Source organism: Microtus oregoni, unplaced genomic scaffold, assembly GCF_018167655.1.
Source record: "Microtus oregoni isolate MIOR12 unplaced genomic scaffold, Mior012 000021F_ref0000039, whole genome shotgun sequence".
NCBI classification, from domain to species: Eukaryota; Metazoa; Chordata; class Mammalia; order Rodentia; family Cricetidae; genus Microtus; species Microtus oregoni.
In genome coordinates this window covers 10,354,708-10,476,603 of record NW_024543080.1, presented here as the reverse complement: position 1 = coordinate 10,476,603, position 121,896 = coordinate 10,354,708, and the positions used below count along the sequence as shown (strand labels likewise).

The window sequence follows — 121,896 nt, the reverse complement described above, 5'->3', positions numbered from 1 at the left end:
AATCTATGGGAAACTTGCTTGGCCAGTTTCAGCTCTCTTCCTTATTTCATTTAATCCTAGCATCAGCTTGCTTGTATTGCTATTAAAACGTCGGGAGCTAATCATAGGAACTTTTACATCACAAAGGTAATCTATGTCTTATTGTCAGGGTCATGAGATAGAAATCCCAATTTTTTCTTAATAAATGTATGTCATCTGCACACAGAAATCACAGTACACCTTGAAGCATTTGTCCCATTTCTAGAATAGCACGATCCAGTTATATCTGAGTTAGCTATGATATCAGATTAGGATAGTCTTGTTTTTACATTTAGAATTTAACTTACCCATCAGACCCTTATAGTATATACCTGGATTAAAGAACTAGATCCTTCGATTCATTAAAAAATTATTCGCTGAGTATCACATTGTTCTATGAAGTGGGGATATATGAAGAAGAAGAAGACACGATCTCTGTCCATGATGAACCTCATATAGGGTGGGTGTCAGCTGTCACTGAAAGTGCAAATGAGTGACACAACATGTCACAATGCCATGACCTGAGTGCCATTTGCTGTTTTCTTCCTGATGTTTAGAATTCCTGGATTTTTATTAACTGGAATAGAAATGTGGTATAATGACACATGGTGACATCAGAACAGTCACTGGTATGACCTCCAAATTAAGTTGGAGTTGTGTGACTCCAACTATCTTCCTAACAGAGTATTTCTTTTTGATTCAGGGCCATCATAATGTAGGAGGGCTTCAAGTACTGTGGACCCAAGGGTCTTCCTTTCTATATCATGTCATCTTAATCTCCTGTGGACAGGACCACAAGGAGTGTCCTGTCAATAATTAAAATCCATTCCCACAGACTTACCAATAGACCAGACATTCCTCAGATGACACTGGGCTTTGTTAAGTTAGCAACTAAAGCTAACTAGGTGGATAACTAAATATTTTCTTGATGTGGGGTTCCCCTCTATATGCTCAGGTCTACTTCTAAATGCTGAAATAATAGTGACAGTGTCCAGATCAGTTGTGACTAAGGGATACAAAGGAAATCTTCCTTTGCTGTGATGCACTGGAGGAGGTCCATGTGTCAATCCTCCTGACTTCATCTACTCCCTTTTCTGCTTCTTTCCAGACTTAGCAAATGTCTGGCAGAAAAAGAGCCAGCACTTTGTGATTACTAATATCAAAGTCACCATGCAGGCAAGCAGGAATCCAAGCACGTCCAGAGAGTGGTACTGGTACCAGGTGAGGTCATGCGCTGCCACACCTTTTTTGGCCCTTTTTTGGTGCAAGACATACTCAGTCCAGAAAAGAGCTCTGTCCAGGGGCTTCACGGGCTGGTCGTGGTGGATTCTTGATAGACACATGGCGTTCTGCTTATAGCTAAAGACATCGATATCAAAAACCAATTAGTCTTACGTGCTTCAAGCCTATGAAAGGTTCAGGAAAAGCAACACGAAACTAAGTAAATGCAATGGAGGAGCACTAGGTACAGTGTGGTTTTGACTGGGACATGTTTGGAGGTTTGCCTGGAAGTTTCTATTTTCTGTGAAATTCTTTCCAGAACTGAAATGGGAAACCATTTTACCTAGGAAATCTTTCCAGCAGAGCAAATATTCATATGCCTTTTGTTCCCCTGTACTTGGGGTGGTTCATACAGTTTGACACTGATCACACTGATGCTTTTTGAGAAGAAACTGTATCAATATTTTTTGAATGCTCAATAAAAACACTATTAGTGGTTAAAATGAAAATGGGTAAGAATGGAATATACATTGCACAAGATGACTTCAGGGCTGGGATGCAGGTCCTTGATAACTTGCTTATAAATTATTTCCATCATCAAATTTTTCTAAATTAACCTCACATATAGTAAGTCTATGGGGATAGTTTACAGTCTTGTTAGACCATAAATTTCATTGGACAATGTTTGAATGATCTTTATATTGTTTTTGTTGTTTTTAAATTTAGACCAAAAATTAGATGAATTTGGCTGTTACCTTGGATAGAACTTATCTAAACTAGTACCAATTGAACAAATCACTGTACTCACGAAGGGTCATTTATGACTGTCTTCACAGCATGGAGCAAATCTGTGCTGGACATTGTGAGAAAGTTCAGTCGAACACCTGCTCCTTTGGTCTTCATGTGAACAACATTATCACATCGGTAGAAACTGCAAAACAATCCCACACCAGTTAAGAATTACGGCTTATAAAAAGAGTTATTTATTTGAGGGGAAAAATTACAGATTATTGTCCCAAACAACAGTCTTCTTGTCACATACAGGAAACAGAGAGTCTAGTTGCCAGGAAAGGGAGCCGGAAGCAAGAGAGAGATTTCCCAGTTCTTGCAGCTTTATAAAGCATAAGAGACCACGTCCCAGTAGTCTGGTATCTTAAAGGTTATTGTTAGGGTTCATTGTCTTCATTGTCTTCTTTTAACTTTTTTTATTTCATCAGCAGTAAAAGGCACTATAATCTCTGCTAGGTCTATACCTGCTAATTGATGAAGTCTCAATTTACCTTTTATAATTATTTCAGAGATCTTTAAAGGCCCAAGGATTTGTTTGCACTCAATGTTGCCATTCTCATAAGACAAAGATTCAATTATAATACATCTAGCTTCTGGGTCATTTACTCCTATTTGTACAGCCCTAGTTAATCTTTGCAAAAGTCACTAAAAGCTTTTCTCTGACTCTGTTTAACCCTAAGATATGATTTGACTCTCTGTCCTGTTGTACATACGAATAAGTTATGGTCATCATAAAGAGCTTGATCCTGAGGATCAGAGTAAAGTCCTTTACCTAGAATTTGATCTAAGAAAATCTTAAGTCCATTTGCTTTTTCTTGTAGCTCTAAAATTTTCACTTCCTCTTTTAAATAGCATTTCAAAGGTTAACTGAGTCCAATCTTGAGGCATGACTTTGCCACATTTTAACCATTTTCTCTAACAAAGACAAATGTAGTCCATAAGCTACAATTGCTCGTTTCATTTCTTTTAGATCAGTCATATGTATGGGCTCCCATGTATATTCCTTGACAACCTGAGGGTACTTGGACCCAGATGCTTTTTCTGATGTTATTACCGGAAAGGCAGGCAGAGCTCTGGGGAAAAGCTATCCCAGATATTTTTATGCACCGACGAGGTTAAATTTTGCAATTTTACCTTTTGTTCCTGGTCTTCAAATTTGATAATTTCCTCAATCTTTTCAAATCTGTTTACCACTGCTTTTGTAATGTCTTGATCTCCTGTCCAGTGTTCTGCTCTAATGCCCTCATTGAGGATTCCAAGGTATGAAGTTTGTCCAGTAGAGATAATGTCTCATCCTTGAACATAATCTTTATAGCATGTGTATTTTCTTCTGGAGAGACATTCTGTCAGTCAATCTGTCATACCCCTTTGACAGAGTCCAATTAAGACATCCAACAGTGCGAATTCTCTCAAATAATGTTTCAGCACCCACTGTCATTGATTGGGTTTTATGTGCCAAATCGGCTGTTCCCTTCTCTATAGTGCTGAATTTTCCTTTAAATAAATTACTATCCATCTGTACCATTTCCAAAAGTATCTCAGTTGACTGAATCTTGTCAGTTCAATTAGCTATAACCTTCTTCAATTTTCCAACCTCTTCCCTGAGAAGCATGGTTTCATTCTGAAAAGACTGTACCATTTCTAAAAACGCCTCTTTCCTAGCTCTATTGTCAAACCATATTTTTAAAGAAAAAAAATATTGAGTAGAAGACTAATCCCTAGAATCAAAGCTAGTGATATAGAAGGGACATCATTTAAGTCTTGTAAAACCTCACACATGGTATAAGTAAAGAGGCCATTGAAACCTTAGATGGACATATTGGACCTTTAAATTAGCAATTTATGCTCTATATTTAGGATATTAAATCTTACCTGTGGTTCAATTAGTTGGATTAAGTGCAATAACCATAAACTACCGGTAGGTGCCGCCACCAACAAAACTGATCCAGCAGGGCATAGTGGTGCATGTGAATTCACCTGTGGCCAGTCTGAGTTCTGATTTTAGAGTAGAATGCTAAAAGATAAATCACAGACTGTGTGCTCTGCGGATGTCTAGGGCAATGAAACAGGCAAATGCAAACAAATCATTAGAATGCCACAGAACAGCTTGCTCAGACAAGGTAAGCCCTTGTTTCACCAAAATGTCTGCAATGCACCGTGGTGGGAGGCAAATGGTAGGTTGCTTGGGTACTTGAAGCCAATCCAAGGCATGTAAAGGGAAAAGAATTGTGGCTGATCTGTAGAAAAGCTTCTCTGCGAGATTCTATATTAAACAGCTGGCTCCAGGCACAGGCCGTGGCCTGCTGAGGGATTGCTCAGGCCCAGCTGGGCTGATGGCAGACAGTAGAGCCAGGGGCTCCAGATGAAGCCTCAAAACAATCCCGCGCCAATTAAAAATTAGGAATAATAAAAATGGTTATTTATTTGAGGGGAAAAATTTACAGATCACCGTCCCAAAAAACATTCTTCTTGTAGCAAACAGGAAACAGAGAGTCCAGTCACTAGAAAGGGAGCGGGAAGCAAGACAGATTGCCCAGTTCCTACTGCTTTTTAAAGTATAAGAGACCACGCCCCAGTGGGCTGGTATCTTAAAGACTATTGGCTGAGGAGCAGAAAAATCTCCAGTAGGAATTGGTCACCAAACAAAGGAATGCTAACCACAGGAATCCCATGGTACAGCGCCTCATAGATGCCATTGATGCCACCATGAGTTATAAAAACTCTGGTTTTAGGATGACCTAACAAGGAGATAAATTAAGGGCAAATATTAACTATAAGTCTGAGAAAGAAAATGAGAGGCAGAGGAAAAGGGCCCAGAAAGGGCAATTATTCTCTAGACAACATCATCATACCCATGAAATGGAACTGAAGTCCTCTCATGTCTTAGATATGGAGCATCACAAGTCCATGGATGCTTATTGAAGGCCACATAGAGAAGGTGGAGTGTGGAAGTAGAATGATTTTTGCAGTGGACAAAAAGGCAGAGCACCTTCCAAGTGGAGCAATCACCAAATGCAAACACAGGCAATGATTCAGGAGAGAATGTTCTCCTAAAGAAACAGTGAAGTCACTGCTCATAATAGGTTCCTTCCATGTGGTAGGTGGCTAGTTGCTCACACTGATGGGATGAAGCTTAAGACAAGCAATACTCCATCCAATATAGGACTGCGTCATGATGTGAAGTTTTCGAGGTGCTAGTAAATGAAGGGTCATTAATGAAAGAATACCATCCTCGCTGGCATTTGAAATGGTGCTACCCTAGAGGAAAGGGCAGGTGTAAAGGTTTAGAAATAGGAGGTGAACACAAACATGAAGAAGTGGCTTAAGTTTATCTGAATGAAAATTACAGAGGAGAAAATAATGGATATTCCAATCTCCAATGTTACTGTACATCATAGTCACACCAATTTTTATCCATTTTCGCTAGGACTAGATTACATTTGTCATAAATGCATTAATGTTGACATACCCCTTATTGTCTCAGGCATATCTCTTGATGCTTGTCGAGAAGGTCATTCTGGGGAATCCATTTGTACAGCCAAGTGTTGGAGCCCAAGGTGTCTGGCTTCTTGCCTTCAAATCGCCAAAGAACCTGTTAAGATGAAGCTAGCTTCTTATTACTTAGGTCAAATGTCAAGTTCCTCCTGCTAGATTTCTGGAGAGATTAAGAATCGATGGAGATAAACCCCAGTCCCTAAGGGCCAGGCAGTGAGGATGGATGATGGGAACCGTGAAGAACTACTACAGCAAGAAAGCAAGTTCTCTTCACTGTCCTGCAGTTAGTCTCGTGCTTATCCGAGTTTCAGCCTGGCACCTTAATGTTTGGTCAACAGCAGCTTAGGGAAAGTTATGTGCAGTAAAGTGAAACAGGAGTTAAGAACAGTGTGAATGTAATTCCAGTTCATCAATCCATCAAAGTTACAAATATATACCAGTTTTTTTCAGCATATATTTGTAACAGTTTCTATTTTCCAAATTTCACTATAAGTACTTGCCCTTGGTATTTGATTTAGTTCACATATAATCACTTCTATCATCAGTATTTTACTAGATTAGACCCTTGTGTTGTGGCATATGGTCACTTCAAGAGTAAGTTCCCAAGTTACCCCTTGTTTCAGAATTCATAGACTAAGACCCCAGTTGGAATTGAGATTGGTAAATCCTGTCCTACCTCCTTTTTCTTCTTCTTCTTCTTCTTCTTCTTCTTCTTCTTCTTCTTCTTCTTCTTCTTCTTCTTTTTGAATAGCAGAGCAAGTAATACCATGCATAGGCCCATTTTGAAATGTGGATGATGGAAACTGCAGTGAGTTTTTTAAATACATAAAAAATATTATCTAAATAAAAAGGTGTTTGATCGTATTTGGCCGTGATAACAAAGGAATATGATACAACACTCATTCCAGTTTTTAAACTTATATTTTCTTTATTTAAAGAAGGCTTTTTTCCCACATAATATATTCTGTTTATCGTTTCTTCTCCTCTAAACCTTCCCCTGATTGTCATCTCCCTTTTTATCCAAATACATATTCTTTTTCTTTGTTTTGTTGTGTTTCCAAATGAAGTTAAAAATTAGTTGTCCTTTCAAATTCTGTAAAGAATTACGTTGGAGTTTTGATGGGGATTTTTAGAATAATTGGTAGAATGATTATTTCCTTTATATTAACCCTATTGATCCATAATAATGGGAGATCATTTCATCTTCAGTTTCTTTCTTTGATGTCCTAAAGTTATTTTTTTATTTTATTTTATTTTGCACAAAGTCAAAATATTTTATTTGTTATGCCTGGATCACAGAGTTGCTCCCAAAACCAACTAGGAGACTGAATCTTGTATGTGAAAGCAAAGAGCCTTTATTCTCTCTCTCTCTCTCTCTCTCTCTCTCTCTCTCTCTCTCTCTCTGTTTTTTGATCAAACTCATAGACATCCACCTGCTTCTGCCTCCCGAGTGCTGGTATTAAAGGCGTGTGCCTCTACCAGCTGCTGAGCCTTTAGTCTTACACAAGTTCACAACTTGAGCTCCTTGTGTGTCCAACCTATTGGTGTGGTCAGAGAGCCCTGAGCTCAGATGGGGTTGGGTTTTTTATCATAACAAAAGTAGGGATGAGGAATTTCTAAGGTTCAAGACCCTTTGTCTAGGGGTGTCCTGGTAAGACGCAATGGGTGTGTGCTGGCAGGTGATTCTATTTACAATGCTTGGAACATTAGGAATTTCCTGTTCCTGGGTGGTGCCTGGTGGTCTCAGTTTGTGGTTTTGTTTTTTTTTTTTAATTTATTTATTTATTAAGGATTTCTGCCTCCTCCCCGCAACCGCTTCCCATTTCCCTCCCCCTCCCCCGATCAAGTCCCCCTCCCTCATCTGCTTAAAGAGCAATCAGGGTTCCCTGACCTGTGGGAAGTCCAAGGACCGCCCACCTCTATCCAGGTCTCGTAAGGTAAGCATTCAAACTGCCTAGGCTCCCCCAAAGCCAGTACGTGCAGTAGGATCAAAAACCAACTGCAATTGTTCTTGAGTTCTCAGTATTCCTCATTGTCCGCTATGTTCAGCTAGTCCGGATTTATCCCATGCTTTTTCAGACCTAGGCCAGCTGGCCTTGGTGAGTTCCCGATAGAACATCCCCATTGTGTCAGGGTGTGGGTGCACCGCTCGTGGTCCTGAGTTCCTTGCTCGTGCTCCCTCTCCTTCTGCTCCTGATTGGACCTTGAGATTTCTGTCCCATGCTCCCATGTGGGTCTCTGTCTCTGTCTCCTTTCATCGCCTGATGAAGGTTAATATTCATGAGGATGCCTATGTGTTTGTCTTTGGATTTACCTTCTTATTTAGCTTCTATAGGAACATGAATTATAAGCTCAATGTCCTTTATTTATGACTAGAAACCAAATATGAGTGAGTACATCCCATGTTCCTCTTTTTGGGTCTGGCTTACCTCACTCAGGATAGTGTTTTCTATTTCCATCCATTTGTATGCAAAATTCAAGAAGTCCTTGTTTTTTACTGCTGAGTAATACTCTAATATGTATATATTCCATACTTTCTTCATCCATTCTTCCATTGAAGGGCATCTAGGTTGTTTCCAGGTTCTGGCTATTACAGACAATGCTGCCAAGAACATAGTTGAGCATATACTTTTGTTGCATGATAGGTCCTCTCTTGGGTATATTCCCAAGAGTGGTATTGCTGGATCCAGGGGTAGGTTGATCCCGAATTTCCTGAGAAACCGAAACACTGATTTCCAGAGTGGTTGCACAAGTTTGCATTCCCACAAGCAATGGGTGAGTGTACCCCTTTCTCCACAACCTCTCCAGCAAAGACTATCATTGGTGTTTTTTATTTTAGCCATTCTGACAGGTGTAAGATGGTATCTTAAAGTTGTCTTGATTTGCATTTCCCTGATCGCTAAGGAAGTTGAGCATGACCTTAAGTGTCTTTTGGCCATTTGAAGTTCTTCTGTTGAGAATTCTCTGTTCAGCTCAATGCCCCATTTTATAATTGGGTTGATTAGCCTTTTACGGTCTAGTTTCTTGATTTCTTTATATATTTTGGAGATCAGACCTTTGTCAGTTGCGGGGTTGGTGAAAATCTTCTCCCAGTCAGTGGGTTGCCATTTTTGTCTTAGTGACAGTGTCCTTTGCTTTACAGAAGCTTCTCAGCCTCAGGAAGTCCCATTTATTCAATGATGCCCTTAGTGTCTATGCTGCTGGGGTTATACGTAGGAAGTGGTCTCCTGTGCCCATGTGCTGTAGAGTACTTCCCACTTTCTCTTCTATCAGGTTCAGTGTGTTCGGACTGATATTGAGGTCTTTAATCCATTTGGACTTGAGTTTTGTGCATGGTGATAGATATGGATCTATTTTCATTCTTCTACAGATTGACATCCAGTTTTGCCAGCACCATTTGTTGAAGATGCTCTCTTTTTTCCATTGTATACTTTTAGCTCCTTTATCGAAAATCAGGTGTTCATAGGTTTGTGGGTTAAAGTCAGGGTCTTCTATTCGATTCCATTGGTCGACTTCTCTGTTTTTATGCCAATACCAAGCTGTTTTCAATACTGTAGCTCTGTAATAGAGTTTGAAGTCAGGGATGGTAATGCCTCCAGACAATCCTTTATTGTATAAGATTGTTTTGGCTATCCTGGGTTTTTTGTTTTTTCCATATAAAGTTGATTATTATCCTCTCAAGATCTGTGAAGAATTTTGATGGGATCTTGATGGGGATTGCATTGAATCTATAGATTGCTTTTGGTAGAATTGCCATTTTTACTATGTTGGTCCTCCCAATCCAAGAGCAAGGGAGGTCCTTCCATTTTCTGGTGTCTTCTTCAATTTCTTTCTTCAAAGACTTATAGTTCTTGTCAAATAGATCTTTCACTTCCTTGGTCACAGTTACCCCAAGATATTTTATGCTATTTGTGGCTATCGTGAAAGGTGATGCTTCTCTGATTTTCCTCTCTGCTTCCTTATCCTTAGTGTATAGGAAGGCAACTGATTTTTTGGAGTTGATCTTGTATCCTGCCACATTACTAAAGCTGTTTATCAGCTGTAGGAGTTCTTTGGTAGAATTTTTGGGGTCGCTTATGTATACTATCATATCATCTGCAAATAACGAAAGCTTAACTTCTTCCTTTCCAATACGAATCCCCTTGATCTCCTTATGTTGTCTTATTGCTATTGCTAGAACTTCAAGCACTATATTGAAGAGGTATGGAGAGAGTGGACATCCTTGTCGTGTTCCTGATTTTAGTGAGATGGCTTTGAGTTTTTCTCCATTTAATTTAATGTTAGCTGTTGGCTTGCTGTAAATAGCTTTTATTATATTTATGTAGGACCCTTGTATCCCTATTCTCTCCAAGACCTTTATCATAAAGGGGTGTTGAATTTTGTCGAATGCTTTTTGAGCATCTAATGAAATGATCATATGGTTTTTTTCTTTCAGTTTATTTATATGGTGGATTACATTGATAGATTTTCGTATGTTGAACCAGCCCTGCATCTCTGGGATGAAGCCTACTTAATCATAATGGATAATTTTTCTTATGTGTTCTTGGATTCGGTTTGCCAGTATTTTGTTGAGAATTTTTGCGTCGATGTTCATGAGTGAGATAGGTCTGTAATTCTCTTTCTTGGTTGCGTCTTTGTGTGGTTTTGGTATCAGGGTAACTGTAGCTTCATAAAAGGAATTTGGCAATGCCTCTTCTGTTTCTATATTGTGAAATACATTAAGGAGTATAGGTATTAGTTCTTCTTGGAAGTTCTGGTAGAATTCTGCATGGAAACCATCTGGTCCTGGGCTTTTTTTCGAAGGGAGATTTTTGATAACTGTTTCTAATTCTTCGCCAGTAACCGGTCTATTGAGATCATTCACCTGGTCTTGGTTTAGCTTTGGTATATGGTACTTATTTAAAAAAATGCCCATTTCTTTTGTATTTTCCAGTTTTGAGGCATACAGGCTTTTGTAGTAAGATCAAATGATTCTCTGAATTTCCTCTGTGTCTGTGGTTATGTCCCCCTTTTCATTTCTGATCTTATTTATTTGCGTGTTCTCTCTCTGTCGTTTAATTAGTTTGGATAGGGGTTTGTCTATCTTGTTGATTTTCTCCAAGAATCAGCTTTTTGTTTCATTGATTCTTTGGACTGTTTTCTGTGTTTCTATTTTGTTGATTTCAGCCCTCAGTTTTATTATTTCCAGTCTTCTACTTCTCCTGGGTGCATCTGCTTCTTTTTTTTTCTAGAGCTTTCAGGTGTGTTTTTAAGTCCCCAATGTATGCATTCTCCGTTTTCTTTAAGTGGGCACTTAGTGCTATGAACTTTCCTCTTAGCACTGCTTTCATTGTGTCCCATAGGTTTGAGTATGTTGTCCCTTTATTTTCATTAAATTCAAGGAAGACTTTAATTTCTTTCTTGATTTCTTCCTTGACCCACGTGTGGTTCAGTAGTTGACTGTTCAGTTTCCATGAGTTTGTCGGTTTTTTGGGGGTAGCGTGGTTGTTGCCTTCTAACTTTAATCCGTGGTGATCTGATAAGACACAGGTGGACACTGATATTTTTTTGTATCTGTGGAGGTTTCCTTTGTTTCCGAGTATGTGGTCAATTTTTGAGAAGGTTCCATGAGCTGCAGAGAAGAAGGTATATTCTTTCCTATTTGGGTGGAATGTTCTATAGATGTCTGTTAAGTCCATTTGCTTCATTACCTCCAATAATTCTCTTAATTCTCTATTAGGTTTCTGCCTGATTGACCTGTCCCTTGGAGAGAGAGAGGTGTGTTGAAGTCTCCTACTACTAGTGTGTGTGGTTTGATGTCTGCCTTGAGTTCTAGTAATATTTCTTTTACATAAGTAGGTGCTTTTATATTGGGGGCATAGATAGTCAGGATTGAGACGTTATCCTGATTAATTGTTCCTGTCATGAGTATAAAGTGACCATCTCGGTCTCTTCTGATTGATTTTAGTTTGAAGTCAGTTTTGTTAGAAATTAGTATGGCCACACCTGCTCTTTTCTTAGGACCATTTGCTTGAAACACCTTTTCCCAACCCTTTACTCTGAGTAGTTGCCTGTCTTTGTGGTTGAGATGTGTTTCTTGCAAACAGCAGAATGTTGGATCCTGTTTTCTTATCCAATCTTTTAGCCTGTGCCTTTTTATAGGTGAATTAAGCCCATTAATATTAAGTGATATTAATGACCAATGGTTGTTTACTCCAGTTATTCTTACTGCTTTTGGTAGTAGAGATTGTGTGTCTCCCTTCTTGGAGATGTGCTGGTGAAGGGTCACTAGATGCCTGGGTTATTGTAGGCAGTGGTGTCAGTGTTGGATTCCTTGGGTTGCGATTTTCCTTCTATTACTTTCTGTAGGGCTGGATTTGTGGCTACGTATTGTTTAAATTTGTTCTTATCCTGGAATGTCTTGTTTTCTCCATTGATAATGAACGATAGTTTAGCTGGGTATAGTAGTTTGGGTTTGCATCCATGGTCTCTTAGTTTCTGTAGTACATCTATCAAGGACCTTCTGGCTTTCATAATTTCCATAGAGAAGTCAGGTGTAAGTCTGATTGGTTTACCTTTATAAGTTACTTGCCCTTTTTCCTTTGCAGCTCTTAATATTCTTTCTTTAGCCAGTATATTTTGTGTTTTGATTATTACATGGCGAGGAGATGTTTTTCTTTGATCCAGTCTGTTTGGTATTCTGTATGCTTCTTGAATATTTAACTGAATATCTTTCTTTAAGTTGGGAAAGTTTTCTTCCATAATTTTGTTGAAAATATTTTCTGGGCCTTTGAGCTGTGACTCTTCTCCTTCTTCTATTCCTATTATTCTTAGGTTTGGTTTTTTTTTATTGTGTCCCATATTTCCTGAATGTTTTGTGTTGAGAATTTGTTGGCTTTGCTGTTTTCTTTGATCTGTTCGTTTATTTTCTCTATGGTGTCCTCAGCATCTGAGATTCTTTCTTCTAGCTCTTGTATTCTATTGATTATGCTTGTTTCTGTAGACTCTGCTCATTGACCTAAATTTTCCATATCCAGCTGGTCCTCAGTTTGTATTTTCTTCCTTGCCTTCATTTCAGTTTTCAATTCTTGAACTGTTTCCATTACCTGATTGATCGTTTTTTTCTTGGTTTCCCAGGGTATCATGCACGTATTTACTCATTTCTTCAAACTTTTTGTTATACTTCTCATCCATTTCTATAAGGGCATTTTTTACATGTTGTTTAAGGGACTCTATTGCCTTCATAAATTCAATTTTTTCCACTTCTTCTGTGTTAGGTTGTTCAAATACTTCTGTTGTAAGATCATTGGGTTCTGGTGTTTTCATGTTGTTTTCAGATTGTTGGGTGAATTCTTGCCTTGGCGCCTGCCCATCTCCTCCTGTTGATCCTATCTAATGGGTCTTTTAAAAACCGGATCAGGTTTTCCCGCTGGCCAAGGGCTCCTCTTACAAAATGCCCTCGCTCTGTTTCCTGCCGCAGGCCAAGAACCCTCTCACCCCTCCGAAGGGTCTTCAGGACAGGACCAGGCTCCCCGTGTGCCAGTGACCTGGCCAACCAAAGGCCTACCTCTTTGATTTAATTGTAGTAGGGCGATCTGCTCTCCTTATTGCACACCTGTCCCCGGTCTGCCTTCGCGCCGGTCCTCCAAAGCCTCTTCCTGAATGTGGTGTCGCTCCGCTGCGTCTGGCCACCGCGCCGCCTCTGTACGTCTGGCCCTGGCCGCTGCACCGCCTCTGTGCCTAAAGTTATTTTTTTAAACACAAGTCTTTTGCTTGTCTGATTAGTTACCACAAGATAAAGAATTTAATTTTTAGTTTTTGAGGCTATTCTGAAAGGCATTGTTTTCCTGATTTTTTTCAGTCTCCTTGTCATTTGAATATAAGAAGCCTACTAAATTTTGTGACTTAATATCTTATCCTGCTTCTTTGCTGAAAGTGATTATCAGCTCTAGAATGTTCCAGGTGGAAGTTTTAGTGTTTCTTCAATATAAAAATCACATATTTACAAATAAAGTTAGTTTGTCTTCTTCCTTAATTGTATCCTCTTCATCCAGCTTAGACTTTTAGTAGTATATGTAGTAAGTAGATATGAAAAGACAGAGAGAGAAGAGAAAGAGAGAGAGAGAGAGAGATAGAGAGAGAGAGAGAGAGAGAGAGAGAGAGAGAGAGAAAGGACATCCTTGTCCTTATTTCAGTGAAAATGCTTTGAGTGCCTTCCCATTTAAGTTCTTATTTTCTGTGGTATGTTTTTAATCATTTATTATATTATGTGTCATTGGATTCTGTTCATAAGTTTTTGTTGAAAATTTTTGCATCTATGTTCAGAAGAAAAATTTTTCTGTAATTCTCTCTGTTTTTGGGGCCTTTTTGTGGTTTTGTATCAGGGTAATTGTGGCTTCATACTAAAATGAATCATGCAATTTTCCTTCAGTTTCTCTTTTGTGTAATAATTTGAGAAGTATTGGCATTAACTCTTTCTCTATCGGCTGGTAGAATTCTGAGTAGAATCCATATAGCTCTGGGATTTTTGGTTGGGAGATCTAATTGCCATGTTTATTTTATTAGGGGTTATGGGTTGGTTTAAATTTCTTATCTGATCTTGATTTAATTTTAGTGCATTGTATATATCAATAAATTTATCTATTTCCTTTAGTTTTGTGTTTTTTTCCATAATGTAGAGCTATGAGATTTCATTTTACAATGTGTAAATCCTTTATTCAACAGAAGACCTGCAAATGCCGTTTTATAAGTTAATTTTGTATTTCTAATGATATTATTTGACATAGAAATATTTCAATTTTATGGTCATTGCCAGGATACAATGATTTTTTGCAAACAAAACAGGGTATACAGTATTAATGTGTAAGTACAATTGTGTCCTGTCAAATTTCTATACGCTTTGCTGACTTTGAAAGAACACAGAGAAACACAAGGTGGCCTGACTGCTTTAATGTCTGGGGAAGTGCCTTGACTTTTCAGAAACTGAAAGGAACACAGTACCCCAAGAGCCATGGATTTAAACCTAAAAAACCCATGATTCATGCTATTCAGAAAGATAGACCAGGCTCACTCCATGATTCCCTTCAGTGAGTGATAGGCTAGCATTGGCGAAAGGTACTGATTGAGTTCTCTTAATTAGGACTTGGGTTCTGGCTTCACAAAGAGCAACAGAGGAAGAACTAGGGTACCTGGTTCAGGTCAAGCATTGCAGTGAGTTTGTATTGGATGGAAATGGGATAGGAAGAGTGACTAGGCTACTGGCACTTCCTAAATTGAGGTGGATAAGGCTAGGTTTCCTATCTGGGTCACAGTCAAGCATGTGTGGGGTACCAGGTAGAGAGTAGTTCTGCAGAACTTTGGGGACTCACAAAGGAATGGAGATGTACTAGAAGGAATAGCTGAAGGATGCCACAGAATAACTAGGGGTACTGTGGACCCACCTCCTCAAAAACTTTTAAAGTGGTGTGTGTGTGTGTGTGTGTGTGTGTGTGTGTGTGTGTTATGTGCCATAGAACTCTTTTATTGGTAAAGGTAATGTGGGATTTAATTATCTTCTTACTGCATCTTGGTCCCAGGGTTTGATTTATCTCAGGTGGTTAGGCTTGGTGGAAAGTACCTCTATCAGCTTAGCTGTCACATGAGGCACATTATCAGAAAATGCTTTTTATTCCTTTAGAATCTTTTTGTCACATTGTCACTCAGGCCAGGAAAATATGAAAAGAGGAACCCTTAATTTGAGGAAGCATCTGCATGAGAGTGGCCTCTAGGCACTGTCTGTAGGCATTTTCTTGGTTGATGATTTATTTTGGACTCCTCAGCTCACTGAGGGTCGTGTTACCCCCGGGCAACTGGTGGAGCAGACTCAGCAAGCCAGTCAGAAGCGTTCCTCTATGACCCCTGTTTCACTTCCTGGCTAGGAGTTTCCTCCTTGACTTACGTCAGTGATAGATTATCCAGAGATCTACAAAGAAAAGTAAAACCTTACCTCCCTAAGTTACTTTTAGTCATGTTCATTACAACTCTGGGGGCCAGCCGTGATAAGCTACGTATGGGCAGGTCACCCAAAGGAAGTTCTTTACTTGCAATCATTAACACCTGCCCGAGTAGAACTTGGCCATTGATAAATTTATTAAGAGGCCTGAGTCTCAGTAGTTTACCCTGAAGCAATGCCTGGTTGTAGGAAGAACTACAAGCTGCTCTTACCTGACCTCTACCCAAGAACAGACCATTAAAAGGAAATGCTTAACATTCCAACCACTATAGGTAGGACCACCTGCCAGAACACACTCACCAGGACACCCCTAGAAAAAAAAGCGCAGGGCCAAATGGTTTCAGCTCTGAAGCCTACAAGGGTTTCAAAGAAGAAATAACAATACTCCTCAAATTGTTCCACACATCAGACAGGGCCTGATCTCCAAATATATAAAGAACTCAAGAAACTGGTCACCAACATAACAATCCAATAAAAAATGGGTATAGACCTAAACAGAGAACTCTCAAGAGACGATCTAACATGAACGAAGGGCATTTAAGGAAATGCTCAACATCCTTAGCCATCAGAGAAATGCAAATCAAAACAACAGTGAGATTCCATCTTAAAACTTTCAGAATGGCCAAGATCAAAAACACTAATAACAGCTAATCATAGAGAGGCTGTAAGGTAAAAGGAGCACTTCTGCATTGCTGGTGGGAGTGCAAACTGGTGTAGCTGCTTTGGGAATCAGTATGGTGATTTTTCAGATATTTAGGAAACAACCTGACTCATGACTCAGCAATACCACTTTTGGGTATATACCCAAAGAATGCTCAATCATACCACAAGGACAGGTGTTCAACTATGTTCATAGCAGATTATTTGTCATAAAAGAAACTGGAAACCACCTAAGTGCCCCTCGACCAAAGAATGGTTCAGAAAAATGTGGTATATTTTCACAATGGAGTACTACATAGCAAAAAAAAAAAAAAAAAAAAAAAAAAAAGAATGACACCTTAAAATTAGCAGGCAAATGGATGGATCTAGAAAACATCAATTGAGTGAGGTAACCCATACTCAGAAAGACAAATATCATATGTACTCACTCATAAGTGGATTTTAGACATAAAGCAAACAAAAGCCAGCCTACAATTTATAATTGCAGAAAACCTAGAGAACAAATGAGACTCTAAGAGAGACACACATGGATCTAATCTACATGGGAAGTAGAAAAAGATAAGAACTTCTTAATAAATTGGGAGAGTGGCGATCATGGGAGAGGGTAGAAGTGGAGGAGGTGGAAGGGAGTGGAGAAAATTATATAGCTCAATAAAAACAGTTAAAAAAAGAAAACCCTCATAAGTGTGTCCTATAGCTTAGGTTTTAGTTGATTTCAAATGCACTCAGGTTGACAATTAAGTTTGGCCATCACACATGTTTTTGAAAACTATAGTTGATGAGGTGTTGATCATTCTCTGCCTCTCTCTCATGTGTCTGTGTATGTGTGTGTGATGTGAGCAGGCATGTGAGGAGTGTGTGTATGTGCATGTGTGTGCATTAATTCATGTGTATGCCAAAGACAGAGGATGCCCAGTGTCTTCCCTGCTCTCTTATTCACTTATTCATCACCTATCTTATTCACTAAAGACAGGCTATTTCACTGAACATGAAGGTTGCACTTCTCTTAGGCTGGGTGGCCAGTAAGTCCTCGGATCCAAGTGTCTCTCCCTGCCTCCTTTCCAGAACTTATAGACATTCACACAAGCATGCTAGGTTTCCACACATGATGGAAATTTGATCTAACTCCTAATTCTGGCGCAGCAAGGACTCTTAACCACTGAGCAATCTTCCCAGCACGTATTCATTATTTCAAAACATCTTCTATAGAAATATTGAGGTCACAGCATAAGTATGAAGAACAAAGGTAAATTATATTGTTTGTTAACAGTAATGTAGATATATAGACACTCACAGCTACACACTGCAACAATGAAAACATACCTTTTTTGAGTTTTGTTTGTGATATCTAAACTTAAATTTGGAATCTTACATCTGTTCCCAAAGATTAATTATGATAATGAGACAATTTTATTATTAATTTAATGGGTAAGTGGAAACAAAATTAATTTCACAAATCCAAGTAGCTCTTCAATATTAATTTTTATTTTATGTGTTTTTATGTTGACTCTGCATGTACATCCACCAGAAGCCAGAAGAGGATGACAAACTCCATTGAACTGGTGTTACTGATGGTCTTCTGGAAGAGGAGTTAGTGTTCCTAACTGCTGAGCCCATCTCTCCATTTCAAGTACTGTCTTGGTAGATCTTTAAGAAAAAGGTTATTCAGAAGCTTTGTGCCCAGTGTGAGACCAGCACCCATACTGGTATCCCAAAGACGAATATGGGACCAGGATTTTTACACAGCTCCAATCCTGAACACTTTGCCTAGAAATTTTTACTACAAAGTCTGCAATAAGCAAATTGAAAACTTCTTCAATACTTGCAAAACCATGTTGTTATCAATAGTGGGCTTCTTAGTGATCTTGCATCCACAAACAACCTCTGAGACACCTTCATTCTCTGGGGGAGTTAGTGAGTTTGAAGTGTGTAATTGTATATTTTTATATGTGTGTGCTCATTTGTGATGGGGGGGGCACCTATCATGGCAAGCATATGGGATGTCAGAGTACAATCACCAGTGCTATTTTTCACTTTCCACACTTCATGAGGCAGGGTAGCTTTTGCTGAGCAAAAGGCTAATTGGCCTGAAAGTGTGCAACTCTGTCTCAGACACACATCTGGCTTGCTTACACTGGGCCTACAGGTGCTACTGGTTACAGCTTTGATATGGGCTTTGGGGATCCAGGACTAAAGAAGAAAGTCTTGACAGACCAGTCAACCTTCGGAGTTGTCACCTCAGCCATTGTATTTTTTGGCATAACTTTTAAACTGTAAAAATGAATTTCTAAAATTCCTATGTGTAGTTATGTTGAATATTTTAATTTTACTGGGTTTACTTTTCAGTTTAATGTCAGGCCTGATGTACAATAAAGTGCAAAAATTATTAATTCTCTGGGAGAAAAAAATCCCTAGAATTGACGAATAAGACTGAGAAGCTGTCTTGTTACAGAATAAAGGACCCTACCCCCACAGCCTCCCCTGCTGTGATGCACTGGAGGAGGTCCATGTGTCAGTCCTCCCCACTTCAGCTACTCCCTTTTCTTCTTCTTTCCAGATTTAGTAAATCTCTGGCAGCAAAAGAGGCAACACTTTGTGATGACGAACATCACAGTCAGCACACAGGCAAGCAGGAATCCAAGCACGTCCAGAGAGTGGTACTGGTACCAGGTGAGGTCATGCGCTGCCACACGAAGGTGTTTGGCTCCCTTGTGGCGCATGACAAACTCGATCCAGAAGACGGCTCTGTCCAGGGGCTTCAAGGGCTGATCGTGGTGGATTCTTGATAGCCGCATGGCGTTCTCCTTATAGCTAAAGACATCACCATCAAAAGCCAATTAGTTTACTTAAGTTCTTCAAGCTTAAGAAAATTTCTGGAAAGCATCATGAGACTCAGTAAATGCCACAGAGGAGTACTAGCTACAGTGTGGTTTTGACTGGGACATGTTTGAAGGTTTGTCTGGAAGTTGGTATTCTCCAAGAAATTCTTTGCAAAACTGAAATGGGAAACTGTTTTGGGCAGGAAATCTTTCCAGAAAAGCATATATTAGTAAGGTGTCTCAGGCACTGAAGACGATTGCATTGATGCTTTTGAGAAGGCATTGTGTCTTTGAAACTCTTTGAAAACTCAATAAAAATACCACTAATGTTGAAAAGTGGATAAACTGGAAAAAAGGGACATACTTTGCACAAGACAACATAAGATGTAGCCCATTGATAGCTTGCCTACAATGCTTGGGAGTCTGAATTCCCTCCTTAGTAGAGACACAATCAAAGTAATTACAAGGATGCAGAGGATGTGGTAATTTTCAATTATTTTTTACATTTATGTATTCTAATTGTTTGTGTGCCATGGTGGGTGTGGTATGTACCATGCAGCATGCGTGGAGGTCAGAGGAAAACATGTGTGAGACTATTCTCTGCCTTTATAATGCCATTTTCTTGTTGAAGTCAGGAGGACAGGCTGATCAATGGTAGGATGCTGTGGAGGAATTACTAATCTAAGTGATTGCTGAAGTGTAATTCAGTACAGCAGCTACTAAAAGAGCATGAATTTCCTGACCAATTACCCTGGTTTTAGCATTCTTACCATTAGGAATCTATTTAATGAAATAATACATAATATTTCAAAATGATAAGATAAGGCCCATGGATTTTACAGCACTGATCATGATAGTTAGGTTCTGGAATTGACTGACATGCCCATAGTGAAATGATGGATAAATCAAATGAAAGCATATTTAATATTATTTAACAATTATAAAGAAGGAAATCTTCTTTTTACAATTACACTAAGTTGTACAAACTCGGCCCTAAATGAAAACACTGTCCATTCTCATCAGTGTGTGCAACCACAGAGTTGATTCCATAGAAGTAGAGAGTAGCAGAGTAGTAACTGGAGTCTAGGAAGGGAGACAGTGAGTGGAGAAAAAGAGAGGTCAGCTAATATACACGTCCTGCCACTGGCGAGCAGGATAGTGCTCTACAGTGAGTCCGTGACTAAACTACAAGTCACATGTCTTATTGTAACTGTGGAATGTGGAAGAGGAGACTTTTAGCATTGACAAAAAGAAAATTCTAAATGCTTAAGGAGATGGAAATGGTAAGTTATTTGATCATTACATATTATACATATATATACATATGCATATATATTCATAATTATTCTACTTTGGGCCATGAGTCAGAATTATTTATTGACTTGTAATATTTAGTACTTTTTAGGTTCATTATTCTGTTTGATTTTATCCTATTTGTGGCGATTGTGTCCTATCATTTAGCAAGAGAAAATGTTTTACATCATCCAATTAGTCTAACTAATTTCTTTTATAGTAAGTCTATGGGGATACTTGGTAGTTATGATTGACAGTAAAAGCTCATTCCACAGTGTAAAGTTAGTTTTTTGTTGTTGTTTTCAAACTCAGACTAAAGATCAGAATAATGCTACTGTTACCTTGGAAAGAACTTATCTGGACTAGACCCACTTGAATAAATTCACTATACTCACGAAGGGTCATTAGTGACTGTCTTCACTGCCTGGAGCAAATCTGTGCTGGACATTGTGAGGAAATCCACTCGAACCCCTGCTCCTTTGGTCTTCATGTGAACAACATTATCAAATTGATCTCCAAACAAAGGAATGCCCACCACAGGGATCCCGTGGTAGATCGCCTCATAGATGCCATTGGTGCCACCATGAGTAATAAAAGCTCTGGTTTTAGAATGACCTAGCAAGAGAAGAAATTACGGGCAAATATTAAATATAAGTCTGAGAAAGAAAGTGAGAGGCAGACGAAAAAGGCACAGAAAGGGTAAAATTCTCTATACAACATTATCATACCCATGGAACGGTACTGAATTCCTACAATGTCTTTGACCACAGAACACAGCAAGACCACAGGGATTAAGTGAAGGTCACATAGAGTATGTGGAATTTGGAAAGTAGAAAGATTTTGTTCAATGGACAAAAAAAAGGTCGGGCTCCTTCCAAGTGGAACAAGCAGCATGTGCAAGTTCAGGAGAAAATGTTCTCCTAAAAAAACAGTGCAACCCCTGCTCTCTAGACGGGTTGGCTCCAAGCAGTAGGGGTTAAATGGTTGTTTTAATGGAGTAAGACTGAGGGAAGGCAATATTTCATCATGTTTAGGAACATTTCATGTTGTGGGGTCTTTGGTGAGGGGAGCATGGTAAATTAGGCCTTCTTAATAAAAGAATACCATTCCCACTGGCATTTCAAATTGCTCTACAGTAGGGGAAAAAGAACATGTTAAGTTATAGAAATAGGAGGTGGAGAGAAATTAGAAGTGACTTAAATTTATCTGAATAGTAATTAGCGTGGTGGTGACAATAGATTCTCTCATCTCGAATGCTACTATACAGAATAATCACATCAGTTTTTTATCCATTTACCCAGGACTAGATCACAGTTGTCATAAATTCATTAGTGTGGACATCCCCCTCGTGAGCAGCCATTCCTATGTCTTAGGCAACTCCTGATGCTTACCGAGAAGGTCATTCTGGGGGATCCATTTGTACAGCCGGGTGTTGGAGCCCAAGGTGTCTGGCTTCTTGCCTTCAAATCGCCAAAGAACCTGTTAAGATGAAGCTAGTCTCTTATTACTTTGGTCAAATGTCAAGTTACTCCTGCTAGTTTTATTTGGAGAGATTAAGAATCAGTGGAGATAGATGCCTGTCCCTAATGCCAGGCAGTGAGGATAGATGATGGGAACCATGAAGAACTGCTACAGCAAGGAAGCAAGTTCTCTTCACTGTCCTGCAGTTAGTCTCATGCTTATCCGAGTTTCAGCCTGGCACCAAAGGTTTAGTCAACAGCAACTTTGGGAAAGCTTCGCCTGGCCATTTGAAGCAGTAGTTAAGAACAGTGTGAACATAATTCCAGTTCAACAATCCATCAAAGTTACTAATATATACCTGGTTTTGCTTTTCCAGGATATATTTATAACAGTTTTTATTTTTCAAATCCACTATAACTATTTGCCAATAATATTTGAGTATGCTCATTTATAATCCCTTAATCATAGGTATATTATTAGTTTAGGCCCCGAAGAGTGACTGTGTACAGACATGATCACTTCAAGAGCATGTCCCCGAGTTATCCTCTTTTCCAGCATTAACAGAATCAGTTTTTCAAGGTGGACTTGGCCGTTGGAAAATCCTGTTCTTCCTAGGTTTTGGATTAGCTGGAGAAACATATAGCATAGGCCCATTTTCAATGCAGGTGATCACATTTGTTCATGATTACACAGGAATGTAAATCTATGATACGTACTCCATTTTAAAATTTTGCATTTTATTTTTTTGTCTATTTTCCATTTATTGAAAAAAGATATTCTCATCCATAAAATTTATGTTATTTATGGATTCCCATTGCACGGCTCTTAGACCTTCATCCCTACACCTCTCTTTGAAACCCTTAGAAAACAAATAGACATTGAAATATGTATAATAAAATAAGATAAAAGAAAAATGAATAAACCAGAATAACATCAATTCCATTTTTAAGATAGGGAATTGTATTTATGTATGTGTAACTTGATCTTTCTCTCTCTTTCTGCGTGTTCATATGTATGGGACGTGTGTATGTTTGTGTGTCATCTGAGGACAGAAGAATGCTTTGGGTCCCGTGGGGGATGCTGTTATAGGCAGCTGTATGCTGCCAGAAGTGAAGGCACAGAACTAAGTTCAGGTCATCCGGGTGGGCAACACCTGCTCTAAAAGATAATTCACCTCTCAGGTCCTACAACTACCGGTGTTGAATGCCTGCTTATTTACAAAATAATAGCAGGCTTTAGTAAAGGGTGGTGTGTGAAAGTCCTCAAATAGCCTCCAAGCATTTGGACGAAGTAACAAGGTGCAGTTTTGTTCTTATCATACTTTCCTACCACCAAGTCTAAAGACACTTACTAAGTGTTTTTCCTTCTGAACACTGCATTAATAACAAAAACATCATTTGTCTACTGTATTTCGGTGTCACTAGTGACTTCAGAGAGTAGCTAGAGCTATCGTGACAGCTTCGATTTCACATGAGGTTTCTCCTGTCACACCTGAACAGGCTGTGACCATCTCAGTGAGGATGCCACACCGAGGCACTGTTTCTCACCTTCTGTGGAATCTGGGCAAGGCCTGCTGCAATCACGTTGGCTCTTTCTTCTGTTAGGGTACCCACCATGGACCCCAGGGAAAACACTACCACACCATGTTCTCCAGAAGACTGGACGAAGTCTTCTATTTCCTGTTGATGAAATATCAGCCCATCACAAACAGCAGCAGCAATAAACAACCTGCATAAAAACTGACACCAACATCCACAGGAAGAAACTGGGCAGCATTAGAAATGATCAGAGTGGTGGGTGCTTTAAAACTATTCACATCCACATAAAAGATGTAAGTTGTAGTCAAGTGTAAGGTTACAGCTCTCTGTGTTAGACATACTCACACTCACACAAACAGCTCTTTTCATCTTGAAAGGCAGGATTTGTTGATATTTAAGTCAAAGTTCTCTTTCTTGCTTCCTAGTCTGCTGACCACAAAATATCTGCTGTTATTTTGACCAATTTAGGGAGTTCTGATAAGGTCTTCTTATTTTATTTCTGTCTCATCATTGGCTAGCTTACTTAGTGTACTGTTATTAAGGTCATACCAGGTGTTTCTATACCCTAGGTTTTCATGTGTAAGCGATTGTTTTTATTTGCACACTATATAATTTTTATCAATAATTCTAGTGATATCTAGGTTGTTTATCCCTTTCTTAGTTACTGTTCAAATGTTGTGAGGACACACCATGATTAAAAAACTTCTAAAAGAAAGCATTTCATTCGGTTTTGTTTCAAGTTTCTGATGGTTTTCTGTGTGCATCATGGAAGGGAGCACCATGGCAGGCAGGCATGGTACTAGAACTGTAACTCTGAACTAAACCTGTACTATAAGAGGCAGACAGATAGAAAGAGGCCAAGCATAGTTTGTGCTTTTGAAGCCTCAAAGCCTACATCCAGTGACACATTTATCCAACTAAGCCACACTTCCAAATCTTTCCTAAACAGTTCACCAATTGGGAACCTAACTTTCAAGTATATGAGCCTATGGGATCATTCTTATTCAAACCCCCTTGCATGCTTCCCTTCCTGAATAGTGCTGCCAAGAGCATCCTTGCATTACTATCATTGAAGTCCTTCGTTCAGTTCTTTTACATACATTCTCAGGAGTAGAACTCATGGATCACCAATCTATTGCTAATTTTGTTAAGACTGTCCATTATCTTTTTATTTGTGTTTTTTCTAATAGATGTCAGTTTCATTGGAAAGAAATTTACTATGTGCTGTCAATTTATGTTACTGTGTCTGTTCCTGAAAACGTATGTTTAGGTATGTATGTTCAGGGGTGTGTCTCACTTGTGTGATTGGTCAAGAAAGTAAATAGAGCCATTGTGATGTGAACATAAACTTTGCTGACACTCCATGTATTTTCTTTCAAATCACTTTCTAAAGGAGTTGGTTTGTGGACCTTTCTCTATATTAGGTATTTGTTCCTTCTGTTTTACACTCTAATATAAGAAAATGTTTATGCAAAACAGAACCTTGCTGAATTAATTTAATCCAAATGATAGTCATACTCTTTTGATGGAATAGATATAGGCATTTCTATTTGCCACTTACTTATCTAATTCTGGTGACTCTCTGAGTTTGACGAACATTCTGATTGAATAAATGATAATCACCCTTGCTGAAAATAAAAAAAAAAAACTAAAACAAACAAATGGGACTATACTTACCTTTGGCAGAGGCTTGGCAGGTCTGCAGTGGAGTCCTCCAACAAAATCAAAGTTTGGTAAGACAGGGTGAGGAAATTCCAAATCCCAGTAGGTTCTAATGAGCCATATATCTGCCTTCCCCATTGTCTCAGCGAGTGTTGTGGGTTTTCCTGAAGAGGAATCGGGACAGCCAAGGTAGGACAGGTGAAAAAAATGTCAGGAGAGGATGAATATGTCAGGTAGTCTTCTGGAAATAATTTTTTTTTTTTTGGTTTTATCGAGACAGGGTTTCTCTGTGGCTTTGGAGCTTGTCCTGGAACTAGCTCTGTAGACCAGGCTGGTCTCAAACTCACAGAGATCCGCCTGCCTCTGCCTCCCGAGTGCTGGGATTAAAGGCGTGCGCCACCACCGCCCGGCTTCTGGAAATAATTTTGATAATGTAGCTGGGGTTGTTTAAAAGTGTATTGCTGGGCTAGAAACATATAATTTTATATCTATCTATCCATCTATTTATCTTTATCTGTGTGTATAATGTTTGATACAAGTTTGTAATATGTTTCTCATACTTATGCTTAGATATATGTAAACTCAAATTCATTGTGGAAGTGATGTGGGAGGATATCCCACATCGGTAACACACTTTGGAAATTCATGATTTTCAAATACCTAGATAAGCATTTTAAATATAATAAATTCTGTCACCTGTGAATCCTGCTTTTCATAATCAGGGAAACACTGTTCCCTGCTCCTCTCCATCGTGTTTGCTCTGTTTAGCTGCCCAAACCTTGATGTGTGCTCCTCTAAGTGAACTGAAAATTTTGGGCTGTTTTGTTGTGTTTTTAGGTTTTTTGTGGAGCCCAGGGTGGCTCCTGTGTCACTATTTAGCCACAGTTGATCTTGAACTCCAAATGCTCTTCCTCCACAATGCAGCTGCTGGGATTACAGGTATGAGCTGCCACGCCCAATGTAAAAATTCATGGGTTTCTGCTTATCACTTTATTTCAAGACAGAGTCTCACAGTATTGTTCAAGATCATCTCAAAGGGATTTTTTAGTTACTCCTGTGTTCTTTGTCCTCATGCTGCTCTTGATTCTTGATTGACTATGTAATAATTAGTCATGTATAAGTTTTTTTGCAGATAATAAGGGTAATAATTCTTAAAGCATGGAAAGATAGATGTTTGGTCATTAGATATATTTTAAAACACTGTAATTATTAATCATTGTTTCTATACTTCAGTGGTATACATTTTAAATACAATTTCAACCTTTCAAATAAATAAATAAATAAATAAATAAATATGAATTCTCCAAATCTTAAATTCATATATTTTCTGTGCTTCGTATATAGTCAATATAATCACACCTGTGCAGAAATTTAGCAGGTGAAATAAAAAAATATTTCAAATATTAAATGAGAAAACTAATGTATATAAAGGGAAAAGTTCTCAAAGCTATGCATACCCCTAATCTAGAAATACTTAGTAGTCCCCAGGTATATGTGAAAATCATGAGTACATGGAGTTTTTTAAAAAGCTACTGTTTTAGCGACTAGTGAAATGAATTAGGCTGTAAAAGAGTTTACAAGGAAAGCTCAATGAACTGAGTTCAGTCTCCACGCATGTCTCAACACATGAATTGATATTGACAATCCAAATAAAGGTGGAAGTAAAACTTCATCAAATTTGAATCTGACACACACACACACACAGAGCACAAATTCCCCACCTATGAGACAAGTGTGCAATGCATACTCATGTTAATAATAGTAATGGTAGCAATGGAATGATCATGATGATGTCACCACACAAGGCAACATATGGTTTTAAAACATGAGTTATCATAAACACCTTCAGTAATGTAGCAGGATACAAGATTAACTTGAAAAAAATCAGTAGCAATCCTATAAACAGATGATAAATGAGCGAAGATAGAAACTGAGAAACATCACCCTTCACAATAGCCACAAATAATATAAAAGATCTTGGAGTAACTCTAACCAAACAAGTGGAAAACCTGTATGACAAGAACTTTAAATCTTTGAAGAAAGAAATTGAAGAAACACCAGAAAATGGAAAGATCTCCCATGCTCTTGCGAAGGTAGAATTAACACTGTAAAAATGGATATCTCACCAAAAGCAATCTACAGATTCAATGCAATGTCCATCAAAATCCAAGCAAAAATTTTCACAGATCTTGAAAGAACAATGCTCAACTTCATATGGAAAAGCAAAAAAACCCAGGATAGCCAAAACTATCCTGTATAATAAAGGAACTTCTGGAGGCATCATAATCCCCGACTTAAATCTCTACTGCAGAGCTACATTCCTGAAAATAGCCTGGTATTGGTATAAAACAGACAGGAAGACCAATGGAACCAAATAGAAGACCTGGATATCAATCAACACACATAGGAGCACCTGAGTTTTGACAAAGAAGAAAAAAATATAAAATGAAAAAAAGAAAGATATTCAACAAATGGTGCTGGAATAATTGGATATCAACATGCAGAAGAATGAAAGTAGATCCATATATATACCCAAGGACAAAACTGAAGTTCAAGTGGATCAAAGACCTTAACATAAAACCAACCACACTGAACCTCATAAAAGACAAAATGGGAGGCACACTTCAATGCATTGGCACAGGAGACCACTTCCTAAATATAACTTCAGCAGCACAGACACTGAGAGAAACAATTAATAAATGGGACCCCCTGAAACTGAGAAGCTTCTGTAAAGCAAAGGACACAGTCAACAAAACAAAATGGCAGCCCACAGAATGGGAAATAATCTTCACCAACCCCATGTTGAACAGAGGGCTGATCTCCAAAGTATACAAAGAACTCAAGAAATTGGTCACCAAAATAACTAATAATCCAATAAAAATTGGGGTACAGCCCAAAACAGAGAACTTTCAACAAATGAATCTAAAATGACTGAAAGACAATTAATGAAATACTTAACATCCTTAGCCATCAGAGAAATGTAAATCTAAATAAATCTGAGATTCCATCTTACACCTGTAAGAAAAGACAAGATGAGAAACAATGATGACAACTTATGCTGGAGAGGTTGTGGGGTAAAGGGAACACTCCTCCATTGCTGGCGGGAGTACAAACTGGTACAGCCTCTTATAAATATCAGTATGACCATTTTTCAGAAAATTAGGACACAACCTTCCTCAAGACCCAGCAATACCACTTTGGGTGTATACCCAAAGGATGCTCCATCATACCACAAGGACATGTTCTCAGCTATGTTCATAGCATTATTATTTGTCATAGCCAGAACCTGGAAATAACCTAAATGTCCCTCGACCAATGAATTGATAAGGAAAGTGTGGTACATTTACACAATGGAGTGCTACACAGCAGAAAAAAATATGACATCTTGAAATTAGCAGATGAGTGAATGGATCTAGAAAACATCATCTTGACTAAGGTAAGAGATCCAGAAAGATAAATATGTACACACTCATAAGTAGCTTTTAGACATATAGCAAAGAATAACCAGCCTATAAATTACAATCCTGCAGAAACTAAACAACAAAGAGGACCCTAAGAGAGACATACATGGATCTAATCTACATGGGAAGGAGAAAAAGACAAGATATTCTGAGTAAATTGGGAGCATGGGAATCATGGGAGAGGGTAGTAAGGGAAGTGAGCAGAGAAAAATACATTGATCAATAAAAAAATTAGAAAAATAAGAATAAAAACAAGAAGAAAAAAACCCACAATTTAAAAAACTTGTTGATCTGTTACCTTTTAGAGAAATTCTCAAAGATTTGTTTTCTGTGTGTGTGCCTTTCTGAAGAGTCCCTTGAAAGTCATAGACAAGGCTCTGCAGTTGACATTGGGACCTAAGGTTTTCTACAATGCTTTGATTTTGTCAGAAAATTTCATAGCCTTTTCACCCTTTTTACTTAGGAGAGAGAAATCCTTCTGTTGTCAATCCTGTTGTTTCCATGACACAACAAATTTTGAATGTGACAATCCCAGTTGACCATGGCACTTACCCAAGACTTCACTGTAAAACTGATTCCACCTCTTCTCGTTAAAATTTTGGAACCAAAAGTCAAAAGCAAGCATATAGATGAGATTTTGTACCCTCTCCATGAATGTCATTCGATCACTCAATTCTGACATAGCAACAGGCACGTAGGAAGGAGGCAGTGGCAGTCCTCCACTGTACTTCTCATGTGTGGAGCCAGGGAAGAATCGCAGACTGTACACAAGTGGTATCTTGAGAATCTCAGCCAACAGGTCACCGCAGGGTATGAAGGGATCTGCTACTATGACATCAAAGCTTGAATTTTGTAGTTTTGTCATGAGTTCCTTGTTAAAAACTACATCTTTGCAGAGACTTTCAAAAAGGTTTGAATCTTCCCAAACCACTTCTTGCAACATTACAAAGTATCCCCAAAATGATTGCTTTGGCAGGTCATAAACACTTTTCCTGATTGATTCCATGAAAATTGCTGCCACGTCAGATACAGAAGTGGATGAAGGGTATGTCTCAAATTCAATAGCAGATGTGTCTCCAACCTCATAAGAAAGGGAGGCTGAGGGTCTCAGAACTGTCACTTCATGGCCCTTCTTTACAAGTTCTTCTAGGATTGTCCTTAAATTGAGCCAATGGCTGTATTCCACTGGCCACACCAGCACCTTCCCAGCATTCCCAGATCCAAAGAAGCCACTCAGCTGTAGCAGGAGCAGGGCTGCTGTCATTTTCACAGACATCTTGGTTAGGCTCAGCGTTGCTCCTCAAATGATGATTGTATAGCTCTTATATATATATAAAGAGTAATAATTAGTTAAAGTATAACTAGAGATAACACACATGAGATAGTCACAGTCTTGAGATGACAAGTGCAAAATCCAGGAGGCAGTTGTGAAGGTCTGAAATGACTCCCTATTATCAATAACCTTGATTGCATCATGTACTTGGAAAACAGAGGAAAGTAAGATCTCCCCTCTCCTCTTTCTCCCTCTAGTGTAACATCCTTGATAAGAACTTGCAATAAAGTAATATTTGTTCAGTCATATTTTTTAAATATCACAGTTCAAGGAGTCTCCATATGAATGTTGGCAACAGAAATCATTTATCATATTATTTAATGATTTTAAATAAATGGTTCAGAGGTCTACAACATAACCTCAGAATATACATTATTCAATATAATTATCAACACTGTATTTAAAATTAGAGGTGATTTTATTCTACATAGAAATACTGTTCTTTAAGCTTTTCCATTGGTTCCAGCTCTGTCCAACCAGGAATCTGCTTTCTTGTAACTAGGCATGCTTGCAGGAGTAAATATAATCTGAGACACTTCTGCTTCCCTGTGTGACTATCAGAGTATGGAAAGAAAGGATGCCCAAACTTAGAATTTTTCTGGTGACCTTCTGCTGGGAGAAGAAATGTCTGATGCCTTGGGGGCACCCAGGAAGAATCTGTGTTCAAAGGCCATTTACATGCTAGGTAAACTAAGGCTTTTGTAGAGCCTTTGGAACTAGGGTAATATTGGGCAAGAGACCACATAACGGCTGTACTGCTTAGCTATGCTTATGTCTTGTCTGACTCTCAAAGATGGAGTTGGTTATGGGTGACTGTCTCTCTTCCTAAAGTGATCACAATTAATAAATCTGCTTTTTTCTAGATTTCACAATTAATTTGACTCCTTTGTTTGGCATATTTAGGTGTGTGTGTGTGTGTATGTGAGTATCTATGTGTGGTGTGTGTATGTGTAACTACCTTGTGAGACACACAGGCTGTGACCCCTTAGTCCTGTAACACTCTTGTTTCCTTATTCTGAGGTTTTCACGTAGCTGATATAAAATTCCTGGTGCTTTGTGATTGGCTTTGGTGCTTGTATGCTTTAAAGTGCTGTTATGTTATAGGAGGTAGAGAAGGTTCTGTTTTGTGATATTAAATTTACTTCGTAACAGTAAGTCCTGTAACGGCGTAAATGAATGCAGACAGATTGTAAAAATATATACAGCTTTAATGGGGAATTAGACTTACAGAACCACCGTTCCTGCGGAGACCAGGAAAACAGAAGGAGTGCATGGGCTCCTGCTTGCCCGAGTTATAAGTAAACATTCGTCTGAGACGAACACGCCCCATAAGGGGCTGGGCTTATTCCTACAAAGTCCACACTTCTTCATTTCCAATTCGATAGATGTTAGTTTTATTCCCACCCTGATTACTAATCAATACTTTTTACTAATATCTATGTCCCATCTTTTTTTCCTGTTCTGCATTTTGATCTGAACCCTTTTCTGAGTCCATGAATCTTTTGCAGACATCACCACGAGCATAATACCTTGTTTGCAAGATAGCAATAGAAAAAGACCGAGTGCCTCTCTGCTTCAGCTCCAGGGCTGTGCTACACGCAGCACAAACCAAACATGAGCTCCGGTGAACTATGAGCTCTTCCTCAGAGATCAAAGGCAAGAGGGCTTAGAGAGCTGGGAGAACAGGGGAAGTGGTTCATGCTCTGGTGCAGAACCGAGTTTATCCTGACCTGTGTTCTCTGGGAGCCCAGAAGTGGGCTAGATGACAGAGTTGCTCCTGAGTGGGCAGCGAAGAATCTGACACCGATGGAACTCGTGGCCAGTCCTGGGGTGAGCATGAAAGTGGGTGCAGCAGGGAGCCCGGGAGCTGGCCAGGCTGGAAGCTTAAGCGGAAACTCTGGCAGGACCTCGCGGGAGTTTAGCAAGCTGGGGCGGGGACCTGGAAAATAGGCATCCACCCTGCCTGCTGCTCTGTCGTCATCCTGGTTGCCTATAAGGGGTTTGTGTGGGTTTGTTTTTACTTCTCTTTGATATGTAACTACGGGAGCCCAATGCTCAGGATCTTTAAGTCTGCAGAAGTGGCAGGCTGTTTCCAAGGAGCTGCTTGGGTTGGAATCCACAACACAGTACAGCTGTCTCCTGATGTTTCCCCTTGCCTGTTATTATATCTCTCTTGATTATAACCAGGTAAGAAGGTGAAGCCCTATTGCGTTGTTTTTTGGGCTTAGTCTGAATGACGTTAAGCATAATGATGCTGAACATACTTCTATATGTGTATTGGCCACCTGTAGTTATTTCATGGAAAATGTCTATTCAGATCCTTGGATCATCTCTCCATATTTTATATGTGTTTTACTGTCCATCTGTCTTTGCACAATGTTTAAATCTTTTCCCCCTTTGTTCTCCTTTCCTCTTCCTTTCTCCTTCCTTCCTTCCTTCTTTCCTTCCTTCCTTCCTTCCTTCCTTCCCTTCCCTTCTTCTTCTTCCTCTTTCTCTCCTTCTCCTCCTCCTTCTCCTCCTCTCCTCCCCCTTTTCCTTCTCTTTCTCCTCCTCCCCCTGTCCTCCTTCTCTTCCTTCTTTTTCTTCTCCTTCTCCTTCCCCTCTTCTCTTTTTATTTTGGTATATGACTTTCAAATCCATTCTCCAGGTTTGCAATTTTTTTTTGTTCAGGTTTGTGATTTGTCATTTCAGTATATTATGATGTTTTTTTTTTGATGAGAGAAGTTCCTATTTTTATGATTCCAGGTAATGAAATTTACCCTAGCTGCTTCTGTATTTGAGGTCAAGAGAAAAGCAAATTTCAAATTCAGTAACAAATATATTTTCACACCTTTATTAACATCTTATATTTATAATTCTTAGCTTTACTTCTTAAAGCACCTTAAATAATCATTTGTATATATTCATTTGCATATGATCATTTAAGAGGTAGAGACCCCTGAATGTGGGTGACAGTTCTGTGGCTTGGGCAGTCTGTGTGCCCACTGCAATGGTACCAGGATTCATCCCTAGTGCATGAACTAGCTTTTTGGAGCCTATTTCCTATGGAGGGATGCCTTGCTCAGTCCTGATGCAGGGGAAAGAGGCTTGGTTCTGTCTCAGCTTGATAAAAAAGACATTGTTGACTCCCCATGGGAAGCCTTACCCTGTCTGAGGAGCAGATTGGGGGTTTGGTGGGGGGAAGGTATGGGAGGAATGGGAATAGGGGAAGGGGGAATGGTGGCTGCTATGTAAGAAAACTTTTTAAAATAAAAATAAAAAGTACCAAAAAAGAGTTAGAGGTCCAGTTTTAATTTTTAATGCCGTATTTTTCTAAAGAGCTTTGATAAGAAAAAAGAAAAAGTAAAAGAAACAAACAAAAACAAACCTTGCAAGTTTGCCATGAACAGTTTTGTTATCCTTGTCAAATATCAACAAAATTGTATATTTTTATATGCTCTATTGTTGTGCCCAAGTTGAGACCCCCCCATCCCCCAGAGGGACACCATTGGAATTCAGTCAAGTCCAGAATGCAAAAGCAAGGTTTATTCAGCAGGCAAAATTCAAAGCAGCAAGCTGGGAGCTCAAAGCCTCCACACAGGACACAGCGCAATGGGGAGAGCTCCCTCTTCTCATTTGGGGTTGACATATATAGGCAAAAACCACAAGCCAGGTTTACGTAGGGTAAAGGTGGTTAGTTTTGCTGAGTATAGGGTATGGACTCCTTCTGCATACTCTTTCCTTTAAGCGGTTACTTCTGCTTTTGTGAATGCCCCTTGTCCTACTCCCAAGCAGTTTTTTACTGCTCTTGTCTAGACCACAAAACTGGGTGTCAATAGGGGCTAGCTTCTAGAGACAGTTGGTTTGCACTTTTGCAAAGGTTCCTGTTGCCAGCTAACTCTTTATGCTGCAAGGTTCTTGAACCCAGTGCCTTAACCAGCTCCTCATTAAGAAAGTTTCTTAAAAATTTCCATGTCCTTACACTATAACTTTAGCACTCACACACAAAATATAACAAAGCATAAAAGTAATAAATATAAACACCAAACATTAAGGATAATTTAATACTAATATATGATTTAATATGATTATGTGTACATAAAAACTCTAGATATTACCTATGTCAAAGAACATAATACACTGATCCAACAGTTTTGTTTTTAATAAAGATAAGAAGCAAACCTAGATCAAGAAACAAATAGGAAATGCTTATTTCCCAACATCATAACAACGAAAATGAATAGGAATACTTGATATACATACATATATACATATATGTTTATATATGTTGATGTGTGTCTAAAAAATTATCTATCATCTATCTATCTATCTATCCATCCATCTATCATCGATCTATCTATCTATCTATCTATCTATCTATCTATCTATCTATCTATCTATCATCTATCTATTTTTGAGACAGAGTTGCTCATGTAGCCCTGGCTGTCCTAGAACTCTCTCTCTGTAGACCAGGCTGGCTTGGAAGTCAGAGATCCATTTGCCTTTGGCCCTGAAGTGCTGGGGTTAAAAGCTTGTGCCACCATGTTTTTTTTTTTCGTTTTTTGTTCTTTTCTTCATGTATAATTTTACATGAAATAATTTTTTTATTTATTTATTATGTGTACAATATTCTGTCTGTGTGTCTGCCTGCAGGCCAGAAGAGGGCATACAGATCGCATTTCAGATGGTTGTGAGCCACCATGTGGTTGCTGGGAATTGAACTCAGGATCTTTGGAAGAGCAGGCAATGCTCTTAACCACTGAGCCATCTTTCCAGCCCCCTGGGTTTTTGAAATGGGTTTTTTTTCTTTTGTGTGTGTAGCCTTGCCTATTATGGAATTCATTCTGTACTACTAGCTGGATTTGAGCTCACAGAGATTCCCTTGTATCTGCCTCCAGAGTGCTGGTACTAAAGGTTTGTGCCACCAGTGTCTGACTACATAAAGTAATTAGAAAATAAAAATAAAAGAGAAGTTTAGATTACCCAGGCAAGAAGGCCTACACCTTTAATCCCAGCACTCAAGTGACAGATGCAAGAGGATCTCTATGAGTTCAAGGCTAACTTGGGCTACCTGGAGGATTTGAGAATGCCTGGAGCTGCATAATGAGAGTCTGTCTCAAGAATACAGATAATCATTCACAAGAAGAACAAATGGAAGAAAAGGATAAAAAGAAAATAAAAAAATGATAAAGAAACATAATTTTCTCATCAAACACTGGTGCTGAAATATTGGCTCAGCAGTTAAGAGGGCTGGTTGCTTTTTCAGAGGACCCAGTTGGATTCCCAGCTCCCACATGTCTCACAGACATCTGTAACACAGAGTTAAATATGCCATCTTCTAGCTTCTTAATACACCAACCATGCAAATGGTACACTCATATACATGCTGAGAAAACACTCATACAGCATATGTCAACAAATAAGTTTTAAAAATAGGAATCTAAAACATAATCCCAAGCAAGTAGGCTTGGAGAGAGATTAGGATTGCATTATAAAGCAAATTCTATAAAATATATAAAATTAAAAAATACAGTATGAAAACTAATGGGGCAATATGTCTTTAAATTCTAGCTATGCAGAGACTTGAATTAAGAGATAAGCAAGGCAGAAAAAGTGTTTAAAGTGAACCTTTGAATGACCACACCACCCTGAACCAGCTTGACCTCATCTAAAGTGAACTTTGGTTTCAGCTCAGGAGTATTGGCAGGAGCCAGAGTCTGCTTCTGTTGTTCTATAATTTTCTTCCTGTGAACAATCTTTAACCCTTGTGAGCAATGATTTCTTCTGGCCAGTGCTGCCTTTATAGCTTGGGCCTGTAACTTGGGGACTTTGGCATAATCTGTTTGCAAATCTATGGGGAACTCACTTGGGCAGTTTCAGCTCTCTTCCTTATTTCATTTATTCCTGGCATCAGTTTGCCTGTATTGCTATTAAAATTTTGGAAGCTAATCATAGGAGCTTTTACATCATAAAGGTAATCTATGTCTTATTGTCAGGGTCATGAGATAGAAATCCCAATTTTTTTCTTAATAAATGCATGTCATTTGCACACAGCAATCACAGTACACCTTGAAGCATTCATCCCATTTCTAGACTTTCACTATCAAGTTATATCTGAGTTATCTAGGATATCAGATTAGGATAGTCTTGTTATTACAATTAGAATTTGATCCTACCCATGAGAACCTTATAGTATATACCTGGATTAAAGAACTAGATTCTTAGATTCATTAAAAATTATTCACTGAGTATCACATTGTTCTATGAAGTGGGGATATATGAAGAAGAAGACATGGTCACCGTCCATGATGAACCTCATATAGGGTGGGTGTAAGCTGTCACAGAAAGTGCAAATAAGTGATACAACATGGCACAATCCCATGACCTGAGTGCCATTTGTGTAGAAGGAGCGGTGGGCTGCATCCCTGCCACGTATGGCCTGAAATAACAGTTCCCTCATGGCTAGCTTTACACCCAAAATAACAACGCACAAATTGTATTCATTTAAACACTGCTTGGCCCATTAGCTCTAGCCTCTAACTGGATAGCTCTCACATCTTGATTAACCCATTTCTATTAATGTGTGTAGCACCATGAGGTGGTGGCTTACCAGGAAAGATTCTAGCCTATGTCCATCTCAGAGAGGAGAGCCATTGCATCTGCTTCATTGCCTTCCTCCCAGCATTCTGTTCTGTCTACTCGACCCACTTAAGGGCTGGCCTATCAAAAGGCCAAGGCAGTTTCTTTATTAACCAATGAAAGTAACACATAGACAGAATACCCACCTACATCAATTGCTGTTTTATTCCTGGTGTTTAGAATTCCTGGATTTTTATTAACTGGAATGGAAATGAAATATGATGGTTGTATGATGACACATGGTTATATCACAACAGACACTGGCATGATCTCCAAATAAAGTTGGAGTTGTGTGACTCCCAGACTCTTCCTTAATTAGTATTTCCTTATTTGATTCAGGACCATCATAATGTAGGAGGGCTCAACATACTGTGGAAAAGAGCTCAAGGATGATCCCTCCAATATCATGTCAGCTCAATCTGTTGCAGACGGGACCACAAGGATTGTCCTCTCAATCAAGAATCAAAATCCATTCCCAAAGACTTACCAATAGACCAGACTTTCCTCAGATGACTGTAGGTTTTGTCAAGTTTGTCAAGAATCTAACTAGATGGATAACTAAATATTTTTTGATGTGGGATTCTTCTCTGTATGCTGTGAATAACGTTGGTTAATAAAGAACTGTCTTAGGCCTGCACAAAGCAGAACTTGGGTAGGTGGGAAAAACTAAACTGAATGCTGAAGGCAGAGTCAGTGAGAAGCCATGGAGCTGCCACCAGAGACAGGCATGCCAAAACTTTGCTGGTAAGTCACAGCCACAAACAATACACAGATTAATAGAAATGGCTTAAATTAAGATGTAAAAGCCAATAAGAATCTAGAGCTAATGGGCCAAGCAGTGATTTAATTAATACAGTTTCTGTGTGGTTATTTGGGGGCTGAAGAGCCGGGAAAAAAATGAACAGCCTCCTACTACATTTTCTAATTGGATTTGAGCCCTTCTCTAGTGGAAGGATCCTGACACTATAAACCTCATTAAAAATCAAGAAAATCCTAGCTTGGACCTATTATTGCTATTGTTCTAAATGGTCATGTTAGCAAATTACCTTCTAAAAGTTTATATTATCAGAGATCTGGATTGATACTTTTCAGAGAAGCTTTTTTTTTTATAATGCAGAACAATCAAGTCAGAGACTTAAAATTGCTCAAAGAACCAAAAATAAACAGGCCCATGGTAAGGTTCAAGAAATAGTGTAGCAAAATGGGGAAAGAATGTAAAAATCCAATTATGAGAAGTGCTATGGAACACTTTCTTCTGGACATGCCATGGCCATTGCATTTATAAACTCAACGAATCTGTCAGCTAATAGGACTTGCATAAGATCAAGAGACCAAAATTCCACAATAAATGGGGAGGAGCTCCTAATACTCCACCCATAAATAAAGATCTATTGGCAGCCATGGATTCTGGAAGGGACTGAATACTATCATGAGGATTGCGTGTACATTGGTACACTGCCCATGATCCAGCAATGTCCCTCCACGAATGCATGTATGCTTCTACAGACAGTACTAATTGGACTTACAAAGTTATTAAAAATAAAATAAGAGGGCATAAAGTTGGAATTGGGACATATTAGAGGAGATCCAGTGAGAAGTAGGAATGTGATCATGAGGGATGAATTTAATATTTCACTGAATCAAGGTAAGAATTTCTAAATTAATAAATTATACAAAATCCACCAAACAAATTATGAGATTGTGGGGGACATTTCAGATTTGGAATGTAATTTGAGTTAGCTGTTGTTGGGACTTAAAAAACTGTGGTCTTGTCATCCATGTGTGCTCTATAAGTGAGAAAAAATGGAATTTTTGAAAGCTCAAGTCTGCTTCAAAAGGCTGAAATAAGAGTGACAGTGGCCAGATCAATCGTAACTAAGGGATATGATGGAAATCCTCCCCTGATGTGATGCACTGGAGCAGGTCCATGTGTCAGTCCTCCCCACTTCAGCTACTCCCTTTTCTGCTTCTTTCCAGATTTAGTAAATCTCTGGCAGCAAAAGAGGCAACACTTTGTGATGACGAACATCACAGTCAGCACACAGGCAAGCAGGAATCCAAGCACGTCCAGAGAGTGGTACTGGTACCAGGTGAGGTCATGTGCTGCCACCCGAAGGTGCTTGGCTCCCTTGTGGCGCATGACATACTCAATCCAGAAGACGGCTCTGTCCAGGGGCTTCATGGGCTGGTCGTGGTGGATTCTTGATAGCCGCATGGCGTTCTCCTTATAGCTAAAGACATCGATATAAAAAAACCGATTAGTTTAAAAAAAAAAAGCAACATGAGACTCAATAAACGCCATACAGGAGCACTAGGTACAGTGTGGTTTTGACTGGGACATGTTTGGAGGTTTGCCTGGAAGTTTCTATTTTCTGTGAAATTCTTTCCAAAACTAAAATAGGGAATCATTTTACTAAGGAAATCTTTCCAGCAGAGCAAATATTGACAAGCCTTTTCTACCACTGTAAGAGGGGTGGTTCATACAGTCTGATGATGATTATATTGATGCTCTTGACAAGAAATTATATCAATATTCTTTGGAAGTTTAATAAAAATACTATTAGTGGTTAAAATGGCAACTGGTGAGAATGGAGTATACCTTGCACAAGATGACTTAAGGGCTAGGATGCAGGTCTTTGATAACTTGCTTATAAATTATTTCCATCATCAAATTTTTCTAAACTAACTTCACATATAGTAAGTCTATAGGTATAGTTTACAGTCTTGTTTTACAGTAAACCTCATTGGATAATGCTTGAATGATATTTCTATTGCTGTTGTTGTTTCAAACTTCTACTGTCCCATTGGATACAATTTATCTAAACTAGTACCAACTTAAACAAAATCACTGTACTCACGAAGGGTCGTTAATGACTGTCTTCACAGCATGGAGTAAATCTGTGCTGGACATTGTAAGAAAGTCCACTTGAACCCCTGCTCCTTTGGTCTTCATGTGAACAACATTATCAAACTGGTCTCCAAACAAAGGAATGCCCACCACAGGGATCCCATGGTAGATCGCTTCATAGATGCCATTGGTGCCACCATGAGTTATAAAAGCTTTGGTTTTAGGATGACCTAGCAAGGGGAGAAATTAAGGGGAAATATTAAATATAAGTCTGAGAAAGAAAATGAAAGGCACATGAAAAAGGCACAGAAATGGCAAATATTCTCTAGACAACAAGATCATACCCATGGAATGGAATTGAGGTCCTCTCATGTCTTATAGTATGGAGCATCAGAAGTCCATGGATGATTATTGAAGGCCACATAGAGGTAGTGAGTTGTGGAAGTAGAATGATTTTTGCAGTGAACAGAAAGGGAGAACTCCTTTCAAGTGGAGTAAATAGCAATTGCAATCACAGGCAGTGGTTCAGGAGAGAATGTTCTCCTAAAGGAACAGTGAAGCCACTGCTCATGATAGGTCCCTTCCATGTGGTAAGGGGCTTTTGCTAATCCTCATGGGATGAGGCTTAGGACAAGCAATACTTCATCCAATATAGGACTGCCTCATAATGTGGAGTTTTGGGGGAGCTAGTAAATTAAGGGTTAGTAATGAAAGAATACCATCTTCACTGGCATTTGAAATTGTGCTACCCTGGAGGAAAGGGCAGATGTAAAGGTTTTGAAATAGGAGGTGAACACACAAACATGAAGAAGTGATTTAAGTTTATCTGAATGAAAACTACAGAAGAGATAATAATGGATTCTCCCATCTCCACTGTTACTGTCCACCATATTTTACATAAGTTCTTTATTTATTTTCTCCAGGACTAGTTCACATTTGTCAGAAATGCATTAGTGTTGACATCCCCTCTCCTGAGCAGTCAATCCTATGTCTCAGGCATCTCCCTATGCTTACCAAGAAGGTCATTCTGGGGAATCCATTTGTACAGCTGAGTGTTGGAGCCCAAGGTGTCTGGCTTCTTGCCTTCAAATCGCCAAAGAACCTGTTAAGATGAAGCTAGTCTCTTATTACTTTGGTCAAATGTCAAGTTCCTCCTGCTAGATTTCTGGAGAGATTAAGAATCAATGCAGATAAACCCCAGTCCCTAAGGGCCAGGCAGTGAGGATGGATGATGGGAACCATGAAGAACTACTACAGCAAGGATGCAAGTTCTCTTTAATGTCCTTCATTTGGTCTCATGCTTATCCAAATTTCAGCATGGCACCTTAATATTTAATCAACAACAACTTAGGCAAAGTTAGGTCTAGTAATGTGAATCAGAAAGAGTTAAGAAATGTGTGAATGTAATTCTAGTTCAACAATCTACCAAAGTTACTATTATATACCAGTTTGTTTCTCTAGTAATGTCAAGCAAGACTTACGGAATGTCTTCCAGAATACCCATGTTTATTTCCCAGCACCCAGATGACAGCTCAGGAATGTCTCTCTGTAGCTCCAGTTCCAGAGGATCTGAAACCCTCTCACAAACATTCATGCTGGCCAAACACTAATGTGCACTAAAAAAATTGTATGCAAATGGATGGAACTAGAAAAACTATCCTGAGTAAGGTAACCTAGACTTAGAAAGATGAACATGGTATATGCTTACTCATAAGTGGATACTAGTTGTAAAGCAAAGGTTAACTAGGCTATAGTCCATGACCCTAGAGAAGCTATGTAACAAGGTGAACCCTAAGAAAAACATTTAGATCGATCCACCTGGAAAGGAGAAATAGACAAGATAGCCTGTCTAAATTGGGAGAATTGGGGTGGCAGAAGAAGGGAGAGAAGAAAAGGAAGATGAAGGGAGAATCGGAAGGGGGAGGAGAATTGAGGGAACAGAATAGTCGAGATGGAGGAAGGACAGAGATGAGACCAAGGAAAGAGATATTTTGATTGAGGGAGCCATTATAGGGCTAGCAAGAAACCTGGAACTATAGAAGTTCCCAGAAATCCACAAGGATGATCACAGCTAAGATCAGAAGCAATAGAGAAGAGGGTGCTCAAACTGCCCATGCCCTGTAGTCGGACTGATGAATATCTTAAATGTCACCATAGATCCTTCATCCAGCAACTGATGGGAACAGAGGCAGAGACCCACAGTGGAGCACTGGGCTGACCTCCCAAAGTCCAGTTGAGTTGAAGAGAGGGAGGAGTGAGAATATGAGCAAAGAGGTCAAGTCCATGATGGGGACACACATAGAAACAGTTTATCTAGCTAATGGGAACTCACCAACTCTAGCTGGACAGTGAAGGAACTAGCATAGAATAAAACTAGACCCTCTGAATGTGGGTAATAGTTGCATGGCTGGGGCAGACTGAGGGGCCACTGGCAGTAGACACCAGGATTTACCCCTACTGCTTGTAATTGCTTTTTGAGAACCCATTCTCTTTGGGTGGATATCTTGTTCAGCCTAGATATATGAGGCAGGGCCTTGAACCTTTCCCAAAGCAATGTGCCTTACTGTTTCCGAGGAGTGGGTGGTGGGGTGGTGGGGAGAAAGTGGAAGAAATGGAAGTAGGCGAGGGAGTGGGAACTGGGACTGGTATGTAAAATAAAAAAGACAGTTTGTTTTCTTAAAAAAATAATAATAAAGAATAAAAGAAAGAAATAAGAGAAAAAGAAAAAAAGGAATGTATGATTGTCATTCCAGTTCAATAGTCTACCAATGGTACTAATATGTACCTTGACTTTTTTCTAATATATATTTATAGCAGTTTTACTTTCCAAATTCAATATAAATCTTTGTCAATGATATTTGTGTTAGTTCACTTTTAATCACTTTTATCATAGGTATATTTTAGAATAGTATGACATTGATGTACGCATGTGATCATTCTAGAGCAAGTCCCCAGTTACCCCCATTTCAGCATTAAAAGTTTCAGTCCCCCAGGTGGAATTGGGGTTGGTAAATCCTATCCTACCTATTCTTTTGAATAGTAAGGAAAACATTACCACACACAAGCCCAGTTTAATTTGTTTTTGGTTACATTTGGTTAAGATTACAAAGGAATATTTTACTATTATGAAAATCCCTTTAAAAATTTATACTTCTTTTTCTAATTTGTTTTATTAAGGTGATTTTTTTCAAGCAATAAGTTCTGATTATATTTTTCCCTCCCCAGCCCTTTGCCTTTCATCCATCACACCCATTCTTTCTGTCTCTTTAGAAAACAAATAAGCATTTAATAAAAATGAAATGATATAAAAGATAAATAAACCAGAATAACACAAATGTCATTTTAAAAATAAGGATTTTTTTAAAATTTATGTGTAAGCTAGTGTGTCTCTATTCATGAGTGTATATATGTCATGGTTTAAAAAGGTATGGTCCCAGTGGATTCATGTTTCAATGTTTGGCCTATTGGGAGTAGCACTATTTGGAGGTGTGGTCTTGTTAGAGGAATCGTAGCCTTGTTGGAGGAATTGTGTCACTGTGGAGGAAGGCTTAGTGTACTCATATGTTCAACCTATACCCAAAGTGTCACACAGTCCCCTTCTGCTACCTGTGAATAAAAATGTAGAAATCTGCTCCTTCTTCAGCATCATGTCTTTCTGCATGCTCCTGGCCATGAGGATAATGAACTAAACTCTGAAATGGTAAGCCAGCCCTACTTAAATATTTGAAATTATATATGATATATAACTATAAGAGTTGCTGTGCTTATGGTGTCTCCTCATAGCAATAAAAAGCGTAAGACAGAGTGTATGTACATATGCATGGAAAATGTGTGTGGGTATCATGACAGGCTGGGCCTTGAATCCTATGGAGATACAATTATAGGCAGTTGGGGGCTGATAAATATAGCATCTTAAAGTAAGTTCATGTCCTCTGGGAGAGCAATGCATGTTCTTCAAAGATGAGGCACTTCTCCAGTTCTACACCTGCAAATTTTGAGTGCTTCCTTATTGTTACAGGGCCAGTGCACTTACTGATTATAATTTAAATGTTGTATAGTTATACTTTAGTGTGTACATAATCTTCAGATATCCTCCAGGAGAATAAAGGAAGTAACAAGCCACAGTTTTGTGCATATAATACCTTCCTACCATCAAGTTTGCAAATATTTGTTTAGTGCTTTTCTTTTTAAGCACAATGTTAATAACAAGGTTATTATTCAAAACCACCACCTAATATTTGGCAATTCCCCCCTGTATTTCTGTGTCACAAGTGACCTCAGGGATGAGCTAGAGCTATCGTGACAGCTTCAATTTCACAGGAGGTTTCTGCAGTCACACTTGAACAGGCTGTGACCATATCAGTGAGGATGCCACATGAGGCACTGTTTCTCACCTTCTGTGGAATCTGGGCAAGGCCTGCTGCAATCATATTGGCTCTTTCTTCTGTTAGGGTACCCACCATGGACCCCAGAGAAAACACTACCACACCATGTTCTCCGGAAGACTGGACGAAGTCTTCTATTTCCTGTTGATGAAATATCAGCCCATCACAAACAGCAGCAACACTAAACAACCTGCATAAAAACTGACACCAACATCCACAGGAAGAAACTGGGCAGCATTAGAAATGATCACAGTGGTGGGTGTTTTAGAACTATTCACATCTACACATAAGATTTACAGTTTTAGTTAAGTTTAATGTTACAGTTCTTTGTGTTGTATATACTGGCATTCACACAAACAGTTCTGAAACATTTTCATATTGAAAAGCAAGATTTGTTAATAGTAAATTCAAAATTCTCTTTCTTCCTACCTAGTCTCTTGGTTACCAAACATCTGCCTTTTTTCTATTATTTTAATTAGACGAGGGAGTTTGCTTAAAGTTTTCTTATTTATGTCTTGTTCATTGGTTAGTTTACTTAGTATACTGTCATTAAGGTCATACCATGTGTCCTATACCCTAAGATTTTACATTTTAGTGATTCTTTTTTCTATATATAAAATTCAAAAACAAAAACTAGCATATGATTTTGATCAATAATTCTGGTGATATTTAGGTTACTTTCCCCTTTCTTAGTTACTGTTCTAATGTTGTGAGGATTAAGACAGTTTCTAAAAGAAAACATTTAATTGGGGGCTTGCTTAAAGTTTCAGATGGTTAGTTTATGAGCATCATGGTCGGGAGCACCATGGCAGGCAGGCAGAGCACTGGAATTGTAACCCAGAACTAATCTTGAAGCATAAATGACTCACGGGTAGCCAGGCATGTTTTAGGTTTTTGAAACCTCAAAGCCTACCTCCAGTGTCACATTTCTTCAACTAAGTCACACCTTTTAATCCTTCCTAAACAGTTCACCCATTGGGAACCAAACATTCAAATATATGATCCTATTGGCTCCTTCTTATTCAAGCCACCATGACCCTTCCCTTCAGGAATAGCACTGCTATGGTCATCCTCGCATTATGATCTTGTGAAGGCTTTTCATTCAGTTCTTTTATTCTTTTATATACATTCTCAGGAGCAGAATTCATGGACCACAAACCTATTTCTAATTTGGTTCAGACTGTCCACTCTCTTTTCATTTGTGTTCTTTCTAACAGATGTTAATTTCACTGGAAAGAAATTTACTATGTGCTGTCAATTTATGTTACTGTGTCTGTTCCTGCAAATAGATGTGTATGCATGTTTTTGCTGGAGTTTGCTTTCACTTTTGTGAATGATCAAGAAAGTAAATAAAGCCATTGTGACTTGTGAACGTGAGTTTTTCTTTGTTCATACTCCATCTATTTTGTCTCAAACCACTTTGTATAGGACTTGTCTTTTGGAACACTCTCTGCATTTAATATTTGTGTTTTCTACAGCCAAATATATGAAAAGGTTTTATGAAGCAAAATCTTGCTAAATTGATTTAATCCTAATGGTAGTCACACTCTTGTGATGGAACAGATAAAGGCACTTCTACTGGCAGCTTTCTTTATCTAAATTGCCATGACTCTCTGAGTTGATAGACATTCTGAAGAAATAAAATATATTCACTCTTTCTGAAAATTCAAAGACAACAGCAGCAAACAAATGGGACAATGTTTACCTTTGGCAGAGGCTTGGCAGGTCGGCAGTGGAGTCCTCCAACATAATCAAAGTTTGGTAAGACAGGGTGAGGAAATTCCAAATCCCAATAGGTTCGAATGAGCCATATATCTGCCTTCCCCATCATCTCAGCGAGTGTTGTGGGTCTTCCTGTAAAGGAATCAGAACAGCCAAGGTAGGACAGGTAACAAAATTGTCAGGTGAAAATGATTATGCCAGGTAGTCTTCAGGAAGTGAGAGATCCGGGACCCAGTTTGTCTGTGATCCACAGTGCTAGCACAATCCATGAGCACCCCAGCTCTGAGCCCAGAGCTAGCAAAAGAAGCACACCCTGGATTTGAAACCCGAGTCAGAAAAAAAACAAACACGAACCCAGAACTGGAGAAAAACACCTCAGGTCTGAAATCAGAACCAAAAGAATACATTTTGCCCCTGGAATCAGAATCTCTTAAAAAAAAAAACCTACCCTGGCCCTAAAATTGGAGCCTAAAAACAAAAAAGGACCAGAAAAAGACACAAAGTTTGGCCCTGAAATCAGAGCCATCTCTGCCCCTGTCGTAAAATCAACCAATTGCTGAGCAGGAAAAAACAATTAATCTGTGAATAGGGAAGTAGTAATCTTCAGTCTAGAGGCATGACTTTACCAGGCCTTAGTCTGGAAAGGGCAGCCAATCACAAACCTGTAGACTTGAAATTCCCCAAGCTTTCCTCTTTATAAAAATCCCCTCCCCTCTTGGCTCAGGGTCCTCTCCTGCTCTGCTCTTTTTGCTGCTGTTGCTGCTGTCACTGCTGCGGCCACCACTCCAGATAGACTTTGGGACCCAGGTTAACTCACAATAAAGACTCTTTGCTTTTGCACAAGATTTGGTGTCATGGTGGTATTTCAGAGTTTCAGACTTTGGGCATAACAGAGCACTTTGATAATGTAACCAGAGTTGTTTATAAGTGTGATTGAGATAGAAGACATATTTGACTATCTATCCATCATCTATCTATCTATCTATCTATCTATCTATCTATCTATCTATCTGAGTGTATGTTTGACGTAAGTTTGTAATATCATTCCCATACTTATACATATATATGTATACACACACATACACACACACATAGAGTCAGTCACTGTGCAAATGATATGGGAGAAGATCCCACATCTGTAGCACACCTTGGAAATTCATGATTACCAATTATCTAGATATACCATTTAAATATAACCAATTCCATTACCTATAAGTCTTGTTTGTCATACTCAGGGAAACACTTTTGCCTGCCACTCTCCATCTAGTTTGTCCTGCCTGAACCTTGATGTGCACTCCTCTACGTGAACTGAGAATTTTGGGCTATTTTGTTGTGTTTTGAGGTTTTCAGATAGAGCCCATGGTGGTTCCTATGTAACTATGTAGCCATAGTTAACCTTGAACTCCAGATCCTCTTCCTCTAAATGTCAACTCCTGGGATTCCAGGCATGTGCTGCCACTCCCAGTATAAACGTTTATGGAGATACTTCTTCAGCACTTCATTTTGAGAAAGGGTCTCACTGTATAGCCCAAGTTAACCTCAAAGGGAATTTTTGATTATACCTGAGTTCCTTGTCCTCATGCTGTTCTTGATTCATGATTAATTATGTAATAATCATGAATCTTCTGAAGACTCAAAAATGTGAGCCTACTTCTACCTTGTCTGATGGTCAGTGAGTTTGGAGGTGTCTCACAATTGTTTACAACAATCAAAATAAAGGTAGAAGTAAAAATTAATTATTTAGATCTGACATTACATGTGACACAAAACATAAGCTCCCTACCTATGACACAAGTAATGACAGCAATGTAATGATAATGATGATGATGATGCTACCACACAGGTCAAACTACTGTTTTAAAACACGAAATATAATGACTTATTGATCTGTTATTTATTAAAGAAATTCTTGGAGATTTGTTTTGTGTGTGTGCCTTTCTGAAGAGTCCCATGCAAGTGATAAAAAAAAGGCTTTGCAGTTGACATTGGGACATAAGATTTTCTATAATCATTTGAATTTGGCAGATAATTTCACAGCTCCACCATTTTACTTAGGAGAGATGAATCCTCCTGCTGCCTATCCTGTTGTTTAAAGTTCCCCTTGAATGACACAGCAAATTTTGAATGCAACAATCCCAGTTGACCATGGCACTTACCCAAGACCTCACTGTAAAGCTGATTCCAATTCTTCTCATTAAATATTTGGAACCAAAAGTCAAAAGAAAGCATAAAAATCAGATTTTGTACCCTCTCCATGAATGTCATTCGATCACTCAATTCTGACTGAGCAACGGGCACGTAGGAAGGAGGCAGTGGCAGTCCTCCACTGTACTTCTCATGTGTGTAGCCAGGGAAGAATCGGAGACTGTATACAAGTGGTATCTTGAGAATCTCAGCCAGCAGGTCACCACAGGGTATGAAGGGATCGGCTACTATGACATCAAAGCTTGAATTTTGTAGTTTTGCCATGAGTTCCTTGTTAAAAACTACATCTTTGCAGAGACTTTCACAATATTTTGAATCTTCCCAAGCCAATTCCTGATATAATAAAAAGTATCCCCAAAATGATTGCTTTGGCAGCTCATAAATGTATTTATTGAGTGAGTCCTCGTAGAGTTCCTCCAATTCAGCCATGGATAAAGATGCAGGATATTTCTCAAACTCAATAGCAGATGTGTCTCCAACCTCATAAGAAAGGGAGGCTGAGGGTATCAGAACCGTCACTTCATGATCCTTCTTCACAAGTTCATCTAGGATTGTCCTTAAATTGAGCCAATGACTGTATTCCATTGGCCACACCAGCACCTTCCCAGCACTCCCAGATCCCAAGAAGCCACTCAGCTGTAGGAGGAATAATGCTGCCTTCATTTTTACAGACATCTTGTTCAAATTTAGAGTTGTCTCTCAAATGGTGATCCTCCAGATCTTGCAGGTACAGAAAGAGTAATAACTAGTTAAAGTATAACTTGTACTTACCAAAGTAAATACACCTGAGACAATCAGACCTCTGGATGCAAAGTGCAAAAACCAAGAGGCAGATGTGTATATGTGAAATGACTCCTGGTTCTCAGTGACTTGAATCTATAATGGATAACAGTGAAAAGTAAGATATCCATTCCTCTCTCTCTCCTCTTGATAAAGAACTTGCAGTAAAAACATAAGTGTTGAGTCACATTTTTTAAGTATCAACAGTTCAGTGTGTCTTCATACAAATGTTGGCAACAGCAATCATTTACCATATTATTTAATGATTTTAAATAAATGATTCAGAGGCACATAGTATAACTCAAAATTATTAACATTGTAATTAAATTTAGAGCTAATTTTATTTTAGGGAGAAGTCCTTTTCTTTTTGTCTTTCCATTGGTTCCAGCTCTGTCCAACCAGAAATCTGCTTTCTTGTAACTAGTCAGCATGCATGCATGAATATATTCTAGTGAGACACTTCTTCTTCCCTTCTTGACTACCAGAGTATGGAAAGCATGAATGCCAAAATTAGAATTTTCATGGTGACCTTCTCCTGGGAAAAGAAATGTCTAATACCTTGGGAGGCCCCAGGAGGAATCTGACATAGAAGGTCATTTCCAGGTGTCGGAATACAAAAGAGTTTCACAATAGCCAGGAATAAAGTATAACAAAGGTTTATTTATTTGGGGATAAACTGAGAAAGGGTAGCTATCCACAATCTTCTATATACACTGGGAACTAGACCAAATCTAGCAGCCAAGAGGGCAACACAAGCTTTTCATCTGCATTTATAGTGCATGAGACCACACCCAAAGTGAACTAGTATAGTACAGTTCTAAATTTAATACAAAACTATGTACAATAAGAACAAGTACCAAGACCTCAATATAAATCTGACCACAGTCAACCTGATCGAAAAGGAAGTGGAAAGTAGTCTTCAATGTATGGGCACAGGAGACTGCTTCCTAAATTTAACATTAGTAGAACAGATACTGAGGGCAACAATAAATCAATATGACCTTCTGAAACTGAGAAGCTTCTGTAAATCAAAAGACACTGTCAATAAGAGAAAAAGGCAGCCTACTAAATGAGAAAAGATCTTCACCAACTCTACATTAGAGGACTGACTTTTAATGTTTATAAAGAACTCAAAAAATTAGACATCAAAATTCCAAATGATCCAATTAAATAATTGGGTATAGCACTATAAAAGAGAATTCTCAACAGAAGAATCTCAAATGGTCAAAAGACACTTAAGGAAAAGAAGACCATCTTTAGCCATCAAGGAAGTACAAATTAAAATGACTCTGAGACACCATCTTACACCAGTCAGAATGGCTAAGATAAAAAACACCAATGATAACTTAAGCTGGAGATTAAGGGGAACACTCCTCTACTGCTGGTGGGAATGCAAACTTGTACAACCACTCTGGAAATCTGTATGGTAGTTTTTCAGAAAACTGGGAATCAATCTATTTCAAGTATCTAGCAATAGCACTCTTGGGCATATACCTAATGGATGCTCAATCATAGTAAAAGGATATTTGTTCAACTGTTCATAGTAGAATTATTTGTAATAGCCAGTACCTGGAAACAACCTAGATGTCCCTCAACCAAACAATGGAGAAAGGAAATGTGATACATTTCAACAAAAGAGTACTACACAGTGGTAAAAAACAATGACATCTTAAAATTTGCATGCAAATGGATGAAACTAGAAAAAAAAACATCCTGAGGGAGGTAACTCAGATCCAGAAAGATGAACAAGGTATGTGTTCATTCATAAGTGGATGCTAGTTGTATAACAAAGGTTGACCAGCCTATAATTCATGACCCTAGAGAAGCTAAGCAACAAGGTTAACCCTAAGAAAAACATATACAGATCCTCCTGAAAAAAAAAACATATAAAGATACACCGGACAAAATTGGAAGCATAGGTGTGTGTGTGTGTGTGTGTGTGTGTGTGTGAGAAAGAGAGAGAGAGAGAGAGAGAGAGAGAGAGAGAGAGAGAGAGAACATAAGGGAAGGGAAGAGGAGGGGAGAAGGGGGAAGGAGAACTTGAGGAAATGGGATGGTCAAGATGGAGGAGGGACAAAGATGAGAGTAAGGAAAAAGATATTTTGATTGAGGGAGCCATTATGGGGCTAGCGAGAAACCTGGCACTATAGAAATTCCCAGGAATGCACACAGATTATTCCTTCTAAGGCCATAAGCAATGAAAAAGAGGTTGCCCAAACTGGTCGTGCCCTGTAGTCAGACTGATGAATATTTTAAACATTACCACAGAACTGATGTGGGATTCTTCTCTGTATGCTGTGGCACCAGGATTTTCCCTACTGCTTGTACTGACTTTTTGAGAACCCATCTGTTTGGATGGCTACATTGCTCAGCCTAGATATAGTAGGGAGGGCTTTGGACTTTGCCCAAAGCAATGTGCCTTACCCTCTTTGAGGAGAATGTAGGGGGTGTGGTGGGGCGAAGTTGAGGGAATGGCAGGAGGGGAGGGAGTGGGAACTGGGATTGATATGTAAAACGAAAAAAGATAACACAATCAATCAACTTCAATAAGTTGCAAGAAAAGATAGAGGCAACCACCTACTTGGCATTCATCCAAAATCTCATTTGCAATGTTGGCATAAGCAACTTTGGCTAAGGTCTAGAGTCTCTGACAGATGATTTTTAGCGGCAGGAAAATTTTAAAACTGTTTTGATGGAGGAAATGATGATCTGTCTATGTGTTACTCTCATTGGTTAATAAAGAAACTGCTTTGGCTTTTTGATAAGGCAGGATCTAGATAGGTGGAATAGACAGAACAGAATTCTGGGAAGAAGGGAAGTGAGGTCAGATCGCCATGGAGCCAGCCACCAGGTCAGACATGCTGAATCTTTCTCGGTAAGCCACCACCTCATGATGCTACACAGATTATTAGAAATGGGTTAATCAAGATGTGAGAATTAGCTGATAAGAGGCTAGAACTAATGGGCCAGGCAGTGTTTAAAAGAATACAATTTGTGTGTTATTATTTCGGGACACAAGCTAGCCAGGCGGCCGGAAGCTGGGCAGCAGGAATGTAGCCCGCTGCTCCCACTACATGAAATGGTCTTTTGGGGTTCCTGACTCATGAAAGAGTCTGTGAGACATTCTACAGGACACAGAAAAAAGTGACTGAACTGCCTTTGAAATTTCCTGCTTCATGGAAAAGTCTGCAGGATATGGGTCTGAAGGCTGAAGATGGATGCCCCAACAGTACAGAGGAACTTTGGGTGACTGTCTAGGAAGCGAGATGTCTCTGTCATTTCTAGAATTTGGAAGTTGCTTACTTCTTGTTTATTTAAGTAGTATTATATCCTTCTGGAGTCTTTGATGGAGTTGAAGAATATATAGATAATTATAGTTTTCCTTTGTTATGATAAAAGATAAAATAGATCCAAATATTGTAATTGTAATTCTTGCTTTATAACTGTTTTGCTATATGTAATTTTACTGTTAAAGTGAAGCCTTTCTTTTTTGTTTAAACAGAAAAAGGGGAAATGATGTAGGTGGGTCTTCTATCTATCTGCTTTTTCATTGGTTAATTAATAAAGAAACTGCTTTGCCTGATTGGTCAGAACATAGGTGCGTGGAGTAGACAGAACAGAATGCTGGGAAGAAGGGAAGTGAGGCAGATGCTATAGCTCTCCTCTCCAAGATGGACGCAGGTTACGATCCTTCCTGGTAAGCCACCACCTTGTGGTACTACACATATTAATAGAAATGGGTTAATCAAGATAGGAGAGTTAGCCAGTAAGAGGCTGAAGCTAATGGGCCAAGCAGTGTTTAAAAGAATACAGTTTCCGTGTAATTATTTCAGGTAAGCTAGCCGTGAGCTGGGTGGGAATGCAGCCCACCACTCCACGCTACATTCTATCACCACTGAGACTAATTGAAGCCAATCATGTGGAGTAGCTCTAGTGTTTGAAACCCATTTCTTTACCTATTCACTAACAAATGGTGAATGCTGTAGGGCCCTGGTCTCCCTTATTCCTGTGGTGCATTTATGGGGACAGTTTATGATCAACTAACTAAGCTTCCTGTGTGTTTCTGTGCTATGCCTGCCCCACCTGGTGGTTAGCTGCAGGGCATTTACCCCATTGTTAATATGGTAATTTCCCACCTGCCTGGGCAGAGATCCTTGTGCTACAGTCAGGTAGATAAGGACTCCCCCAATGCTGAATAAAGGGCATTCAGCTGCTCTCCTTTCGAATGACCCTGGTCTCTCTGTGTCTTCTTTTCAATCTCCAGGCCCTTGCCCGACTCGCGTTCGGTACAGTGGTGCGCGAACTGTACCGAGGGTGTAACACCAAATCAGGTGTTACAATTGGAGGCACCGCTGGGATGATCATCGGCAACTAGACCCATCTGCGAGATCGGGAAGTAGGGATCCCTGAGAGGTCGCCCTCGGGAAGGCTGGCCAGCAGGTAAGAAATTGTGCGGCGAGGGTGAATTGGTTATGGGTGCAAGTTATTCTGTTCCTGTGTTAAAGGGCCGGTTAACAGGCCAGTTGTTAGGTCTTTTGGAAAATAAAGGCACCGGTATTAAAGTTGAGACAGCACAAGAGATCATTAAGACAGTTTTAGAGTTTAGTCCCTGGTTCCTACATGCAGGGGGTTTTAATATTACTGATTGGGAGCAGGTAAAGGCTGATCTTCAAAACACACTGAAAGAGCGAGGGCCACAAGAATTCCCCATGGCGATATTTTCACTGTGGCGCTTGGTCAGAGATGCTCTTCTCAGTGATGATGTTAAAGTGAAAGAGCAATTAGAGAGTTTAAACAAAACCCTTGAGGAGATTCAGGAAGTAGAATCTGTGAGTTCTATTAAGATTTTTGCGGAACAGGAAGTTTTAGGAACAGGAAGTAATAGAAAGGATAAAGAAAAAGAAGAAGAAATTTTAGAAAAGGAGATCGCACTGATAAGAAAGAAGTTAGAAAAAGAGGAAAGGAAGGAAGCAAACGGAGATGTTTCCATGAGACCTCCTCCGCATAATCCTTGCACTACTGCTTCTGCCCCTATGGACTTAGAGGCAGAAATCCGAGAGATCCGGGACAGGTTAAATAATCTAAGTGGAGAGAAGCAGGTTTATCCTGTTGTGGAAAAGATTGATCAGCAGGGACAGGGGGACAGGCAACATAACCCTCTGGCCTTTAAGGATATCAAGCAGTTAAAAGAAGCAGTTGTGGACTATGGAGCTCATGCTCCTTTCACTGTAGCTTTATTGAAATCTTTTGCAGAACTCAACCTTATACCCAGTGACTGGATGCAGCTTTGCAGGGCTTGTCTTCCAGGGGGAGATTATTTGTTATGGAGAGGTGAAATGCAGGAAAATTGCAAAAAGACTGCAGGCAAAAATGCTGAAGCAGGTTTCCTCCAGAAAAACCTTGACATATTAACTGGTGAAGGACAATATGCTAGCTTAGAAGCACAGATTGCTTATGATCCTGCAATTTATGCTCAGATAGCTGCAGCAGCCGTTAAAGCTTGGAAAACTTTACCTAACAAAGGGTCATGAGAACAGCTTTCTAAGATCCTTCAAGGATCTTCAGAACCTTATTCTGAGTTCATTGACTGCCTTCTACAGGTGGGAAGCTGCATTTTTGGGTATGTGGATTCAGCTATGCCAGTCGTTAAACATTTGGCCTTCGAAAATGCAAACAAGTTCTGTCAGCAAGTTTTACGCCCCCATAGAGATGGAGATTTGAATGACTTTATCCTATTATGCAGAGACATTGATGGCACCCACATGATGGGCCAGGTCATTGTTTCTGCCCTCAAGGAAGGCCAAGGTGGAGCTAGGCCTAGGAATTGTTTTCAATGCGGAAGGTCAGTATTGTTCTTAATTCTGCGGGTTAGACGGTAGAGAGGTAGAGACCTTACGCGAGGAAGAAGACACAGACACGCGGCGGTCCCACGTGGGTGCACTTTAATGGGGAAGGGATAACAAACAGGTAGGGGGCGTGCAGACACGGTAGGAAAGGTGGGGAGAAAAAGGGACGAACTCGTGACGGCCCTTGCTTTTAACGGGGAATGCAAAGGCTTCTGGGAAATGTGTTCTGTGCTTGCGTGCGTTGGAGTCCAGAGGGATGCTGGGAGTTGTGGTATCACAAGAGAACAACATTTCACCCTTTTGGTTTGATTAAAAAAAAATGGGGGATCTTAAAGGGTAGGGAATGAGGGCATAGTCCAGTCTCTCATGGCTGCTTCCTGCTGGCTTTGGGCGTTGAGGGGTCCAGGAAATGTCCGATTATTTTGGCAATGTCCCACTGGCGTTTGCGGTCGCTGGTGTAGTTGGTCACTGGTGTCCAAGGTCGCTGGTGTCTGGGATGGCTGATTGTACCGCTGGCATTTGAAGTCCTGGCTGTCGTCTGGGGTGGCTGATTGAAGAAATCTGTCTGGCTTTTCCTGAGTAGCTGGGTCATCATTAAGATGCTGGAAGGCAAAAGTTGCATTAGTAAAAGGAAAAAATAAAAAGGGGGGGTCTAAGGGAATTTTTTTGGGGGGGAACTGGATTTTTTTTGTGGGGGGGAACTGGGGTGAGGGGGGGACTGGGGTGGGGGGAGAGTGAGGGAGTCTTAGGATGTCCGGGGTTTCAAAAGGAACTGCCCTGCTGGTAAAGGAGCTATTAATCAGCCTAGAGGAAATCCAGGTGTTTGCCCAAAATGCCAAAAGGGAGTTCACTGGGCCAACGACTGTCACTCTAAGATGGACAGTCAAGGAAATCTTATCCCCAGGTCAAAAAACGGGGGGAGGGGCCTGCCCCGGGCCCCCAAAACACCAGTGTACGGGGCCTTGAGCGGGGCAGCAGCTCCCATCAGATTCATTCCTCAGAGAAATGCCTCACTGTCAACTACCTTGTACGAGGCACCTCAGGAAGTGCAGGACTAGATCTCTGTACCTCCGCCCGAGTAGTATTGACCCCACAAATGGGTGTGCAAGCCTTGGGGACTGGAGTATTTGGACCTATCCCAGAGGGTTCAGTAGGTATAGTTTTTGGTAGAAGTAGTTCTGCGCTCAAGGGAATCAAAATTTTACCAGGAATTATAGACTGTGATTTTACTGGAGAAATTAAAATTATGATTGAAGCTGGTATGGGAGTCCTTGTCATCCCTCAAGGAGCGAGAATAGCTCAATTAGTGCTTTTGCCCCTGTTTCGCTCTACTAATCCTTTTTTTTAAAAATATTTATTTATTATGTATACAATATTCTGTGTGTATGCCTGCTGGCCAGAAGAGGGCACCAGACCTCATTACAGATGGTTGTGAGCCACCATGTGGTTGCTGGGAATTGAACTCAGGACCTTTGGAAGAGAAGGCAATGCTCTTAACCTCTGAGCCATCTCTCCAGCCCTACTAATCCTTTTTTTAAACAAGAACGAGGGGACAAGGGATTTGGCTCCACAGGATCCCCTGAAGCTTTTTGGGTTTCTAGTTTAGAGAATCGCCCCACCCTTACTTTAACAGTCAATGGGAAAAGGTTCCAAGGCCTTCCTGATACAGGGGCTGATTCTTCAGTGATTGCTAAAAGGCACTGGTCTGCAGCCTGGCCTCTACAGCCAGCCTCTACAACCTTGCAGGGAGTAGGAACGGCCAGTTCTCCAGAGTGCAGTACTCAGTATTTAAATTGGGAGGATGAAGATGGCCATAAGGGCATTTTTAAACCATTTGTCCTGGAACACCTTCCTCTTAATTTGTGGGGAAGAGATGTTTTGCAAGCTATGGGAGCAGTTCTGACCACTGAACCTGTGCAGCGTATGCTATCGAGGCAGGGCTTTGTCCCTGGTCAGGGTTTGGGCAAAAATCTGCAAGGGGATGTGCAGATTTTAGCAGACAAGAAAATTATACAACAGTCACCTGGACAGCGTGCAGGGTTAGGAAATTTTTCCTAGGGGCCATTGCAGAGCAGCCAGAAAGCATTCCTATAAAATGGAAAACTGAAAAACCTGTTTGGATAGAGCAATGGCCCCTGAGTAAAGAGAAATTACAGGCTGCTTGTACTCTAGTACTCTAGGAACAGCTAGAAGCAGGACACATAGTGCCATCCACTTCTCCCTGGAATACCCCTATCTTTGTTATTAAGAAAAAGTCTGGTAAATGGAGGTTATTGCAAGATCTTAGAGCAGTAAATGATTGCATGGAAATTATGGGGGCAACTCAACCTGGGTTGCCTCAGCCTGTAGGTATTCCTGCAGGATATCATCTTTTAGTTATTGACCTGAAGGATTGTTTTTTCACCATTCCCTTGCATCCAAAAGACTCTAATAAATTTGCTTTCAGTGTACCGTCTATAAATTTCAAAGAACCATACAAGCGCTACCAATGGGTAACATTGCCCCAGGGTATGGCCAATAGTTCTGTAATTTGTCAAATGTTTGTGGCACGGGTTATTGCCCCTATAAGGTATAAATATTCTCAACTGTATATAAGTCATTATTTGGATGACATCCTATTAGCTGGACAGGACCCAGAAATAGTCCTTGAGGCTTTTGCTGACTTGCAAGAATGCCTAGCACATGCTGGGTTAGTTATTGCTTCTGAAAAAGTACAACAACAGTTTCCATATCAATACTTGGGACATCAGCTGTTGCAGACAGGAGTAAAACCGCAGAAAGTTACTCTTCACCTAGATAAACTACAAACTTTGAATGATTTTCAAAAGTTGCTTGGAGACCTAAATTGGGTCCGGCCCAGTCTGGGAATTCCTACTGGAGACTTAAAACCACTTTTTGACATTCTGCAAGGGAATCCAGACCCAACCTCCTTTCGTGAGTTAACACCTCAAGCAAGGCAATGTATTGCTTTAATTGAAGAAAAGCTTGCCTCTGCTCATATTAATTATATTGACTATCGTCAGCCACTGCTGTTGATAATTTTCCCCTCCAAGCATAGTCCTACTGGAGTTTTTTGGCAGCAAGGACCCATCTTGTGGGTACATGAACATGTGTCACCTGTAAAAATTGTTATCTCATATCCATCAGCTGTGCTACGTGTTATTCAGAAAGGATATAAGCTTAGTTTGCAAACTTTTGGAATGTTACCTGATAAGGTTATTATACCTTATACCCAGGCAGAAATAACTTGGTTACAAAATTTTGCTGAAGATTGGACTTTATTTTTATGCACTAATCCCTGCAAGTTAGACAATCATTATTCTTCTGATAAGTTAGTCACCTTCTTTAAAAATCATCCGGTATGTTTCCCTAAAATTATTTCTTTGCAGCCTCTGGCAGGGGCACGAAATGTGTTTACTGATGGATCTTCCACCGGGAGAGCTGTAGTAGCCTCCCCTCCTGATTTTGATATTCAGTCTGTTAATACTAACTCTGCTCAGGTGGCTGAATTGGTTGCTGTCCATTTGGCCCTAGAGAAATATGCTGATATTCCATTTAACCTTTTTACTGACAGTCAGTATATAAGCAAAATTCTTGCACCGTTGGAAACTGCAGCTTATATTGCCTCTGTATCTCGAGTCCAGATGCAGTTATTGGCTATTCAAACTTTGCTTTGGTCCCGATCTGTACCCATTTACGTAGGGCATTTGCGGGCTCATACTGACTCCCTGGTCCTTTGAGTGAGGGAAACGCTTTGGCTGATCAGCTCACTCGTCAAATTTATGTAGTTAGTCAGGAATCTTATGAAGCTGCAGAAAAAGCTCATAATCGTTTTCATCTCAATGCTGGATCTTTAAGATTTCACTTTAAGATATCTCGAGAGCAAGCCACTAATATTGTTAAAAAGTGCTCTCTGTGTACAGAACTTTTAACTGTTCCCCATTTGGGAGTTAATCTTCGTGGGCTTGCCCCTAATCATTTATGGCAAATGGATGTCACCCATATTCCTTCTTTTGAGCGCATGCAATATGTTCACGTAACCGTGGATACATATTCTCATCTCATTTTTGCCTCAGCTCACACAGGAGAAAGATTACAAGATGTTAAAAGTCATTGTCTCCAGGCTTTTGCCTACAAGGGAGTTCCTAAAACTGTAAAAACTGATAATGGACCAGCCTATACTAGCACTGGCTTTGCTAAATTTTGTTCTGAGTTTTCAATTTCTCACAAAACGGGTATACCTTATAATCCTCAAGGACAAGCTATAGTGAAGCGAGCTCATCATACGCTCAAAGCCTATTTGCATAAAACTAAAAAGGGGGAATATGGTTCCACCCCCAGAGATTATTTATCTTTTATTTTATACATTTTAAATTTTTTGACTGTTGATGCTCAATCTCATACTGCCGCTGACAGGCATTGGCTGCCAGATTCTTCCGGGATGCCTCATGTCAAATGGAAAAATCTATCAGATGGCACCTGGCACGGTCCAGATCCTGTACTGGTGTGGGGAAGAGGGGCTGTTTGTGTTTTCCCGCAGGATGCTGACAATCCAATATGGGTACCTGAGCGGCTGGTGCATGCTGTGGATTTTCCTGTCCAGAAGCCTGAAGACAGGACCGAGCCGAGCGATCAAAGAGATTCTGGCTTGTCAACTGAAGAGTTGCGGGATTCCTGAGGAGCTGGCTGCGGTGGTCCGAGTGCCAAGGATTGTTCCTCGCCTGTCTACCCATCTACCCATCCCATGATATCGGCAGCCACAGCTGTTGCTGCCACAGCAGCTAAAGCTGCTGGATTTTTCATTAGTCAGTCAGTTGTTTCCTGCTAGCACAAAGGATACCTTCTCAGGGCAGGTTGCAAATGCCGTAGCCATTCAAATTGAGCGAATGAATATTACAGTTAATTTTGCTCTTGGTTGTGGCTAAAGACCACTGCTAGATGTTACAGTAATAAGCTTATTGCTGTTATTCACGGACCCTGAGGTGTACAATTTACAAATTGGCTCTTAAAATTATTCTAGTTAGCTATACCAGGGTTATTTTCACCAGCGCTGAGACCTTACTTATAGGGCTCCAATTTGGACAGAATTATTAATGATTGAGCAAGCACAGTCTCCTTAAGGGATGCTTACATGTGCTGGAGCATCATCTTCATGGTTATGATGCCAGAGCCAAAGGCAAGCTCAGGTCAATATTGCCACATGGCAAGTCCTCTTAGCTATTGCCCCAGAGAATCTTTCAGCACAAATCTGGCTGAACTCGGTGATGGATGACTAGTGAGCCAAAGACGGGAAAGGCTTTTGGGGGGCTGCCTCAACCTAAGACAGGAAATGTGTTTTGACCTGGATACTTTCCCATGACGGGTAAGGGGTATTGCCTGATGTCCAATGCCACCCAAGACAGGTCTAGTCATAATTTATACGAAAGGGGGACCTGTAGGGCCCTGGTCTCCCTTATTCCTGTGGTGCATTCATGGGGACAGTTTATGATCAACTAACTAAGCTTCCTGTGTGTTTCTGTGCTATGCCTGCCCCACCTGGTGGTTAGCTGCAGGGCATTTACCCCATTGTTAATATGGTAATTTCCCACCTGCCTGGGCGGAGATCCTTGTGCTACAGTCAGGTAGATAAGGACTCCCCCAATGCTGAATAAAGTGGCATTCGGCTGCTCTCCTTTCGAATGACCCTGGTCTCTCTGTGTCTTCTTTTCAATCTCCAGGCCCTTGCCCGACTCGCGTTCGGTACAGTGGCGCGCGAACTGTACCGAGGGTGTAACACCAAATCAGGTGTTACAATTGGAGGCACCGCTGGGATGATCATCGGCAACTAGACCCATCTGCGAGATCGGGAAGTAGGGATCCCTTGAAAGACCCCAGTGGTGGGCAGTCTTTCAGGCTAAGGAGACCCTCCCAAGGAACAGCGAGATCACTCTTCGGATGCAAACAGCAAGAGGCTTTATTCAGTACACAGGTACCTGGGGCGACTTAGTCTCTCAAAAGACAAAGCGCGCCTGCAGACTGGGGGAAGGTCTTTTTATAGGAAAGAGGGCAGCAGAAGCAGATTACAGAAGCAAATGCGTTGTTAGTGGTCAGTTGGAATGGGGCAAGGGGTATAGGTGGTTTTTCCTTTCCCAGCACAGATGTATGGCAACAGATATCCTGTCCCTCTTTTGTTCTTTCTTTCCTTTTCCAGCACAGATATATGGCAACAGATTTCCTGTTAATTGATGTGCTGTCCTAATCTATAGATATCCTGTTTTGCAGCCAGGGACCCTGACCTCACTCTGCACTTACATTTGTTCGTCAAAAGCTTTGTGAAATGACGTTACAGCAGCTTAAGCTGGGATCTTTCATAGGGGGAGTTGTCTCTTCTGTGAATTGCTGCTATTCTAAGTTGGGCATATGTGCTGACTATGGGCATCCGGGTTCCCTAAGCAAACGGGATGTTCTCATGGGAGCAGGCCAGCTGCGGGTTCTGGGAGGGGGTATCCAGAGGGCCTTCCACTTTTCCTGTTTCTAGTTTGGCTCCTTATCGCTTGGGGCCAGATGGCTGACCGGCTGACCGCAGATATCTTGCCTGGCTTCTCCGCCCTTGTTCTCAAGTCGAACTTCCCTGCTCTAATGTTACTTGTGTTGCTCCAAAGTTTAAGCCTGGCGTTGCTGCTGCTTAGCTGTTTGTCTATACTGTGGGGGTCTTTCACCCTGAGAGGTCGCCCTCCGGAAGGCTGGCCAGCAGGTAAGAAATTGTGCGGCGAGGGTGAATTGGTTATGGGTGCAAGTTATTCTGTTCCTGTGTTAAAGGGCCGGTTAACAGGCCAGTTGTTAGGTCTTTTGGAAAATAAAGGCACCGGTATTAAAGTTGAGACAGCACAAGAGATCATTAAGACAGTTTTAGAGTTTAGTCCCTGGTTCCTACATGCAGGGGGTTTTAATATTACTGATTGGGAGCAGGACAGCCAGCCAGAACTACAGATTGAGAGTCTGTCTCAAGAACACAAGTAAACAGAGACTGGAATTACATGCTAATCAAAGCAGAAAGAGGGTGTTTAAAGTGAACATTGGAATGAGCACACTACCCTTGATCTCATCCAAAGTGAACTTTGGTTTCTGCTCAAGATTATTTTGAATCCAAGCGTTGGCAGGAGCCAGAGTCTGCTTCTGTTGTCCTATAATTTTCTCCCTGTGAACAATCAGTGTTCTTTTAATCCTTGTAAGCAAAGATTCTTTCTTGTCCAGTGCTGCCTTTATAGCTTGGGCTTGTAGATTTTGGGGACTTTGGAATAATCTGTTTGCAAATCTATGGGGAGCTCGCTTGGGCAGCTTCAGCTCTCTTCCTTACTTCATTTATTCCTAGCATCAGCTTGGTTGTATTGCCCTGGGATTAAGACACAGTGGATCACAGTCTGCCCTGAGTGTGGAAGGAGCAAGGGCTCTTGATTGATCAGCTTTCTCATCTCTTTTGTAGGACACTCTGTAGTAGCTGCAGTTACTCTTCTTTTCTGTCCTTCTCCACTACTGATGCTCCCTGGGCAACCTGATTATAACTAACTTCCCACCCTTTTGAGGATCAGTATTCTCTACAGGTGTGACAGGAATATTGTCACTCATTCTCACTAAATATGGTTTCTGCTGCTTCTGAAATCTGATGCTGTGAACAGTTTATGGGTGAAGGGCTCAGCTCTGCATTGGTAGTAAGATTGTTCCTAGTTTCAGTACATGCGCTTTTCTTAAAGAATTTCCTTCTTGTTGTGGATAAAATCTAATTTCACCCAGTGCTCCAGTGAGGTTCAGCTTACATTGGGACCGAAGTCCTCTTGTCTGTTTTGAAATCCAGTGTTCACCACTGCAGGAGTCCATTTCAGAAAGTGTGAATATTTTATTGCAGGAATTAGGGTGGTAGTAGGTTAGTTCTTTTCATGATTCTGCACTACACAAAACATTTTTATCTATAATATATGGAACCTCATTATGGGCTAGATATAGTTTTTCTCTTGTCTTGCTCTTATCTGGAGACTTGGCTTCTTGTAGTTTACTCAGCTGTCTTCTTTATATACTGCTAACTATTGCTTTCCCTCTTTTCTATTAAAACTTCAGGAACAAATTATAGGAGCTCTTTTATATCATAAAGGTAATCTAGGTCATATTATCAGGGTCATGATATAGAAAACCCTGATATTTCTTAATAAATGCAAGTCGTCTTCACATAGAAATCCACTACACCTTGAAGCATTCATCCCATTTCTAGAATAGCATTATCAAGTTATATCTGACTCAGCTATGATATCAGATTAGGATAGAGTTGTTTTTAAATTTAGAATTTGATCCTACCCGTGAGAACCTTATGGTATATACCTGGATTATAGAACTAGCCATTAAAGAACCAGCCATTGAGTATCACATTGTTCTATGAAGTGGGGATATATGAAGAAGAAGACATGGTCTCTGTCCAGGAGGAACTTAATATAGGGTGGGTGTCAGCTGTCACTGAAAGTGCAAATGAGTGACACAACATGTCACAATGCCATGACCTGAGAGCCATTTGCTGTTTTATTTCTTATATTTAGGATTCCTGGATTTTTACTAACTGGAATGGAAATGATATCTGATGATGATCTGATGATACATTGCTATATCAGAGCAGTAACTGATATGACCTCAAAACAAAGTTAGAGCATTATGGCTCCCAGACTCTTCCTTATTCGATCCTGGACCATCATGGTGTAAGGAGGGCCCATCCTGTTGTGGGCAGTGTCACAAGGATGGTCCCTCCCTTAACAGGTTGGCTCAATTTGCTGTAGACAGGACCACAAGGATTGTTCTGTCAATCAAAAATCAAAATCCATTCTTGCCAATAGGCCAAATTTTCCTCAGATATGGCTCAAGACATTGTCAAGTTAGCAACTGAAGCTAAATAGATTGATAACTAAATTGATAAATCTAGATTGATAAATCTAAGATAAATAGATTGATATTTTCTAATTAAACTTGAGCCACAATCTCCCAGAAAAAATCTGACAGTATAAACCTGGTTAAAGTTTAAAGAAATCCTAGCTTGGAACCTACTATTGCTATTTTCCTAAATGGTCATGTTGACAATTTTTTTTCCTAAAGTTTTATGTTAATAGCTATAGCCAGATATCTGCATTGTTCTCGGCCTTTGTCTGAGAAGCAATTGTTGTAATGGGTACCAATTAATTCAGAGTCATAAAATTTCTCAAACGACTGAGAATGATCAGCTTCATGGCTCCAGGTATACTACCGAAGTATGAGGAAAGAATGTAGGAGCCCAATGATGAGAAGTGCTATTGAGCATTTTTTCTGGACATGCCATGGCCACAGCATTCATAAACTCCAAGAATCTGTCAGCTGCACAGGACTTCCAATAGACTGGGAAGCCAAAATTCCATAATAAATGAGGAAGCGCTTCTAATACTCCAACCAAAATAAAGGTCTATTGAAAGTCATAGATTCTGGGAGGGGATAAATCTCTATTACAGAGGTTGGGTGTACACTGCTATATGGCTCGTGATCCAGCAATGTTATCTCAGGAATGCATGCATTCTTTTATAGATAGCACTAATTGGATTTATTGAGTTATTAAAAATAAAACAAGGGAGCCGGGCGATGGTGGCGTACGTCTTTAATCCCAGCACTCGGGAGGCAGAGGCAGGCAGATCTCTGTGAGTTCGAGACCAGCCTGGTCTACAGAGCTAGTTCCAGGACAGGCTCCAAAGCCACAGAGAAACCCTGTCTCGAAAAAACAAACAAACAAACAAAAAAACCCAAAAAACAAGAGAACATAATGTTGCAATTGGGACATATTGGGAGAAATCCAATGGAAACTGGGAATGTGATCATGGTAGATGAATTTAATATTTCATAAAATCAAGCTAAGAAATTCTGAATGAATAAAAAAATCAACAAAACAAATTGTGAGCTTGTGTGGGACATTTCAGATTTGGAATGCAATATGAGTTAGGTGATGATGGAACTTACAAATATTGTGGTCTTGTCTTGAGTGTGTACATTAGAAGCAAGAGTAAATGAAACTTTTGACAGTTCAAGTCTACTTCAAAATGCTGAAATAGTAGGGACAGTGTCCAGATCAATTGTAACTAAGGGATATGATGGAAATCCTCCCCTGCTGTGATGCACTGGAGCAGGTCCATGTGTCAGTCCTCCCCACTTCAGCTACTCCCTTTTCTTCTTCTTTCCAGATTTAGTAAATCTCTGGCAGCAAAAGAGGCAACACTTTGTGATGACGAACATCACAGTCAGCACACAGGCAAGCAGGAATCCAAGCACGTCCAGAGAGTGGTACTGGTACCAGGTGAGGTCATGCGCTGCCACCCGAAGGTGCTTGGCTCCCTTGTGGCGCATGACATACTCAATCCAGAAGACGGCTCTGTCCAGGGGCTTCACAGGCTGGTCGTGGTGGATTCTTGATAGCCGCATGGCGTTCTCCTTATAGCTAAAGACATCAATATCAAAAGCCAACTAGTTTACTTAAGTTCTTCAAGCTTAAGAAAATTTCTGGAAAGCATCATGAGACTCAGTAAATGCCACAGAGGAGCACTAGCTACAGTGTGGTTTTTACTGGGACATGTTTGGAGGTTTGCCTGGAAGTTTCTATTTTCTGTGAAATTCTTTCCAAAAGTGAAATGGGAAATCATTGTGGGAAGGAAATCTTTCCAACAGAGGAAATGTCCATAGACCCTTCAGGCCCTGTAAATGAGATGGTTTATAGTTGGACACTGATCACACTGATGCTCTTGAGAAGAAACCGTCAAAAATTTTTGAAACCTCAATAAAACACTATTAGTAATTAAAAATGACTACTCTTGAGGATAGATTATACTTTGCACAAGCTGACTTAAGGGCTGGGATGCAGGTCCTTGATAACTTGCTTAGAAATGATTTCCATCATCAAATTATTCTAAACTAACTTCTAATACAGTAAGTCTGTAGGGATATTTTACAGTCTTGATTGACCATAAAAGCTCATTATACAGTGGTTAAATGAGTTTCATTGATGTTGTTGTTTTCAAACTAAGACTAACGATCAGATGACTTCTACTGTCCCTTTGGATAGAATTTATCTCAACTAGTACGAACTTGAATAAAATCACTGTACTCACGAATAGTCATTAATGACTGTCTTCACTGCATGGACCAAATCTGTACTGGACATTGTGAGAATGTCCAGTCTCACACCTGCTCCTCTGGTCTTCATGTGAACAACATTATCAAATTGGTCTCCAAACAAAGGAATGCCTATTACAGGGATTCCGTGGTAAATTGCCTCATGAATGCCATTGGTGCCACCATGAGTTATAAAAGCTCTGGTTTTTGGATGACCTAGCAAGGAGAGAAATAAAAGGCAAACATTAAATATAAATCTGAGAAAGAAAAATGAGAGAGGAAAAAGGCACAGAAAAGGCAATTATTCTCTCAACAACATTATCATACCCCTGGAATGGAAGTGAAGTCCTCTCATGTCTTAGATATGAAGCATCACAAGTCTATGGATGATTATTGAAGGCCAACCACATAGAAGAGTTAGGGTGTGGAAGTCAAATAATTTTTGCAATGGGTAAAAAGAAAGAGCACCTTCCAAGTGGAGTAAACAGCAAGTGTGAGCACAGGAGAGAATGTTCTCCTAAAGAGACAGTGAAGCCACTGCTTTTGATGGTTCCTTCCATGTGGTAGGGTGTTGTTGCTCATACTGATGGGATGAGGCTTTGGACAAGCAACACTTCATCCAATATAAAACTGCCTCATAATGTGGAGTTTTGGGGGAGCTAGTAAATTAAGGGTCACCAATGAAAGAATACCATCTTCACTGGCATTTGAAATTGTGCTACCCTGGAGGAAAGGGCAGATGTAAAGGTTTAGAAATAGGAGGTAAACACACAAACATGAAGAAGTAGCTTCAGTTTATCTGAATGAAAACTACAGAAGAGATAATAATGGATTCTCTCATCTCCAGTGTTAGTGTACATCATATTCACATAAGTTCTTTATTTATTTTTCCATGACTAGATCACAGTTGTCATAAAGACATCAGCGTTGACATACCCCTCTCCTGAGCAGCCATTCCCATGTCTCAGGCATCTCCTGATGCTTACCGAGAAGGTCATTCTGGGGGATCCATTTGTACAGCCGAGTGTTGGAGCCCAAGGTGTCTGGCTTCTTGCCTTCAAATCGCCAAAGAACCTGTTAAGATGAAGCTAGTCTCTTATTACTTTGGTCAAATGTCAAGTTGCTCCTGCTAGTTTTTTTGGAGAGATTAAGAATCAGTGGAGATAAATGCCAGTCCCTAAGGGCCAGGCAGTGAGGATGGATGATGGGAACCATGAAGAACTACTACAGCAAGGATGCAAGTTCTCTTTACTGTCCTGCAGTTAGTCTCATGCTTATCCGAGTTTCAGCCTGGCACCTTAACGTTTAGTCAACAACAGCTTAGGCAAAGTTATGTCCAATAATATCAAGCAGAAGTTAATAAATGTGTCAGGGCTGGAGAGATGGTACAACGGTTAAGAGCGTGCTCTTCCAGAGGACCTAGATTCAATTCCCAAGACCCACATGGTAGCTCAAGAGTATCTCCTGTTACTCCAGTTACAGAGGACCGGACACCCTCACACAAACAAATATGCAGTCCAAGCACCAATGTACACTAAAAAAAAAAAAAAAGAAATGTGTTCTTATGGTTCCAGTTCAATAATATACCAATGTTAATAATATGCACCTTGATTTTTTCCAATATATTTACAGCATTTTTATTTTTGAAATTCAATATAAATCTTTGTCAATGATATTCATGTTAGTTTACTTAGAATCATTTTACTATAGGTATTCTTTTTTAGATTAGATCCTTGTAGCATGACACTGTGTGAGCTTGTGTTTATTTCCAGACCACATGATTATAAGTAATCTAACAATTTGTGGATCCTAAGAATCTATCTTTGCTTACCCACTAAATGAGGGTTAAATATTAAAATATTTTCATAACAATGTGGCATGACCTGGCATTAATCCCCCAACATGGAATCAAGAGCATAATGTCTGTGGGTACTCTAGCAAAGCATCTAGAATAAGATAATCTGAAATATACTTTACAGCTGTCTCTTTTTTATATGTCCTGTATTTTATGAGTTTAATTTTAATTCTTCAACCTTGGTAAGTCATACTCTTTTTAAAGTACTGTCTTTTTCAAGTATTGTCTTATGAGATGCTTATTAGGCCATTACTATCTTATCATGTATCAACTTAACAGGGGCAGAATTGCTAAAATCCCCCCCCCAAATCAAAGATACAAAAAAAGAAGACAAATATCTAAATAATAAAAACAAAATGATATAAAAGATTAATAAGCCAGAGTAGCACCAACTCCATTTTGAAGAGAAGGATTTGTTTTATTCAGGTATAAACTAGAGTGTCTGTATATGTGAGTGCGCATGTGTGGTGGTTTGAATAGTTATGCTTCCCCGTGGATTCATGTGTTTCAATGTTTGACCTATAGGGAGCGGCACTATTTGGAGGTGTGGTCTTGTTAGAGGAATCGTAGCCTTGTTGGAGGAATTGTGTCACTGTGGGGGTAGGCTTCGTGTACTCATATGTTCAACCTGTGCCCAAAGTGTCACACAGTCTCCTTCTGCTACCTGTGAATAAAAATGTAGAAATCTGCTTCTTTTTCAGCATCATGTCTTTCTGCATGCCCCTGGCCATGAGGATAATGAACTAAACCTCTGAAATGGCAAGGAAGCCCCAACTAAATATTTGAAATTTTATATTATATATAACTGTAAGTATTGCTGTGGTCATGGTGTCTCCTCATAGCAATAAAAGCCCTATGAAAGTGTGTATGTACATATGCATGGAAATATGTGTGGCTGTCATGACAGGCTGGATAAGGGCATTGAATCTCAAGGAGATACAATTATAGGCAGTTTTGAGGTGATAAATATGGCGTCTCAAAATAAGTTCATGTCCTCTGGGAGAGCAATGCTCAAGGATGAGGCACTTCTCCAGTCCTACAACTGCAAATTTTGAGTGCTTCCTTGTTGTTACAGGGCCAGTGCACTTACTGGTTATAATTTAAGTGTTGTATAGTTATACGTTAGTGTGTGTATAATCTTCAGATATCCTCCAGGAAAATGGAGGAAGTAACAAGCCACAGTTTTGTGCATATACTACTTTCCTACCATCAAGTTTGCAAACACTTGTTAAATGTTTTTCTTTTTAAACACAATGTTAATAACAACGTTATTATTCAAAACAACCACCCAATATTTGGCATCCCCCCCACCGTAATTCCATGTCACAAGTGACCTCAGGGACGAGCTAGATCTAGCATGACAGCTTCAATTTCACAGGAGGTTTCTACAGTCACACCTGAACAGGATGTGACCATGTCAGTGAGGATGCCACACTGAGGCACTGTATCTCACCTTCTGTGGAATCTGGGCAAGGCCTGCTGCAATCACATTGGCCCTTTCTTCTGTTAGGGTACCCACCATGGACCCCAGGGAAAACACTACCACACCATGTTCTCCGGAAGACTGGATGAAGTCTTCTATTTCCTGTTGATGAAATATCAGCCCATTGCAAACAGCAGCAACACCAAGGTGATATCAACCTGCATAAAATTGATACCAGCATTGGCAGGAAGAAACTGAGCAGCATTAGAAACTGTCAGAATAGTGGGAGCTTTAAAACTATTCATATCCACATATAAGATGTAAGTTTTAGTAGTGTGAAGTTACAGCTCTTTCTTTGTGTTACACATATTCACACTCATACAAACAGTTCTGGAACATTTTCATCTTGAAAGGCAAGATTACTTGATACTAAATTCAAACTTTTTCTCCTTCTCCAGTCCCTTGGCCACCAAATATCTGCTTTTTTGTTTCTATTATTTGGACCAGTTTAGGGAGTTCTCATAAGGTCTTATATCTGTCTTGCTCATCAGCTAGTTTACTAAGTGTACTGACACTAAGTTCATACCGTGTATCTCTGTATCCTAGTTTTTTAAGTTTTAATGATTTTTTGTATTTGAAAAATACAAATTCAAAAAATATTTTATGTAATTTTTACTAACCATTCCAGTGATCCCCACATAACTTCTCTATGTAATAATTACTGTTCTATTGCGAGGACACACCAGGATTAAGGCGATTTCTAAAAGAAAGCATTTAATTGGGGGCTTGCATAAAGTTTCAGATAGTTTTTCTATGACAATCATAATGGAGAACACCATGGCAGGCAGGCAGGCACAGCACAGCACTAGAATTTTAACCCACAACTAAACCTGTATCATAAGTGGCAGACAGATAGAAAGAGGCTAAGCATAGCTTGTGCTTTTGAAATCTCAAAGCCTACCTCCAGTGGCACATTTTATCCAACTAAGCCACACTTTCTAATCCTTCCTTAACAATTCACCAATTGAGAACCAAAAATTAAAGAATATGAGTTTATGGGGTCAATCTTATTCAAACCACCATGTACTCTTCCCTTTAGGAATAGTGCTGCTATGAGCATCCCTGCATTATTCTCATAAAGGTCCTTCATTCAGTTCTTTTACATATATACTCAGTAGTGGAATTCATGGACCACAAATCTATTTCTAATTTCATTAAGACTGTCCATTCTGTTTTCATCTGAGCTCTTTCTATCAGATGTTAGTTTTATTGGAAAAAAATTTACTATATGCTGTTATTTTCTTACTGTATACATTGCTTTCACTTGTGTGATTGATCATGAAAGGAAATAGAGCCATTGTTACCTGTTTTTCTTTGTTCACACTCTATCTACTTTCTCTCTAATTGCTTTGTATACATCTCATCTTCTGGAACTCTCTCTGTATTTAGTATTTGTGTGTTTTCTACACTCATAAAAAAGTATTTTTAAAACAAAATCTTTCTGAATTAATTTAATCCAACCGATAGTCACACTCTTGTTATGGTGTTATACAGGTGTTTCTACAGACAGCTTTCTTTACCTAAATTCCTATAACTCTCTGAGTTTGATGAGCATTCTGAAGGAATAAAAAATAATCATCCTTTTGTTGCTACTATAAATAAATTTCCTAGTATAGTTGAAGTTTTATTTTTATTTTTTATTCTATTCTTTCAGAATGATAAGTCCCACTTCACATCCATTTCATCAAAAAAAGCATACATATCTATATTACCTTTCCCAACTCTGTACTATGTTAGTCCAAAATAGAAACACATGTTTGTCAAAATAATATGCCTCTGTATTTCTTTTCTTCACTATGTTTTAATCTCTGAAAACTGGAAAGATGAACCATCTAGGTGTGTTTCTCTATCAGATAACATAATAAATGCACTATGTTGGCAAAAAAAAATCATCCTTGCTGACAATTCAAGGAAAACAGAAGCAAACAAATAGGACAAAATTTACCTTTGGCAGAGGCTTGGCAGGTCGGCAGTGGAGTCCTCCAACATAATCAAAGTTTGGTAAGACAGGGTGAGGAAATTCCAAATCCCAGTAGGTTCGAATGAGCCATATATCTGCCTTCCCCATCATCTCAGAGAGTGTTGTGGGTCTTCCTGAAGAGGAATCAGAACATCTCTGCATCCTCTTTTCAAAGTGGTTAAGGCTTCCCATGGGGAGTCAACAAAGTCTAGCCCATTGTTTTGAGGCAGGACCAAGGCCATCTTCCTATATGTAGACCAAGCAAGGTATCCCTCCAGAGAGAATTGGTTTAAAAAAAAAAAAACCAGAACAAGAAGTAGGGATAAATCCTGCTTTCACTGCCAGTGACCCCACAGTCTGCCCCAGCCATACAACTGTCACCCACATAAAGAGGGCCTAGTTTGGTCCAGTACTTCCTTGATGTCAGGCCAAAGCTGGAAGACTTTCATTAGCTTAGGTAAGCTGTTTCAGTGGTTATCATCATTATGGTGTTGATCTCTTTGCTCATATTCTCACTCCTCTCACTCTTCGACTGGACTTTGGGAGTTGAGCTCAATTGGAAACCACTCTTAACTGTGATTTATATATCCAGTGAGATTCTAATGAAGAACACTAATGTTTTTCTTTGAGAGCAGTTGTTAGTAGGAGATAGCTTTACGGTTAGGGATGGGAGCTCAAACCAATTTCCCTCTCTCCACACTGAGATTCTGTGTCTTGAACCTAAGCCCTGTGCATGCTGCCACAGTGTCTGTAACTTCATATTTACAAACTTCCTGTTGTGTCTCAGACACTGTTCCTTGATGTCTCTCAGTCCTATAATACTTAGGACTGAGTGTTCCAAAGTCCTTTACTCTCTGCACAGTATTTTGTTTTGGGTCTCTGTATTAGTTTTCATCCACTACAAGAGAATGCTTTCCTGATGATGAGCGAGCAAGACATTGATCTTTGGGTATAGCAAAATGTTATTAGGAGTCATTTTATTCCTGTGTTCCTTTAGCAGAACTGTAGTACTTAATTTTTCCCTGGGCCCCATGGCCTATCTAGTTTTAGGTTTTTGATTAGCCGAGCACTGTCAGGTATGGAAGTGGCTGTAAATGCAATCAGAGTGGTTAATTGCTACTACATGTGTGCCACTGTTGCTCCAGTGTATCACATAGGCAGGTCACCTCTCTAGGTTTAAGACTGCATAGCTGAGTTGGTGGTTATATTTCTCCTCTGATAGGTTCTAAAGTACCTTTAAATACCAGTCAGTAGGGTGAAGGCTCTAAGTAGGCCCTCACTCAACTTCTCCATTTTCAGGAAGTTAAATGAGTGTGGTCTTCAGCAATAGGGGCTTACCATTGTTTCTTCGGGAGCAGTCAATTGCCTTGACAATAGTCCGAGTTTTGGGAGGTTACATTGGGCCCTTTGGTCAACAAGTCAATTAGATAATTAGATGTACTCTGTTCATGGCAAAAGAAGCATCTCTTTGGCCGGGCGGTGGTGGCGCACGCCTGTAATCCCAGCACTTGGGAGGCAGAGGCAGGCGGATCTCTGTGAGTTCGAGGCCAACCTGATCTACAAAGGGAGTTCCAGGACAGGCTCCAAAGCTACAGAAAAACCCTGTCTCGAAAAACCAAAAAAAAAAAAAAGAAGCATCTCTTTGTTCTAAAAGATGCATAGTCTCCTTAATCATTTGGTAATTCCACTTAGATTTATTTCATAGTAGAAATCAAAACTTCTATAATAGAAGGTTTCCATACAACCAGTCAAATGAACCCTTGGATTTGTTTCTCCCTGTATTCTATCACTTACTTCCCTCTTTCCACAACCTCTTCCTCATTCAGTTCTGCTTCAGTCTTCCGACTGACTCTCCACAACTATATATTGTATTTCCTCTTCCTTCGGAGATCTGCTCTTCCCCCAACCCCTTACTCTATACCAAACCTCTGTAGTTTTACATATTGTGGCATGTCTACATGTAGCCTATTTAAAAGCAAACAATATAGTATTTTTCTTTTTTGGGGACTGGGTTACCTCTCTCAACATGACTTTCTAGCTCTATCTATTTATTTATGAATTTCATAATTTAGTTTTTCTTTTTCAAGGCTGGATAATATTCCATTATGTAACTACACCACAATTTTATTATCTAATCATCTGTTGATAGGGAGTTTTCAATTTCTGGCTATTATGATTAGAGTAACAATACCATGGATGAGCCAATGTTTCTCTGGTAGGTTATAGAATCCTTTCAATACATGCCCAAAATGAGTATATTTGAATCTTAAGGTATTGCTTTCCATCTTCCTGAGGAACTCCCATAGTTGCTGTAAAATTTGCATTCCTACTAGCAGTGGGATGAGTGCTCCCCCCTCCCACATTCTTGCCAGCATGAACTGTCATTTTTTTGTTGATCTTGGCCATTCTGACTGGTTCTAGATGAAATCTTAAAGTAGTTTTAATTTCCCTTTCCCAGAAGACTACAGATATTGAATGCTTAAGAGAGTTTTTATTTAGTTCTGTACCTCATTTTAAATGCTTTTATCTTTCTTTCATCTTCTTTTTTGGTGGGCCTATAAATATATTTGCATATACCTATGTATCTTTATCATTTATCTCTCTATCTATCTCTATTTGTCTACATCCATGTGTATAATGTTTCATACACGTTTGTAGTATCTTTCTAATACTGCAATATATATCTTTCTCATACTTATGCTTAGAGATAAAGTCACTCTGCAAGCAACTTTGCAGAAGATACCACTTTTGTACCATAACCTTGGGAATTTATAACTACCAAAATATCTAAATATGCTATTAAAGTATAATGAGTGCCATTGTCTGAGGCAGGGCAATAGCACAAGCAAGCACATGCAAACTCACAATGAATAAGCAAATTTGGCCCAAACAACCTCTTAGAGGATCAAAAGCATGGTAACTAATTACTCGTACTTCTAGCCAATCACAACACTTCAACAGTTGACTGACAGTTTCAAAAGAACCAACCAAAAATGTTCCTGTGACAGCTTAATTTCCCTAACCACATAAAACCCACTGACCTTTCTACAATCAAGAGCTTCTTCTTCTGTATTGGAATCTCTCAGAGCCTGTGCCATTGCCTCTCCGTCTTCTCACCCCCTTGCCCCTGGAAAACAGGGATCACATAACAGGCAGCAGCAACAAGCCCATAACAACTACAACTGGAACCCAACATGGATGGCCCTCTTTTTTTTCTCCTTGCTTTTTGGGTCCTCATTACCCTCCTTTGGCCATTTTTCTTCCTTGTTTGCTGCCTCCACTGCTGTCCCTGTCCCTATTCTGCTGGCATCTTGAGTTTGTGCCCTTCATCCGTTTTTAGTGAGTTGACCCCTATTTTCATTTTCTAAGCCCTTGGTGAGTTGGCGCTTTCTTTTCTATCCCTACATTTTCTTTTCTTTCCCCTGGTTGTTTTCTTGGCTAGCAACTTTCCATCTAACTCAGTCCGTCTAGGTACCTCCACCAAAGGACTGACCACCCAGGAGGTAGAACCAATAAAGTACCCTCCCACTTGTCCTTTTCTCCCAGAGTATACGGCCATGGCCATGGCCTAGCCAACCGTGCAAGTTCCTCACTATAAGCAGCACACTTGGTCCGTGGACACTACTTTCCCTTTCCGTTGTAAACTCCCTTGGGGCCTGAGAGCAACTAATGACTTTTGCCTGGGATCACTCTCTAGGGTTGTCTGAAGCCTCTCTTGCTTTATAGGGAGTCCCAACCGCTCTTTGGAGTGTGAACTGTTGGACTTCTCCTAGTCCCTCTTCTCAACTAATCCGGTTACGTGACCACCAGTTAGGGGCCACCAGGGCAGTGACCAGTCTCTTAATTCACGAGAAGGCTTTGCTGTTGGACTGTGGTTAAATCCCCTTGCCCTTCCGGGATTGGGGATGTTCTCCTCAGATGGCAGCTGCTTCCACTAGCTTGACACTGGAGCTGACGAGGACTGAGATACAGTTGTTGCCACTCACCCCGTGTCTTCTGCCTGCTTTCTTCTTTGCTGCCCATACTTACTGGCTCGTCCTGGGGCCCATCGTGAATGGTGCCCCTTCCCTGGAGGATGGGGCTTTCCCTTCTCTGCCAGTGCTGCCACCACCCACTCCACGAAGTTGGTAAGAGTTGTGTGAGTTCCATGCGAGGGCTGCTGCCCTGGATCTTGCCCGCCGTTTTCGCCTCTACCTGGCCTCCCACCCACAATATGCAGAGCCCGGAGCAGAAGCTGCCTTTTCTTGTCATTTTGGTGAGCTATTCCTGCAACACTTCTAAGCTGAGGTGGCCCGGGCCTTGGGCTCACTCTCCCCAACTGTCTTGGCCTCATTGAGCCCTGGTGTGGAGATTGTACCACCACATGACTTGTCCCTTGACAGCTGCAGGGTGGATGGGCCCCTGGCTGTGTTGGGCCCACCTCTATCTTCTGAGGACCTAGTTGGCCTCCTTCCTTCCTCAGTCTCTTCCTCCTCTACCATCTCCTCAAAGCTAAAGCTTGAGAAACACTTTTCCCTTCTTTCCATGGGTTGCTCAGTCAAAGATTCTGTTTGGGGCACTCTGCAGTAGCAAGAGACCATTGACACTTCCTCCTCAGCTGGGCCTCTGGAGATCACATCAGGCCCACCAGTACTAGGTAGAAACAGCAATTCCAACTCCTGCTGGGACAGCTGGTAGGGGACTGGCTAGTGATGTCATATCCTCTGGGGAGAGATGGTCTCACTGCTTTGAGATGCTGAGACTGAGTCGTGGAGGGGGAACCTTGAAAGACAGAGCTGCTCAGTTTTGTGGAGGATAAAGAAGGTTAGCCCAGCAGGAGTGGGTCGTGGAGGAGGGTTGGCTAGGCTGACCTCAGGGGGAGGAGGGAAGCCTCAGTGGCAGAAGTGTTGCCCACTGCTCCAAAGTGAAGGAGAAGGAGGAGGAGGAAGTTGCTTGGAGTGCCTTGTACCATGCAGAGCATCCCAGCCCAGTCTCAGCATTCCCTGTTCTACTATCATTGATGTCTGTGCAGCCACAGCTGAGAGATGCCTGAGAGGGAGAGCATGTTTTTTGGTTAAGGTAGAAGGTCCTTCAGAGTATATTTTGGCCACAACTGATGCACTTCATATGAAGACCTGGTGTTTGACATCCAGGAGTACCTAAGCCGTGGACTCTGCCCTGCTATCAGCCCCCTCCCATGACACTTCCTCTGGCTCCTGGGACGCCTTCCTCACAAAGGATAACACAGACAGCCTGGAGTTGCCCTGTCTGAATCATTCAGAGAATCTGCCCTGCCAGGATCTGCTGCTGGGACCCAGTGAGAGTAAAATGAGCACCTGTCGCAGGGTGCTTCTGGGGACCTCTCTGGCTGACTGTCAGTGCTCTTCTCTCCTAATTCTGCCACCATTGCTGCCTCCTACTTTGACTCAATGGAACTGCTTCCTACGGAATTGCCCCCTTGCATTCCCATTGAGGAGGGACCACCAGCAGGGACAGTTCATCCCCTCTCAACCACCTACTTTCCCCTGGATACTCCAGAAACAGCCACAGGGTCGTTCCAGGGGGTGTCAAAGAGTGCGGAGGGGGATCAGCCCCTCTCAGGATATCCTTGTTTCCAAGGCCTGCTTTCTCGACTCAAGGCTACCCATTTAGTGCTGGAAGGAGGCATTGATCCCCTGGTGTCTTCCTAGTATGTCACAGTGAGATAAGACATGGTGAATATGTGCTCAATTTCAACTTCCAGGGTGAGGCCAAATACCTGCGTTTGTCACTGAATGAGGAGAGTCAGTGCCGGGTGGGTCCAACATCTGTGGTTCCAGTCCATTTTCAATATCCTTGAGCACTTCCCGGTGCATCCCATCCCTGTGGAGTCTGGAGGCTGCAGTGATGCTGCCCTTGTCAGCGATTGTGCAGTGGCAGCAGGGCTGGGAACAGGCTGGGAGTCATGCAGGGGTGTGCGAGGGCGACCGATGCTACCCCGATTCTCTTTATTTTGAGCAAGTACTCAGACAATGGACCATGTCGCTCTAAACACATTACGATGGGTACACTATGTTGAAGGCAGGCCTTGACCCCTCAGCTTTCCTCCATTTGCACCCTGCTTATGATGATGCAGCAGAGACCCAAGCCTGTACAAATCTGCAATTTGGACTTAATATTACCCTTGGACATGCTTACTGGCTGGGGGCAATATACTGATTCTCAGAATCCATGATTGGTCCACAGGCCTATTTCCAACAAGTGTCCAACCTAGCCTTACAGGCCCTCAAACGTTGTATGCCCCAGGACAGTGTAGGCTATTTCTGAAATCTTATCCAGCAGGCTGTGGAACTATTTCCTGAATTTTTGACCCATGTCAACAATGCTGTTAAAAAGCTCATCCCATCTGGCCCTACCAAGGATATTCTTATACAGCCAACCTCAACACTGTCACCTCTAATTGTACCTGTTAGAAATGAAAACAATCATAAGTGGGTCTTGGCCGTCCATGATATTGACACACAGACAAGCCCATTTCCACCTTTATGGCTTCCACCAATGCCTTGGTCAATGCTAAACTTGACAAGGATGATAATTTCGCCCTGCCAGACCATATTTGTTGGGGATGTGGACAGTCTGGCCACTTACATAGGGATTGTCCCAAGGCTAGTCCAAAGACCTAATGCCCTAAATGTCAAAAGGATTATCATTGGGCACAAAACTCTAGAAGTTCCCAGTGGGTCCTGACATGAGCGATAAACTAGACAAGGGCTTCACACTTCTGGTGCATGAAGGTAAGTGGCATGCAACCAGGATAGTTATTGGCGGTCCTTAAGGTATTGGAAATGACCGAATCAGAATCTGTAAATATTTTCTCAGACAGATAGCCACTATGCCATACAAGCATGCAAAATACTATCTTTGCACAAAATTAAAGTCCCAAAAGGATTCCATCTCCCAAACTATGCAAACTATTCAAGACTTATTACAATCCAGAGTACACACCTGGTACAAATCTCATATCAGATTGCATATGGGACTGGCAGGAATGCTAGCAACAGGCAACCATAGAGTAGACTGCCTAACTATGATTATGACAGTGCCCTTGCCTTTGCTGGAACAGTCTAGGAACCTCCATCAGCAATTTCATTTATCCCCTCAAAATTTGCTCAAGTTCTACCTGGTTTACTATTTCCCAGCTGTAAACATTTAATCAGAACCTATGCAACTTAATTAACACGAGCCGAGCCACTGGATTTGTCTACCACATTCTTTGACCAATTGTGGGATCACATAAAATCCATGCTAGACCCCTCTAAACTTGTTGCATGGTGCCTTATGGGAGGGATGGTAGTGACACTAATATTTCTGCTTAAGTATCTTCTACAACTCAGATCCTGATAACAGCAGGTGAACAAGGCAACGCTCCAGGTGTTAATGGCTATGGAGCATGCTGGACCGAAACCTCCAAGGGAGGTGGTCCATGGTTGGCTAACACAAATGCAGGAGGCTATTTAAAGCCCTAGTACTCTGAAAAGTCTCCCCTTGCTTCTGACTTCTTGGGACCTTCTGGGGACCCAACCCTTTGAGGATTTATAGTCAAAGTCAGGTAAGAGCCTGTCCAGCAGGCCAGCCTATGATAGGCACATCCCCAAATGCTGGAGGGGTCACTGAGCTGGGGTTATAAAATTCCATAACTCCCACTAGATTGCCTAATAAGAATAAAATAAAAAGAGTGAGATGAGGCAAGGCAATAGCACAAGCACAGGCAAGCACATGCAAACTCACAATGAATAAGCAAAAATGGTCAAAACAACCCGTTAGCAGACCAACAGCATAGTATCTAAACACACACACACACACACACACACACACACACTTAGTCAATCACAACATCTAGCAGAGACTGCCAGTTTCAAAAGGACCAACCAAAAACGTTCCTGTTCTACCTTAATTTCCCTAAACCTCCAAAACCTCTGTCTTTTTTTTTTTTTCCCAATAAAAAGCTCTGTATTGGAATATCCCAGAGTGTGTTTTTGCCTCCATGTCTTCTCACCTCCTTCTTCCCCCGGGGAAACAGGGATCACACAATAGGCAGCAACAACTACAATTGTCTATGAATCCTGTTTGTCATACTCAGGGAAACACTTTTCTTGAAAGTCTCCATCTAGTTTTCCCTGGTTGGTGCTGAAACCCTGATGAGTGAACCTCTCAGGGAACTGAGAATTTTATGTTGTTTTGCTTTGTTTTGAGATATTCTGATAGAGCTTGGGGTGGTCCCTGTGTCACTAGATAGCCAAAGTTGACCTTGAATTCCAGATCCTCTTTCTCCAAGTCTGAACTGCTGCGGTTATGGGTGTGAACTGGCACTCACCCAGTGTGAACTTTTTGTGGGGATTTAGTTTCAGGATTTCATTTTGAGACACAGTCTCACTGTATCACCCTGGCTGACCTCCGAGAAAATTTTCTTTTATGCCTGAGTTCCTTGTCCTCATATTGTGCTTCATGATTGACTGTGTAATAATTAGGTGTATGTAAGTTTGTTTGCAGATAATAAGGGTAAACAAGTCACAAAATATGGAAAGAGAGTTGTTTGTTCATTAGGTATATTTTCAAACACTGAAACTAGTAATCATTATTTCTGCACTTCAATGTCATACATTTTAAATACAATTTCAATCATCCTAATAAATAAACATAGATTCTCAATAAATGCTGAATTCACATGTTTTATGTGCTTGGTACATAGACAGTGTATTCACAGCTGTGCAGGAATTTAGTAGGTGAAATGAGAAAATGTTTCAAAGTATAAATGAGAAAACTAATTTATATAAATAAAAAATTTCTCGATGCTATCTAGATATCCATCTAGAAATATGTATTAGTCCTAAGCATAAATATATAAATCATGAAGACACTGAGTTTGTTTAAAGCTACTGTTTGGGGGGCTAGTGAAATGGATTAGAAGTAAAAGAGTTTACCAAGCAAGTGTTATGACTTGAGTTCACTCCCCATACAAGTTGGAACACCTGAATTCATCCTGAGAATCTACATGAAGGTAGAGATAAAAACTCTTCAAAGTTTAATCTGACCTCTTCATATGCCACACAGAGCATAAGTTCCAACCCAGAATTATAATAATGGCAGCAATATAATAATGCTATTGATGATGCCACAACCGAGGTAAAGCTACTTTTTAAAAGCATGAACTGAAATGGCTTGCACATATGTTAATTAGGGAAATTTTTAAAGTTTTGTTTTGTGGGTCTATGCCTTTCTGAACTGTCCTGTTCATGTCATAGAAAAGGTTTTGTAGTTGACATTGGGACATAAGCTTTTCTACAACGCTTTGAATTTGGCAGATAATTTCACAGACTTTTCACCATTTTACTTAGGAGAGATAAATCTTCCTGCTGCCAATCCTGTTGATTCATGTTCATATTCAATGACACAGCAAATTGAGAATGCAACAATCCCAATTAAATAGGTACTCACCTAATACTTCACTGTAAAACCGATTCCACTTCTTCTCATTAAATGTTTGGAACCAAAAATCAAAATAAAATACATAGATTAGATTTTGCACCCTCTCCGTGAATGTCAATCGATCACTCAATTGTGACATAGCAGGAGGCACGTAGGAAGGAGGCAGTGGCAGTCCTCCACTGTACTTTTCATATGTGGAGCCAGGGAAGAATCGCAGACTGTACACAAGTGGTATCTTGAGAATCTCAGCCAGCAGGTCACCGCAGGGTATGAAGGGATCTGATACTATGACATCAAAGCTTGAATTTTGTAGTTTTGTCATGAGATCCTTGTTAAAAACTACATCTTTGCAGAGACTTTCAAAATAGTCTGAATATAACCAAACCACGTCTTGCAACATTAAAAAGTATCTCCAAAATGATTTCTTTGACATCTCATAAATTTGTTTCCTAATTGACTCCATGAAAAGTTCCTTTACATCAGCCGTGGAATATGATGAAGGATATGTTTCAAATTCAATAGCAGATGTGTTATCAACCTCATAAGAAAGGGAAGATGAGGGTCTCAGAACAGTCACTTCATGACCCTTCTTCACAAGCTCATCTAGAATTATCCTTAAATTGAGCCAATGGCTGTATTCCATCGGCCACACCAGCACCTTCCCAGCACTGCCAGATCCAAAGAAGCCACTCAGCTGTAGGAGGAGTAGGGCTGCTGTCATTTTCACAGACATCTTGGTTAAATTCAGAGTTTCGTTTCAAATGGTGGTGGCTCAGCTCTTGGAGTGAAAGAAAGGGCAATGGTCAGGTAGTTAAAGTATAACTTGTACCTACTAAAGCAAATACACATGGAATAGTCACAACCCCAGGATGTCAAGTGCAAAAACCAGGAGGCAGATGTGCACATCTGAAATGACTCCTAGTTCTCAATGACCTTGAATATATAATGTACTTAGAGAACAGTGGAAAGCAAGATCTCTCTGTGCTTCTAATGTAGCTTCCTTAATGACAACTTGAAGTAAAGACTAACTGTTGATTCACATTTTTAAAATATCACAGTTCAGTGTGTCTTTGTAAGAAGTTAGCAGCATGGATCATTTATCACACTATTTAATGGTTTTATATTTTGGAATCAGTGGTTCATAGTATAACCTTACAATTATAAATACTGCAATTATTTTTATCTTAGATAAAATATCCCTGTTCTTTTTGCCTTTCCATTGGTTTCAGTTCTGCCCAGCCAGGAATCTGTTTTCTTGCAACTAGTCATGCTGGCAGGAGTGAATATACTCTAATGAGACAATTCTCCTTCCCTCCTTGGTATCAGACTATTAAAAGAATGGACGCTAAGAAATTAGAATTTTCCTGGAGACCTTCTGCTGGGAGAGGAAATGACTGATGCCTTGGGGACACAGGAGGAATCTGTCCTCAAAAACCCTTTGCAAAATATACCTGAAGAGATTAGGTGCTAAAATAATGTTGGACAAGAGACCAAAGCATGTCTGAACTACTGGCTAGCTATGCATATATCTTGTCAGAATCGCAAAGGTGAAGTTGGGTAAGGCTCTCTGTCTCTCTTCCTAAAGTGATCACAATAAAAAAATCTGTTTTTCTGCATTCTACAATTGTTTGGTTACTTTGATTGGCTTATTTATGTGTGTGTGTGTGTGTGTGTGTAACAAGTTTGTTGGGGAGCACATGTTATAGGAGACAGAAAAGTTTCTTTTTTTTTTTGAAAAGTTTCTTTTATGTAATGTTAAATCTGTTTTGTAACAGAAAGTTCACACTTACTCCTTCCTAATTTGATTGACAATAGTTTTGTTCCCAAATTTTGACTATTATTTTTTCTTAATATTCATGAGCCATATTTTTGTCATGTTCTATATTTTGATCTCAACCCTTTTCTGAATCCATGTATCTTTTGCAGACATCACCATGAATATAATTCCTTATTTTTATTATTTCCTCATTGAAGCAAAATATTATTAGAAAAAGATACTGGGGGAAGGAATGTGTGGAAGCACCATCACACTCTTGGGCCGAAATGAATTTATCCTGACCTGTCCTTTCTGGGAGCCGCAAATTAGGTTGCTCCTGAGTAGGCAGATTAGGTAGAGAGAGAGATATAAGGTAGAACTTGTGGCCAGTCCTGGTGTGGGTATGATAGTTGGATTCAGCAGGGAGCTGGGCTGGTAGGAAGTTTGGGCAGAAACATCTTGCAGGACCTTGCTTGAGTTTAACAGGCTCGAGGCGGGGACCCCGGAAATGGGGATCCACCCTGTCTGTTGCTATGCCCCCATCCCAGTTCTCTGTAAGAGGTTTGTGTGGATCTGTTCTTACTTTTCTTTGATATGTAACTACACGATGGAAATGCTCAGGATCTTTAAAGTCTGCAGAAGTGGCAGGCTGTTTCATCTATAAAATATAAAATGTTTAATATTTTAAGAAATATGAAAAACATATTGCTTTTAGCCAGTATTAATTGTAATCATTCACCTAAAAATAGAATGTAACCACTTCATAATTTTTATATTGCTTGAAAGATTCTGCTGTGGCATATAAGCTCTAAGGGAAAAATAAAAAAGACAGAATGAAAATACGAAGAAAGATGCAGATAGAAGTCAAGATGTAGAAGGAAGACATCAGAAAGGAGAGAAGGTAGTCAGTCATCAGGAAAGGGAAAGAAAGAAAACAGAGTAGATAAACAGAATGAAAAAAGAATAGAGTTGAACAAGCAACAGAAAGAATTTTTAAAAAGTAGCTTTTATCCCTCCGAAAAGAAGTCTGTCGGTTTTGAATCTGCATCTCACTTCTAGTCTTTCTGACCTGCAGAACCTGGACTCTCTGAATGTTATCAGACATGTCTCTCCCTGTGAACAATCAGTGTTCTTTGAACCATTGTGAGCAAAGATTTCTTTTGGCCAGTGCTGCCTTTGTAGCTCGGGCCTGTAGCTTTTGGGGACTTTGGCATAATCTGTTTGCAAATCTATGGGGAACTCACTTGGGCAGCTTCAGCTCTGTTCCTTATTTCATTTATTCCTTGCATCAGCTTGGTTGTATTGCCCTGGTATTTAGACACAGGGGATCACAGTCTGCCTTGGGTGTGGAAGGATCAAGGGCTCTTGATTGATCAGCTTTCTCATCTCTCTTTTGTAGGACACTCTGTAGTAGCTGCAGTTACTCTTCTTTTCTGTCCTTCTCCACTACTGATGCTTCCTGGGCAACCAGATCATAATAATGTCCCTGGGACCTTTGGGGGGGTCAGTATACCCTACAGGCATGACACCAAGATTGTCACAGGGTTTACCTCACTCTTACTAACTAACTAGAGTTTCTGCTGCTTCTGACTCTGATTATGTGAACAGTTTATCGGTGAAGGGCTCAGCTCTGCGTTGGTAGTAAGACTTTCTAGTTTCAGTGCATGTGCTTCTCATATAGGATTTTCTTCTTGTCGTTGATAAAATCCAGTTAATTCCACCTCAACTTACATTGGAACAGAAGTCCTCTTGTCTGTTTTGAAATCCAGTGCTCACCAATACAGAATGTGTGAATTTTGGAATTAGCGTGGCAGTTGGTTAGTTATTTTTTGTGATTCTGCACTGCACAAAGCATTTTTTTTCTGTAATATGTAGAGTCACATCATATGCTAGATAAAGGTTTTCTTTGTCTTGTTCTTCTCTGGAGACTTGACTTCTTGTAGTTTATTCTGGTAGTTTATTCTGCTGTCTCTTCACAACAATAACTATTATTTTCACTCTTTGCTGTTAAAACTTCAAAAATAAATTATAGGAACTGGACTAGAAATGGAATCTGCTATTGGTCTGATGACAGCATGGCTATAACAGAGCAGTAACTGGTATGACCTCAAAAGATAGTTGGGGTTGTATGACTCCCAGACTCATCCTTACTTTGCTTCCTTATTCATTGTAGGACCATCATGATTTAGGAGAGGTCAACCTGCTGTGGACAGGACCACAGGGATGTTCTCTTCTATAACAGATAAGCTCAAACTGCTATGGACTGGACCATCCTTCATCAATCAATAATCAATATCCATTCCCAAAGGCCTGCCAAGAGATCAGACTTCCCTCATTGATGACTCTAGACTTTGTCAAGTTAACAGCTGAAGCTAACTAGATGGATAACTAACTGTTTCCTAATTGGATTTTAGTCCCATTCTACTGGGAAGGACCTGACACTAAAAACCTAATTAAAGGTCATGAAAATTTTAGCTTGGAACCTACTACTGATGTTTTGTTAAATGATCATGTTGGCACATTATTTTATAAAGGGTTATATTAATAGCCATAGTTCTGGGTTGATCTCAGCCTTTGTCAGAGAAACTTTTGTTGTAGCAGGCACCAATCAGTTCAGAGACTTCCAGCTCCCCCAATGGCTGAGAATAACCAGGCCCATGCTAAAGTTCAGGGAATACTGTAGAAGAATGGGGAAATGATGTAAGAACCCGATGTTGAAGAGAAGTGTTCAGGGAACATTTTTTTTTTCTGGACATGCCATGGCCATTGCACTCAGAAACTCAAAGAATCTTTCATCTACACAGGACTTATATAAGTTCAGGAGACCAAAAGATCAAAAGGCAGAATTTTATGCATTTATAATGGTACTAAGGGATTTTAAAGAACCTTTCAATATAGTTACTGATTCACAATATGCAGAAAGAGTTGTCTTGCATATTGAAACTGCTGAATTTATACCAGATAATGCAGAATTGACTTTATTATTCATTCAGGCTCAAGATATAATTAGGAATAGGCTTTGTACCATATACATAACATAATATGATCCCATAACAATCTGACAGATCCTTTAGCACAAGGAAATCCAGAAATTGTCCAATTATTGATTAGAAGTATTCTAAAGGCCTCAAAATTTCATAAAACATCATGTCAATAGCAAAGGTTTAAAGGAAGAGTTTTCTATTACATGGTAACACGCTAAGGAGATTATAAAGAGATGTCCTACTTGCTCTTTGTATAACCAAACACCACTACCTGCAGGAGTAACCCAAAGGGTACTCAAAGAATGAAATCTGGCAGATGAGTGTGTTCCACTTTGCAGAATTTGGAAAATTAAAATATGTACACCACACTATTGACCTTTATTCAGGTTTTCAATGGACAACTGCTTTCAGCCCAGAAAAGGCTGATTCAGTAATCCCACATTTATTAGAAGTTATGGCCATCAAGGATAGATCTGCACAAATAAAGACAGACAATGGTCCAGCATACATCTATCCAAAAATGAAGCAGTTTTCCTTATTATAATATAAAGCATATTATAGTATATTACAGTGTTCTACAGGTCAGAAAGTTATAGAAAGATAAAATCAAAATATATATAAAGGATATATTAAACAAACAGAAAGGGATGAAAAATAACCACAAAATAGATTACATAATACTTTATTAACCTTGAATTTTCTTAAGGCTAATGAGAAAGGAATAACCGCAGAAGAGAGACACTGAATAACAGTAAAAACATCGGAAGTAAAGGATATGTTGACCTCACAATGGAAACCAGATGTGTTATGTTAGAAAAGGAGTTTCATTCCTGTTTTCACAGGAGAAGAAAAACTATGGATACCACCAAAATTAATAAAGATTCAGTTTGAAAAAGAGAAATGACAGCTCATCTACAGAAGTGACATCTATACAGGTGGTAAGGAAACCTCAAGGTTTGGGGCAGGGTTTTGTTCTTGTTTTTGCAGGAAAATACTCATCTTCAAAAAGTCAGGAGACCCTGGGCATTTGTATGCCTACAGAGGAAAAAAATTAATATCCAGAAAGGATTATCAAGCAAAAAAGAATATAATTTATGAGGTCATCTGAGGGTAAAAAATTCATTATATATATATAATGAAATATATATATATATATATATATATATATATATAGAGAGAGAGAGAGAGAGAGAGCTGAATTTAGATTTAGAGATAAAGGTGGCTTTGGAGCTATCCTTCTCTAAATCCAAGCATGTTGTTAAAAAACCATTCTAAGTTTCTGTCTCATGTCAGGAGCCATCTGGTATGGGACAGAAAGAAGAAATAATTTAGGAAAAAAAATTGCTTTTCTCCATACCTTTTTTTGTCTCTATGGTACCTATTTGTAGAATATATCTATATAAATAATGTTTCTGTTTTCCACAATGAACAATGAATTTTTCTGCAGTAATCTTTGAAGTTTCCAGGATGAAGATGGGGCTCCACAACAACTCTACCTGGTTGATATAGCATCGTGGTGCTGATAGTGCTACTATAAAACTGGTTTTGGATAACAGCTTCTCAAGATGGTTCCAACTTGGTTAGCTGAAATGGTGAACCGTTTTACAATGTTCTGGTTAGAACTCTAATAGGAACCTCAGAAAACCCCTACCAAATACCTACCAGACACAGTTCACACAGTCATAACGGAAAAACATCTCAGGCTTTTCTCCATCCTGGAGAACTACCAGTGTTTATTATACAAAACATGTTTTATCCCCACAGGTAAACCAAGGTGGATCCTCATTAATATTCTCTTTCTGGGGGACACTGGGCCAGGGAAACATCTGCAACTTAGTCACCAGCTTTGGCAAACACCTCTCCCCAGGCAATCTACATTTTTAACAAAGGAGAAATGAACAATACATCCTGGCCTTTGTTAGGTGGCTCTCTTACTTGTTTGGAAGGGTTGCATCTGCCTAGTGGCCTGCCTGTAAATTATTTTATATAAAATATAGTCCCACAGGGAACTAAAATGCAATTCCAAACAAGTAGACTTGGAGAGGGATTATGATCCCATTATGAAGCAAATTCTATAAAATAAAAACTGCAGTATAAAAATTAATGGGTCAATATGCCTTTATATTCTAGATGTGCAAAGTCTGGAATTATGTGCTAACCAAGGCAGAAAGAGGGTGTTTAAATTGAACTTTGGAATTGGCACACCAACCTGAACCTACTTGAGCTCATCAAATATGACCTTTGGTTTCTGCTCAGGATTGCTTTGAATGTAAATATTGGCAGAAAGGAGCCAGAGTCTGCTTTTGCTATCACCCATGGCCACATCAGAGGATGAGCAGGTGGCACTCGAATTCTGGAGTTCAGCACACTAGAAAAGAAGCCACTGATGGGTGACTTTCAGATAAGCAAAACCTCAAGGGCTTTGACTTCAGAATGTCTCTCTTTACCCTCTGTGCCTTTCCATGGCTGTCATTTTTCTCTGGTATTGGCATGGCGTGAGTGTGTGCGGGGGGGATCACCATGGTCTTTAGTGTAGTGTGTGATCATCTCATAGAAATGTCCCATTCTATGTGACATTCTCAACTGTGAATTATTATGAAGATGATTTCCTCTTAAGCTGTACTGTTTATCTGAAGTGATGATTACATACAATGATAGTGTTAATTAATAGAATGTTGATGATCAAGGGTTTCTAACAAATATAATAAGGAATTATGATAGAGGTTAGTTTAGTAGAAAAATTAACATAGGAAAAGGTAGGATATAGTATTTCTCCAGCATCTGATAAAGCTGCAGAAGATAGAAAATAAGAATAAAGAAGTGTCACACAGCTAAAACTTATGAGTGTCCCATGTGGAGCTTTATAAATGACTGTTTAGTTTAATGATTAAGAAAAACACCCAAGTCCCAGGGAATGGTTTAAGTTCTTTTTGATACTGGAAAATGTGTTCACATGTTTTGGTGTACCTCATAGCTAAACAAAGCTTTAAATGATGACTTCATGCCACTGGAAAACAAAGAAGGGGATGGTTAGTTAAGGTAATTGACCTGAATGCTGAAATATGAAAAGTGAAACTGTTAACCTGTTTTTCTGGCATTTATAAATATTACTGTGTATGTAAACAGTTATGGCTGAAAGGCTCCTGATCTATGAGAGGTCTAAAAGGTAAATATTTCACTGTATGTAGGTTCTTGGGGATAATTTGTTTTTTACCTATAATACATAAAATGTTTAATATTTTAAGGGACATTTAAAACAGGGTGTTTTTTCTTTTATTAATCATAATCATTCATTTATAAAATAGAATATAACCAGCTTAACTGAGCTAATGGAAGCCCAAAAACTCCAGAATGAGAGCGAGGGAACCAGCATAGGACCAAACTAGGCCCTCTGAATGTGGGTGATAATTGTATGGCTGAGGCCGATGGTAAGGCCACTGGCAGTGAGATCAGGATTTATCCTGACTGCTTGTTCCGGCTTTTTGTAATCTATTATTTTTGGAGGGATACCTTGCTTAGTCTAGATATAGTAGGCAGGACCTTGGTCATGCCTCAAAACAATGTGCTAAACTTTGTTGAGTCCCTGTGGGAAGCCTTACTCTCTTTGAGAAGTGGATGGTGGGTGGGATGGGGGGGAAGGTGGAGGGAAAGAGAGGAGGGGAGGGGTGGGAACTGGGATTTGTATGTAAAGTGTAAAAAGATAGTTTTTTTAAAAAATAATTAAAAATAAATAAATAGAATGTAACCACACCATAACTTTTATATTGTTTGAAAGATTCTGCTGCAGCATAAAAGCTGTAAAGGAAAAAGTAAAGAAGACAGGAAAATACCAGGAAAGATGAAGATAGAAGTCAGGATGTAGAAGGAAAGCATCAGAAAAAGGAAAGGAAATCATCAGGAAAGAGAAAGAAGAGAGACATCATGGTAGAAGAACAAAATGAAAAAAGAATAGAGTAGAAAAAGCAACAAAAAGAAATTTTAAAAGTAGCTTTTATCCCACTGAAAAGAAGTCTGCGTGATTTTCTTGCTGACTCTGCTCCCCAGTACTAGTCTCTCCGTATGGATTCTCTGTGTGTTATCAGACATGTTTCTGCCTGTGAACAATCAGTGTTCTTTTAACCCTTGTAAGCAAAGATTTCTTTTGGTCTTTGCTGTCTTTATAGCTCTGTTCTGTAACTTGGGGACTCTGGCATAATCTGTTTGCAAACCTATGGGGAGCTCACTTGGGCAGCTTCAGCTCTGTTCCTTATTTCATTTATTCCTTGCATCAGCTTGGTTGTATTGCCCTGGTGTTTAGACACAGGGGATCACAGTCTGCCTTGGGTGTGGAAGGAGCAGGGGCTCTTGATTGATCAGCTTTCTCATCTCTCTTTTGTAGGACATTCTGTAGTAGCTGTAGATATTCTTCTTTTCCATCCTTATCCACTACTGATGCTTCCTGGTCAACCTGATCATAATTAACTTTCCATTCTTTTGAGGATCAGTATTCTCTACAGGTATGACAGAAATATTGTCACAGGGTTCACTTTATTCTCACTAAATAAGGTGTCTGCTGCTTCTGAACTCTGATTATGTGAACAGTTTATGGATGAAGGGCTCAGCTCTATATCGGCAGTAAGATTGTTTCTAATTTCAGTGCATGTGCTTTTCATACAGGATTTCCTTCTTGTTGTTGATAAAATCTAATTAATTTCACCTCAGCTTATATTGGAGCAGAAGTACTCTTGACTGTTTTGAAATCCAGTGCTCACCACTGCAGGAGTCCATTTCAGAATGTGTGATTATTTTGGGGATTAGGATGGCAGTAGGTTCATTCTTTTTTTTTTTTTTTTGGTTCTGCACTGCACAAACCATTATTTTTCTGCAACATGTGGAGTCACATCATGTGCTAGATACAGATTTTCTTTGTTTTGCTCTTATCTGGAGACTTGGCTTCTTGTAGTTTATTCTGGTAGCTTACTCTGCTGTCTTCTTTACATAGTGATAACTATTGTTTCCACTCTTTTGTATTAAGATTTTAAAAGCTAATCATAATGATGTGGGATTCCCCTCTATGTGCTGTGATTACCATTAATGAATAAAGAAACTGCTTTGGCCTGTTGATAGGGCAGAACTTAGGTAGGTGGGGTGGACTGGACTGAATGCTGGGAGAAAGAAGAGTGGAGTCAGAGATGCCAAACTTAGGTAGGTGGGGTGGACTGGACTGAATGCTGGGAGAAAGAAGAGTGGAGTCAGAGATGCCATGGATACGCTGCCAGAGTAAGACATGCTGAAACACTGTCGGTGAGCCACTGCCGCATGATGATACACAGATTAATGGAGATGTGTTAAATTAAAATGTAAGAGTTAGCCAATAAGATGCTAGAGCTAATGGGCCAAGCAGTTATTTAATGAATATAGTTTCTGTGTGTTTATTTCAGGGCTAAGCTAGCCGTGTACCTGAGAACCATCAAGCACCTTTCCTACAACAAATTGGTTCTAACATGGCCAGATAAATCCACTTAAAACCTGAGAGAGTTTGAAAAGGAAATCTAGACACAAAAATACAGAGTTTAAGACCGCTTCTTGCTGTTTTTCTGTCAGTGTGAAGCAGCTCCTTTAAGAAAAGTTTTCCTGATTCAGCTTTAGCAGAAAAAAACCCACACGGTTTGAAAACACGGCTTTCTGGGCCACACTGCCAGCATGAACTTTTTCTCTGGAGGTTCAGCTATGGAGTATTTGACCGGGGTTTGACATCTTAGAGACTCTTTTTATATCATAAAGGTAATCTTTATCTATGATCAGGGTCATAAGATAGACTAACCTGGTGTTTCTTAATAAATTCATGTCATCTGCATACAGAAATCATACTACATCTTGATTCATTCTTTCCATTTCTAGAACAGCACTATCAAGTTATATCTAAACAATCTTAGATTAGGATAGTATTGTTTTTACATTTAGAATTTTATTCTACTCATGAGAAACTTATCAAATATACCCAGATTATAGAAAAGATTATTAAATTCATTATAAAACTATTTCCTGAGTATCACATTGTTCTGTGAAGTAGGGATATCTAAAGAAGACATGATCTCTGTCCAGGGTGAGCATAATATATGGTGGGTGTGAGCTGTCACTGGAAATGCAAATGAGTGAAATAGGCTTTCACAATGGTATGAACTGAGTATCATTTGCTGTTTTATTCCTGTTGTTTATGATTCCTGGATTTTTATCTAACTGGAATAGAAATGAAATCTGATGGTGGTATGATGATACATGACTATATCAGAGCAGTAGCTGATAAGACCTCCAGATAAAGTTGGAGTTGTGTGAGTCCCAGACTCATCCTTACTTAGCTTCCTTATTCAATGCAGGAACATCATGATGTAGGAGGGCTCAACCTGCTGTGGACAGGACCACAGGGATGGTCCCTCCTATATTAGGTCAGCTCTGTGAACTGGACCATCCTCCATCAATCCGTATCTATTCCTACAGACTTGCCAATAGAGCAGACATTTCTCTTGAATGATTCTAGGCTTTGTCAAGTTAACAACTGAAGCTAACTAGATGGATAACTCTCTACTTTCTAATTGGATTTTAGCCCCACTCCACTGGAATGTACCTGACACCATAAACCTGATTAAAAGTCAAGACAATTCTAGCTTGGAACCTACTATTGCTGTTTTGCTAAAGATCATGTTAACAAATTACCTTCTAAAGGCTTATTTTAATAGCCGTTGATTTGGGTTGTTCTCAGCCTTTGTTTGAGAGGTTTTTGTTTTAATGGGAACCAATCTGTAATGTACACTTACAACTTACAACTCAAATGATTGAGAATGATCAGACCCATGCTAAGGCTCAAGGAATACTGTGGAAAAATGGGGAAATAACGTTAAGAAGCCGATGTTGAGGAGAAGTGCTGTGGAATACTTCCTTCTTGACATGTCATAAACCAAAAGAATCTGTCAGCTTTACAGGACTGACATAAAATCAGGAGACCAAAATTCCATAATAAATGGAGAGGAGCTCTTAATACTCCACCTGTAAATAAAGAGTTATTGGCAATCAGATTCTAGGACATGATAAGTCATTATTATGGGGGTTGGCAGACACTGGCTCATTGGCCATGATTCAGCAATGTTCCCTCCCATGAATGCATGCATGCATCTATAGACAATACTAATTGGATTTACTGGGTTATCAAAAATAAAATAATTGAACAGAATTTTGGAACTGGGACCTATTAGGTGACACCCGGTGGGAGGTAGGAATATGGTCATGAAGGATGAATTTAATGTTTCACTGAGTCTAAGGAAGAAATTCTGAATGAATAAATTAAACAAAATCAACAGAAGAAATTGTGAATCTGTGTGGTAATTTTAAATTTGGAATATAATATTTGGTAAGTGATGATGCAACTTAAATCATTGTGGTCTTGTCTTCCATGTGTTCTCCATAAATGAGAGGAAATGGAACTTTTGACAGCTCAAATCTATGTAAAAGACTGAAATTAGAGTGATAGTGTCGAGGTCAGTTGTGACTAAGGGATACGATGGAAAGTGAAAAAATAATCTTGTCAAGTTCACAACCTCCCAAGTAGTAGAATTTAGCAGAAGCAGGTAGGAATGCTTGTTTGAATGCCACGGAGAAATACCTCTGCTTGGAGGAGGGTGACCTCCATCACAGGTCCTTTAGGAAATAAAGGATGTGAGGTCTGTGTACCGAAAAATAACCAGAAGCAATGGCTTTCCTTTTGCAAAGACAAGTTAGTCTATTTCAAAAGTCTGTAATCTGAACACTATTCTTTATGCATAGTAAAAACAAGAAAGGAAATTGTTCAGCAAACAAAGGCAGAGAAGGCTTGGCATGTGTGAACATATCTGGTATTTAGATACATTTTCTGCCCATGAGAATTTTGCAAACCACAGGTAAGCTCAATGAGGGTTGTTGAGGATAGCTCCTCAGTTACATCAAAGCACTCTAAACAGAACATGTGATTTTGTTTACACAATCCCCTAGTGTATATTTGACATGAAATCTTTCACTGTCTTAAACATATGAAATACATGAAAGCAATCTTTAGTGATGCCATGAAACTGTCTTGTTTTAGAGGGAAATGATTTGCTATCACAGCCTCTTCTTGCTGGAAGCAGCCGCGAGAGGCCCATCTCTCAAGATTCTCCTGGCTTCAATGCAGCTATTCTTTTTTATTCTTTTTACCCTTGTTGCCAGTCTTACGGCAACAAAAGAGGCAACATTTTGTGATGATGAATACCACAGCTGCCACACAGGCCAACAGGAACCCAATCACATCCAGAGAATGGTATTGGAACCAGGCGAGGTCATGGAGTGCTGGGCGAAGGTGCTTGGCTCCTTTGTGGCGCATGGCATACTCAATCCAGAAGACGGCTCTGTCCAGAGGCTTCATGGGTTGATCATGTTGGATTCTTGACAGTCTCATGGCATTCTCTTTGTACCTGAAGGGACAATGTATACAACTAAATCAAAATGAAACTAATTTGCAGAGCTCACTAACATTTGCTGATTTGCAAAATAAATACCCACAGTGGCTCAAAATTAAGCACAGATTTTTCTGCTTTATGAGGTGGCATGGAGGACTATTGAGATAGTCTCATGTAGTACTAGTTTGCTCTGAACTTGGTGTGTAGATTACACTGACCTTGGACCACTTAATGAACTTCTCTATCCACCTTCCAACTGATGGGATTGCCTGCATGCACCAGCACCTCAGTTACAAATGCTGGCTCTGATTTTGCTTTATTCCCCATAAAATGTTTATTTTTAATCGGTGTTTTTACAGTTCAGCAATATTTTCCAAACTGGCAAGAGAAAATTAGCAATGAGATGCAAATCTTTTTTGTGTGAGGAACATGTAACATTTGCTATTAGGTCGTTAAGTGAAGTATACATAGAATTGTCTTACAACTGTCTTACAAGTGTGTTACAGAGACAATGTGTCCCGTTGTTTATCTTCTCTCTTGCTTCAGCTTCTCCTCTCCTATCTCTGTTTCCTAATTTCAATCTGCATGTAGATTCATATTTTGAAAACATTAGAAATATGATTCCTCTTTGCATAGAACTTGCACCAGAATTCTCAACAAAATGAAAAAATAAGTCTAATCCTGTTCCTGGACTTGGAGACTGTGTATGTAGGAACCAGCAGCATTTTCTCTTATTGTTTGACCTCTTGACTTTCTGATTAGGTACATCTATCTTCTGGTAAGCCTTGAACCTTCCAGTGATGTTCCCTGGGTATGTTACAAATTTATTATTGACTGTCATTCCAGTATGGTTGCTTTTATCTCATTGTCCAGGGCTTAACATAACTTTCAACTAACTTAGGTTCCTTTGTTGACACCACTGGCTTAGAAGCCTTAGATGTTGGCTATGTGTTCAGTGAGACTCATATTTATTTTAGAGTGATAAAATGACCTAAACTATTCTAAGGGTTTTTGAGATGTCATATAATTGAATTTAGAACACATTTTGTCACAACTAGTCACCACAGCGTCTATTGCAGGGTTGGTAGAACATGTCTTTTGTTTGAGCACTTGGGTGGCAGAGACAAGAGGATCTCTCTGACTATGAGGCCATCTTAGTACTACAAAATGAGATCCTGTTAAAAAAACAATAATGAAATAAAATAAAATTTCACCAAAAGTTTTACAGCTTCAGAAAATATGGGTAAATATTTAAACATTCTTTCATTAATTTTAAAGTTCATAGTTACTTTATTATATATATTCTGTCGTGTTTACAGTGTCCTTGCAACCAATAGATGTATATTTGAAACATTATTTATATATACAGAATATTTCAGACTCATCATTGTTGAAAATAATCATATATTTCAGATATGCAAAATAATTGATTGGGAGGTTTTCACGGTTATTGTCTTTCAACTGGGCTTAAAATAAATATGATTATGATAAGAATATTTCCAAATATTTTAATGGAAGTAGTTATATATACCAAGCATAATGACACATGTTTTAAATCCCAGAACTCAGTAGGATAAAGCAGGAAGATCTCTATGAGTTCAAGGCCAGTCTTGGTGTTATAACCTAACTCAAAAAAGAAAACTCAAATCAAAAATAGTTATACTCACGAAGGGTCATTAATGACAGTCCTCAAGGCAGTAAGAAGCTTTGTAGTTGACAATGTGCTGAAGTCTACTCTAATTGCTGCTCCTTTGGCCACCATGTGGTTAATATTATCAGGTTGATCCGCAAACAATGGAATACCAACAATAGGAATGCCATGATAGATTGCTTCATAGATGCCGTTAGTTCCACCATGAGCTATAAAAGCTTTAGTTTTTGGATGACCTACAATTAGAATTATTTTTGCACAATTATTTATTAAAATGTGAAAGGGAAATGAAAGATAAGGGTTCAGAGGGGGCTGTTCTCACAGAAAACATATTATTATAGCCACAAATTTGCAGTGAAACTGCTGTGGGCTTTCTTAGTAAGAAGCTCTTCAGTGAGCTGGAGAGGTAAGAGAAGATTATTTGGAAGAAGTACTATGTGTCTTAAGATGTGCAAAAATGAAAACAAGATTGTCATATAAGAAAACGAAAGGAAGATTGTAGGTAAAAAAATCCAATGGGAAAAAGTTCATGGGGTTAGTTTTATACTACCAGGTATGAGTTTCCGCTGAGGTTCTGACCATAGAGAAGAACTCACTTTTTCAAGTGTAATTTCTAATTGCATTTGAAATCCTTTTCCTTATACCCAAATTTAAGTGTAGTTCTCAGCTCCAATCAAAGAATCTTATTTTTGCAGCAGACAAAGATCATTCTAGAAAGCCAAATTTGTCAAAATGAAAAGAACAACTGACCTTGAGGCATAAATCTCCAAATAATGCATCTATAATACAACCCTCCTATATGTACCGTTCAGAGAATATTTCAGGAGAGGGGGTGGAAATAGTGTAAGAATCATAGGACAAGAATGTCTACTCTGAGATTGAGTCTTCATATAGTACAGGGAGACTGCAACCATTGAATCTCAACATTATGGTGGCAGAAAAAAGATCAGTACATTGAATACAACAGTTGACATGCCTTGTTTCACAGTGCCTTGTTCCCAAATAAAGAGGCACAGACCCTTAATAACTGCTGAGACTCATTTTTCCCCAGGTATGACCCCAATTTTGTTATTCAAAACCAAATGGTGTGTCTAAAAATATAGCAGGAATACTGAATTTACTCAGAATTTTGTATTTGTATATTTATTTGTATGTACAGATGCAATAATAACAACCAAGAAGAAAGAAAAAATGTGGTTGAGTGGGAGAAAGAGGATAGATCTGAGATGAATTAAGGTAAATGGAGTTGATGGTTTAATTTGACTAAAATATATTGTGCAAAATTTTTATTAAAATATTACACTAAAACTCAAAAATCAATTAGACTATGTATATAGAAATAGTTGTGACAGTGGGTCTGGTATGTGTAGTGTATAGTCACTAGGATGGTGAATAGTGTAATCTAAGGCTGATCAATCTATAGTTTTTATGAAATACATTTGCCCTTTTGTAGTGATATTTGTTTGTAATCTAACAAATAAAGCATGCCTGAAGATCAGAGTGTGGAGCTAAGTCACTAGTTAGACAGAGAGGCCAGACAGTGGTGGCACAGACCTTTAATCCCAGCACTCGGGAGTCACATGCCTCTAAACTCAACACTAGGGAGGGTAGACAGGAAGGGATATGGCTGGCTGGAGGAAGGAATAAAAGGTGGGAGGAGAGAGGATCTGAGAGGCAGTCTGAGGATTCAGTCTGAGTCTGAGCATGCAGTCTGAGGATGCATGGAGACAAGATCGTCCCTTCAGTCTGAGAATTGGTAGAAGTAAGAACTTTAGTGGCTGGATGCTCTGGTTCTCTGATCCTTCAGTTTTCACCTCTGATAGATTACTCTAAATTTTTATTAATAAGACCAATTAAAATTCCCACTACACACTTTGTGGTATAGATAGTAAGTACATTTGTTTGCACAGAAAATGCAAAGTCAGTGTTGAAACAGGAAGGGCTTATATTCTCAGTGGCATTTGAAATATTTCTGTAGAAGAACAAAAGATAATGAAAAATGAAGACATAGAAGACAAAGAGGAAATTCATACAGACTCTGGATGATTCTAAGGGTAGTTATTATAGCTGAAGTTAAGATACTCAGATTCTAGACATAGAGAGGATGATTTTGAATAACAAAATGGTAACATTTATAGGCAGTTCTTTTCCATTTTATATTTATGGAAATAAATATAAATGTTTGGTTTTTTACTATCTTCAATATCTGTTGTTCTTTTTCTTTATTGACCTTTGCCTTACCAAGAAGGTCATTCTGGGGGATCCACTTGTACAACCGAGTATTGGATGCTAAGGTGTCTGGTTTCTTACCATCGAATCTCCACAGAACCTGTTACACATAGAAAATACCTTATTGAATTATAGAAATTCCAACTCCTTGGTATATTTTGATTCTGGAGAAGTAAGGAGATTATTCAGTTGAATATTATTCAGAAGATTGCTGATGAAATTAAGAGGGGATTTTAAAATAGTATGAGATGTTAAAAGACAGAAATAAATAATACATTTTCTGTACACAGCTTTATAATAACTTGAGCATCATATTTAATCATATTAATTTATACAGGTTTGATGATTAATGACAAATTTAAGCCTACATGAATTTTTAGTAAATTAATATAATTCTGATTGGGAAAACTATAGACAATTAGTAATAATTTATGATTATGTATATAGTATGTACAATCCTAGGTCTTATTTCACAAATTCAATATTAATTTATATCCTTTTGAGTCATGAACACATAATTTTACCAATATTCCCATCTTCCTTATACTATTCATTATAATAGGTTTAGCTTGATGCGTAAAATATCATATTGACATAATTTACTACTATGATGAATAATTTTTTATTACTAGGAAGTGTATTTACTTAGTTTCAGATGAATCTTTAAGGACTACCCAAGGAAAAATATTAATAGGAAAATTTTAAGCATGGTTTCTATTGCTCTAAATAATTTCATGTCCAGTACCTGAGTACTGAAATACAAGTTACCCCCACAAACTGGAATATAAATTGTCTGTCTTCACCTAATATATGCTCTGTGTTTGATAAAAGAAAAGAAATTATGTCTGCATAAAAATATCTTGATGAACAGGAAAAATCATTATCGAATAATAGGGTAAATGTTGCTCACAAACAGCCAAAGATGGATGCTTTCAGAAAGTGAGTCAGGAGCTGCTAGATTCTTCCTGTGCCAATACTGACTTATTCCTGAATTCACCGTGAATTCCTTTCTCTTTCCCCAACGAGAAAGAATGTTCACCTGATGTGCTAGAAGCAGAGTTCCTGTAGATACATTTATAATTTTATAATCCTGGGCTTGTTTCAGGGCAGGAACTATTTTCACCCCTTTAAAAAAAATGTTTCCTACATCAGCCATTGGGAAGATCTTCCCCCCTCCTCTTTCATTACAAACATTTTTGTATCATCTTATGTATTTGGGTGTTTTGCCTGCATGTAATTCTGTGCATTATAAAACATGCCTTGTGGAGATCTGAAGAGCATTTAGATCCCCTGGAACTTGAGTGGGGGACAGGTGTGAGCTACTATATAAGTGCTAGAAATCAAACTCAGGCTCTCTGGAAGAAGATCCAGTGTTCTTAGCCCCTAAGTCATCTCTTCAGCTCCAAGATAATATTTCTCATTGTTTTATTTCCTCTTTTTAATTTTCACACAGAAATTTTCCCTTCTAAATCCTTTCAGCATTCAGTAGACTTATCTCACCTTTTGTGGGATCTGGGCAAGAGCAGATGCAACTATATTGGCCATTTCAGATGATATGTTTTTAACCATTGAACCCAGAGAAAACACCACAATACCATGTTCTCCAGAACTCTGAACAAAGTCTTCCATTTCCTACAAAGAAAGATGTGACACCACAAATGAATAACAGCTTAGGAAGCATTGTCTAAAGGACTAAGACAGACTTTGTGAGAGGAAATAATGTAATAACTAGAGTTACTTTAAGATTTCCATTGCTTTGATACTCAATATTTGTCGAGAGTACGTTTGTACTATAGCGCAAATGACCAAAATAAGTAAATTAGAGATAAAAGAGTAATGTTGCTAGAAATGTCACTGAAATTTAGATGATCATTAGGAAAGATCACACAAAGAGGAAGCAGAAATATTGTAAAAGCCAGAAGGGATGGATGATTTCCCAGTGTCTTCCAGGCACAGTAAGAGTGATGAACATATAAACTCCAGAGATTATGGCAACATGCATAAGACCTGCACAGGTTCAAGCCAGATGAGGTTCCAGCACTGATAGATGAAAATGGACATGGACTTCCATTTCTAACTAAGAAGTTATTTGTAATTGACACCTGACAGCAAATGGGGAGAAGACAGCTCTCTCCAATGGAGTGTCACTGAGTAAATCATCCATATCCCAGAGCAGAAACCATTTGGTCAACAGAAAATAAACCACATGATTTTTTTCTTTTGCTGGCTTTGTCTTTCAATTTGTTTTTTTTTAAATATTTATTTATTATGCATAGAATATTCTGTCTGTGTGTATGTCTGCAGGCCAGAAGAGGGCACCAGACCTCATTACAGATGGTTGTGAACCACCATGTGGTTGCTGGGAATTGAACTCAGGACCTTTGGAAGAACAGGCAATGCTCTTAACCACTGAGCCGTCTCTCCAGCCCCCCCCCCCCCCAATTTGTTTTTCTTGGGCATTTTTGGTTTTATTGATTATTAGTTCACTGCTTTTATTTTTATTTCTGTGATTGCTCTCTCTCTCTCTCTCTCTCTCTCTCTCTCTCTCTCTCTCTCTCAGCATACATAAGTCCTGTGCAAGTTCAAGCAAGACAAGATTATAGCATGGAAAGGAGAGGTAGACATGAATTTCTACCCTTAGTTAAGGAATTACTAGCAATTGATGGCTGCTGGGTGAGATGGTGTCATTTTTTTAAAATAATATTGCCCTTAGTATGCTGATGACCTCCAAGTAGAAGGTCATACATGCAAGAGTACATAAGAAGTACAAATTTGACTAGAAGGGTGTAAAAAAGAAAAAAAAACATACAATCAGATTGGGTAAAGATGAAAGGTGGATTTGGGAGAAGTTGGGAGAACTGAATATGATCCCCCCCCAAAAAAAAAACCTGTATAAAATTCTTTAAGTAGCCAGTAAAAAGAAAACAAACATATAAACCGAATAAGAGAAATAAGCTTACAACTCTTCTATAATTCTGACAAATGAGTTCAAATTGTACATACAACTTGGAGATAGCCCTTTTAAAGAATGTTACAGAAAATTGCATTTACCTGCACAAACAAGTTGAAAATAGAATCCTCTCTCACTCTGAGAATTTTACTCAAATTGGATGAAAATTGGAACTAAAAGTTCAAATCCCTTTAAGAAAACTCCAGGACATTGAAAAAGACAGTAATTTATTGATTAGAACCCCATCAGCCCAGGAAATAAATTGGGAATTAACAAATGAGACTACTCCATAGGAAAAGCTTCTGAACAACACAGAAAAATATCATCAAAATGAAGAGACTCTTTAAAAACTGGGAGAAAAATCTAAAACATGCCCAGAGTGTAGATGAATTTAAAAACTCTAAACATCAAAAGAAAAAGAATTCATTCAACATAGACAAATGATCCAAGCGAGATATTTCTCAGCAGAGAAATAATTACATTTTTATAAGTAGCCTATAATTACATGAAAAAATTTTAATAGTTTTAGCTATTAGGAAAATGAAACTCAAAATATGTTGATTGTCCATCATAATCTAGCTAGCATGAAAGTTACAAAAATTAAAACAATAGCAAATACTCACACAGACATTATGGAAATCAAGAATTCATATATTTATTGTAGATAGGATTGTGAAATGATACCAATATGAAGGACATAAGATTCTTCATACAAATAACATTTGATCTAAACAGACGGTTAAGTTATGCCATTCTTGGATGATAGATCTGAGAGAAATAGTCATAAGGGCAAAAAGTCCACATAACCATGTTTATTATACCACTATTCACAATGCTCAAATATAGAACTAGCATAAATAGTCTTCAAATGACAAATGTGTAAACGAGTGTTAGTATATATACATAATTGTGTTTTACCCAGATAGTAAAAATATTAGGACTGTATAATTTTCAGGAAAATAGCTATTAATTAGAGGATACCATGTTAATCAATAAGCCAGACTCAGAAACAGAAGCCTTGTTTCCCTTTATAAGTGGAAACTACAAAGACAAAAACAAACCACCAGCAAAATGTCAATGTAGAAAGACTATAACAAAGTGGAGACAGACAAGAGGGCATGTGGGATACTCCTAGATGTAGCTTTCCAACATTGTCTGCCTCACTACCTTCCTGCTTAGCTGAGTGTGAAGTTTTTGACAACAGTTCTTGCAATTGTCTGTAGGCTTTTATCCTTCTCCCTTTCATCCTTTCATCTAACCCTGTACACCGGCCAGGTCCCTGTAGCTATGCAAGGATTTTAGGACAGTTCTTGTGATCTCTTTTGAATATTTCTTCAACATATCTGTCCCTCTCTGATAACACAATACACAACATTTATTATACTGTATATATTTTTTCATGCTTATAATCTGTTCAGGTAGAATATAAATTCTCTCTGTTAGAGAAATTTATTATTGTTTTTTAGGTTTTCAACATATGTCTTTGGCATTTATTCTATGTTCTTGAATAGAGTACAAATTCCTTTTTATGAGTTACGTAAATGTCCTTAAGTCACTGACCACATTCTACAAGGATTTGACATTTTTAACAGTAGTGAGACAGAGACATGTGTTAAAGTATCAAAATAATGTATATGTCAATTCGCAGAGCGTTCTAATCCACTTTTTATATCTCTCATGAAACCAAACATCTTGAAAAGTGGTGTAGAATTGTTTCTGTGAAAAAGACAAAGCAATTTATCAAAGGAAACAACATAGGGTTACCTTAGGCAATGGTTTGGCTGGTTTGCAGTGGAGTCCTCCAACAAAGTCAAAGTTAGGTAGAAATGGGTGGGGAAATTGCAAATCCCAATAGGTTCGAATGAGCCATATATCTGCTTTTCCGATCATCTCAGATAATGTTGTGGGTCTCCCTACATCACAAAAACAAGTAAAAATATACAATGATAAAAGGATTTTGTTTGGTATATAGCATGTGATTTCTGGAGATAAGTTGAAATAAAGTTGACAACAATTTAAAATATTTTACTTGTCCTTTACAGATTTTTTAAGCTAGTTTCTTGATCTTTGTTTCTTCAAATGCACTGTGATAATCTGTAACGTGTGACTAAATTCCTTTTAACTCCTGCTATACTGGGTTCATCATAAGGCACTAGCAATACTAACAGTTGTATGTGTGAAAGTCACATCTTGATATTTTCCATTAAAAATTAACATTTAAGTTATTTTTGGTCTTAATTTGGATGCTATTTCTATTTAATGTATAGGTATTAAAACAATAAAAATATCCTCATTTTGTAGCAAAATTTTAAGCTCTAATTCATAAGTTTTATGCATCTAAGAAGACTTAAACTCTACCTTTCATGATATTCTAGATAAATGTTTTAATTTGTAAGTGAAGTAACTTTTATAAAGGAACATATTTTCTTCAGTGCTACATAGATATTCATAGAAGTGAATTATTTATCCTTAGTGTATATATTTACAGTCACTAAAGCATTCAATGAAACCTAGAGTTTCTTACACTAAGACAAACATAGAATAAAATGATACCAAGAGAAATCTTTGTTTCAGTTTGCAAAGTTAGTAATTTCTGGAGTGTCCTGAACAACTCTACAGCTGGCCTACCTTGTTTGGAGGCTATTTTACTTTATCAACTTACAATTAGCAACCACATTCTATGAGTTTATATTCCCCCCCCCCACTCATATTCAAAGATGTAACAAGCCAGGATTTCAGTATAGCAGTGAAAGACAGTTTACCTAGGGCTTCACTGTAAAACTGACTCCAGGACTTCTCTTTAAATGTTTGAAACCAAAAGTCAAAGTACAGCACTTGCAACATATTCTTCACCCTTTCCACAAATGTCATGTGGTCACTAAATTCCGAGAGAACCACAGGCACATAGGAAGGAGGGAGTGTAAGACCCCCGCTGTACTTTTCAATGTTGTATCCAGGACTGAAGCGGAGACTGTACACTAGAGGTGTCTTAAGCAGTTCGGCCAGCAGCTCACCACAGGGACCAATAGCATCAGCAAGAATGACATCAAACTTAGATTCTTGGAGTTTTTTCATAAGACTCTTGTTCCAAACTAAAGCTTTGCAAAAGCTTTCAATGACATCAGAATAGTTACTAAAGACTTCTTCCAACTTTGAGTAAAATGTCCAAAAGGGGTATTTTTGAAAGTCATGTGTCCATTCAGCTATCCATGATTGAAACGTATATAGAAGCTCCTCTTTACTCACAGGTACAGGGTAAATCTCAAAATTAATAGAAGAGTCACTGTTAGGATCAATAAGGATGGAAGCTGAAGATGTCAAAACAGTCACTTCATGACCTCTCCGCACAAGTTCATCCACAATTACTTTTATATTTATCCAATGGCTGTATTCTGTGGGCCACACCAGTACTTTTCCACAAGTTCCAAGTCTAAAGGAGCATATCAGCTGAATCAACAGAAAAACTGAAATCTGTTTCACAGACATTTCGCTGAAATAGAAGACTTTTGACATCTATCATTCTTCACAAATTTTCATGCTTTTATGCAAAGCTGAATCAACCAAGAAGTTAACTTGTAACTGCAAAACACATCGATGAGTTGATAAGCCTGGTGGTGTAATGTCATGTGTAAATACAAACATGAAACATGAACTCAAGGTTAACAAAGTTTGTTTGTCCCCTTTTCTTTGGGTGCCTGATACTATTCAGCTAAGATCAAATGATTCCCATGTGCAAGTATCTTGTCTTAAATATAATATTAGAGCCATAGGAGGAGTCACAACTGAGAACCTCCTACTTATTTTCATAACAGTAAAGATAAAACAGGGTATGGGTAGATCAGCATTTTTTAGACAATGGTGCTTTTTTAAATTCATGATTATATATAATGAATTATGTTATAATCAAATTGCTGCATTTCCTCCTGGAAGAAGGAGGAAGCCCTATAATACTCAGGAGAGGAGTGCAGATGGAAGTTTCTGTCCCAGCTGGTCCCACAGCCATTCAGTCCCAAAGAAATACAAAGAAGCTTATATTAATTATATACTGTTCTATTAGTTCAGGCTTATTATTAGCTAGCCCTTACAACTTAAATCAAACCATAATCCTTATCTATGCTTAGTCACATGGTTTGGTATCATTTCTCAGTGTAGAATTTTCATCTTGCTTCCTCTGGGTCTGGGTAGTGATTATAGACTGAGTCTTTCTTTTTCCCAGAGTTGTTCTAGTCAGGTCACCCCATCTATACTTCTCTGGCTCCTGGCCAATCAGGGCCTTAATAAACCAATATGAATGACAAAAATCTTTACAAGGTACAAGAGCATTAGCCCACAGTACTTCCCTTTGTTTTCTTTTCAAAACAAGAGCTCTGAATCTCCTTTGTTTAGCTTTTTTCCTTACCATCATCCAAAACAACTTGTAACCAACAAGCTAAACAAAAACAAACATCCATAATCCATTTTGGAGGAATATAGGCATTGTTTTCTAGGCTACTTCCTGCTGATGGGATCACCAATAATCTTACAGGGACCTTAAGAACAATTAGGATTACGGTCAAGTACTGACTGGATTATGTGAGCCTGGATCATCTCAGCCAGCAGTTTTGAGGCTGTTCTGGATGTAGAACTCAGAGGAAACTGCAACAGAGGTGCTCTGAAACATTGGATCATCTGGGCCATCGGTTTCCATTGAAGATTTTTCAGGGGATCCTTCTTGATGAAACTGCCCCCCCCCCCCAGAATGAATCCACAGCTTCTCATTTTCTGTGGAAACAAAAGCAAAACCTCTTCTCCAAAGTAACTTATCTTTTGACTTAAATTTTGAAGTCAAAGCATTTTCAATATATATATGTTGGATTAATCTAGCAGCATTTATAATCAAATGTCTTTTAGCAACTGTTGCTCTTTCCTCAGGAGTCAAACAATTCAAAGACAACATAATAATATACAGTATTCAGACTCCTGTGTATTTTTTATCTTTACATGTCTTTTTTATTCTATTTCTTTTATTTTTATTTTTATTTTTTTGGAGACAAAAGGAAAATTATCTTTGTATCTGTGTATCTTTGGCTGTCCTGGATCTCACTCTGTAGACCAGGCTGCCCTTGAACTCACAGAGATCTGCCTGCCTCTGTCCTCCCAAGTGCTTGGATTAAAGGCATATGCCACTACACCCAACTACTCTCATTTTTTCTTTTGTAATTGATTTTTATTGAGTTATACATTTTTATTTTCTCCCTCCCTTCCTCTCCCCTCCCCTTCAATCCTCTCCCATGGTCCCCATGGTCCCAATTTACTCAGGAGCTCTTGTCTTTGTCTACTTCCCATGTAGATTAGATCCATGTATGTCTTAGATCCATGAATGTCTTTCTTCAGGTCAAACTTTCTCTATCTTTTTTCCTTTCTTTCTCAATCGTACATATATTTTTAAACACACTGTAAACCATATAGAGTTTTTTTCCAAATCTGTCTTTATTGTATATCTCTTTTTTTCTCACTACACAAGTTTTTAATTTGCTAAGTGATATGGCTAGGACTAAAGCTGCATCTTTGGTAGCTGGATCAGCCTACTCCTTGGCTTTCTGAGAGCCTAGCTTCATGGCAGAGGTACTGGTGGGAGCCATGTTTTTTTTCCACAACTCTGTGGAGTTTTTAGGTACATGCCACCACCAAGAAGCATACCAGTGGTCCTGTTTAAAGAGCTGCAAGGTTTTTGCTGCTAACACTAAGTCAGGAAGCCTCTCTTAGAAGAGCCACTTTTCTGCTTGCCTCTAGCAAATAGAGCTCACCTGAGACAATGCTGCTACCAAGAAATCATGCTTTAGACTTTTTTTAACCATGGCAAATAATAATTTGTAACCATTCCTCCTAAACAATGACAAACATTTATAATCTATTGAATAACCAAGCCCTCATACCTCAAGTTTTGGGAGTTTGGGAGTAGTTTTCTAGATGACTTTATGTTAGTTGGGGTCCTGGTAATATTTGGGGAATCTTGAGAAAACTGGGATAATGATAAAGTCCCAGTTGTAGTAGTCCATGTGGTTGGACCATCTTTACCAGGTGCCTTGAAGATGTTTTGGCTGTAGAGCTCAGAGGAAACTGAAACAGAGGGGTTCTGAGATGGTGGGTCATCCGAGCTATTGGCTCACATCAGAGATTTTTCGGGGGGGGGGTCTTACTTGATCAATCCTAATTTTTCTTAAACTGGAATGAATGCACACACAAGCTTTTATTTCTTATGGAAATAAAAGCATAACCTCTTCCCCAAATGCAACATATTTTTTGACTTAAATTTTGAAGTCAAAATATTCTTAAAATATATGGGTTAACTTAATCCAGCTGTTTCCATAATCCAATGTGTCTTAGTATCCAAAAAATTTAAAGACAACACAATAACATATAGAATCCAGACTCTGTGTATTATCCATCATTTTGCCGCTTATTGTGTTTTTATGGCTCTATTTTTTAAAGGCCTTTACTATTTTACTGTTAAATTATTTTTTTATATACTCTTTTTTTGTCTCTCCCAATGTAATTTTTGAATACACTGTAACCTGTTTAGAGTTTTTTTCCCATTTTAATATGTCCTTACTGTGTATCTGTAACCTTTTGTGTCTGCATGAGAAAAACCTCAAATCTGTTGTGCAGCAAGTTGATGCTTTCAGCTCAAGTATAAGGCAACGACCAATAAACACCTCTCTGTACTGTGGCCCATGTGAGACATTGCAGAAATCTGCCATGCTACTTAGCTTATGGTGGTTGGTGTCTGATTCCATCTCATGGGCAATTGTTTAGAGATGTGTCTATACACCATATGGCTATCATGAGAGCCTAGAAAACTCACTGCAGCTTCATTTCTTTGTATTTAGAACCTTTCTAAAGCCTTTTCGGGTCTTAGGTGGATCCAAATGGTGGGTGCCTTATGTAGGCAGTTCTTTTGTCCCACAGCCTCTTTCAAATAATCACTCAGAGGCTTATATTAATTACAAAGGCCAGCCAATATCTCAGGCTTATTATTCACTAGTCTTTACAACTTAAATTAACCTATATTCTTAATCTATGCTTTGCCACGTGACTTGTGACTTGTTACTTCATCTTATGTACATCTGGCTCATTTGGCAGGTCACTTTTGTCTCCCTTGACATTCCTGACTCTACCCTTCCTCCTTCTATCATTCTCTGTGTGGCAGGCTGTCTCACCCAATCTCTTTTTGTCTTGCTATCTGCCCATTAGTTTTTTTGTTAACAATAAGCATAAGTCACAGCAATAATCCAATAAATTCCTTGACTCACCTTGCCACACTTGAGTGAAATTACTAATTTGGGTTTTCATCAATGCCTTTTCTGATCTTAATAGACATTTGTTTTCATGTTCCCAGGGGAAAAAAAAGTCATCTATGTAAATGTAGTCCAAAAAGGGACAAATACAGATAAAATCAAATATTATTCTAGTAGAGTGGTTTGTGTGACTGTTGCTGTAGGTGATGTAAATGCTACTTAGATTCAGCTGCTGGCCTATAAAGAACTTTATAATATAAGGAGGGTATCACAACAGTTAAAGGGGAGAAACGGGTCACTAGACTCAGATATGACAGGGAAAGTAGAAAAAAGGGAGAGCGAGGCAGAAATATTGGCTTGTGCTTTCTTAGAGTCAGTAGAAAACAGAAAATTTCATCCCTTCTACATTAATAGGTCATTGATATTCCCATGGTTTCATGTTTGCATATGCAGGCAATTCTAGGAGAGCCTGCTTCACCATAGTATTCTGGTATTCACCTGGTATTCTGATTCTTATAATCATGGTGTTTACTCTTTCATCATATTCCTTGAACTGTATTTACAGGAACTGTGATGTAAACATATTTATTGGCGCAGGAATTTCTGAACTTTTTATTTGTATTATGCAAAATTGCGCTTTTCTGCGGTGGTTCTCTATTGTAAAGTGTGGCAGTCATATTGTGGGGGGTTGAATATGAATGACCCTCATAAGGTCATATACTTGAATACTTGGTTCCCAAGAACTTGGCACTATTAGGGGTGTGAGTTTTTGAAGTAGCTGTGGCCTTGTTGGAGGAAGTGTGTTCCTGGGAGTGGGTTTTGGGATTTCAAATGCTAAAACCAGGTCCAGCGTCTCTTTTTCTCTTCCTGCTTCTTTCACATCTGAATGTAGAACTCTCAGCTACCTCTCTAGAACCATGTCTGCCTGCAAGCCGCCATGCTTTCTGCCATAATGTCATGACAATGATCTAAACCTCTGTACTACTGTAAGACAACCCTAATTTAACCCTTTATAAGAGTTGCCATGATCTTAGTGTTTCTTCACAGCAACATTGACTAAAACACAAACATACATATGGGTATAAGGATAAGGTTTAGAATGTATTAAGGAATTGTGTTTGCTTAGCAAAGTGGAAATAGTAGATTTTTTTCCCCCTAAGGTCAATAATGTCACTAGCCCCAGGAAGCTGGGTAGGTTTTCAGTACCAGTCATAATTTCCTTCCAGCACACTATTCCTTTGTTCTGGCTAATCTTTTTTTTTTAAGTTTATTTATTAAAGATTTCTGTCTCTTCCCCGCCACCGCCTCCCATTTCCTTCCCCCTCTCCCAATCAAGTCCCCCTCCCTCCTCAGCCCGAAGAGCAATCAGGGTTCCCTGCCCTGTGGAAAGTCCAAGGAACCCCCACCTCCATCCAGTTCTAGTAAGATGAGCATCCAAACTGCCTAGGCTCCTACCGGACACACAACGTAGAGTTATTTGAAAGGAGGGAAACTCAACTAAGAAAATGTCTCCATAAGACCCAGGTGTAAGGTATTTTCTTAATTAGTGATTGATGGGGCTGGAGAGATGGCCAGAGGTTAAGAGCATTGCCTGCTCTTCCAAAGATCATGAGTTCAATTCCCAGCAACCACATGGTGGCTCACAACCATCTGAAATAGGGTCTGGTGCCCTCTTCTGGCCTGCAGGCATACAGACAGAATACTGTATACATAATAAATAAATAAATAAATAAATAAATTATTGATTGATGGGGGAGAGGCCAGTTCACTGTGAATCATGCCATTCTTGGGCTGGTAGTCCTGGGTTGTATAAGAAAGCAGACCGAAAGTACATGGAACAAGCCAGTAGGCAGCACTTTTCCGTAGCCTCTGCATCCATTTGTGTTTCCAGGTTCTTGCCATATTTGAGTTCTAGTTCTGACTTCCTTCAATGATGAACGGTGGTATGAAGATGTAAGCGGAATGAATCCTTTCCTTCCCAACTTGATTTTGGTCATGGTGCTTCATCCCAGCAATAGAAAACCCGACAAAGACATCCTTATTTCAAATGGTTGGTTAGGGTAGTCCAAGTGACTCTCCCCAAACATAGGCTACTGATGCATCCCTTGGTTGCCTCTTAAGGGTGTAGGGTGGGACCCCATTTCTAAAGACATTGCACACTAAGGACACAGAACTCAGAGGATTCTACCTGGATTTGACTGGTAAGTCTCTCCCTGCAGACTGACTTCAACGGTTCCAGAAAATACTATGAGATCTGCCAAGAGAGGAAGTATTTAAGCAATCTTCCCTAGCTGAATGTGTCTGTGTCCTGTGGGTCATCTAAGAAGCATTCATTGGAGAGCATTTCCATAGGACTATTGTGTTAAAGGGATGGAATACTGTTTTGATCTTTCATATTTGAGTTTTTGCATTGTGATGTGGGCATTTAGTCTTTTCTCATCTGTTTTCTATCTGATGAAATATTCTAGCCTGCTTCATTCAGTGTGGGCTCTTCTAAGAATTACACTTCTGGAGTTAGGCCTTGGAGTTTGGTATGGCATTGAAGTTTAAGATTCTGTTGAGGTTTCCAGACAAAGCCTGCACTGCTTGTCAGGATTTATGTCTAGAAGCGTGGAGATGGTTTGGGTGGGATTCTGGTGGCACTCTCTACGGAAAGCCAGTGGAGAAGCTACATGGCTGGAATTAGGGGTGGGAATTTGCTAATGGCACAGAAAAGCTTGCTTTTAGTGACACTAACCTGGGAAAGTCTGTATGAGAGCTGTGTGGTCATTGCTAGGTCTCAAAATACAGAAATGACATTGGTGAGCATGTGCAATTCAACCAATAGCTAGTGTAGAAGCTTGCAACCAGTTCATATATTCTTTTAAACTTTAACTTATTTTTATATGTGTGGGTATTTGGCCTGCACGTATGACTGTGTACCACTTGTGTGCCTGGTGTGTGGGGAGGCCAGAAGAGGGCATTGGAGCCTCTGGGACTAGGGTTAGAGAAGAAAGTGAAGCTCCATAAAGGAAAACATAGGTCCTGGAAGCACAGTCAGTGCTTTTGTCTGCCAAGCTATCTTTCTATCTCCTTACTTTACATTTTATTTAATGAAAAGATACAATTTAAAGAATTGACTCAGATCAGAAATTTTGCTCCGCTGGTGAAGGCACTTGTTACCAAAATCCCAGTGGCCTGAATTCAATTTTATTTAAACACATGGTGAAAAGAGAGAAGCAGTTCTCTCAAGTTGTCCTGTGACCTCTGTAGATACACCCTGGTATGTATCAGTCGAACTGAAACCCACTGCTTAGGAATATTGCTGCAATGTGAGTGCTTCTGGCAAATTTTGTTTTTCTTCTCTGGTTCACTTTAAGAACAAAGCAATCAAGAAGTTAAAGTCTAACCTCTATGTTTTCTTGTAAATCAATACTTTTAGTTTTTGATCATGTGGACGCTTGGGTACCATAGAACTCAGATGACTCGAAGGTTATAAAAGTTTATTTGTGATCCCCTTTCTCTTTTTTAATCCACAACCACCTTGCTTACACTCTGCTTAGAAATATAAAGATGATGCAATGCAGTTGTGTCAAAATTGTTTATCCGTTCATTTAAATTGTACTTAAAATTTTGATACTATAAAACCAACATAGCATAAAATTTAGAAACTCAAAAGTTAAAGTTCAATGTTGTACAGTAAATTTATTTATAGAATTATTAAATTGTTACATTTCATTTGTTAAAGTTTTATCATTCAAAAAATCTTTTAAAAATGTTTCTCTAACAAAATACTTGCTGCATACTATAGCATATGGAAAAATGCTATAGTTTGATTCTGGTAGCTGGAAAGCCCAGACAGCCTGGGGTTAATCCCTAGTGACAGTGATTTGTCTATATATTAAAATGACAGAAAAATAAGACATAAGATGTATATGTGCAAAAGAGGCCAAGTATGTTCACTACATCATAACAATTTATTATTATAGGAATGACTCTAATCCTAACTGATGTAGATACTCCCAGGAGAAATTTATAATCATCTGTCAAAAATCTCTACTGCTTCTCAACCTTTTTACAATGACCAAAGTTTATCATGTGTATAAGTCATATTCAAATTGCAGCACTCCACACTGAAAATATGGTTTGGGTTACAGAGACACTAATTGTCATGGTCATAAATAAATTTGCTGTGGTGTGTTTTGTAACAGACCCCTGGATCTTAGCAGAATTGATGCCATAGTGGAAGAATGGAACACATTCAGGCTTTGGAACTCAGCACATAGGCAGCAACACTTGAGAAACAAAGACAAGAATCAAGAACTGAGTCCTATTCTACCAAAGCCCATAGTTCCAGGAATGTCCCTAAATGTACTAACAATGCTTTTTAGCTTCTGTAGCTACACTTCTGACTGTTTTTGCTAACTGAGGTGTGTCAATCCAAGATGTGGTTTTGGGCTTCGAAGCTCAACCTGAGAAAGGCTTGGGACTTTCTCCAGCCAGTGAATAAAAGCTTACTATTGGCTTGAACCCATGTCTAAGTAGTCTTCTCTAGTGGATATGTCACAACATTTCCACAGACACTGGGCATATGTTCTTTTGACTAGACTTATTTGGGGACACTAAGAAAACATTCTACTCAGACTTACCATTTGCAATGTTATTGTTTACTACTAATATGTATAAATATATGTATGTATTTTTGAAGTTTTTATTTATTTATTTATATGTTTGTGTGCACATGTGTGCACAAGTATGAGTATTCTCATGGTAGCCAGAAGAAGGTGCCAGGTCTGCAAAGCAGGAGTTACAGGTAATTTTAAGCTGGCCAATTTTTAAGTACTTAGAATCGAACTCTGGTCCTCCGCAAGAGAAACAAGAGCCCTCGCATATATTTTCAAAAGGAAAGGGGTAATTTAGTTACTTTAAGTTTATTTATTATTATACTTTTACAAAATTATTTCAGGTTATCTGGGATTCATTTCATTGAGTATAATTTTTTCTTTGATCATGAGTTATGTAAGAAGTAGTTGAAATTAAAATTACAGTATATTTCTATCTCTTACCTTCTGTATTCCTTTCTATATTGTCTAAGTTTGTAAAAGTTTCCAAGTCTTGCCACCTAAATCTCTCTTTGATGAGAAGAAGTAAAGAAAAAAATCTGAATTTCAGTTTATGTTGTCTGAATTCAGAATTTGATTTGTAATCCAGAAGTATGCATTCGGATTTACCTGTTTTAGTGTAATATTCACTGTTCTTATGTAATGCTGTATGTATGACACCTTTTGCTCTGATATTAGTTTAATGTCCCTAAAGAATGCACTGTCTATAACTGGCACAGAAAGATACTTCTCTTTGCTTTTATAGGGAACATTCAAACAACAATGGATGGTGTCTATTAGCAATTCACAGGTGGAGATTTGGTCTTGGTTTAACCACTTCTCAAAGTTTTTGGTTAAATGTGTTTGAAATTGAGAATTTTTCAATTTTGATTTCAATCGTCCAATTCCCAACCTTGACCTTTTAAAAGCCAGGTATTATCTACAAACAAAATGGTCCTTATATTGCCTAATTTCCTCTCCCTGTTGTGTCATTCTCCTTTTACTGACATAATTACTTTACAAGGAGACAACATTTATTTTGGCCAACATGGGGAAAATGTCTGGCACAGCAAGCTCCTCACCTCATTCTAGGAACAAATGGCATAACATTCTTGCTCTAGGCCTCACCACCTAAATGTTTCCTGCAATGATCTGGAGATGAAACCCTCAATATGTAGTTTTATGGAATAATCAAAATTGAACCTAGGTCTGGGGCTGTAATTTGATTAATAAAACACTTGCCTATCTTAAATAAAAACTTAAGTTCATATTCAAGCACCATATACTTCATGTTCAGGTAATGGTCCTTGAAAGGTGGTGGCTTGAAGACCCAGAATTCAACATGATCTTCAGCTGCACAATGAATCTGAGACCATAGTAAGATCTTGCCTCAAAGAGAAAGTCCTAAACAAAATAAGAAGAAATCAACCAGCTCCTCTGTAGGAAGCAACAAGGTGAGGCAAAAGTTTCATTGAACCCATGTAAATTTGCATTATACTCTTTTTATTAATTCACTCTTTTATTTACATTATACATTATTTTCTCCCTGCAAAAATATTACTGATTCTTTAGTACATGAAATGTGGACTTTCTAACACTTTTTAATCATTGGTTTAAATTTTTTTAAAAAATTGACTAAAAACTTAGAAAACACATCTTGCAATTTTAGCTTATTTTTATTGATTTGTTCATGGCAAAATATTTATATGAGAATGTATGTTTCATGCAACAGCAAAAAAGAATTTACAAAGAAAAAGGCAGAAAAGTTTCCAAATGATGATCATGTAGACTATATATTATATAGAATGTTTTTCTTTTACTGAAAATAGGTTCCTTTTCCATTGACTATATACTGAATATATTTTTTCCTCATTTTATTCCAACCAGTTCCTCACCACCTCCCCTCTGGATCCACCATCTTTTGCCTCTCCTTGGAAAAGAACTGTCTTCTAAGAAATAGCAACCATATAAGACAAAATAAAATGAAACAAAGCAAAAACAATCACATCCATATTGAACATGGTATACCAACAGGAGGAAAAGAGGCGCCAAGAGGAGGCATAAGAATCAGAGACCCACTTGTTCCCACACTCAGGAGTCCTATAAAAATATTAAATTGACAAAATCCAACATTCATTCATGATGAAATACCTCAAGAAATTTTTAATTGAAGGACAATAAGAAGGGCTATATATGAAAAATTTATAGCTAACATTATAAATGAAAAAAAAACAAATATTATTGCTGAAATTAGCATAAAGGAATGGATCAGATTGTCCATGTGCATTTATTTAATATCGTCCTTGAAATCTTAGAGCAATAATACAAGAGGAGGAAATAAAATGGATACAAGTAGGAAAGAAAAACATTTTCTGGTATTTGCATATCATGTGATCTTATATGCAAGAGATCCTATTAGTACAGAAGATGAAAAAAATAGTTCTAAGTACTAATGAGCTTTTTCAGCAATGTTTTAACACAAAATCAATATACAAATATCAGTAGCAGGGCAGGGAGATGCCTCAGTAATGAAAGCACCTGCCATTCAAGCATGAGAATTAGAGTAAATCCAGATGGATGTGTTAGTCCACCTGCATTTCGTAGTTTAGAAGGTTTTGGAGACAAGGGAAGTGCAGATCAAACTGGCTAGCTAGACTGGTCCATGTTGGTTTGCTTTGGGCTCAAATGAAAGACTGCCTCAAAGAAAGACATGGAGGATGATTGAGGAAGACTCCTGATACTAACCTCAGAGCTCCACGCAATGCATACACATGTGCACCACACACTCGCAATGTACTAGTGCAATGCATACAAACATGCATGCCACACACAAAAATACATGCAAAAAACCAGGAGGTTTTCAATATGTCAATAATGAGCATTCTGAGAAAAAAATTAGGAAAAAAATTCTATACAAAGCAGCTTTAAAGCAAAACACTATCACCAAAATATAATGTAGGAATAAACTTAACAATGCTATAAGGGGAAAGACCTCTGCAGTAGAAATTTTAAAAAACTGAAGAAAAAATTTAAAGAGAGTACTAGAAAATGGAAAGATCCACTATATTAATGACATATTTGATATTGTAAGGATTGCATAGAGCACAACTACAGATTCGGTACAATTCTCATCAAAATTAAACTTACACTGGTGTAGAAGGTCCTTCTGCCTTTGTGTTGCTTTCATGGTTAATAAAGAAAGTGCTGTTGTGGATCCTTCCCTTAATGGAAAGAGGGTTTTGTTTTATCTCATTTTTTGTACTGAGTAATATCTTTGTTATCTTCTATGCTGTATAATCTTAAGTGTTCACGTTCATGGTAGGCCTTTCTTTGATGTTTTCAAGTGTGATGTTTACCATGCACCTCCCACTACTGTATATTAAAGTCTGAAAGTTTCTAATGAAAAAAAAAGAAAGAAAGTGCTTTGGACACTTGATAAAGCAGAACATAGGTAGGTGGGGAATATTAAACAGAATGCTGGGAGGAAGAAAGCAGAGTGAAAGCCGATATGGAGCCACCAGAGTAAGACATGCTGAATCTTCCCCAGTAAGCCACTGCCATGTGGTGACATACAGATTAATAGAAATGGGTTAAATCAAGATGTGAAAGTTAGTCAATAAGAGGCTAGAGCTAATGGTCCAAGAAGTAATTTAATTAATACAATTTTTGTGTGGTTATTTCAGGGCTAAGCAAGCCAGGCATCTTGGACAAGCAAGCAGTCCTTTACATTATACTTTACACAGAAGTATGAAATATCCTAAAGCTCACAAGGAAGAACAAAAAATTCCAAATATCCAATGCAACCTTGAGCAATTAGGATAATGCAGAAAATATCACCACGTCCAATTTGAAATTACCCTGCTGATTCATATAACAAAATCCACATGATACTCATATAGAGGAGACATGTATTTCAATGGGACACAATAGGATATTCATAACTGAACGTGCATAGTTATCACCATCATTATTTTTTGAAAGAAATGTAGAAATCATACACTGAAGAAAAGAAAATTCTGCAATAAAGAATGCTAAAATTGTCATTAATATGTGTATACTGAACCTAGGTTAATATTCTTCACCCCATACAAAAAAATTCAAAATGGGCCAAAGATGTTCCTGAACTTAGGAACTTTTAAAGGAAAGCAGGGCAAGTATTTCAAGACATGGTGTTGGGCAAGGACTTTTGGAAAAGAAGTCTCACAGAGAAGAAAATGAAAGCAGGAAGTGACAAGTAGGATTAAGTGAAATTTAAAAAGCTTTTGTCCAGCAAAGGATGCAACCAAGGGAAAACTCAGCCTAGAGAATGAGAGAAAACTTTGCCAGCTACATACCTGCGAGAGGATTGAAACATGGAATGTATGAATAACTCACAAAGCGGGACACTGAAAATATGTGACAACTCACTTAGTAAAAGGGCAAATGAAGCAAACAGGCTGCTCTCAGAATAGGAGAATATTTTGTTGTTTGTGTGTCTATGGTTTCAGTGCTGACCATACTGATTTGGACAACCAACAACGGACTCACTCTTGGGAGAGGCTAATTCTTCTCCCAAGAGTCATTAGTTGCCTACAGTTCTCTGACTATGGTAGGGACCTCTAGAAATATTCTCCCTTTCATGTTAACATGTTCATTGTTGCTGCCATTGTTCCAATCTTGTTTATGCAGCCACCTCTTGAAGAGACGGTTCTACAACAGATATCCTGGTCCTCTGTCTCTTACAGTCTTTCTCTTCTGTCATGTTCCCTGAGCCTCAGAAAGTTGTATTTATACATTTGTTTACACACACAACACAGCCAGACACACATACAAATACACACCCCACATGTAACATACAGTCATGCAGAAAATAAGGAAACAAAACAGAGCTAAAATTGAATATATGTGTACATATGTCACACACACACACAAACACACACACACACACACACGTGACACAACACAGCTATACCACTTCTGAGCTGGACTCCAGAGATTCCAAGGTTGTACATCACAACGATGTACGCATATCAGTGTTGCGACCCTATTCACAATAGCTAAGTTATGAAGCCAACTTAAGTTTCGGCACAGACAACAAAGAACATGTAGGTTATATACAAAACTGGGATTTTTCAGCCTTAGAAGATGAAGTTATGTCATTTTCTCGAAAACAGACACAAATGGAGTTAATCATATTAGGGTAATTAAACAAGTCTGAGACAGTGTTTTCTCTCTTATGTAGACTCTAAATGTTATATGTGTGATCTCTCTCTTCTCTCTCTGTCTCTGTCTCCCCTCCCCCAGTCCTAAACATAACCAGCTAAATCCATATCTAAATCTATATAATGTTACTTGTATGTATGTAGGTTTTCAGGCATGACCATTTGGTATTGGGGAAGACTAATTCTCCTGCTCTCAGCATTCCTTAGCTGCCTGAAGTTCATATTGTAGGGTTGACCCCTTTTGGTTTTTCTCCACCTTGACATGTCTCTTGTTGTCCTTGCTCATCTCCTGTTTAGGTGGTCATGTTGGTGAGACTTTAGGGGTATAGCTTCTGATGTTGCCAGAAACAATCTACAACAGATTCCAGGACTGATTTACAAAAGTCCAGTCTTTTGATAAAAAAACAAAACAAAACAAAACAATATACAGGTTCACCTTCAAAGGAACAGAAACACTAAGATTATACAACACCTATTTTAAAACACTTCTAGAACTTAACTCTAAAATTATTTCTAGTAGATGATTGGAACGAAAAGCCAGAGACAAACCATGTAAATTCTATTTCATTAATCTTCTCTCTGAATGTCATTTTCTCACTTAGTTCTGAGAGAACAATGTCACACAGGAGGAGGAAATCTTCAGCTCTACTTGTCCACTGTATAGCCAGGCCAGAAGTGCAGAGGGTAATTTTTTAAAAAGTATTTTAAGAATCTCAGCCACTAGCTGGGCCATGGTGGAACATTTCTTTAATCCTAGAAGAGGCAGGCAGATCTCTGTGAGTTTAAGGGCAGCCTGGCCTACAAGAGCTAGTTCCAGGATAGGCTCCAAAGCTACAGAGAAACCCTGTCTCCAAAAACCAAAAAAACCCAAAACAACAACAACAACAACAACAAAAGAATCTCAGCCACCAGATCACCAAACTGACAAATGGCATCTTCAACTATAACATCAAAATTTAAGTCTTGCAGCTTTGTCAAGAGTCTCTGCAACACTGTTCAGAATATTCAAATATTCTACAAAGTCTCTTGACTATTGTGACTAACAGTTCCCAAATTAACACTTTTATCACTCATGTAATTACTAATTGACTCACTTTGTGATGTGAATTTCAAACTCCTGTTTCATCAAATATATAGAGAAAGTCTCAAATATTAAGGAATTCAGTTAGCTGGGGTCAGTATGAACTGAATGCCTCCCAGGATCTCTGTAAACGTTCATTCAGGATGTGTCGATAGCGATCCGATGGCTGTATTCCAAGGTCACATCAGCGCGCTTACACAATTTCCTGGGTAAGATGTCCTGGCATCAGCAGAGGAACCAAGGTAAGTAAGCATTGCAGGTACTTGGTGCAGTGTAAGAGCTTCTTTTACATTTGCTATTCCTATGAACTCAAGCTTCCATGCAACAACGAATCAATCAAGAAGTTAATGTGTAATTCCTACACTTCAAAGTCCACTGTTAACGAGCACCGTCTGATGATGTGGAATGCAGTTGGTCAAACAGAACTTTGGTGACCTCAAGGCTCTAAAACAATTTTGTATCTTTTTAAGATATGTAAGACTATCTTCCAATCAGGAGGGAATGACTTTGCATTTATAGGTTATATATATGTTGTGTGCAGTATTTTTGGAGTAGTGTCAAAAATAGTGTTCACTGGAATGTACTGCATATAGCTATATAAAATACAAATGCAGGTAAATAATATTAATTATCTGTTATTGAGCAAATGCATATTTAAAAACTTTGATGATAAAATCACACATATGTTAACAAAATGAATTTAAACTGAAAATTCTGTGTTTCAAGTTTACGAGATTGTAAAAAGAAAAGCCCTTGGTTTGAGCAGCTTTTTGAGCCAGGAAGTGGATGGTGGCGGTTGTGTTGGGGTCACTTGCACTTATCCCAAGTTTTTATCTTTAATATTCCTACTTTTATTTTATAATACACTGTAAAAGAAATCGCTCTATCTGGTGCACGTGAAGGGCGTTATTAAACCACAGAAAGGCAGTGGGATTCTGTCATGCTACAAGCTGTAGCAGCCACTTTGGTTATAACGGAAAGCATAGTCAATCTTCCGCCACTCCTTCCTTGCCTGCTTTCCGGCATTCGAGGGTTTTTCCCTTGAGGCCCTCCCAGGCACAGATTCCCAGGTCTGCTTACTTCGTGCATGTGTATGCCGCTACTCTCCCAGGCCAATTCCGCTGCACATATAAGCGCCTTGGCAGAAGATAGTTCAGCTGCCTTTGCAAAGCCCTCTTCTGTGTCTCCCATTGATCACCCCCCGCTGAGGTCTGAGAGCATTCACTCCTAGCATGCTGAGCTAGAGTGGTCGGTTTGTCCTGCACCTGAATTTCTCAGTATCTACTCCCCTCCTGACTCGGTACTGCACCTGCTCCTCCTGCTGGTTGAGCATCATCATTACATCTGATTTACCTTTGCACAACCCTGTACTTTCAAACATTGGCGTCAGAGCTGGTAAGACACTTTTAATTTTTAAACGGTAAACAAACAAACAAAAATAAATAGAAAGACAAGAAAAAAGGGAAGGACAATCTTAAAATCCTCCCCATGTTAAATATTGAACATATCACAACCCAGGAATTTAGGACCCTGCTTACTGTTACTATTGACAGGACGAATGAGGAGACAATAAATTTCGCTGGGATTGATTTAATGTTGGTCATAATTATTATCAGTTTGATTATTCATATTTTATCCTTAAAATGGTTTGATAACTGTGCCAAATATGAGAAAATGACAGATAAGATACAAACTTTAGAAAAACTTACTATTCATAAGATACAAGCCTTAGGAAAGGTTGCAAATAATAATATACAAGCCTTACAAATACTTAGTAATGAAAACAATAAAAAAATAAAATGCAGACTTTAGAAAGGCTCACTAATGAAAATAATAAAAGTTTGATAAAAAAAACAACCCTTGGAAAAACTTACTAATAAAAATATTCAGACACAGGCAGAGAAATTTAGAGCAGAACTTGGCTCACCATTGCCACCATTATGGAATTGAAGAAGAGTGTCTGAAAGTTACGGGAAAACCAACTTTAGTTTATCCAGTCATCATACAGGAAAAATCACCAAATGACAGGTATCACCAAGGCTACGAAGAGCTTACTGGAATCCTGTGCAAATGTTAGGTTTGAGGAGATTTAAGAAAGCAATAGTTTCATATGCTATGCATCAACATTTCCTGAGGCAGATGTTAAATACATGGGCAACTAGTAATAGGATTATTACACAAGACTGGAAAGATTTGGTCGTAGCAGTATTGAAAGTACGTCCTCAGTTATAATGGAAGATTTGGTGGAAAGATAAGGCCAGGGTGTGGAACAACTAAGCAGGGCCAGAGGTGTTAGAGATGTACGATCAACTTCTTGGTGGAGGCTATTATGCTGGTTTGCAATGACAGTCTATTTATGATGAACACATCTTGGCCCTATGCCATACAGCAGCTTTGAATGCTTGGAACAGCATTGAAGAAGTCAGAAAGAGGACTGAGTCATATAACAAAATTATACAGGGCCCAAAAGAAGGCTTAACTAATTTTTTTTTTACAAAGATTGACTCCAGTTGTAGAATGATATCTGATCCAGAAGTTAGATGAATATTAATTGAATCTTTCACTTTTGAACATGCTAAATGACATTGAAAGGGATAATCATGCCTTTAAAGATGGGATCAATGCCCATAGATGAAGGAATCTGATCAATTTTGAATCTCATGTTCATGATGATACTTGGATAAGAGAGGTAATTTCTAAAAATCTTAAGAAAAACTAAATGTAAGGTATTTTAATTGTGGTAGACAAGGTCATCAAAAAAGGGAATATAGCCTAGGTGTTCTTAGAAACAATGTTTTTACTAGAGATAACCTAAACAGAAGGTCCAGACTTTTGGAGTATGCAGAAGGTGAGGCAAAGGCCAACATTGGACTAATGAATGCAGATCAACAACGGACAGGCAAGGTAATCCTTTGCCACTGGGAAACCCCTTTGGGGGGCCTTTCACAGGCTCTCATGTCAAATTTGGTTCAATCATTCCCTGTCATCACAGGGGAAACTACTCCACAGTAGTTAATTCAGGGAGCTAATGCCTGTTGTTAAAAACCACAATGCTCTGTCATCCTTTTTCCCCAAGTTCCCCCCATTCTCCCCTTCTCCCTTTTCTCTCCCCATCTACCCTTACCCCCATCCCACCCCACTCCCAAGATCCCCATTTTCTCCCTGGCAATTTTGTCTACTTCCCATAGCCAAGAGGATAACTATATGTTTTTCCTTGGGCTCACCTTCTTACTTAGATTCTTTAGGTTCACCAATTGTAGATTCCGTGACCCTTATTTATGGCTAGAAACCAATTATGAGTGAGTACATCCCATGTTCATCTTTTTGGGTCTGGGTTACCTCACTCAGGATAGTGTTTTCTATTTCCATCCATTTGCATGCAAAATTTGAGAAGTCACTGTTTTTTACCGCAGTGTAGTACTCTAGTGTGTATATATTCCACACTTTCTTCATCCATTCTTCCATTGAAGGGCATCTAGGTGGATAAAGGAAGGTTGGATAGGGGAGCACGGAAGCGCAATTCTTAGTTAAGGGACTTGAACCTAGAGTGGCTCCCAGGAGCCCAAGGCGATGTCCCCAGTTAGTTCCTTGGGCAGCTGAGGATAGGGAACCTGAAATGACCCTATCCTCTAGCAATACTGATGAATATCTTGCATATCACCACAGAACCTTCATCTGGTGATGGATGGAGATAGAGACAGAGACACACATTGGAGCACTGGACTGAGCTCCCAAGGT

At 39.1% G+C, this 121,896-nt stretch overlaps 5 protein-coding genes and 1 pseudogene across 6 annotated transcripts; 1 reads left to right on the top strand and 5 right to left on the bottom strand.

Moving 5' to 3' along the window:
• Positions 1-1,100: 1,100 nt before the first annotated feature.
• LOC121460674 (UDP-glucuronosyltransferase 2B31-like) lies at positions 1,101-14,514 on the bottom strand. The gene is made up of 6 exons (XM_041671121.1): positions 14,503-14,514; positions 13,118-13,279; positions 5,541-5,620; positions 4,658-4,774; positions 2,048-2,158; positions 1,101-1,377 (listed from the first exon to the last, which is right to left on the bottom strand). The coding sequence occupies exons 1-6, from the start codon at positions 14,512-14,514 to the stop codon at positions 1,101-1,103; spliced, it is 759 nt and encodes a 252-aa protein (XP_041527055.1).
• Positions 14,515-17,500: 2,986 nt separating this feature from the next.
• Positions 17,501-31,610, bottom strand: LOC121460704 (UDP-glucuronosyltransferase 2B31-like). The gene is made up of 7 exons (XM_041671154.1): positions 31,451-31,610; positions 28,940-29,708; positions 24,942-25,090; positions 23,274-23,405; positions 21,657-21,744; positions 20,661-20,880; positions 17,501-18,964 (listed from the first exon to the last, which is right to left on the bottom strand). The coding sequence occupies exons 2-7, from the start codon at positions 29,661-29,663 to the stop codon at positions 18,685-18,687; spliced, it is 1,593 nt and encodes a 530-aa protein (XP_041527088.1). The 5' UTR covers positions 29,664-29,708; positions 31,451-31,610; the 3' UTR covers positions 17,501-18,684.
• A 5,518-nt stretch (positions 31,611-37,128) lies between these two features.
• LOC121460707 (UDP-glucuronosyltransferase 2B31-like) lies at positions 37,129-48,182 on the bottom strand. Its single transcript, XM_041671158.1, has 6 exons — positions 47,450-48,182; positions 45,277-45,425; positions 43,581-43,712; positions 40,201-40,288; positions 39,197-39,416; positions 37,129-38,569 (listed from the first exon to the last, which is right to left on the bottom strand). The coding sequence occupies exons 1-6, from the start codon at positions 48,171-48,173 to the stop codon at positions 38,290-38,292; spliced, it is 1,593 nt and encodes a 530-aa protein (XP_041527092.1). The 5' UTR covers positions 48,174-48,182; the 3' UTR covers positions 37,129-38,289.
• Positions 48,183-63,836: 15,654 nt separating this feature from the next.
• LOC121460706 (UDP-glucuronosyltransferase 2B31-like) lies at positions 63,837-80,753 on the bottom strand. Of its 2 annotated transcripts, none has more exons than XM_041671156.1 (6): positions 80,015-80,753; positions 70,547-70,695; positions 68,572-68,703; positions 66,250-66,337; positions 65,260-65,479; positions 63,837-64,592 (listed from the first exon to the last, which is right to left on the bottom strand). In XM_041671156.1, the coding sequence occupies exons 1-6, from the start codon at positions 80,736-80,738 to the stop codon at positions 64,313-64,315; spliced, it is 1,593 nt and encodes a 530-aa protein (XP_041527090.1). In that variant the 5' UTR covers positions 80,739-80,753; the 3' UTR covers positions 63,837-64,312. The 2 variants fall into 2 exon arrangements, with proteins under 2 accessions (XP_041527090.1, XP_041527091.1); XM_041671157.1 differs by lacking the exon at positions 63,837-64,592 and adding an exon at positions 64,737-64,846.
• Positions 74,480-77,895, top strand: LOC121460646 (annotated as a pseudogene).
• Positions 80,754-92,497: 11,744 nt separating the features above from the next.
• On the bottom strand, positions 92,498-103,515 carry LOC121460758 (UDP-glucuronosyltransferase 2B1). Its single transcript, XM_041671302.1, has 6 exons — positions 102,782-103,515; positions 101,784-101,932; positions 98,570-98,701; positions 97,082-97,169; positions 94,857-95,076; positions 92,498-93,204 (listed from the first exon to the last, which is right to left on the bottom strand). The coding sequence occupies exons 1-6, from the start codon at positions 103,503-103,505 to the stop codon at positions 92,925-92,927; spliced, it is 1,593 nt and encodes a 530-aa protein (XP_041527236.1). The 5' UTR covers positions 103,506-103,515; the 3' UTR covers positions 92,498-92,924.
• Positions 103,516-121,896: the final 18,381 nt, after the last annotated feature.

Excerpts from the sequence above, each read along its gene's own strand:
- LOC121460674 (XM_041671121.1), bottom strand. Across the intron at positions 5,621-13,117 it reads CGAAGGCAGACCGGGGACAG|GTTCTTTGGCGATTTGAAGG; the intron begins GTGTGCAATAAG and ends TCATCTTAACAG. Across the intron at positions 2,159-4,657 it reads CCTTTGTTTGGTGACCAATT|TGATAATGTTGTTCACATGA; the intron begins CCTACTGGAGAT and ends TTTCTACCGATG.
- LOC121460704 (XM_041671154.1), bottom strand. The coding sequence starts at position 29,663 with ATGTCTGTGAAAATGACAGCAGCCCTGCTCCTGCTACAGCTGAGTGGC. Across the intron at positions 23,406-24,941 it reads CTGCCAAGCCTCTGCCAAAG|GAAATAGAAGACTTCGTCCA; the intron begins GTAAGTATAGTC and ends TTTCATCAACAG. Across the intron at positions 18,965-20,660 it reads ACAGTCACTAATGACCCTTC|CTATAAGGAGAACGCCATGC; the intron begins GTGAGTATAGTG and ends TGATGTCTTTAG.
- LOC121460707 (XM_041671158.1), bottom strand. The coding sequence starts at position 48,173 with ATGTCTGTAAAAATGAAGGCAGCATTATTCCTCCTACAGCTGAGTGGC. Across the intron at positions 43,713-45,276 it reads CTGCCAAGCCTCTGCCAAAG|GAAATAGAAGACTTCGTCCA; the intron begins GTAAACATTGTC and ends TTTCATCAACAG. Across the intron at positions 38,570-39,196 it reads ACAGTCATTAACGACCCTTC|CTATAAGGAGAACGCCATGC; the intron begins GTGAGTACAGTG and ends CGATGTCTTTAG.
- LOC121460706 (XM_041671156.1), bottom strand. The coding sequence starts at position 80,738 with ATGTCTGTGAAAATGACAGCAGCCCTACTCCTCCTACAGCTGAGTGGC. Across the intron at positions 68,704-70,546 it reads CTGCCAAGCCTCTGCCAAAG|GAAATAGAAGACTTCATCCA; the intron begins GTAAATTTTGTC and ends TTTCATCAACAG. Across the intron at positions 64,593-65,259 it reads ACAGTCATTAATGACTATTC|CTATAAGGAGAACGCCATGC; the intron begins GTGAGTACAGTG and ends TGATGTCTTTAG.
- LOC121460758 (XM_041671302.1), bottom strand. The coding sequence starts at position 103,505 with ATGTCTGTGAAACAGATTTCAGTTTTTCTGTTGATTCAGCTGATATGC. Across the intron at positions 97,170-98,569 it reads TTGCCCAGATCCCACAAAAG|GTTCTGTGGAGATTCGATGG; the intron begins GTGAGATAAGTC and ends TATGTGTAACAG. Across the intron at positions 93,205-94,856 it reads ACTGTCATTAATGACCCTTC|GTACAAAGAGAATGCCATGA; the intron begins GTGAGTATAACT and ends TTGTCCCTTCAG.